This window comes from Bos mutus, chromosome 15 (genome assembly GCF_027580195.1).
Source record: "Bos mutus isolate GX-2022 chromosome 15, NWIPB_WYAK_1.1, whole genome shotgun sequence".
In the NCBI taxonomy this organism is placed as follows: Eukaryota; Metazoa; Chordata; class Mammalia; order Artiodactyla; family Bovidae; genus Bos; species Bos mutus.
The window spans coordinates 18,253,856-18,398,034 of record NC_091631.1 but is presented as its reverse complement, the minus strand read 5'-3'; the positions used below and the strand labels follow the sequence as shown (position 1 = coordinate 18,398,034).

General features: G+C 38.6%; 1 protein-coding gene and 1 non-coding gene across 5 annotated transcripts; one reads left to right on the top strand and one right to left on the bottom strand.

Moving 5' to 3' along the window:
- Positions 1–18,352: 18,352 nt before the first annotated feature.
- On the bottom strand, positions 18,353–18,455 carry LOC138991052 (U6 spliceosomal RNA). The gene has a single exon (XR_011467100.1). It is a non-coding gene; the product is annotated as a U6 spliceosomal RNA (small nuclear RNA).
- A 27,096-nt stretch (positions 18,456–45,551) lies between these two features.
- On the top strand, positions 45,552–129,189 carry HIPK3 (homeodomain interacting protein kinase 3). Of its 4 annotated transcripts, none has more exons than XM_070383582.1 (17): positions 45,552–46,395; positions 71,835–72,933; positions 101,909–102,032; positions 110,351–110,470; positions 111,107–111,193; positions 111,674–111,858; positions 112,610–112,769; positions 113,166–113,289; positions 120,356–120,477; positions 120,718–120,842; positions 120,934–121,095; positions 121,254–121,316; positions 121,622–121,921; positions 122,416–122,556; positions 124,254–124,489; positions 124,774–124,901; positions 125,260–129,189. In XM_070383582.1, the coding sequence occupies exons 2-17, from the start codon at positions 71,837–71,839 to the stop codon at positions 125,734–125,736; spliced, it is 3,651 nt and encodes a 1,216-aa protein (XP_070239683.1). In that variant the 5' UTR covers positions 45,552–46,395; positions 71,835–71,836; the 3' UTR covers positions 125,737–129,189. The 4 variants fall into 4 exon arrangements, with proteins under 4 accessions (XP_070239683.1, XP_070239684.1, XP_070239682.1 ...); XM_070383583.1 differs by lacking the exon at positions 45,552–46,395 and adding an exon at positions 47,014–47,254; XM_070383581.1 differs by lacking the exon at positions 45,552–46,395 and adding an exon at positions 47,537–48,090.
- Positions 129,190–144,179: the final 14,990 nt, after the last annotated feature.

Below are 144,179 nucleotides of genomic sequence, written 5' to 3'. Positions count from 1 at the left end.
TGACAGAAATATCAACAGCCTCAGACATGCAGATGATACCACTCTAATGGCAGAAAGCAAAGAGGCACTGAAGAGCTTCTTGATGAGGGTGAAAAAGTTGGCTTAAAACTCAACATTCAAAAGAGTTCATGGCATCCAGTCCCATCATTTCATGGCAAATAGATGGGGAAACAATGGAAACAGTGACAGATTTTATTTTCTCAGGCTCTAAAATCACTGCAGACTGGGATTGCAGACATGAAATTAAAAGACCCCTGCTCCTTGGAAGAAAAGCTACAATAAACCTAGACAGTGTATTAAAAAGTCAAGACATCACTTTGTCAACAAAGGTCCATATAGTCAAAGCTATGACTTTTCCACTTGTCATGTATGGATGTGAGAGTTGGACCATGAAGAAGGCTGAGGGCCAAAGAATTGATGTTTTCAAACTGTGGTGCTGGAGAAGACTCTTACGAGTCCCTTGGACAGCAAGGAGATCAGACCGGTCAATCCTTAAGGAAATCAACCCTGAATATTCATTGCAAAGCCCAATGCTGAAGCTGAAGCTCCAATACTTTGGCCACCCTGATGCAAAGAACTGACTCATTTGCAAAGACCCTGATGCTGGGAAAGTGGATATCAGGAGAAGTCAGGAGAAGTGGACAACAGAGGATGAGATTGTTGGACGGTATCACTGACTAAATGGACATGAGTTTGAGCAGACTCCGGGAGATGGTGAAGAATAGGGAAGCCTGGCGTGCTGCAGTCTATGGGGTTGCAAAGAGTCAGACACAACTGAGTGACTGAACAACAAAAATATGTACATATGAACCATGAATTCACATTGACACACCCAACTCCAGTCCAATAGCATAGGATTTACTCTAGTTTTCGTCTTTCTATAGTTGTACCTATTCTCTCATTATTCTCAATATCATTTTATGAACCCCCTGTATGTAATTCATCCCCCATCTCTGTCACAACTCCGTCTACCTGGAGAAGCTCTTTTACCCTGCTCAGGCTTTGACTCCCCAACTAGACCACATCCCATGCAGACACCCTCTTCACCTTACTCATGCTCCACCACTCACCTTGGTCAGACCTTGCTCTGGCTGCCATGGCTTCCCCAAACTCAGCCTAACATAGATACCAACTTGCTCAGACCTACCTAACAGCCTCAGGACTGAAATGACTAAAGAAGATGGGGGAAGAGAAGGGAAGGGAAAAGAAAGAACAATAATTGGGGATTTAACCACTGAGTTTTGGGATAGTTTGTTAAGCAACAGTATTGTGGCTAGAATAAACCAAAATACTGGCTTTTACTATTTATTCCTACTGTTTGTGCCTGCTGTTACCTGGAGGCATAACTGCTGCTGCTGCTGCTGTTAAGTCGCTTCAGTCGAGTCCGACTCTGTGCGACCCACCAGGCTCCGTCATCCCTGGGATTCTCCGGGCAAGAACACTGGAGTGGGTTGCCATTTCCTTCTCCAATGCATGAAAGTGAAAGGTGAAAGTGAAGTTGCTCAGTCGTGCCCGACTCTTCGCCACCCCATGGACTGCAGCCTACCAGGCTCCTCTGTCCATGGGATTTTCCAGGCAAGAGTACCGGAGTGGGGTGCCATTGCCTTCTCCGGGAGGCATAACTACCCAAGTCTAAACCAGCTTGTCTGGTTTTTACTTCAGTGCCTGCGTGCTTGCTCAGTCGCTCAGTTGTGTCTGACTCTGCGACCCTATGGACTGTAGCCTGCCAGGCATGGGATTCTCCAGGCAAGAACACTACCCAACTTCAAATCTGCCTCTCTTCACTCTTAAAGAGGAGAGGGATTAGATGTTTGGTTAATTACTGAAGACAGTTAATTCTACCTCTTAAATACTTTTGAATAGCTAACCTAGGCCAGTGTGATGGGGTGTAGCCAGATTAAATCAGTGTTTATTCCCCTGGTACATTAAAAGAGCTGGAGTCAGACCTAAAACTAGAACATATGAATAAGAGAGTAAGGATATAAAGAGGAAAATATGAGTCTTTTAATATAAAATGATTTTTAAATCAATTCTAGTACAAATGACAAAAAAGTTATATCAATACAATCACCGTATCGAGCAGCAAACCAGTCCTAATGTAGACTAAAGTTTAAATGTACCACGGTGATCAAGTAGTCCAACTAAAAATATCTTTGGATAGAGTTTTGTTAGAAGGGAATTAAGAAACCTATTTTGTAAATTACTCTAGTTTCGTGTGTTGAGTTTATGCTTTCTTTTTTCTTATGAAAAAATCCAACCTTTGGCATTGTATTTCACAATTTGGTATTATATATTGAGAGTTACAAAAATGTTCATAGCTTTTGACCCAGTAATTCTGATCTTGGCAATATACCCTTCTTATAAGAGTGCTAGGTTGACAAACAGTCAAATGTGCAACAACACAAAAGTGGACGAGTAAATATGGATTATTTTGCAACCACTACAAATTATAAATATGGAAATTATGGAGCAACTTGGAAAATAGCTTAGGGAATAATGTTACTTGAAGTAACCAGGATACGTACGTGTACATACAACATGATTCAACCATTTTAAATTATGCTTTTAAAATGAGACAAGAAGTATGGTAAGACAGTCAGAGTATGAGTCAAAGATTTTCTTTTTTTTATAATTTTATTTACTTATTATTTTTGGCTGTGCTGGGTCTTCATTGTCACGCATGCTTTTCTTTGGTTGTGGTGAGCAGCTGGTACTCTCTAATCGCAGTGTGCAGGCTTCTCTTTGTGGTGGCTTCTCTTATTTTGGAGCACAGGCTCTAGGGTGCAGGGGCTCAGTAGTTGCGGTCCTTGGGCTCTAGAGGACAAGCTTAATTGTAATGGCACATGGTCTTGGTTGCTCCAAGGCATGTGGGATCTTCCCCGTTCCATGTCTCCTGCACTGAGGGGCAGATTCTTTACCACCAAGCCACCAGGGAAGCCCTGAGGCTTTCATTTCTTTTTAAATTTTGCTCTAATGCTGTACTATTTCATTTGTGCTATAAATAAAAATCAACGTGACGTGGTAAAAAACCCAATTTTATTTTAGCTGAAGTAAAGGGATCGAATAGTTAAATTGGGAGTCAATGTGCTTTCCAAGGTGAGTGATGAAAATATCATCATTATAGCTAACATAGTGAGCATTTAACATTTTCCAGGCACTGAATTAAAGGCTTGAACATGCATTCTGTATCCTTAGTTAAGACTTATGTATAAAACTACTGAATTATTTTGCCAACCAGATAATTGACATATCTTCTTGAATGTTTTACAGGCACCTCAAACTCAGCAAGTTCAAAATGCTGCTGCTGCTAATGGCAACCCACTCCGGTGTTCTTGCTTGGAGAATCCCAGGGACGAGGGAGCCTGGTGAGCTGCTGCTAAGTCGCTTCAGTTGTGTCTGACTCTGTGTGACCCCAGAGACGGCAGCTCACCAGACTCCCCCGTCCCTGGGATTCTCCAGGCAAGAACACTGGAGTGGGTTGCTATTTCCCTCTCCAATGCATGAAAGTGAAAAGTGAAAGTGAAGCCGCTCAGTCGTGTCTTACTCTTAGCAACCCCACGGACTGCAGCCCACCAGGCTCCTCCGTCCATGGGATTTTCCAGGCAAGAGTACTGGAGTGGGTTGCCATTGCCTTCTCCAAGTTCAAAATGAAATTTTTAATATTCTTTTCCAAACTGGCTCTGCCTACAGTCATCTCTCAGTTGATGGCAACATCATCCTTCAAATTGCTCAGAATAAAGCCCTGTGAGTCATACATCCAGTTTATCAGGACATCCTGCCAATTTTATCTTCAAAATATGCGCAGAGTTTGTCCACTTCTCACCTCTTCCACTGCTAGCACCCTGGTCCCAGCCATTTTGTGCCCAAATGACTACAGTGGGCTCCTTGCTGACTTTCCTGGTTTTATATTTGCCTCTCTAGTCTATTCTCAACACACGGAAAATATTCAGAGGCATCCCTTTAAAGTCTGTCAGATCACGTTTCTCCTTTGCTTGAAATTCTCCAGTACCTTCCCATCATACTCAGAATAAAAGCTGGAGTCCTAACAATGGACAAAAGGCTAAACATCATCTGTGCTCCCCTGGCTTTTAAGACATTATCTCCTACTTTTCTCCCTTTCAGTCACTTCACTCAGCCACAGCCACATTAACATCCTTGATGTTGATACCAGTACCAGTCATTCTCCTGTTTTGGTGCTTTCGCCTTAGGACCTAGCTCTCCTCTTCTTGCAATACCTTTCACCCATATGTCCACGTGGTTCATTCCTTCTCTTCAAATCTTTGCTCACATGTCACCTTTGCCATAAGGCTACCTCTGATCATTCGGCAACACTGTAGCCTGCCTCTACGCCTCCAATATACCAGATCTCCCTTACTCTATTCTTTCTACAGCAATCATCTTTTAATGAGCTCCATTAGTATTAAGACTTTATTAAGTCTATCTCTAATTTTCTTGATGAGATCTCTAGTCTTTTCCATTCTATTGTTTTCCTCTATTTCTTTGCATTATTCACTTAAAAAGGCTTTCTTATCTCTCCTTGCTATTCTTTGGAACTCTTTCATCAGATAGGTTTTATCTTTCCTTTTCTCCTCTTTTTCATGTCTCTTCTTTTCTCAGCTATTTATAAGTCCTCCTCAACCATTTTGCCTTTTTGCATTCCTTTCTCTTGGGGATGGTTTTGATCATCACCTCTTATACATTGTTACAAACCTCTGTCCACATTTCTTCAGGCACTCTATTAGATCTAATCCCTTGAATCTGTCACTTTCACTGTAAAATCGCGAGGGATTTGATTTAAGTCATACCTGAATGGCCTAGTGGTTTTCCCTGCTTTCTTCAATTTAAGTCTGAATTTTGCAATGAGTTCATGATCTGAGCCACAGTCAGCTCCCAGTCGTGTATTTGCTGACTGTATAGAGCTTCTCCATCTTCAGCTACAAAGAATATAATCAATCTGATTTCTGTATTGACCATTTGGTGATGTCCATGTGTACAGTCGTCTCTTGTGTTGTTGGAAGAGCGTGGTTGTTATGACCAGCTCATTTTCTTGGCAAAACTTACTATTAGCCTCTGTCCTGCTTAATTTTGTACTCCAAGGCCAAACTTGCCTGTTACTCCAGATGTCTCTTGACTTCCCTACTTTTGCATTCCAGTCCCCTACGATGAAAAGGACATCTTGGGAGTTAGTTCTAGAAGGTTTTGTAGTTCTTTATAGAACCTTTCAACTTTAGCTTCTTCAGCATATGTATATACATACATGTTCTGAAATTAGATTAGATAGTAATGATGGCTGCACAATATAAAGAATTTTTTTAAACTGGGACTGCTGCTGCGGCTGCTAAGTCACTTCGGTCGTGTCCAACTCTGTGCGACCCCATAGACGGCAGCCCGCCAGGCTCCCCCGTCCCTGGGATTCTCCAGGTAAGAACACTGGAGTGGGTTGCCATTTCCTTCTCCAATGCATGAAAGTGAAAAGTGAAAGTGAAATCGCCCAGTCGTGTCCGACGCTCAGTGACCCCATGGACTGTAGCCTTCCAGGCTCCTCTGTCCATGGGATTTTCCAGGCAAGAGTACTGGAGTGGGGTGCCATTGCCTTCTCTGTAAACTGGGACTGAGTTTTATTAATTAATTAATTTTTTAAAAAACTTATTTTATTTTACAGTTGATTTACAATGTAGTGTTAGTTTTAGGTGCACAGCAAAGTAATTCATTTATACATATACACACATGAATTCTTTCTCAGATTCTTTCCACATATAGGTTATTAGAGTACTAAATACAGTTCCCTGTGCTGTATGGTACATCTTTATTGATTATTTTACATACAGTAGTGTGTGTTTGTGAATCCCAAATTCCTGACTTATTCCTCCCTTCCACATCCATTTTGGCAAATGTAAGTTTGTTTTTGAAGTCCGTGAGTCTGTTTCTGTTTTGTAAATGAGTTCATTTGTACCCTTTTTTTAGATTTTGCAATAAGTGACATCATACAATATTTGCCTTTCTCTGACTTACTTTCACTCAGTATGACAATCTTTAGTTCCCTCAATGTTGCTGCAAAAAGAATATTTTATTTTTTGTTTATGACTGAGTAATATTCCATTGTTGGGGTCACAAAGAGTCGGACACGACTGAGCAATTGAACTGAACTGAATATTCCATTGTATATATCCCTCTGTCAGCGGACATCCAGGCTGCTTCCATGTCTTGGCTATTGTAAACAGCACTGCAGTGAATATCGGAGTGCATGTATCTTTTTGAATTACGGTTTTCTCGAGATATATGCCCATGAGTGGGATTGCTGTATCACATGGCAGTTCTATTTTTACTTCTTAAAGGAATATCCATACTGTTCTCCATAGTGGTTGTACCAATTTATATCCTCACCAACATTGTAGGAGGGAACCCTATTCTCCATACCCTTGCTACTGTTTATTGTCTATAGACTTTTTGATGATGGCCATTTTGACCAATGTGAGGTGATAAGTCATTGTGGTTTTGATTTGTATTTCTCTAATAATTAGTGATGTTGAGCATCTTTTCATGTGCCTGTTGGCCATCTGTATTTCTTCTTTGAAGAAATGTCTATTTAGATCTTTTCCCATTTTTTTATTGAGTTATTTTTTGATATATAGCTACATGAAGTGTTTGTGTATTTTGAAGATTAATATCTTGTCACTTTGCTTCATTTGCAAATATTTTCTCCCATTCTGTGGGATTTTTCATTTTGTTTATGGTTTCCTTTGCTGTGCAAAAGCTTTTAAGTTTAATTAAGCCTTATTTGTTTATTTTTGTTTTTATTTTCATTGCTCTGAAAGGTAGATCCAAAAAGATATTGTTGTGATTCATGTCAGTGTTCTGACTATGAAGAATATATTAAAAACCATTACATTATACACTTTAAAATGGTGAATTTTAAGTTATATGTACTATATCTCAGTATAAATTATATATGTATATTATAGACAGATAAATGAGAAATAAATATATGCATATATATAAGTATATACATACACATACATTACATATATACATATCATGTATTCTGTCCACTGAGAGAATGTAGGAATCATGACCCCTCAACAGCAATGTGCGTGTCTAGTGGCTTGATCCTGATTTTTAAATAGTATTCTCCACTAAAAAGAATTAGGACTTCTTAAGGAAATGGCTATTTCTAGGTCTGGCAAAGAGAAAGAACAAAATGATCTCAGGATATCTTATTGTGTCAGAAAGTAAGGAAGTAGCCAAGGAATGTTGGGGACATGTCAAAGGATGCAGAGGCCAGCTTGAAGGGGCTCGCAATGGCCAAATCTGGAGAAATTTAAGCATCAAAATAAATAATGAAAATGACATATTACAATCTATTGAATAAGATACGAAAGTGTATAGATATATCATTGTTTAAACCATAAGTTTGATGAAGAATGAGACATTTGCCTAGTATTCCTAAAATATGAATTAGTTAGAGAAGGAGAAAAAGTTTATAGTGGAGAAGTGTGGCAGATACCATTTTATTCAAGTGATCAAGTTAACATCATTCATAATGGGACGTATTGAAATCAGGTATCTCTGGACAGGATGGAGTAGGAAGAAAACAAGATCACTTCTGGAACGTTCCTGCCAGAACGGAAGGAGTCCACCACATGGGTCTGTGCCCTGATGGAGAGTATGGAAGCCCAAGTATGGTGGCAAAAGCATCTCTGTAGAGGAAGTCCTGGTTCAGGGGTAGAGGACAAGGTGAGCATCAACTTTTGGGGGTGACCTGGTGTGGGGCATCAGAGCCCAAGGAAGGTGCAGAGGGGCAACCTGAAGTGGAGTGTTGGAGCCCAAGTGGGCTGAGGAAATTGTCCACGCTTAGGTGGGTGGCCCACTGAGGAGAGGCAGGCCTGAATGGGGGAGGAAGGCTTCTGAATTTAGAAGTAGCCTGGCCCAAGGTGTCAAAACCCAAACAAAGTGCTTACCTGGGGAGGAGTCTTGGTGTGGGGTGTTGGAGTCAACTAAGAGGAGCAAAAAATCACACGTAGGCATTTCATATTCAAACTGTGGAAAACTAAAGACAAAGAGAAAATTTTGAAAGAAGCCAGAGCAGGGGGGAAAATCACCTTAGCTATAGAGGAATTTTCAACAGAAACCATGAAAGAAAGAACTGCTGCTGCTGCTGCTGCTGCTGCTGCTAAGTCGCTTCAGTCGTGTCCAACTCTGTGCGACCCCATAGACGGCAGCCCACCAGGCTCCCCCATCCCTGGGATTCTCCGGGCAAAGAACACTGGAGTGGGTTGCCATTTCCTTCTCCAGTGCATGAAAGTGAAAAGTGAAAGTGAAGTCGCTCAGTCGTGTCCTACTCTTAGAGACCCCATGGACTGCAGTCCACCAGGCTCCTCCGTCCATGGGATTTTCCAGGCAATAGTACTGGAGTGGGATGCCACTGTCTTCTCCGGAGAAAGAATTGAGTGCAGTGAAATATGTAAAGTGTGAAAAATAAAAAAATGAAAAAAAATATGAACCTAATGAATAGAGTGAACAGTGAATAATATAGTGGTAATATCCAGTGAAATTATCCTTCATAAGTAATGGAGAAATAAATGCTTTCTCATACAAATAAAAACTGAGGGAATTTATGCAAGAAGACTTACCCTGTAAGAAATGTGGAAAAAAAATTCTCAGTAAAAGGAAAACTACATAAGTCAGAAATTTAGATCTACATAAAGAAAGGAAGATCGTTAGAAAAAGATTAAGTCATGATAAAATATTTTATTTTTCTTTTGAAATTGATTTAATAAATAACAATTTGTTTAAAGCAATAATAGTAACAATGTATTGAATGGTCATATCATATAAACAAGTGAAATAAATGACAGAAATGTCACAAAGGATAGGAGGGAAGAATTAAGAAAACTATTATAGGATATCTGCCATCTCTGGGGTCGCACAGAGTCGGACACGACTGAAGCAACTTAGCAGCAGCAGCAGCAGTGTTATACATGGAACAGAACAGTGTGATTTGAAAGTGAACTTATATTAGTTAAAAATGTATATTGTAAACACTAGAACAACAACTGATTTTGTTTTTGAGGACTATAACTGAGCAGCAACATTCACAAGAAAGGAGCACATCTGGTACCCAACTATTGTTTCTCAATACCATTTTCTACTAAAGGGAACCAAAATTCCTTGAAGAAATGGCTGGTTGCACGGCTGGTGCAGAGGAAGTAAAAGATGTTCCTGGACCATATTAACCTTACAAAGCAAGTGAAGGTGAAAGTCACTCAGTCATGTCTGACTCTTTGGGACCCCATGGACTGTAGTCTGCCAGGCTCTTCTGTCCATTGAATTCTCCCAGCAAGTATACTGGAGTGGGTTGCCATGCCTTCCTCCAGGGGATCTTCCCAACCTAGGGATCAAACCCAGGTCTCCCACATTGCAGGCAGATTCTTCACCACCCGAGCCACCAGGGAAGCCCAAAGAATACAGAGACATTTCAAAAAGACACAGAAGCCAGAGTGAATGATTTCCCATTGGCCAAACTGGGAAAAATTAAGCATCTAAATAAAACGACACCACCCTTATGGGAGAAAGCAAAGAAGAACTGAAAAGCCTCTTGATGAAAGTGAAACAAGAGATTGAAAAAGCTGGCTTAAAACTCAACATTCAGAAAACTAAGATCATGACATCTGGTCCCATCACCTCATGGCAAATAGATGGGAAAACAATGGAAACAGTGAGAGACTTTATTTTTGGGGCTCCAAAATCACTGCAGATGGTGATTGTAGCCATGAAATTAAAAGACACTTGCTCCTTGGAAGAAAAGCTATACCAACCTAGACATCATATTAAAAAGCAGAGACATTACTTTGCCAACAAAGGTCCGTCTAGTCAAAGCTATGGTTTTCCCAGTAGTCATGTATGGATGTGAGAGTTGGACATAAGAATTTAAGCAAGCTCCAGGAACTGGTGATGGACAGGGAGGCCTGGCATGCTGCAGGGGGGGAAGAACGCTGAGCTCTGAAGAATTGATGGTTTTTAACTGTAGTGTTGGAGAAGGCTCTTGAGAGTCCCTTGGACTGACAAGAGATCAAACCGGTCAATCCTAAAGGAAATCAGTCCTGAATATTCATTTGAAGGACTGATGCTGAAGCTGAACCTCCAATACTTTGACCACCTGATGTGAAGACCTGACTCATTTGAAAAGACCATGATGCTGGGAAAGATTTAAGGCCAGAGGAGAAGGAGACAATAGAGGATGAGATGGTTGGATGGCATCACTGACTTGATGGACATGAGTTCAAGCAAGCTCTGGGAGTTGGTGATGGACAAGGAAGCCTGGTGTGCTTCAGTCCATGGGGTCGAAAAGAGTCGGATTGAGAGACTAAACAGAACAACAGATAATGAACCATTGAATAAAATGGAAAATGTGAGTTCATATTATTATAAATAAATAAATGAAGAAATGAATTGAGATTTGACAAGGAATGGGAAATGTACAGAATTAAAAAAAACTCCTAATTTACATTACTGCTTTGTAATGTGAGAGTTGGACTGTGAAGAAAGCTGAGCGCCAAAGAATTGATGCTTTTGAACTGTGTTCTTGGAGAAGACTCTTGAGAGTCCCTTGGACTGCAAGGAGATCCAACCAGTCCGTTCTAAAGGAGATCAGCCCTGGGTGTTCTTTGGAAGGAATGATGCTAAAGCTGAAACTCCAGTACTTTGGCCACCTCATGTGAAGAGTTGACTCATTGGAAAAGACTCTGATGCTGAGAGGGATTGGGGGCAGGAGGAAAATGGCTCGACAGAGGATGAGATGGCTGGATGCCATCACCAACTCGATGGACGTGAGTTTGGGTGAACTCCGGGAGTTGGTGATGGACAGGGAGGCCTGGTGTGCTGCAATTCATGGGGTCACAAAGAGTCCGACATGACTGAGCGACTGATCTGATCTGAATGAGGTATCATTAGGGTCTCACTCTCTAATGATTCAAGGTGAAAAATTCTTTGTTTTAATGTACTTGCAAGTTTCCTATGTTGCAAATTTTTTAAACATAAAATAACTTTTTGTGAAGGAAAAAAAGTTCAAGTTTATGTGCGTGTATATATATAAATAAAGAACTGCAAAGATGTACATGTTAACTGTGCTTAATTTTGAGATGGGAATTATGAACTGAAGTAGGAGTGAAGAAGGATTTTAAGATGTTACTCCATAAACTTTTATACTGTATGAAACTTTCTGGGCAGGGTAGGGGAGAGGCTGGAATGTCAATCTGTATCTCTGAAGGAAAGTTGAAATGACTGAACTTTAAAGAGCTGCTAGTCATAAACAACACTTCTGGCACTTTGTGCCATCCAGACTGCAGGTTTTAAAAGATTTTTTTAATGATAATTTTATATATGAGCTATCAGTGTAGAATGATAATGTTGCAATATTGCTTCATAATCTGTTTTAAGTCAGTTAGCCTTACCATAGCAAAGTTCAGCTACCAATTTATTATGCTTTTGTTTACTTTCTCTAACCTTCCTTCATAGATGTTTGAGAATTTGTAAGTACTTGATTCATCAGGACTTTATTATGTTGTGTTAATATAACCAGAGATTTTATAAATAAATACTTAACAAAGAAAAGATGAACAAATGAGTACACTACTGGGAGGAGCTTATGTTATAAATACTGTGTTTAAATAAAAGCCTGAATTCTTCCTATAACTCCTGATGAGTCCACAAGAATTTAATAATTATTTTAGGGAAGGAATTTACCCTGAACTTTGTGTGAATGCTAAACTATAATTTAAGTTTCCTTCAGTTTTACTGAGTAGACATCATAAATGTTAAAAAAAAAAAAGAGGAAGAGGCAATTTTAAAACCATACAACAAGATTGTTTCTCAAACCACAATGTTGTGCAATTACCTTTAATTTTTTGCGTTTTTTTTGAAAGAAGTGTTGAGGACTCAAAGATAATGTGAAGGCAAGGTCACAAGTTTCTCAAGTAACGTATTTAGGGGAATTTGTTCTCTAAAGTGTTTTAAAGTAAAAAACCTATATATATTTAAATTACAAATGACCCTCTGTACTAGTTGGAGTCATAATCCTTTAAGTCATCACAGGATCTCATTTCTGGCCCCATTTTTTCACTGGCTTCTAATGACTGCTACATAAGATGACACAAAATTCAAAGTAACAAAACATAGCAAAAATATATATACATTTAGGGAAACTCTCCAACATGGGAGGCACCTGATGAGAAAGAGAGCTGAGTTTGAGGAGCCATTAGGAGCCATTATGTTTAACTTAAAAAACAAAAACAAAAACACAAAATTAGGCGATAGGCTTCTTTTGCAATGTCCAGAGTGCCTAGTACAGCGTTTGGCTTCACAAAAGACTCAGTAAGTACTTGTTGACTTCAGAAAAACTTACTCTGATATGTATCCTTAGAGACATTTTTCCCAGCCCTGATTCCCTGAGGTTCATGTAAAAATAGAACATGACCAAAATGTGAAGCAGAAAAGATTCTGGAAATATTCAGTACTGGGTCATGCTTTTTCACCCTCTCTACCAGTACTCACAGGATAGTTACATACATGGAATTGCAATTTCCCACTTTGTAATTTTTCACTAACATTCCTACAAACAAATAATCAGTTTAGGCATTTAAGTTTTATAATATTTGGATGTAAGAGTTTCTCACTTAGTAGTGCTTCCTTACAAAATAGTACTCTAGAGAGTCTGGGATCTGAAATTCAATCTCTACTAATATTAATAAGCAACAATTTTCAAAAGACTTTTTTTGTGTGTGGCAATGTGGGATCTTAGTTCCTGGATCAGTGATCAACTTGTGCCCTTGCATTGGAAGGATGGAGTCTTAAACACTGGACTGCCAGGAAAGTCTTCAGAAGATTTCTTTAGACATAGTTCTGTATATTCTCTACAAAAAAATACATAATAATAATCACACTGATTTAGAGAATATTTTACTCGTTCATTATTTGAAGATCTGACTCTTTAAAGGTTTTTAGTTTGAGTAAACACAATTTTCTTTCAGAATAGAACAAAGCACCATTTATTTATTTACTTATTTTGTTTCCAAGGCACTAGTATTTATATTTGTATAGCACTGTGGTTCAGAGATTGTGCTCTGTCAGACAACTCCCTTGTTTGAAACCCTGCTCACTGTGTGCTGTGAATTCAATTATCTCTACCTCAGTTTCCTTATTTCTAAAAAGGGGATAGTTAAATCTATCCTTAGAAGGTTATTGTCAGGATTATGTTACTATGCCTCTGACACAAACTAAATGCTATAAAAGTGTGTATTAAATTTTGACTGAGATACAAGAAAAAATGGCTCCAGTTTCCAAAGAGTTTGAAATCTTAAACTGACTTGCACTAGTATAACTAAGTGCTAAGTTAAGAGATAAAAATCTCTATGTTCAGAATGAACACAGAGAAGGAAGAAATCTGCAACTAAAGTCCTTGGAGGGGATTTAATGGAGGAGTAGAACCTGTACTATTGGCTTTGAAGAACGAGTAAAGATTAAAAACTTAGGACCATGTTAGAATAGAAGCAAACTTTTTTTTTTTAATTTGAGGATTTCTTGGCACTCATTTATATGAAACTATTTTGATTATTTTAAGCTGCTTAATTTCTTTATAAATGATAACATATAATCTAATTGGAGAAAATCCAATTAAATGTTAGGTACTTAATTACAGTTCCTTCAGATCTGAAGAACATGCTAATTTACTAGATACTAATGACTTTTCGGGCTTCCCTGGTGGCTCAGAGGTTAAAGCGTCTGCCTGTAATTCGGGAGACCCTAATGACTTTTCAGCACGGATATGCCTTTCTTTATTCATCTTTATGGAAAACTTGTATCTTTTATACACCTAAAGAAAGTGTAACTGACTGATCTGCTAGCACCAGGCTTCACATCCGAATTACAGATGTTCAAAATCAATGAAGATATTGCTGCAAAGTTCTGTTTAGCGTTTAGTTGGCAGTAACATATTACGATGGAGAAGGTAATGGCACCCACTCCAGTACTCTTGCCTGGAAAATCCTATGGACGGAGGAGCCTGGTAGGCTGCAGTCCATGGTGTTGCTAACAGTTGGGCACGACAGAGTGACTTCACTTTCACTTTTCACTTTCATGCATTAGAGAAGGAAATGGCAACCCACTCCAGTGTTCTTGCCTGGAGAATCCCAGGGACGGTGGAGCCTGGTGGGCTGCCCTCTATGGGGTCGCACAGAGTCGGACACGACTGAAGCGACTTAGCAGCAGCAGCAGCAGCAGCAGCAACATATTACAAACCTTCAAAATATACTGTAATTTCCAAAAGGAGACATAGGAACCCAAAGCTAAAAATGACCTCTTAAAACGATTTAGACTGACTTCAGCCTTCTCTGTGTTAAAATCAGGAAACTAAGTCAAATTCTCCCATGGCCCTAAGTAAGCCAGAAAGCTGCACTAATTCTTCCAGGCACCCCTGGGGTACGATTTGATGCTGTTGCCTTCTTAGTCACCAAATCATTTACAAAGTGGGACGATAACATATGTCTTCAAACGTGATTCCTAGGATCAAGCCCATACAAGTTGAGAAACTAGGAAAGGATATTGCCACAACCTCTATCAAAACGCTCCAGCTTTTAAAGAACACACTCTTCCCTATTTACATTCCCCAGTGAGTTTATACAGCTGCCATAACCATCCCGTCCTCCCAAGCTTTTCTGCTACTGTGAGTACACTCATTCTTGTAACTCCTCGCCTCTACAAGTCGTGTTGTGTGCTTCACAGTTTCTGCTCAGCAATATTTACCTGTCGTTTTTCCTATTCCTGCGGGGTCTTGCTACACACATTATCTAATTTAATAAAATAACTGTAGTAGGAAATCAGTATAAAATCAGTATTTTATTGGAAAGTCTATTGCAAAGAGTATTCAAAACATTGAAAACCAAGAACACTATGTCATTCTTGGAGAGTTCTCTTCTAAATGTCAAATTTGATATGTTATTTTACTCCTAGTGAATCATGGGAGGAACAATCAACTTTATAAAGCACCAAAAGGCAATGGGGAGAAGAACAACCTAGGCGAAATTTAGACCTGTTGAAACTTATTTTCAGCTTAGAAATCTATGGTTAATTTGCACAACATGTTCTCAGGCAGAATGACTTCCTAAATTTGAACTTGAAGTTGACACAGAGAGAAGCAATCTGACACCTCTGTTGCAACCAGCCTATTTTCAACAGTCAGAAAAACAAACTCATATAAAACTTATCTCTGAAATTTTGGTAGGGTACCATTGAAAGAATGATGTCACTTTTCCTTTCTTGTGCTTTTAAGATCTATGAGGCTATTTCCTGGAAGATGTGTTCCTTTACTTATCATGAACATGGGCAGGCAAACAGATCTCATAAGATGCTTCAATGTCTGAAAATTTGCAGTTTCTGCTAAGAGCTGGAAATTTCTATTCTAAGTGAAGTCTTGGTAAGCAGCCCTGATAAATGTTTTCTCAATTGATTTAATTACTACTGATTTTCACATTCTGCTTTTGAGTTGAATCCTAAATATTTGACAGTTTTAGAATGTGGAATTCACAACCAGCAAATAAAGAAGCCACCTTTATAAATGTCTCCAACATTTTAAAAAACAGTAATAAGCATTTTGAATTTATAGTAAGCACTTGTTCAACAAATTGGGCTGTTGTCTCAATGGAAAGAAGCTTTCTGCTAACTGGATGTCTTGGCTGTATCACTTTTATGATGAAAAATGGTATAGTGTTTTAGGTATCTTTTGCCAAGAAAAGAACTACTGAGTAATGATAAAATGGAATGGACTGTTTGGGAAACAATTCTTTAAAATACTTCTTACAGGGAGTATCCTTTTCATGAATTAACTGGCAAACAAGGAACACACACATCGCTGTGACTGAATAAGTGGCATAATTTTCAAGGTCCAAACAAGAAAATAAAAAAGAGATGAGTGAATATTATGTATTTGATGGTGGTGAACTAGAATGTATTATAAAAATAGTGAATGTATTTTTCATGTGCATATTTTAGCTCCTATCCCAGGAAAGCAGATATCAGCTGAGAATTAGAAGTGCAAGAGATTTATTATGGATAAGGCCTGTGAAAGATAAAGGAGGGAAAACAGAAGTCAGCCTGTGCCGAAGGTCTGACCTTTGAGAGGTGGGAGGGAAGAACTGAGAATTGGACAGGAAGAACTTTGGCTTATGGAACAGCTCTGAGAAAGTCCTGGCCCTCGTAGTGGAGAGCTGCAATACGAAGACTGCCAACAGAGGAGTTCTGTTTCTGTTACTGAACCAAACAGGTCTGTTCACCTGATGTGCTGCCAATCTACTGACATTGGGTTGTGGTGAAGGAAAGCACAGAGTTTGCTGGAAGGTGCCCTCAGTTCAGTCGTTCAGTCATGGCCGACTGTTTGCAACCCTATGGACCGCGGCACTCCAGGCCTCCCTGTCCATCACCAACTCCCAGAACTTGCTCAAATCCATGTCCATAGAGTCCGTGATGCCATCCAGCAATCTCATCCTCTGTCGTCACCTTCTCCTCCTGCTTTCAATCTTTCCCAGTATCAGGGTCTTTACCAATGAGTCAGTTCTTTGCATCAGGGGCCAAAGTATTGGAGCTTCAGCTTCAGCATCAGTCCTTTCAATGAATATTCAGGACTGATTTCTTTTAGGATTGCCTGGTTTGATCTCCTTGCAGTCCAAGGGACTCTCAAGAGTTTTCTCGAACACCACCGTCCGTTCAAAAGTATCAATTCTTCAGAACTCTGCTTTCTGTATGGTCCAACTCTTACACCCACACATGACTACTGGAAAAACCATAGCTTTGACTAGATGGACCTTTGTTGGCTAAGTAATGTCTCTGTTTTTTAATATGCTGTCCAGGTTGGTCATAGCTTTTCTTCCAAGGAGAAGGTGCCCCATATAGAGTCAAATAAGGAGAACAGGCAGCTTAGGGTCAAAAGACAGGAACTACCCTATGGCTTTCAGGGAAGGGTATTTTTTTTTTGGACTGTGCTGAGTCTTTGTTGCAGCTCATGAGTTCTTTGTTGCTGCATGTGGGCTTTTCTTTAGTGCAGGGAGGGGGACTAGGACTTTGTTGCTGCAGTGGCTTTTCTTGTTGTACAGCACAAGTTCCAATAGTTGCAACTCGTGGGCTTCAGAGCACAGGCTCATTAGTTGTGGCACACAGGCTTAGTAGCTCCACTGCATGTGGAATCCTCACTGGTCAGGGATCGAACCCATGTCTCCTGCATTGGTATGTGGATACCATACCAGGGAAGTCCCAGGGATACAATTTAGAAAGAACCTTCTTATTATAAATCTTTGCATTTCTGAATGCCTTTAATCAAAGAACAACTCAAAGTTCCAAAGCACGCTGTTTAAAAAAATTAAACAAAAACAACCTATTATTCTCTATAGCCATATATTTGTGTGATAAGGAGTATTGTGATACTATGTAATCAAAACAAAGTATAAAAATTAATTGGAGGGCTTTCCTGGTGGCTCAGTGGTAAAGAATCCACCTGCCAATGCAGGAGACACAGGTTTGATCCCTGATCTAGGAGGATCCCACATACCACAGAGCAACTAGGCCCTTGTACCGCACTACTGAGCCTGTGTTCTAGAGCCCAGGAGTTGCAATTACTGAGCCCAAATTCTGTAACTACTTAAGTCTATTTGCCCTAGAACCCATCCCCTGCAACAAGAGACGCCACCACAGTGAGAAGCCCACGAATGGCAACTGGAGAGTAGCCTCTGCTTGCTGCAACTGGAGCAAAACCTACTCAGCAAGAATGACCTAGTCCAATCAAAAATTTAAAAAATAAAAATAATAATTGGAGGAAAAGACAAATACAAGGCAAATGATTATACATAACTTCTGATTTCCATTTTTCACATTCGTCAAAATGGCTTCATTGTTCCTTTTGATTGACTTGATAAAAGTAAATGTAAATGAGCTTATAAAATAAATGTATGTCAAAATTAAATTTATTCTACATGAAATATTGACCTAAAATGTGTTTTACAGTTTTAAAATTTGGAGAACACCTCTATTACACTGCAGATTAGAGGGAGGAATTTCTTGGGGGTGGAATAGAGAATAAAAGGGTTTTGAGGAGACAAAATTACTGAAAAATAAGAGGAGCACTCCACGAGGTGACCAGTTTTTTAAAGACTTTCCTTGTTCTTTCCAAGCCATCAGTTGCTGCTACGTCCCATCTTTAATTCAGCTGGATCCTCAGGTGGGTGGGAATTGTAACAGGTGATCTCTTTTGCAATCATCAAATTAATGTTATCAATTCTTTGTGAAATCAAAGGCATATCTTTTTTTTTTTTTTTTAAATACAGACCACTTCATGAATTTGTGTGTCATCCTTGTGCAGAGACCATGCTAATCTTTGCCGTATCATTCCAATTTTAGTACACGTGCTGCTGAAGCATGCAAAAAGGCATATCCTTTTAAGCAATTGCTTCAAAAGATGAAAAAGACTATACAATGAATAGTAAGTCTCTCTTCTTCTGGTCCCTACTTACCCAGGTAATTTTCTGGAGAGAGGACAAAAAGTGAAGACAAAAACACAAACACAACTATATAACCAAAACCTAAGCTATTAGCTTTCTTGGTACATATACAGTAACTACAAAAAAAATTTTCATTTAGAAAATTTTTGTTTCTTATTTATTCCTTCAGAGATATTCTATATATTTGAGTATACTCATATACCCATAAATCTTTATCTTCCACATTAATCCTAAACAACAGTACAAAGAACATACTTACATATATATTATTTTAAAAATGTAAGAATATATCTCTAGGATAAATACTTTTGTGCTTTTATTCTATCAAGATTTCTAATGATTTGTTGGGAGCTGTATATTCATACAAAGGAAGCAAGTCTTCAGTGTATGACTCCATAGTTTTTCGAAAGTGAAAGTGAAAGTTGCATTCGACTCTTTGCGACCCCATGGGCTGTATAGCCCTTGGAATTCCCCAGGCCAGAATACTGGAGTGGGTAGCCTTTCCCTTCTTCAGGGGATCTTCCCGACCTAGGGATCAAACCCAGGTCTCCTGCATTGCAAGCAGATTCTTTACCAGCTGAGCCAAAGTTTATGTTAAAAGTGGACTGAGGGGATTTCCTGGCAATCCAGTGACTAGGAACTGGTGCTTTCACTGCCTGGTCCAGGTTCGATCCCTGGTCAGGGAACTAAGAAGCCAAGCTGCTGCTGCTGCTGCTGCTGCTAAGTTGCTTCAGTCGACCCTGTGCATGGCCAAAAAAAAAAAAAAACAAAAAACCTGGGTTGAAATCTCTATATATTGACTTTTCACTTTCTTATTATGAATGTGTGTAGTATAAGGGGAAAAGAGAATTGTATAGATCTTCAATAAGAATTCTTGGTTGAAGTTTCCTTATTTAAAATGATATTTTCCTTTACAGCACAGTGAATTGTGTGTCCTATTAATATAAGGACATACAAAATTTTTACAGTGATGAGGCTTCCCTGGTGGTCCAGTTGTTAAGAATCCACCTTGCAGTGCAAAGTACACTGGTTCGATCCTTGGTCTGGAAAGATTCCACATGCCGTGGAGAAACTGAGCCCGAGCACCGCAACTACTGAGCCAACGTGCTGCAGCTGCTGAAGCCTGTGTGCCCAGAGCCTGTGCTCTGCAGGAAGAGGAGTCAGGGCAATGAGAAGCCTGCACGTGACAGCAAAGACAGCCCCTGCTGGCTGCAGCTAGAGAAAGCCCTTGTGCAGCAATGAAGACCCATCACAGCCAAAAATTAAATAAACAAATACTTTTTATAGTGATGAAATAAAATAACACTTTTAATATTTGTTTATTACCTGTGCACATCTCTTTTCTACTTAATATTTGTCACTTTGAGTAATTTGTCTCCTTCCTGAATGCCAGCCTTAACACTTGTTATATCAAGAACTTGAAAGCACCGAAACATAAAGTTTCTGTAAAGTTGGGCCTTTTGTAACATAATTCCCACAGACAGATGCAAAACTGTAATCTAACCCACTATTTCAGGAGTAGAGAGAATACTTCTGTGACATATGATAAGAGTTAAACCCTACTGAACTACAGATGTTTGTGTTGGCATTACAGCAGTTGTGATCTGTAAAATCTTAAAGCAAATTTCTATTGTAGCAAATTAAATAATATGTAAGGAGTTAGGTTAGTTTTGATCCTCTGACTCAAGATTTAAAATTAAAAAAAAAAAACCACCTGTTTTCAGTGTTTACAAATTAACTTCCTTTAGCTTTCAGAATATTTTTCATCTTGACAAGAAAAGAATGACAAAAATGTCATGTATTAAATGGTGCCATCTTCCTATGATGCCAGTTTCGGAGAGCTCTTTAAAGAGCCTGAACTTTTAGAAAGATGTTTACTATTTGTAAAGAATATAACCCCCAAGAGGTTTTCTGGACTGTTCCCTAATTTGTTGGATCTTTATCAAATTTCCTGCCTCTGCTCATGCACTCACACTTAATTTGTCATAATTCTCCTTTAGAAAAGGCTCATTTTAAGAGAAGCACAACAACTGTGGTATCTTTGGAACTTATAAATACCTAGTCTGGGATTTCCTTAAGCCTGTCATCTGTTTCCTCATTTCAAAACTTGAAACAGTGTTAGGCTGTGTTTTTAAAATGTTGGGTTTGTTTTGCAAATACAGGAAAAGCAACACTTCCTAATTTGCTTAGATGAGTGCCCATGTAATTTGGAATTATATCAACTCATGTTAAGTACTGCTGTTGTAACAATAGGAATGATCAGGTTTTACGTGCCTGCATACACGTAGAAGCCTTTGTGTGTCTGCTGTATGAGTGTATATAATTAGTGCAATACAGGATTTTAGAGAATCAGTATGAAAGTCAATCCATTCTTTAAATATTGTGAGAGAGACTGAACTAAAGAGAACATACCCAGATCTGCTATGCATACTTCCTCTCTTTTAGTCATTGATTAGCCTATTTCCCCTAACTGGAAAAGTGACAGTATTCTTCCATTCCTTAAATCCTTGAATTAGAATTCATTAACAACAGTATTTTTTGTGGAGCATGATATTTCCTAAAATTGTGCTTTTAAATGAGTCACATAATTGTTCAGTCTTTTAGATACTTAATAGTTGCTTATATCATTTATATTTTAATTATATTAAAAATTGGATGATAGACCTAGCTCATTCTATACTGGAATTTCCCTTATAATTTCTGTGATAAATAGTTAATCAGTTTTTTGTTGTTCTGTTAGTTAAGAGAATGTATAGGAAAGCATCTAGTACTGTTTCTGGTACAATTAATTTTTTGCTAAAAATATTTTTTAAGTGAAGAAATTTTACCAGTAGATAATCATGTATTCAAAGGTTATCATAAGGTTATTTTTTTCTCCTGATTGGTTACATACTCTACTGATTATCTGAATAAAATATATTTATTTTTATAAACCCAAACAAAACAGAAAGTTAAAGTGTACTATAATCCCACTTCTCAGTCATAGTTACTATTAACAACAACCCAAAAGACAAATCTACATATAGACATCATCAGATGGTCAATAGCAGAATCAGATAGATTATCTTCTTTGCAGCCAAAGACAGAGAAGCTCTGTACAGTCAACACAAACAACAATTAGGGCTGACTCTGGCTCAGATCATGAGCTCCTTCCTGCAAAATTCACACTTAAATTGAAGAAAGTAGGGAAAACCACTAGGCCATTCAGGTATGACCTAAATCAAATCCCTTACAATTATACAGTGGAAGTGACAAATAGATTCAAGCGATTAGATTTGATAGAGTGCCTGAAGAACTGTGGATGGAGGTTCCTAACAGTGTATAGGAACTAGTGATCAAAACCATCCCCAAGAAAAAGAAATGCCAGAAGGAAAAGTGGTTGTCTGAGGAGGCCTTACAAATAGCCAAGAAAAGAGGAGAAATGAAAGGCAAGGGAGAAAGGGAAAGATATACCCATCTGAATTCAGAGTTCCAAAAAATAGCAAGGAGAGATAAGAAGGGGTTCTTAAATGAACAATGCAAAGCAAGAGAGGAAAACAATAGAATGGGAAAGACTAAAGATGTCTTCAAGAAAATTGGAGATATCAAGGGAATATTCCATGCAAAGATGTGCACAATAAAGGACAGAAACAGTAAGAACCTAACTGAAGTAGAAGAGATTAAGAAGAGGTGGCAAGGATACACAGAAGAACTATGTAAAAAAAGGTCTTAATGACCTGGATAACCACAATAGTGTGGTCACTTATCTAGAGCCAGACATCCTGGAATGTGAAGTCAAGTGGGCCTTAGGAAGCATTACTACTAGCAAAACTAGTGAAGGTGATAGAATTCCAGCTGAGCTATTTCAAATCCTAAAAGTTGATGCTGTGAACGTGCTGCACTCAATATGCCAGCAAATTTGGAAAACCCAGTAGTGGCCACAGGGCTGGAAAAGGTCAGTTTTCATTCTAATCCTAAAGAAGGGCAGTGTCAAAGAATGTTCAAAACTACCATACAAATGCACTTATTTCACAAGCTAGCAAAATTATACTCAAAATCCTTCAAGCTAGGCTTCAGCAATACATGAACTAACTTCCAGATGTACAAGCTGGATTCAGGAAAGGCAGAGGAACCAGAGATCAAATTGTCAATGTTCATTGGATCATGGAGAAAGCAAGGGAGTTCCAGGAAAACATCTACTTCTGCTTCATTGACTATGGTAAAGTTTTTGACTGTGTGGATCACAACAAACTATGGAAAATTCTTAAAGATATGGGAGTACCAGACCACCTTCCCTGTCTCCAGAGAAACCTGTATGTGGGTCGAGAAGTAAAAGTTAGAACCAAACATAGAACACCAGACTGGTTCAAAATTGGGAAATGAGTATGACAAGGCCGAAACAAGAAACACCTGGAGTAACAGGCAAACTTGGCTTTGGAGTACAGAATGAAGCAGGGCAAAGGCTAATAGAGTTTTGCCAAGAGAACGCACTGGTCATAGCAAACACCCTCTTCCAACAACACAAGAGAAGACTCTACACAATGACATCACCAGATGGTCAATATCAAGATCAGATTGATTATATTCTTTTCAGCCAAAGATGGAGAAGCTCTATACAGTCAGCAAAGCAAGACCGGGAGCTGACTTTGGCTCAGATCATGAACTCCTTATTGCCAAATTCAGACTTAAGTTGAAGAAAGAGGGAAAACCACTAGCTTGCATGGTGGCTCAGATGGTAAAGCATCTGCCTGCAATGTGGGAGACCCAGGTTCAATCCCTGGGTCAGGAAGATTCCCTGGAGAAGGAAATGGGAACCCACTCCAGTACTCTTGCCTAAAAAATTCCATGGACAGAGGAGCCCGTGGGCTACAGTCCATGGGGTCACAAAGAGTCAGACATGACTGAGTGATTTCACACTCACACTCACATTAGGGAAAACCACTAGACCGTTCAGGTATGACCTAAATCAAATCCCTTACGATTATACAGTGGAAGTGAGAAATATATTCAAGGGATTAGATCTGATAGAGAGCCTGAAGAACTATGGACAGAGGTTCATGACATTGTATAGGAGGCAGGGATCAAAATCATCCCCAAGAAATGCAAAGAAATGCAAAAAAGCAAAATGGCTGTCTGAGGAGGCCTTACAAATAGCTGGGAAAAGAAGAGAAGCAAAAAACAAAGGAGAAAAGAAAAGATATAGCCATTGGAATGCAGAGTTCCAAAGAATAGCAAGGAGAGATAAGAAAGCATTCCTTAGTGATCAGTGCAAAGAAATAGAGGAAAACAATAGAATTGGAAAGACTAGAGATCTCTTCAAGAAAATTAGAGATACCAAGGGAACATTTCATTCAAGGATGAGTATAATAAAGGACAGAAATGGTATGGACCTAACAGAAGCACAAGATATTAAGAAGAGGTGGTAAGAATACACAGAAGAACTGTACAAAAAAGATCTTTACAACCCAGATAATCATGATGGTATGATCACTCACCTAGAGTCAGACATCCTGCAATCCAAAGTCAAGTGGGCCTTAGGAAGTATCACTACGAACAAGGCTAGTGGAGGTGATGGAATTCCAGTTGAGCTATTTCAAATCCTGAAAGATGATGCTGTGAAAGTGCTGCACTCAATATGCCAGCAAATTTGGAAAACGTAGCAGTGGCCACAGAACTGGAAAAGGTAAGTTTTCATTCCAATCCCAAAGAAAGGCAATGCCAAAGAATGTTCAAACTATCACACAATTACACTCATCTCACATGCTATCAACGTAATGCTCAAAATTCTCCAAGCCAGGCTTCAACAGTATGTGAACCATGAACTTTCAGATGTTCAAGCTGGATTTAGAAAAGGCAGAGGAACCAAAAATCAAATTGCCAACATCCGCTGGATCATCGAAAAAGTGAAAAACATCTACTTCTGCTTTATTGACTATGCCAAAGCCTTTGTGTGGATCACAACAAACTGGAAAATTCTGAAAGAGATGGGAATACCAGACCAACGCACCTGCCTCTTGAGAAATCTGTATGAAGGTTAGGAAGCAACAGTTAGAACTGGACATGGAACAACAGACTGGTTCCAAATTGGGAAAGGAGTATGTCAAGGCTGTATATTGTCACCCTGCTTATTTAACTTATATGCATAGGACATCATGAGAAATGCTGGGCTGGATGAAGCACAAGCTGGAATGAAGATTGCCAGGAGAAATATCAATAACCTCAGATATGCAGATGACACCACACTATGGCAGAAAGCAAAGAAGAACTAAAGAGCCTCTTGATGAAAGTGAAAGAGGAGAGTGGAAAAGTTGGCTTAAAGCTCAACATTCAGAAAACTAAGATCATGGCCTCTGGTTCCATCACTTCATGGCAAATAGATGGGGAAACAGTGGAAACAGTGACAGACTTTATTTTTGGGGCTCCAAAATCACTGCAGATGGTGACTGCAGCCAGGAAATTAAAAGACGCTTGCTCCTTGAAAGAAAAGTTATGACCAACCTAGACAGCATATGAAAAAGCAGAGACATTACTTTGCCAACAAAGGTCTGTCTAGTCAAAGCTATGGTTTTTCCAGTAGTCATGTGTGGGTGTGAGAATTAGACTATAAAGAAAGCTGAGTGCTGAAGAATTGATACTTTTTAACTGTGATGTTGGAGAAGACTCTTGAGAGTCCCTTGGAATGCAAAGAGATCAAACTAGTCAATCCTAAAGGAAATCAGTTCTGAATATTCATTGGAAGGACTGATGCTGAAGCTGAAACTCCCAATACTTTAGCCACCTGATGTGAAGAACGGACTCATTTGAAAAGACTCTGATGCTGAGGAAGATTGAAGGCAGGAGGAGAAGGGGACGACAGAGGATGAGATGGTTGGATGGCATCACTGACTCAATGGATATGAGTTTTAGTAAGTTCTGGGAGTTGGTGATGGACAGGGAGGCCTGGTGTGCTGCAGTCCATGGGGTCGCAAACAGCTGGACACGAATGAGCAACTGAACTGAACTGATGACAAGGCTATATATTGTCACCCTGTTTATCTAATTTCTATGCAGAGTACATCATGCGAAGTGCTGGGCTGAATGAGTCACATGCAGGAATCAAGATTGCCACGAGAAGTATCAACAACCTCAGGTATGCAGATGATACCACTCTTGTGGCCAAAAGTGAAGAGGAACCAAAAAGCCTCTTGATGAGGGTCAAAGAGGAGAATGAAAAAGCTGGCTTAAAACTCAACATTTAAAAAACTAAGATCATGGCTTGGGTCCCATCACATCATGGCAAATATGAGGAGAAAAAGTAGAAGCAGTGACAGATTTATTTTCCTTGGCTGCAATATGGTGACTGCAGCCATAAAATTAAAAACACTTACTCCTTGGAGGGAAAGCTATGACAAGCCTACACAGCATATTTAAAAAACAGAAACATCACTTGCTAACAAAGGTCCGTATAGTCAAACTATGGTTTTTCCAGTAGATATGTACAGATATGAAAGTTGTTCTATAAAGAAGGCTGAGGGCCAAAGATTTGATGTTTTTGAATTGGGATGCTGGAGAAGGCTCTTGAGAGTCCCTTGGTCATTAAAGAGATCAAACCAGTCAATCCTAAAGGAAATCAACTCTGAATATTCATTGGAAAGACTGATACTGAAGCTGAAGCTCCAGTACCTTAGCCACCTTATGTGAAGAGTCAACTTCTTGTAAAAGACCCTGATGCTGGGAAAGATTGAAGGCAAAAGGAGACGGGGATGTCAGAGGAATAGATGGTTAGAAGGCATCACTGACTCAATAGACATGAATCTAGCAAAATCCAGGAAATAGAGGAGGACAGAGGAGCCTGTTGTGCTGCAGTCCATGGGGTCAAAAAGAGTTGGAAAGGACTTAACAACTGAACAACAATAAAACATATATATTTGAGTACATATAAATGTTAATGTGTTATTTTTCACTTTACAGAAATAAACCAAATGTAACAACATTTTAAAGCAATGTATCTTAGACATCTTTCTCTGTAAATAAAAGTAGATCTATCTTATTATTATTATTTTTATAATGCTGCAGTTTCCATTGTATGGCTGTAGCAGAGTTATTCATCCAAGCTTTCTAAGACACATTTTTCTTTTCCACATTTTAGAATTTCTGAAATCAGGATGGGGCTTATATTTTACAAATCCATGGCGCTACTCACAGCACATGGGCAGCAATTGTGTCCTGGTTGTTTCTGCCTAGTTGTTTTTGTGAGTTTAGTTATAATTGTTCAAACTGTCATCACTCTAATGCAGTTACATGCATTGCTGGTGCTATAGATGCTGAGTTTAATTGCTGCTTAAAATGGGAAAAGATGGCACTAATATTTTTCATTAAAAAATTTATTGTTTATACAGAAAGACACAGAGCAACAGGGCACAAATTTTATATTTAGTGAATATTTGTCATTCAGGAAATAATTGTAATTTCATTTTCTTTTTTTCAAAGGAATGATTTCAAATCCTGTATGAGATGGAAAAAAAGTACTGATAAATAATGAAGATATGTTTCACTTTATTATGAAGATGTATGCAAGAGGATTGCCTAGAAGCAGCCAAGCAATGCAAGTGAGAGCTGGAAAACATGCCAAACTACTCAAAATTGATAAAATATACTTCAAAGCAATGGGGAAATGGCATGCCCAATTCATACTTCTCACAGGACCATTCTTAAGGCATTGTGTCATAATTTAATTGACAGCAATTTTTCTTTCTTGCTACCCTATAAAATAATAATGATTGTTTTTTACTATCAACAATGGCTAAGATTAGATAAACTACAGTATTTCAATGAATATTTGGTATTGTGCTGAAGACTTTATATACATTTCCTACATACTTTTCTAATTGAATTTTTAAAAATACTTTGTTTTTTAGAACAGCTTCAGATTTAACAGAAAATCAAAAATATATTACAAAAAGTTCTCATATATATTTCACATCCAGTTTCCCTTATTATTAATATTTTACTCTAGTATAGTACATTTGCTAGAATTAATGACTCAGTATTAATATATTATTATTAACTAAGGTTCATGGCCTGTTCAGATTCCTTTAGCTTTTACCTAATGTTTTTTCTGTTCCAAGATTCCACCCAGAATATTCTATTCTTTTTTTTAAAAAAATAATTAATTTATTTAGCTGCTCTGGGTCTTAGTTGGTGGCATACAAGATCTTTAGTTGCCGCATGTGGGATCCAGTTCCCAGACCAGGGATGGAAAACCGTGCTCCTCGACACCCTCCCCAGTACCCACGCCCCCAGCCCCAAGAAAATGGACTGTAACTCCCCACTCCTTACAGGAGGGCTGCACATAATGACTTCCTTTAAAGTCAGTATTGAAAGGTGGGAGGGTAGGGAAGAGTGGGGCGTTACAGTCCATCGTCTTGACAATGGGATATCTACATACATGTTTTGAAATTCTTCTGCATGGGAGATTTGTCTCTTTTCTCCTATTTGTCTACTTATCCAGTCATTTGCTTGTATCATCATAGACTCACTTATCTGATACTCTGAGTTATGGTTCAACACTATTTCATTTGTTTTGTTGATTAAAATGTCCCAGATGTATTCACTGAGAGCTCCTTTGGTTGCTTCCTGTGGCATTTGACATACCCCTCATAACTGTAGGTTTTTTTTTTTTTAAATTTTTTAAAGCACTTCCTTACTTATTGGCATTTAACTGAATTCTTATAATTCTATGAGGTAGGTATTACCACCTCCTTAGTTATAGAGGAAAAAATTGAGGCTTAAAGAGATTAGGTAGTTTTCCCAAGGTCACATAGGAAGCAAATGACATGATTTGAATTTTGCCCTGTTTGAAACTTTTAATGACTTTTAATACATTATGCTGATACTTTAAATGGTAATAAATTACATATCCTTTTAAGAAAAAGAATTCTGCCATCATAATTCAATAGATGTGTGCATTACTATCTTTATTTTGGACTAAGAGGGGAGAAATATATCTACTTAAAGTCAAATACCTCTGGAGAAGGAAATGGCAACCCACTCCAGTATTCTTGCCTGAAAAGTCCCATGGACAGAGAGCCTGGTGGGTTACAGTTCATAGGGTTGCAAAGAATCAGATACAACTAAGTGACTGAGCACAAAGTCAAGTATATAACTTTTGGAATCCCATAAGCCTATGAATGTCTACTCAGATTGTCAGAGTTCCAATTATCTATGGCTCACAGCTTGCCCACCCTCCTGTGGGAGTTGATTTGTTCTACGTGGAGGTTATCCAGGTGGCGCTAGTGGTAAAGAACCCGCCTGCCAATGCAAATTAGACATAAGAGGTTGGGTTTGATCCCTGGGTCAGGAAAATCCCCTGGAGGAGGGCATGGCAACTCACTCCAGTATTCTTGCCTGGAGAATCCCATGGACAGAGGATCCTGGCGGGATACAGTCCACAGAGTCACACAGAGTTGGACACAACTGAAGCAACTTAGCACACAAGTACACAGAGGTTATAGCTCTTGTAGTAGAGTATGTTAGGCTGTAATGTTGTTGTGTGTTCTTAAAGGAATTTATTCCTTTCATTCATTTGACAAGGTTTACTGTTCTGGTGGAGGTTATACTCCAATGTTGTTTTTGCTGTTTAGTCATTAAGTGGTGTCCGATTCTTGCGATCCCATGGACTGCAGGCTGCCTGGCTCCTCTGTCTGTGGAATTTCCCAGGCAAGAATACTGGAGTGGATTGCCATTTCCTTCTCCAGCGAATCTTCCTGATCCAGGGATTGAACCTGTGTCTCCAGCTTGGCAGGCAAATTCTTTACCACTGAGCCACCTGGGAAGCCCTATACTCCAATAGGAGGAGACAAAATCAACAATTATGTAAGCAAATGAACTTGATATTTTTAGAGGGTAATAATAGCTGCTAGCTGAAAGCCAGTCTAACCAGAACTGCAGTGACTGAGGGGTATATGGGAGGGGATGAGATCAGAGAGGTAGGTCTGTAGCCCTTGGACAAAAGCATGTGTGTTATTCTCATTTTAATAGTTGGCTTACAAAGTGTTTAGGCAAGGAAGCTCCATGGTCTGCCTGACTACCCACAGATCTTCCTCATGCCACTCTGTGCCTGGTCCCTTCTCTCTGGTCACATTGGCCTGGCTCTTCCTGAAATATGCCAACTCTTTCCTGCCTTTGGGTCTTTAGAAGAAAGAAACAAAAGCTACTATTCCTCTACATTATGATGTGACTCCCTCCTTCACATTATTTAGGTTTCTGTTTAAAGCCATCTCTTTGGATATTCTATCTAAGAGAGCTTCATTCCCAACCCTATCAACATGTCTCCTCTCCAATCCTCAGGCTGCTTACATCTTTCTTCTTATTTTTCTTCAGAGCATTTATTGCTACCTGACTTTATTTATTTCTTGCTCACATTCTGTCAGCCTCACTAGAAAGTAAGTACCACATGAGGACACAGAGTTTGTTCTGTACATCATTACTTCATACCCAGTGCCTAGAAAATTGTCTAGAACATAATAGGTAATTTTACTATTTAGTTATCTATTGCTGGGGAACATATTACCCTAAATTTCAGTGGCTTAAAAGAGCAAGCATTTATTATCTCACAGTTTCTGTGGATCAGGAATTCAGGAAGGGCTAAACTTCCTGAAGGGTGGTTGTGCTCAGGGTCTTGTAGGGGCTAAAGTTATCTGAAGGTTGGACTGAGGCTGGAAAGACTGGCTTCCAAAGTCTTTCACGTGGTTTTTGACCATAGGCTTTAGTTCCTTGGTTCCTCTAAAATTGCTCTCAAGATAGCAGGGAAAGCCCCTATATCCTTTTGTGACCTAGTGTCTGAAGTTGCACACCATTATTTCTGCTTAATTCTATTTTTCAAAAAAGTTCAGCTCAGTTCAGTCACTCAGTCGCATCCGATTCTTTGCGACCCCATGGACTGCAGCACGCCAGGCTTCCCTGTCCATCACCAACTCCCAGAGCTTGCTCAAACTCATGTCCATTGAATCGGTGATGCCATCCAACCATCTCATCCTCTGTCATCCCCTTCTCCTCCTGCCTTCAATCTTTCCCAGCATCAGGGTCTTTTCAAATGAGTCATTTCTTTGCATCAAGTGGCCAAAGTATTAGAGTTTCAGCTTTAGCATCAGTCCTTCCAATGAATATTCAGGACTGATTTCCTTTAGGATTGACTGGTTAGATCTTGCAGTCCAAGGGACTCTCAAGTGTCTTCTCCAAAACCACAGTTCAGAAGCATCAGTTCTTTGGTGCTCAGCTTTCTTTATGGACTTGTTTAAAAAAACAAGTCACCAGGTCCAACCTACATTGAAAAGGAGGGGAACTAGAATTCACTTATAAAAGAGAGGAGTATCAAATAACTTATGGACATTTTTTTTAAAGTAATGCATGGATCAATTAATATTCATTGAATGTAGGGATATATAATTTGGGTTATGTTTTTATTCCGTTTCTTTTACAAATTTTTATTTTTTTATTTATTTTTGGCTGTGCTGGGTCTTCATTGCTGTGTGGGCTTTTCTTTAGTTGTGGCTAACTGGGGCTGTACTCTGGTTGTGGTGTGTAGGCTTCTCATTGCAGTGGCTTCTCTTGCTGCAGAGTACAGGCTCTAGGGCTCATAGGCTTCAGTAGTTGTGGCACAGGGGCTCAGGAGTTGTGGCTCCCAGGCTCTAGAAAAGTGAAAGTGAAAGTGTCAGTCATGTCCGACTCTTTGCGTCCCCATGGACTGTAGCCCGCCAGGCTAGTCTGTCCATGGGATTCTCCAGGCAAGAATACTGGAGTGGGTTGCCATTTCCTTGTACAGGGGATCTTCCTGACCCAGGGATCGAACCTGGATCTGCCACATTGCAAGCAGATTCTTTACAGTCTGAGCCACAGGGAAGCCAGGCTCTAGAGCACAGGCTCAACAGCTGTGGCACAGGGGCTTGGTGTTCCATGGTATGTGGGATCTTCCCGGACCAGGGATTGAAACCACATCTCTTGTGTCTCCTTCACCGGCAGGCATTCTTTACCACTGAGCCACCAGGGAAGCCCCTGGTGTTTTAAGCCACAGGGATTATATTTTTAAACAATCATGCTGGCTGCTGTGTGGAGAATGGACATTAAGGGGGCGAGCTCAGAAGAAGCATTGAGACTGTAACAATGATGGCAGCTAACATTTATGAATTCTTTTTATGTGCCAGGAACTTTTCTAAGTACTTTACAGCTATTAATGCATTTACTCCTCAGAACACTCTTAGGAGCTGTGTATCATTCTGTTGTCTCCATTTTATAGATGAGGAAACTGAGGCACACAGATATAAGGAACGTAATATACGTGAAAGATGATCTGATGCGTTCAGTTCAGTTCAGTTCAGTCGCTCAGTTGTGTCTGACTCTTTGTGACCCCATAGACTGCAGCACGCCAGGCCTCCCTGTCCATCACCAACTCCCAGAACTTGCTCAAACTCATGTCCATCGAGTCGGTGATGCCATCCAACCATCTCATCCTCTGTTGTCCCCTTCTCCTCCCGCCTTCAATCTTTCTCAGCGTTAGGGTCTTTTCAAATGAGTCAGTTCTTCGCATCAGGTGGCTAAAGTATTGGAGTTTCAGCTTCAGCATCAGTCCTTCCAATGAATATTCAGGACTGATTTCCTTTAAGATGGGCTGGTTGGATCTCCTTGCTGTCCAAGCAACTCTCAAGAGTCATCTCCAACAACACAGTTCAAAAGTATCAATTCTTCAGCACTCAGCTTTCTTTATAGTTCAATTCTCACACCCACACGCGACTACTGGAAAAACCATAGCTTTGACTAGACGGACCTTTGTAGGCAAAGTAATGTCTCTGCTTTTTCATATGCTGTCTAGGTTGGTCATAACTTTTCTTCCAAGGAGCAAGTGTCTTTTAATTTCATGGCTGCAGTCACCATCTGCAGTCATTTTGGAGCCCCAAAAAATAAAGTCTGTCACTGTTTCCACTGTTTCCCCATCTATTTGCCATGAAGTGATGGGACCAGAGGCCATGATCTTAGTTTTCTGAATGTTGAGTTTTAAGCCAACTTTTCCACTCTCCTTTTCACTTTCATCAAGAGGCTCTTTAGTTCTTCTTCGCTTTCTATATAGCAAAGCTTGTGCTATAGTTATACCAGCTCTGACTGTGAAGACTTTAAATGCCTCTATGTTCTCTAATTTGTGATTTCAACTCTTAAAAACTCTGAGCTCAATGTATCATAGGAATCCCTAAATTGCTTGAAGATAATACCACAGACATACAAAATAATACACTCAAAAATATGTACCATAGATTCTAAGTTTCTTCCAATGGTATTAGAGTAGTCCATCTTTTCAATAACAGAAGTATATTGTTATGATGTGGAATTTATTTAATTACTGTGGAATTTATTTAAAATTTTTCTTTCATATATTTTTAGGGCAAGAAATAATAAATTTATAAATAAAGGGGAGTCATGAGTGTATTTATCCTTTTGCAGTTTGTATAAAAGTTTTTTTTTTTTAGTTTTTCAGATATTTAAATAAGTATATCTTAAGACTCAGAGCTTAGTATATAATTATCAAGCAACTGATTTTTTTACTGAATCTAGATTTGTGTGTGATACGATTCCTAACATATCAATTATATAAGAACTATATTAATATAGCATTATTTTAGTTCATTTATATTTTAAATAAAATAAACTATATATAAACAAAGTAGATTTTCCTTTACATGGTTTTGAAATATTCTGCTTCCCTGCTAGCTCAGCTGGTATAGAATCTGCCTGCAGTGCAGGAGACCTCGGTTCCATTCCTTGGTTGGGAAGATCAGCTGGAGAAGGGATCGGCTACCCACTCCAGTGTTCTTGAGCTTCCCTGGTGGCTTAGCTGGTAAAGAATCCTCCTGCAATGCAGGAGACCTGAGTTTGATCCCCGAGTTGGGAAGATCCCCTGGAGAAGGAAAAAGGCTACCCACTCCAGTATTTTGGCCTGGAGAATTCCATGGAGTGTATAGTCCATGGTGTTGCAAAGAGTTGGACACGACTGAGTGACTTTCACTCATTCCTTATCATGCCAAGAATAAATGAAGTTCTATAGTCTGTAGATCAGGTATGAACATTACATAGTAATTCTCAGTATACTGATTAAAAATGAACATTTGTTTAGATTTTGTTGCACATTTCATTTAATTTTACTGCAACATGAACTGATTGAACTCTACATGAGAAAATATATCATTTTAATTTTTTGCTTCACATTTGATTGCTTCTTTCAAAATCTCATAAGCCTTTTAATAATTTTCCCTTTTTTTTCATTTTTTTCTTTCTGCAAATGTTTTTTTCTCTCATAAAAAAGAAAAAAAAATGTTATTGCATTAATCCCATCAGCAATTTTATGACTAATGTTTCCTTCGTTATTTCAAGGATGTGGGCCTAGGCCACATAAAAAACCTATAAAGCCTGAAAATACTTGAACAGAGTTTCCTGTTTAGAGAAAAAAGCAAGCTGCACCACAGCATTAATCTCACACATATTTAATAGCATACACTATCATCATGCTACATAGTGATTTAGACATTTGGGTAATGAGCAAGAGGCATAAATAACTATATAATTACTGAAGGCAAAGCAGACATTTTGGGGATCATTTGGGAATAAGGGAAGTGTGAACTTAATTTGAACAGAAATTTCAGTTGGTATTTGATTATTAACTGACAGGAATCCATATAGGATTCTAAACTTTATGCTTGGGGCTTATCCCTAGGATAGACTTCAGAATTTTGCATTTAGGGCAAGGCAGTTCTCCTCTCTCAGGGAAAACTGCCCTTTTCAAAGTGGAACAAAACTTAAAAAGGATGGTTCAGACATAACACCGGATAATAAAAGGAGGAAGAGAGGTTTAAGCTTGAGAAAACTGGTTGGTCCTTGAAGTAGCAAAGAAGGGGAGGGAGGCAGAGAAAGGGGGTCTGGAGAAAGGTAAACATTGCCTTTTGTAGCTAAATCCTTCCCCATTTCTCCCTGACTTCTGTGGCTGATCTCAAAACGCAAATAGACCCAGAAATGTAACCCTGAATATCTTCTCCAAGTAGCCTGAAATTTTACTAATTAGACATTCTTAAACATTTAGATTCACCTTTTCAAAATTTTTTCTCCTAGCTTTGTTGCTATATAATTGACACATAGCAGTGTGTACATTTAACAGCACTGTGTATATTTAACAGCACTATGTATGTTTATGGTGTGGACCATAATGATTTGACTTACATACATCATAAAGTGGTTATCACAGAAAATCTGGTGAATATCTACCATCTCATATAGATACAAAATAAAAAGAAAAAAACTTTTTCCTTGTGATGAGAACTCTTAGGATTTACTCTCTCAACAGCTTTCATATATAATATAGAGCAGTGTTATTATATTTATCATGTTGTACATCACTTCCCTAGTATGTATTTATCTTATAAATGGAAGTTTGCACATTTTGATTACCTTCATCTAAGGTGGTCACCTAATCTTCACATTGAGCCCACCATATATTGAGTTTGCACAATCTATCTCATTTAATCCTAAACTTGCTTGCAAGATGAATATTATATCAAATTTAAAGATGACGGTAAAGACCTGGAAAGGTATGAAACGCCCCCAGAGTCACACAGGCAACTTAGTCTCCTGATTACTTCTTGTCTAGTCTCCTTTTACCGCTTCCTATGAGGGACAGAGGACAAGAAAGGGAGGCTGTATCAGCAGGGCTGCTGGGGTGGGAAGGGTGGAGGGCATGAGACATACTGCAAACATCTCAGGTTTGTATGTTTATTAAGAAGTCTTTCAGACATATGGCAGAAAAGTGTGCTGCCTTAACAAAATCCTTATGATAGGACAATTTTCTGACAGACGGAAGCAAAACATCATGAGAAGTGCCTTTTTTAATTCCAGCAAAAGGCTTTGTTTAGGCTATTGGCTGCTTTAAATACTTTGAAACATAACATTTTAAAGGATGCTTTAAATAGAATGCTTTCCTTTCCTTAAGATTAAACTTGAATTTACTTGGGGGAATGGATATTTTCATCAAAGCAAGGAGTGACCCTGAAACCCCTGGGCAAATAACCAGAGAAAACCATAATTCAAAAAGATACACGCACTCCAATGTTCATTGCTGCACTGTTTACAATATGCAGGACATGGAAGCAACCTAAATGTCCATCAGCAGGGGAATGGATAATGATGTGGCACATATATGCAATGGAATATCACTCAGCTATTAAAAAGAATGAAAAATGCCATTTGCAGCAATATGGAGGGACCAACACGTTATCCTGCTGAGCGAAAGTAAGTCAGACAAAGACAAATATCTATGGTGTCGCTTATATTCAAAATTTTTTTAAAAGGGAGTACAAACGAACTTATTTACAAAACAGAAATAGAGTCATGGATGTAGAAAACAAATTTATGGTTACCAGGGGATAAGGAAGGGTATGGATAAATTGGGAGATTGGGAGTGATATGTACACACTGCTGCTGCTGCTGCTAAGTTGAGTCAGTCGTGTCCGACTCTGTGCGACCCCATAGATGGCAGCCTACCAGGTTCCTCCATCCCTGGGATTCTCCAGGCAAGAACACTGGAGTGGGTTGCCATTTCCTTCTTCAATGCATGAAATTGAAAAGTGAAAGTGAAGTCGCTCAGTCGTGTCCGACTCTTAGCGACCCCATAGACTGCAGCCTACCAGGTTCCTCCATCCATGGATTTTCCAGGAGTGGGGTGCCATCACCTTCTCCAGAAAAACAGCTGCTGCTAAGTCACTTCAGTCGTGTCCGACTCTGTGCAACCCCATAGACGGCAGCCCACCAGGCTCTCCCATCCCTGGGATTCTCCAGGCAAGAACATATACACATTACTATATATAACACAGATAATTAACAAGAACCTGTTGTATAGCATAAGGAACCCTACTCAATACTCTGCAATGACACAAATGGGAAAAGAATCTAAGAGTGGATATATGTATATAACTGATTCACTTTGCTGTACACCGGAAACTAATGCAACATTGTAAATCAACTACACTCGTATAAAATTTTTAAAAATTAACAAAGAAAAAGAAAGAAAGAAGAAGTAATTTTGATGGTAGAGCTCTCTGGCTGCTTGGCAGCCAGAGCATAATCTGCAGTTTGTAGGGACTATCTTTGAAGGGAGGAATGGGAAGTCCAGGTGTGTAGGCGAATGTAATAGAAGGAGCATCACAAATAAGTAGGAGAAAAGCACCAAGGGAAAAAGGAGAGTACCAATTCATACACAACCTTACCTAGAATCACTGCTGAAAAGTGTTAAAGGCACAGCTGTCCTTGAGTTGTCCCCCTTCATTTTCCATGCCAGTGCCCTGGGAGAGCAGTTCCCTATTTCTTGTCCCCTAGAAGAGCCAGACTGACACATACGTGGAGTAGGCTGTGATGTGGTTTGAGGACAGACCCTGACCAAGAGACTGTCTCCTTAAATGCCTGAAATCTCCTAACTCAGAGGAATATGGATTAGCACGCAGAGTTTTTATTGCAATTGTTACCTGGCTATGCATGATCGGCATTCCCACAGATTCTCCTGGATGTTTGTGGCATACTTCCTCACACATTCCACTAAGGCAACGGTGAGCTCAAAAAGGAAGGGTGGGTAATTTCTATTTTGGAGTCAGGTAGTCAATATTGAGTGTGGAGGAACTGAGCTGTTTCACTAGTTCAGGTATTAAAAGAGGAAAGAAGGAATTTAAGGATAAATCAAGGGGTTCCTGTTCTGGGAATAAAATCATTCTAATGAATCAGTTGGGATGACTGAGGCAAGAGGACTGGATGTGGATGGTCTTGGGTAAGGAATGAAACCTACCTGAGCCTCTCTTCTCCCCTATCTGAATCTCATCTCTGTTCTCTCATCTGGGAAAGGAGAATGTGGGCCATGATGAGCTTGGGTGACTCTTCTCTATGTATCATTTTAGAGAATTATAAAACTCTACTTTTTTTAAGAGTTTAATGTTTGTCATAGCCATGGTTTGATGCTGAGACTTGTCAGGAACACAGTTCTCAATGTGAACTTTTCCCAAAGTAAATTACAATTTCCTTTATTCCTACATGCTTTATAAAAACATTTTCAAGAATGCATTTAGTGAAAAATCTGTGATTGGGGTAGATGTTTAAGGACAGACAGCTTAATTACAAATCCAGCTCCCATTATTTACTGTGTTAACTTTGGACAAGCTTTTTCATCTCTCTGTGATTCCATTTCCTCATCTATAAAATGAAGACAGTAACAGTTATCCTTGAGTAATTAAATAAAAGCATTCAGAACAGTGTCTGGCAAGTGGTAGGATTTGAAAAATATTTGTGGGGAGCATATATGTCACTTAAGAATGGTATGTTCAATCAAAGCTTTTTGGAGGCATGAACATTTAACTTTGAAGGAAGGATGGGATTTTAATGATGAGAGGGCAAGCCTGATAAGCATGGAGAAATAAAAGGTTATCACTGGGGAAAGAGAAAAGCACACTTTGGTGGGATCACAGGGCATATAGGAAAAATGGACAGAAAGGTTTTATGGAATCCAAATGCAATGTCCTTCAACAGCCAAATTAAGAAATATGGGCAGTTTTAGTGGGTGACACGGTCAAAATGCTTGTTGAGTAGGGAAATGTCAAAATCAAAACAAGATCAATGGTTTATTTGCCTTCTTTGCATTTCCTCAGTTTAAACATCTCTTTTCTAATATAAAAGCTATGCTACTCTGTTAAATTGCATCATCAGTACATTTAACTTCCAAGAATTAAACTCCAGAAGCTCTGGAGAGAATGGAAAACGTAAACAGTGTGGGTGCTGGCAGCCCTTTTCTCTCTAGGAGCTGATGCAATGGATTCAATCAAACCTGAAGTAGAATGCAACTAGAGATTGTCACACTAAGTGAAGCCAGAAAGAGAAAGACAAACTCCATACGATATCACTTACATGTGGAATCTAAAATATGACACAAATGACCCTGTCTATGAAAACAGAAACAGGGTCTTTCCCTGGAGGCTCAGATGGTAAAGAATCCACCTGCAATGCAGGAGACCTGGGTTTGATACCTGGGTCAGGAAGATCCCCAGGAGAAGGGAATGGCAACCCACTCCAGTATTCTTGCCCAGGGAAATCCCATGGACGGAGGAGCCTGGCAGGTTATGGTTCATGGGGTAACAAAGAGTTGGACACAACTGAGCAACTGAACAGGCATGCTTGCAAGGTATGATACACATTTCTCTGTGTATATAATCCTGTACAATAATAAGTACATATTAATGATGTGCTACTTGTAAGTAGTCATAAAGTAAATGTTTCATGTGGTTCACCTCTTAGAGCACTTAAGAATATTAATGACGATTATAAACTGTAGGCTTTTCCAGTTTCATCATTTTAAGATGGAGTCCAGCAATCACTCTGTTTGTTACAGTTCTTCTGTTAAATCTTGAATTTCTTCCTCCAGGATGATGGACACACCCATTCACCTGACACCCAAATGGCATCTACGTGAGTGAAGAATCCTTAAAATCCATGGCACGTTATTTTCAGTTTTTGCCATTATACATTAGGGGCAATTTTTGTATTTTTCAAGGATGAATTTTATGAGATTTTTGCGCTGACTGTAGTACCAAGATCCTGAATTAAGATGAGATTTGTGAAGTTCCAGATTAAGATGAGGTTATTTTAATCTATAGTTAGAACCATTTTTTTTTTTTAAAGAAAGGAAACAGATCTCTAGGCTACAAAGAGTTACTGGAGTGGGCCCTTCAGTCATGCAAATGTAGGTAGTCTTGAGACACTCCTGAACATTTTTTTCATCCTACCCACCCCTCCCTGAGGCCCAGGTGCACAAAGCTGATATCTAGAGAGAAAGTAGATTATTTGCATAAAGTGGCTGGGAGCTCCCAGGAGGGAGGAGACAGAGGCTCCCTGCTGCTGAACCTCTCTGCTTAGAGTCCACTTTCTGGTGGACTAAGTGCTCCTCCCCCCACATCCCACCAAGGCAGGACTGGAAACCTAGGGTCTGGAGGAAGTCAACAATAACAGCAACAAATCTCCAATTTCTTTGAGGAAGGGAATGTGGGTTGCTGACTCGGGCTCTGACAAAATCCCAAGATTTTTCTTTTGGAGAAGTGTCAGCCTCATTCCCTAGGCCTGTTGGATTTCTCCATTTTGGAACCTATAGGAGGTAAGTGAGGAAAAAGGGCAGTGATGAACACAAGGTAAGTGGGAGGAGGACTGTTCTCCTTTGTGTATGTGTCTGACTCTTTGTGACCCCTTGGACTGTAGCCCACCAAGCTCTTCTGTCCATAAAATTTTCCATGCAAGAATACGGGAGTGGGTTGCCATTTCCTCTTTCCGAGGCTCTTCCCCACCCAGGGATGGAAGCCATGTCTCCTGCGTCTCCTGCATTGCAGGCAGATTCTTTACCCACTGCTGCGCCATCTGGGAAGGTTGTTCCCCTTTTGATGAGTAATTTTGGGATCTGGGTGTTGGGTAAAGACCTAAGATAAAGAAAGAGGTCCTGGATTTCACATTTGGGTGTTTTGAACAACTGTGACAGTGGCAGTCTGAGTTTATGGAGTGTTTCATACTGCTTATACAGAAAACTCATTTGTTCATTTTACAGGTATCGATTACATTACTTTAGTATGCCAGACAATGATCTAGGCTCTGGGAGTAATGCAGCCAACAAAACAAACAAAAATTCTTGCCCTCAGGAAGCTTCCTGTCTGGGTTGGGGTTCAGGGCGTGGGGGGTGGGGAGAGGCAGAAAAGCCGACAAAATAGTATCTTAGATGATGCTGAGACCTAAGGATAAAAATAAGGGTAAAAATGGTGGGGGGGAGTTATGTGTATAGATAGGTGTTATTGTTGAGGGAGGCTTCACAGACAATGTAAATTTGACTAACGATCTGAAAAGGAGGTGTGGACAGAGTGTGATCCAGATAGCTGAGGAGGGACAGTGACTGGAGTCTGTGAAACTGGGGCTGGAGTGAGACAAAGTGGGAGGCGAGTTCCTTGTGCGCTTTATACACCATTTTAGGTCCACTGCAAGGTTTTTTAGCTTTTAATCTGAATGAGACTGGAAGGAAAATTTGAAAAACACAGAAAAAAGCAAAGAAGTGATTGAAACATGGATTTGACATGGAAAGCCAATGGCTTCTTTGATCATGCTGAAAGTCACTCAGTCGTGTCTGACTCTTTGTGACCCCACGAACTATACAGTCCATGGAATTCTCCAGGCCAGAGCACTGGAGTGGGTAGCCTTTCCCTTCTCCAGGGGATCTTCCCAACCCAGGGATGGAACCCAGGTCTCCCGCATTGCAGGCAGATTCTTTACCAGCTGAGGCACAATGGGAGCCCAAGAACACTGGATTGGGTAGCCTATCCCTTCTCCAGCCGATCTTCCCAACCCAGGAATCAAACTGGGATTTCCTGCATTGCAGGTGGATTCTTTACCAACTGAGTTATCAGGGAAGGCCTGTGTCTCTGTTAAATCCTTCAACAGTTTCTTTTGCCAGCAGAATGAAGTCCTAGATGCTAATCTGGATCTTGCTTCTCCCTCTACTCTTATCTGCTTCTGATTTATCCTCACTCTGACTAAAAACAATCAGTTTCTCAAATTTCTGCTCTCTACCACATTTTTTTTTCTATGACTTTTGCATGAATCTTATCTTCTGCTCTCAAGTGTTCTCTCTTTGTTAGGGCTAATTCCTATATCCTTTAGATCTTAACTTTAACTCAGCCTGTGTACTGGCACAAAGTCCTGTGCTCAGAAAGTTAACTCCGAGAGACAGTGAAGGACTGGGAAGACCGGTGTGCTGCAGTCCATGAGGTCACAAAGAGTAGGACACAACTGAGAGACTGAACAACAACGATTCGTTTAATGCTCTTTTGTCACCAACCTGAAATGCTTAATAATTTTGAACAAGGGGTCCCGCCTTTTCACTTTGCACTGGGCCCTGTATCCATACGTACATGCCTAGTCCTGTTGATCCTCTACTATGCACCACTGCCTTGGTGCTGAACATACAAAGGAGTACCAGAAAAAGATGTCCTCCCTACTTTTGCAGAGCTTTCATACTGGTGGAAGAGGTAGACATTAATCAAACAATCAGAAAATAAACATAAAATTGCAATTGAGAAAAAAGCTACAGAGGAAGATATATGGAAATTTGGGTTAGTCAGAGAAGCCTGGAGATTCCCCAAGGAAGTAAGTATTCTATTTAGCCGAGTCCTGTGTGTTCAATAACTCAGCTGTGTCTGACTCTTTGTAGCCTCATGGACTGTAGCCTGCCAGCCAGGCTCCTCTGTCCATGGAATCTTCCAGGCAAGAATACTGGGGCAGGTTGCCATTTCCTACTCCAGGAGATCTCCCCTACCCAGGGACTGAACTTGCATCTCTTGGGTCTCTTGCATGGGCAGGCAGATTCTTTAGCAATAGTACCACTAACCAAGTCCTGGAGGATAAGAAATGAACCAGACTTCCCATGGCTTGCCCCTTTCCCTACATTTGATTAGGTTCCTGTTCTGGCCCCTCTTTGTGTCCTGTACTTTTCTTTTTGACTGCTATTATTACTAATTATTAGTATGATGGCCAACTTTTAGGGAGAATGTAAGCTCACACGGTGTCTCATTTTTCACACTGCATTCTCAGATACAGTGTATTCTCACTGTATTCTCAGCACAGTTCAGTCACTCAGTTGTGTCTGACTGTGACCTCATGGACTGCAGCACGCCAGGCTTCTCTGTCCTTCACTACATCCCAGAGTTTGCTCAAATTCATGCCCATTGAGTCAATGATGCCATCAAACCATCTCATTCTCTGTTGTGCCCTTTCTCCTCATGCCCTCAATCCTTCCCAGTATCAGGGTCTTTTCCAAGGAGTTGGCTCTTCGCGTCAGGTAGCCAAAGTATTGGAGCTTCAGCTTCAGCGTCAGTCCTTCCAATGAATATTCAGGACTGATTTCCTTTAGGATGGACTGATTTAATCTCCTTCCTATACAAGGGACTCTCAAGAGTCTTCTCCAACACCACAGTTCAAAAGTATTGATTCTTTGGTGCTCAGCCTTTTTTATTGTCTAGCTTTCACATCTGTACATGACGACCAGAAAAACCACAGGTTTGACTATATGACTGAGCAACTATCACTTGACTATACGGACCTTGGAAAGGCGATGGCACCCCACTCCAGTACTCTTGCCTGGAAAATCCCATGGATGGAGGAGCCTGGTAGGCTGCAGTCCATGGGGTCGCTAAGAGTCGGACACGACTGAGTGACTTCACTTTCACTTTTCACTTTCATATATTGGAGAGGGAAATGGCAACCCACTCCGGTGTTCTTGCCTGGAGAATCCCAGGGACGGGGGAGCCTGGTGGGTTGCTGTCTGTGGGGTCCCACAGAGTCAGACACGACTGAAGCAGCAGCAGCAGCATACGGACCTTTGAAGGCAAAGTAACGTCTCTGCTTTTAAATACACTGTCTAGGTTTGTCATTGCCTTTCTTCCAAGTAGCAAGCATCTTTTAATTCTATGGCTGCAGTCACCGTCCACAGTGATTTTAGAGCTCAAGAAAATAACGCTAGTCACTATTTCCATTGTTTCCCCATCTATTTGCCATAAAGTAATGGGACTTGATGCCATGATCTTCGTTTTTTGAGTGTTGAGTTTTAGGCCACTTTTTTCACTCACTTTCACCTTCTTCAAGAGGCTCTTCAGTTCCTCTTTGCTTTCTGCCTTAAGGGTGGTATTATCTGCATATCTGAGGTTGTTATTTCTCCTTGCAATCTTGATTCCAACTTGTGCTTCATTCAGCCCAGCATTTCACATGATGTACTCTGCATAGAAGTTAAAGCAACATACGGCCTTAACTCCTTTTCCAATTTTGAACCAGTCTGTTGTTCCATGTCCAGCTCTACTGTTGTTTCTTGTTCTGCATACAGGTTTCTCAGGAGGCACGGAAGGTAGTCTGGTATTTCCATCTCTTTAAGAATAGCTTTGACTACATGGACCCTTGTTGACAAAGTGATGTCTCCGCTTTTTAATACGTTGTCTAGGTTTGTCACAGCTTATCTTCCAAGGAGCAAGTGATGTTTTTGAATTAAAATTTTTAGCAATATTTTTGAACTAAAGGATTATTTTTTGGCTATAAGCTTTTTACACATAAACTTTTTTCATGTACAATTTAGTAGTCTGCATTTTAAAAAGAACTTAATTCTATGAGACATTTTCCATTTTCTAAAACAAATTTCATGAACTGGCTAAATCAGGGGCTTTGAATTATATGGAGGTTGGTGTTCTGAGAGCTTCCCTGGTGGTTCAGACGGTAAAGCGTCTGCCTGCAATGTGGGAGACCCAGGTTCGATTCCTGGGTCAGGAAGATCCCCTGGAGAAGGAAATGGCAATCCACTCCAGCACTCTTGCCTGGAAAATCCCATGGATGGAGGAGCCTGATAGGCTACAGTCCATAGGGTTGCAAAGAGACGGACAGACTGAGCAACTTGACTTTCTTTCTTGGTGTTCTGAATGGATAAGAGAGGGAGAGACTGGAGGTAAAGAGATTAAGAGACAATACATACAAACTAAGTGTTCATTTACTTATTCAGCTTAAGGACTTATTATAAATGAGCTAGTGTAATAGGCATTCACAAAACAATCATTTTTTCTTTTTTAAATGATAGGATCTGCTCCTTGAACTTACAGTGTACTGAGTATCAGTGACAGGGCTAGAAAGGTAAAAAAAAAAATCCTTCCCCTTTTCAGCTTCCTTCATAGATGTAGCAATGCTGTAATAGACAGAATAGAAGCCTTCCATTAGCAGTGACCCAGAGAAATGTTTTGCAAGAATTCTGAAAGTTTGAAGTTCTAGTGGAATATTTTTCTTGTTTCACTGATAGATTTTTCTATTATTGTAACTTTCTCCTTTGAGTCATGCTTTTATCCTTTTTTGGTTCTTTTGACTACTACTTTTTAAAAAAAATCAAAAGTAACTAAATACTAAGTAAAAAGGAATGGCTAATATGCTGCTATCTGAGAGACGGTCAGTGTTTTGTTTTTCTATTTTGGAAACCTTTGCAACTGGTTATCCTCCCTAACTTGAAAACTCTTTCCAAAACGTTATTTCCTACCGCCCAGGGCATACTATCCTTTTCTCTTTTAAAGGCATCCTTCAAAATACTCTTCTCCCAGTTGGAAAAGCAGCAGGGAGTCAAGGTGTGGAGTTAAGACCGGCAGCAAGTTGCCACTCCCCTTGCCCTGCCTCAGTTACTGCAAGAGCATACATCTGGGGATAAACCCTTGTGTGGTAGAGTCAATCCTCCTAGTGAAGATTATGAAGGGAACAAAGAGAGGGCCCTTCCACGCTTCAGAGAAAGGTGTTCTCACAAACACTAATTCAGGATAAAAAGAAACAGAGGAAATGAACATTTAAAAAGATTAACTCTGAATGATACCTGTAAGTTGTTCAATAAGGAAAAGGAGGAGCGAGGGAGTACAGACCAGGATTCGGCTGGATAATCTTGGGTAGGTCACCTAAACTTCTTTGAATCCCTGCTCTACTTAAAGAGAGTTTGGACCAAGGATCTCTTAAGGTTCTTTCATCTATAAAATTCTATGGTTCTAGGATGGAACCATCCTAGAAGGGCCATTCTGTTGATTTCCTAGTCTCCAAGAGAGAGATAACTAGTTTCTGGGAGAGGAACTGACTGCCTTGATGGAGAATTATCAATGCAAAGGTGGGCGAACTTCTTATTTACGGGGGTTCGGACCGTAGCGATGCTTTTGGAGAATTTCCACGAGGGCCTTTTCCTCGTTCTTTAACCTGATTTTACAATTCTCTTGACGCTTTAGGATGGCGGAGCAGGAAGAACCTATTCAGACTGGGATTGTTCACTTCAAGCATTTTCCCCTTCCTTATTATTAGACCTTAAAAAAAAAACAAAAAAACCCGCCAAGAAACAGATCCGAAAGGGATGGCAGGGGAAACTATGATTACGGGATCTCGAAAGGCCTGTAAAATGCGCTTCCGCATTTTCATCTTTTCTTTGGCATTAGGACCTTTTTGAAAAACAGATTTTTGGCGGAGTGGGCCCAAGAATGAGGTTCAGAACAGTAGAGGGGGTGCTGGCGTGGGGCAGCTCCGGATCGGACTCTAGCCGGCCGCCTGGCGGGCTAGAAGCTACAAGGGCGCGGCCGCGGGCGGGCGGGCCCCGGGGAGGGGCTTTGCGGAGGCGCCGCGGCCCGAGCCGAGCGGGGCGGCCGGGGCTCGGCGCGCAGAGCGGCCGGGCGGGCGGTGGCGCTGCGGAGGCGGCGACCGAGGCCGGCGGGCGCGGAGGAGGGGCCCGAGACTGGGGCGGCCGGCGGCAGCCGCCTCGGTGACGACTCCCGGCAGCGCGGCGACCAGAGGAGACCGAGCCCCGGGCCCCGCCGTCGCCGCCGCTCCAGGCTGTCTTCCTTCTCCTCCAGTCTCGGCGGGGGCGTCAGGAATGGGCCCCAACCGCCGCGGGCCCCGCACGCTGCGCCGTCCGTAGGCCCCCCAGCAATCGGAGGTCGGCCGGCCGGCCTCTCACCACCCCTCACCCCAGCCGAACCGTCCCCACCCCAAATCCCCGGGAAGGAAGATGAGGGAAAAGGGCCCGGCGCTCAGCAGCCAGAGCAGCAGCAGCAGCAGCAGTGGTCGGGGGAGGGTGTTTCGCCGTTTCCTCTCAGCCGCCAGGACAAGATGGCAGCGGCCGCGGAGAGGGGCTGAGCCCGGGCTGGGTGGTGCCGCCTGCTGAAGCGCCTGGCTCCCTGTCCCCGGCACGGCCCCGCACCCACCCCGGACATGCTCAGGGCTGCGGCCGCCCGAAGAGGGGAGAGCGCAGGCCTCTAGGAAGGTAAGGGACTAGGGTAAGGGGGCGCCCCCACCCCGCGGCGGGGGTTGGCGGTGGGGGGGCGGAACGGCTCCACCAGCCGCGCCTGCGTTCGGAGGGCCAGCGGGCCCCTCCTCCAGACCCTCCCTGGGCCCGACGCCCCCTAAGCGGTCCGCACCCGTAGCGCGTTCCGCACCCGGATCCGCATCTCCTGTGCGCTCGTGCTCCGCGTTTCCGCCTGGCTCCCTTGGGGTGGCGGATCCAGGCGTCTCCCTTGAGGCCGAGGCGCCCCAGGCCCGAGGCCGCCGGACGCGGGGGGCCGCGCGTGGTTCCTGCGCGCGGTGGCGCAGCCTCCGGGAAGCCGCGCTGGGGCTGGGCCGGGCGGCCCCCGCCGCCCCCTGCCAGGGTTGCGCAACGGCTCTTCCCAGCAACCGAAGTTTTGTTTAGTCCCACTGGTGGGGCGGTGGGGGGGGCTCTTCCCTCCCCGCAGCCCGGGCCGTCACTACGGAGACCTCTTGTCTTTCATTAAGGGGAACAAACACAAACACACGCACGCACGCAACTTGAGCTCCGCGGCCGATGGCTGCGTCCCTGGCTTTGTGGCCCAGTCCCCAGCGTCGTCGGGCGGCGGGTCCGGAGGGTGTCAACTCGAGGGACGTGAGTGCGTGTGATTGTTGGGGAGGAGAAATGTGATCCGCCGCTCCGCGTCCCCCGCCGCGGCCGGAGGAAGGCGTGGCGGCCGCGCGGCAGGTCTGTTGCCGGCGTCTCTCGTTACGGTGGCGGCCGCCCGCTTCCCTTCGCGGCGCTGGGAGAACTCGCGGAAAGACTTCGGAGGAGAGAATGTCTGTTTTCCTGTCGGGAGGGAGACGGCTGTTTTAACATGGTATGTAGCTCTCGGCGAAGCCTGTTGTTTCCCAGTCTTATCTCTGCTTGAGGAATTGCGCTGAAGGGTGTGTGCGTAAATTACCTTGGACCTGTTACAGAGCAGTCACAACACGTTCAGTCCTTGAACCGTGTTTTCACAACCTCTTGCTGCCCTGTTAGAATTTATTTTTCCACCTGTCGGTCTCTGCTTCTCATTAAGAGGAGCTTCTGTTAGCAGTAGAGAAGTTTTTCAGATTATCGTCCAGTTTACAGGCAAAGCTCATGGTTGATTCCATTGTCAACTTTGATGTCTCTCTGGTCTAGGGCCAAAAAAGTTAGCTGGTAAACCAGCCTTTGCCTCTGTTTAGTAGTTTGGTGATTATTATTATTATTATTATTTTCTATTTTAGGTATTTGCTTGTTAGCTGTAACTTCTGAAGATGAAGGATTTATATTTAAACCGTTTCTGTTTATTTCTAAATTTTAATTACTGGGCGCTATAAAATTTTAAGAGGTTCTCTTAATCAAATTTTTGATGAGAACTTTTAAGCAGGATCGGTGAGTTTTGTTACCCAACTAAAAACATTTTAATCCTGCATTCTCAATTTTTCAGAAGCTAGGCAAGCCTCACCATATGTTTGATAAGTCTAAATTCTGCTTATGCTTGCAAGTGCGGTGCTAATTTTATACAATGAGCCATGATAAGATTTTGATAGGTCATGATTAAACTTAGGATTTAAGTAAACAAAATAAGACTGGCCCTTTTTGTTTTCTTTAAAAAAATTAGTTTTTATAGTTTTGTTGGTTACCTCATGCCTTCATGCCACTTAAGAGTAATTGAGATGTACCAACCAGGTAAAGTTCCGTGCTTTTTAATCAACAAGCTGTTTCTTGGTATATTTATGGGTGTATTCGTGAAGTATAGGGTACTTATTTGTGAAATACAATGGTTGAGGTTTATTTTTTTTCACATTTCTGAAACGTTTTTAATTTGTGTAAAGGTAAAGATGTGCTGATACATTTGTATTTTGGATATTTCATTGTGTGCGGTTCTTTTTTGTATTTATGGGAAAAATGAATAATTTAATTTGCTCCTTAATTTTTTATACTCTAGGGACTATATTTAAAAATTTTTTTGTGGAGAGTGTTAGCTTAAAACTATGTTTTAGAAAGATAAAATGAGCTTGAACTCTTGAACAGAGCCAGCCATTAAATGTTTCAGATTTATATTTGGACACTGCTGACTATAGTAGCTAAACATACATATTAGGCAGGCAGATCATAACCTGGTGAGCCAGTCTTAGTTTACTGTCATAATACCTTTTCCATTGAACTTGTCATTATCTTGCTTATAAACCAGTCATTGGCTTCTGGGCATGGAGTTTTAGAGTCACATAAAAGTGGATGATTTTTATGGAGTAATTCTTCTTGTAAACATGCTTGAAAAGAAGCTTCAGATCATACTATTTTAATTTTTTGGATGTTCTGTCATGGGTATCATAAAACAAGGTGCAAATTACAGAGGTGGGTTTCTGTAGCTAGTAAGGCAGGGCATGTAAGTATTTGTTGAATGCAGATTATTGAAAGCCCCACCCCCCCTTTTTTTCTTGCAACTTAAAATAGCAGCAGCTGTCAAATGAACTTTTTCATTGAGCTTTGTTTTAAATATTTGATATATCAACATTGAGGGCATCTCTATGGAAGGGCAGATGAAGAAAATGTAAATTTCAGAGTGCTAAAATGCTGTTTCCCAATCCTGTTTCACATCCATTGAATGGAATACTTGTTTGAGTGTTTCCATTTGAATGTTAATTTATTCTGGTAACTTTCGAAGTTAATTTTCTTAATATGATGATATGGTAGATTAGAATTGCATTATTGGGGGTTAGTTAATTCAAAGTCTTTAAAAATATATAGTTTTCCATTGTAACTTTATGTTTGAATTTGGAGATGAAAATATCATGGCACTATTTAGATTTAAGGGTGTTTTAAGGACCTTTGAATTTTTCCACATTTAAAGTATCTGTCCAGAATTATTCTTGCTTCTTAACTATTAAAGGATATGAGATGCTTTGCTGCATGATAATATTGTTGGTACTGAAAGAGATCTTCATGTGAAGTTTCTGTGTTTGCAGCTGTCCTAGCTTCCTAATGTCTGAAGTTGAGACTCCCAGTGTGGTATGTTTAACTTGGAAGTTACTTTTGATGACAAACCCTAGAACTTTGTAAAAATCAAGGAACCTATCAGTGTATTTTATTTTAAAAGAACCCCTCCCGGCTCCCTCGTTCCCCCCCCTCCCCCCGATTTGCTGAAACCTTTGTGGTGGGTATAACCTTTTCTGTGTAATACGAATGTAAGTCTAAATGAGTTATTTGAGATGTCCTTTCTGATTCTGGATTCAGCTGCTTAAAAATTTTATATATATACACACACACATGCATATATATATATTTGTCTAATACGTTAAAGCATACACTATAAGTTGAATATAGGGCTATAGATTTGGAATAGAAGTTTTAAATTAGTGGAGGATTTTAGGATTAGCCAAAAGTCCACTCCTTTTAGTTTGGTTGGTATAATTAAGAATGATTTGGGGAAGAACAGTTTAATATTAGTGCGCTGCTTCTGTAGCTTTGTCACAGCTGTCCTTTTTTTAAAAATCTTAATCACTGTCAGGACAGAACAGATATTTGGAGGATGTATGTTACACATTTTACCCAAATATTTGTTGAATTAGACCTTGACCAATTTAGTGGATCAGGCTGTTCTCCACAGTTGCTACTTAGGCCATGTGTCGCTACATAAAGGCAACATGTTGTCTGGATTCTGAAGCATACCACTGAATGCTAGGGTGTTAGAGCTTCTGTTCTCACCACTCCTGTGGAAATTAAAAGAGCTGGATGAGTATTGGAAATACTATATTTTTAGGGTGGCATTTATAGTTTGTGGACAGTTAAGCTGATTTACTTTTCTCTTTCATATTTAGTAGTTAATGGCAAGAAAGCTGTCTTTTTTTTTCTTTGAAAGCTGTCTTTTTCTAATGTAAAAGTCTTTGAAATGAAACAAACCAAGATAATATGTTTTTACCTTAAGTGCATTTTATTTTGATCCAAACAATTTGTCTAATTTTCTGAGTGAGCATTTTTGACTCCTAAGGGAGACTGAGGGGTAGGGAAGGTAGAGGGGAGATACTTCAGAGAAAGCTGGGCTGTGGTGGGGGTGATGGTGAGGCGTGGGTTTCATTGGATTTGGGAGACTTAAGAAATCTGTTTTAAATGTTCAAGTTGCTAGAAACCAGAGTTCTCTTAGTTGTAAAGTCAATGAAATATTGTGGTAGCTTGGAGGAAAGATTATGAATATGGCATTGGCACCTGCCGAATGATCATTCTTGTGAAATAATATGTTTATCATCCTTGACCAGTTTTTAAATCCTCCCCAGCCCCCAATTTATTTTCCTTAAAGTATAATTTAGGGAAGATAAACTTTTTATACAATTTAAAAACAAAGAACGTTACAGGCCTATCTTGAAATTAGAGGTGTGACGAGAAGAGAACATATTGCCATTATGATGAGTTTGATTTATGGGAATATTTTTAGTTTTTGGAGATCCTTAAAAATAAAACTGAAGTGCACTTAATAAGCAAATCTAGGTTTTTCAAAACACAGGCTTCTTTGTCACATGTTTCATTTTTACATTCTAAGAGGAACATCTCTTTTAAAGATTAGACTTCCAGATACTTTTTCATGTTGCATTTTCTTTCTTGCTTTGTCTTTTTTGTTTGTTTTGTTTTTTTTAAATGAAAAGGTGGTTACACCTTGTTTGTGGAATAGGGAAAAATAGTACTTGGCTCCTCTAAACTATACCTTTTCCTTGATCTAAGTGAAGTGAAGTTACTCAGTCGTGTCCGATTCTGCGACCTCATGAACTGTAGTCAGCCAGTCTCCTCCATCCATTGGATTTTCCAGGCAAGAATATTGGAGTGGGTTGCCATTTCCTTCTCCAGAGGGAATCGAACCTGGGTCTCCTCCAATGCGGGCAGTCTCTTTACAGTCTGAGCCACTAGGGAAGTGAGCATCTAAATTGTGAAAAACTGGTTATTTAGTATAACTCTTTGGTCACATTCAAAATAAGAGATTGCCAAGGGTGGTCAGATTTAGTTCTTTTTCGTGTAATTATTAATGCTGGAGTACCTTTTCTCATTGGAAAAAAATTGTTTTAAGTTTGATAGATATTGAAATAATCAAATCAGCAGACTATGAATCATTCTCTCCCTCTTTTAAAATTTTGTAATCATTATAAATTATATTTGATTACATATGGATTACCAGGAAATTGTCTTTAGGATTTGATAGAAAATATAAAGCTTGGCTTATTAATTGGCTAGTATTTGACTAGCCAGTTAATCCATTTTAGAAATTTTAAAAAGTATTTGATTTACTAAAACAGCATTTATATTAACTTCAAACTCTTTAATTTCTTCTTGCTTTGTTGCATATTGTTCATAAATAAAATGTTACAGTTTTTGAAAAACAGAAGGTAAACTTTGCAGAAAATAACTTGTTTAAAAAATGTTTCCTCCCCTATAAAGCTATTATTTTAAAGGCGTAAAAACTTCATTACCGTATATATTGACTGTGTGTTACCTGTTTAATAATACATCAAGAGTCTTGTAGGTCTGGTAAACGATGCTACTTTAGATAAATAATGCTCGGTCTTACATAGTTAATAAGTTAGATGGACTGATAACACTGAAAATTGAACCCGACTTTCTAGAGACATTTTTTTTTAAAGAGTATAATACTTCTGAGGACTTTAAATCTGTAATTTATTGTAACTTTTAATGAGATTAAATAGGGTACAGTGACATAAAACCACAATGAAAATTAGAGGTTATGTGCTAGATAGCCTATAGCTATGATGCTGTTTTTCACTACATTCTCAAAACATGTTTTGGGCCAGTTTCAGTGGAGACAGTACAGGTATCTCTATAGTATATGAGTTATAGTTTTATATTTTAAGTTAGATAAGAGTAGTATTGGGTTCAAAAGTATTAGGTTTTTAATCGGGTTAGTATACTTTAAATCTTTTTTTGTAGCTGGATCATTGACTCTGACCACAAATAAATGAAATTTTATTATGATAGGTAAAACAATGATAAATAAGTATTGAAAATTAGTACATGTTTGAGTGCCCATTAACTGCAAATTACTGTCTATGGATGAAGAGTAAGACATGATAATCTCTGCTTTGAGGAAGTAGATTCTATGAATTTTATTTTTGTGATAATCTTTCCGTCAAGTCTAGCCAATTTAGTAGTATAATAGCCTTATATTGCCTAACAGAGATGTGTTGTGTTATTTAGTCGCTAAGTCGTGTCCAACTATTATGTGACCCGTAAACTGTAGCCTACCAGGTTTCTCTATCCATGGGATTTTCCGGGCAAGAATACAGGAGTGGGTTGTCATTTCCTCATCCGGGGAATCTTCCCAACCTAGGTATTAAACTTGCGTTTCCTGCATTGGCAGGCGGGTTGTTTATCATTGAGCCACCAGGGAAGCGGTTGAGTAGTGTAATTGCTTTCATTGCCTTATGGAGACATGCGTATGTTAATTTAAATGAAGGAGAGGGTCATTTCTCAAATACGGTTAATCTCATTCTCTTATTCTCTAGTGTTTCATTCTGGACTTGCCCCATTCTTGTATTGCCTGAGCAAGTTATTAAAAGATTGCCTCTTCTAATTATATTATTACTTTCTCAGTTTGGAGTAGGGCTCTCCAAATCTTATTCTTATGCCATCTGTGGGAAGAAAACAGGTGAAAACTGGGTACAGATAGAATTTCGTTTTCAGTCAGTTCAGTTCAGTTCAGTCGCTCAGTCGTGTCCGACTCTTTGTGACTCCATGAATTGCAGCACGCCAGGCCTCCCTGTCCATCACCAACTCCTGGAGTTCACTCAAACTCACGTCCATCGAGTCGGTGATGCCATCCAGCCATCTCATCCTCTGTTGTCCCCTTTTCCTCCTGCCCCCAATCCCTCCCAGCATCAGAGACTTTACCAATGAGTCAACTCTTCGCATGAGGTGGCCAAAGTACTGGAGTTTCAGCTTTAGCATCATTCCTTCCAAAGAACACCCAGGGCTGATTTCCTTTAGAATGGACTGGTTGGATCTTCTTGCAGTCCAAGAGACTCTCAAGAGTCTTCTCCAACACCACAGTTCAAAAGCATCAATTCTTTGGCGCTCAACTTTCTTCACAGTCCAACTCTCACATCCATACATGACCACTGGAAAAACCATAGCCTTGACTAGACGGACCTTTGTTGGCAAAGTAATATCTCTGCTTTTGAATATGCTGTCTAGGTTGGTCATAACTTTCCTTCCAAGGAGTAAGCATCTTTTAATTTCATTTTAAGGTACTTTTAAAAATATTGAAATTTCTGGCTATAACTCATTTTGAAACCACTCTTCAGAAGGGATATTATTTGTGTACTTAATTTGTGTAAATCAAGTCTGTCTTATGTTGAGGTCCTTAAAACTAGTCATGCAAAAGGCAAGTGTTGTATTGTGTTTCTCCTATTACGATTGTGTATGATAAATTCTTAATGAACTTTGACAATTTGGTAACATTTTGATATTTTATACATGTGTATTTAAAATGGGATTCGTTTTCTTTTTGGCCACACTGTATATCTTGCAGGATCTTAGTTCCCCGACTATGGATTGAACCCAGGCCCCCGCAGTGAAAGTTGTGAGTCCTAACCCCTGGACTACCAGGGAATTCTCTAAAACTGTTTTCTGTATGGAAACCTACTCAGAGTGTTAGGGACTATAGCATAATTGGTTTCTTAATAGCTTTTGAGTAGAAAATAGTTGGAATGCTTGCCTTGTCAGTTGCCCTAAGCCTAGTGTGACAGTGCTGGAAGTATTTCTAGTGGCTGCTTTGAAACTTGCAAAATCACTTTAAAAATATCTCATATCTGAAGGTATATCTAGCTTGAAATTGTTTCCTATTATCTGATTGGAAGAAAATGAAATACCTCAATTTATAACCTATTTTTATAAAATAACAATGTATTCCATTGTAGGGGAAAGGTTACATTAAAAAAATATAAAATCATATCTAAACTGTTCTTTGGTCAGAGACCATGTCTCAAAGGTTTTTATATCTCCTCAACTGCCTGCTTGACATTGGGGAGTCAAATATAATTATCATTGATAGTGTGATAGTGAAGTCACTCAGTCATCTCCAACTTTTGTGACCCCATGGACTGTAGTCTAGCAGGCTCCTCCGTCCATGGGATTTTTCCAGCCTAGAGTACTGGAATGGGTTGCCATTTCCTTCTCCAATAAAAGTAGTCATAAACCATAAAAGTAGTCAAATACTGGCATACTTTATTGAGTAGCTTGACTGGTACCTGACGAAGCAATTGTGAATGTATCAAAGACCCATTTGACTTCTCAAAACACTACTTTTCCCCTCACCTTCTTAATTCTAGCAAGTGAGTTTGTTTCTTAGGTAGAGGTCAAACAGATATCAACTTTCTGCAGATTTCCAACCCTTTACTTCAGAGTATAACTTATACCATTACCCATGTTGTTTTTCTACTACTCTCTCAAGAAAAGAAATACCTCTTTTCCTCCAAGACTACTCCCTATTCTCTTTTGTGGATTTCATCCTAAAATGTTTTTCAGCATCTTGAACCTATCCAGTAACTTCAGTCTCTCTCTTTTTCTTGACCTCTTTTCTTCAGCCTTAAACAGGCATCTTTTAATTGTGCCTCCACAGGTCTGTGGACCTATCTTCCCTACTCTATTTCTTCCGCATTCCTTTATGTGTACTCTAGCCTCTACTTGACATTGTAGCTCTCTGTCCATGCCACTCTAGTGAAGTTACTCCCACTAAGCTCTCCAGTAGTTTTCTCTTATTCATGGTTTGTGTATCCCTCCAGATGATTGCGTCCAGTCACTATTCAGTTCTGAGCTTCTTGTAGCTCATCTTCTGAATTGTCTCCTGAACTCCCTATTTTTCCTGTACAGGTAGCTCAAACTTAATTGATAATCTTATTTCCAAATTTGTTCCTTTTTCTGCATTTCCTTTTTGGTATTCATATTCATTTTCTATTGTGGTTTTAATGTTTGAAACTTTAAGTCTTAAACTATTTTTTTTTCTGATGAGTGCATTAAAAAAAATACTACTAAAAACAAGACACACAGCCAAAACTGTGCTTTGCAAAACAAAATCTTTCAGTTTTTATCAAGTCTCTTTTTTGGAAATTCATATTAAGAAAATAAAGTATGTATAAAAGCTATATGAAAATATTTACAACTTTATAAATGTGAAAAAACTGGAAAAAAAGCAGTCTAGCAACTTAGATATGCATATGTGGTAGAATATTATGCTGCTGTTTAAAATAAGAGTAAAGATATCCTGTAAGAGAACAAATTGACATCAGGTTATACATGTATTATGATTATAAGCATGTAATAAAGCATACATTAGAATGACTGAAGGAAATGCTTTTGTGCAAAATGTTAAATGTCACAGATTAGTCCACTCATTCTAGCCATCTGATTTCAAGTAACGATAAGGCTTAGTGATAATTTCTACTCTTTGAATTTGCAAGGCTTCTATGAATAAATAACATTTAAGTTATAACGTTGTAATATGACCATTTTGGCATATTCATCGTGTATAGTTAATATGTAATCATTAGTTTTACATCTGAGATTCTATCTAGCCTCTTACGCAATTACCTGAAAAATGGCATGAGGTCAGTTTTGGCCAATAAGAAATTTTTAGTTATTATCTGGAGGATAAATTTCTCATCAGTAAGCTATAACTACTTTGTGGTCATTTTCAAATGATTTAGTGTGTTTTTGTTTTATGCCATGGAATCAGTAGCTAGCCTTAATTTTGAACTTAAAAATTAGGGGGCTTTCCTGGTGGTTCAGTGGTAAAGAATCCGTGCACCTTTACAGGAGACTCAAGTTTGATCCCTGATCCAGGAAGATCCCACATGCAGCAGAGCAACTCAGCCCCTTGGCCACAGCTATTGAGCTTGTGCTCTAGAGCTTGGGAAACGCGACTTTTGAGCCCATGTGCTGCAGCCAGGGAAGCCAGCTTTCCTCAAGCCTGTACTCCACAACAAAAGCCACTGCAAATAAGAAGCCTGCCCAATGCAAAGGAGAGTAGCCCCTGCTCGTTTTAGCACAGCCAAAAATAAATAAAATAAATTATTTAGGCAAAAATGTGTTAGATATTACAGAAACTTCAATCTGAATTACTTTCTTTTTTAAAAAATTTATTTTATTGAAGTATAGTTGATGAACAGTGTTGTGTTAATTCTGATGTATAGCAAAATGATTTGTTTATACGTATATATATACATATATATATTTTTTCATATTTTCCGTTATGATTTATTATAGGATATTGAATATAGATGTTGAATATACTGTATACCCTGTGGTATATAGTAGGACCTTTCTGTTTACCAATGCTATGTGTAATAGTTTGCACTGCAGTCCCCACTCTCAATTCATTGCCCCTGCCCACTTAACAACCACAAGTCTGTTATATTTGTGAGTCTGTTTCTTTGAATTAAACATTTTTTGAATTAAACTTTCTTAATCATGTTTTTATCTTTTAATGCATTAGTGTTGTTAAGAAAACTCTTTAGCCAGATAAATCTTGAGTTTTTCTTATCATTATAATTCTGATACATATAGTTATATGGTATCCTATATGACAGTGTGGCTTTTTACACTGATATAACACATTTTTTTCAATGTTTCTGTGAGCTTGTTGTGGAAGAAATAAATGTTTATGTGACCCTTGCCAAATGGATATAAATCTGCAGTTTTAGTTCACAGCTTATTACATGCAGCCCAACAACGTGTCACTTTAAGAAGTTAGTGGTTAGAGGTAGTCAGAGCCAAACAGAAGCAGTTGTAATAGTTCTAAGAATCCAGCGTCCTCTAAGAGTACTTTTGAGAAGCTGATTGTTTTTCCTCTGTAGGGCTTTATGAATTGCTTTGTTCTTTAGTTTTTTTTCTGGCTTTCTTAAGGATATCCATTGTAAATTTCTGCCCTGTCCTCTTCCTCAAATTTGTCATGAGAATAAGAGTGAGATCTTTGTTTTTCTTAATATAGTCTCATTTCTGTTCCTTCTATTGTTTCTCACTTGATACCATAGAGATTCCAGAAGCGCAGGATTTCCTGATGCCATGGTGAAAGATCATCTTCACAAGATGTATATGACATTTAAAATTTGAAACTAAAGTTTCTTTACTTAGAAAAGTATTTGAAGGTACTTCACTAAATTCCTCAAAAAGGACTTTTCTATAAAATGGCTTATCTGGCAACCAGCTATGAAGAGAGAGAACATAATTATAGGGAGAAAAAAAACTATGAATTTAGCAGTGTAGGTCACATCAGGAACATACAGGGTCTTAACATAATTTGGAAAGAACAAGGAATTGACTTTTTTGTTCCAGTTTATTTTTTCAAGCCCTAAAATGTCTTTCATAAAGATTTTTCAAAACCAAAAGTACTAAAATCAAGCTTATGCAACTGTAAATATTTGTCTCTTCAGCTCTTAGAAATACAAAACTGTTATTAGTGTGTGCATGGTGGTGGGCAGCTACTGTTCTCACTTCACACTAGTTTTTAGACTTGCAGCTCATGTAGTATATATAACTCTTGAGTGATAGTACTCTTAGTTATGTATGAAGAACACTGTACAGAAAGAGAATCTTAAAACTGTTTATTTAGCATAGCCCATAATTTAGAAAATTTTTGTAGAACTTGACCTTTAATTCTATAAATGTTCATTTAGAACTTTGAACTCTTATCTCTTATAAAAGTCTTAACTTGTCAGCAGCATTTTTTTTTCTTTATTTTGGTTGATCAGCAGTGGATGTTTGATCAAATTATTAATCTATGATTCACCTTCCTCTGAATTGTTTCAGAGGTGTTTTAGGTTAGGAGATATTCATGCTTTAACAGTTGGTTACATGGATTTTTGTTTTAATAAGAAAAGTTTTGTAGTGATTCTTTTGGGACAGACTTTCCTACAAAGTAGAAAACAATTCATTTGGCTTTCTAGAAAAGAGTTATTTTATTCATAACCTAAAGATGTAAGGCTGTTTAATTTTTCTAATAATCCATTGGTAGGTACTGGCATTAGTAGATATTGTGTGATGAATTTAAGGAAATTTTCTTTTGTACTTGTTTTATAAACTAGATTTGAATTATGAATCTTAAAGTTTATTTCAATAAAAAGAGTTCTTCAGAGGAACTTTTCACTTTTAGTCAGCTTTTCTGTCAATATTTCCATTTCTGAGTTTTGATTTTTACATAGCTTCAAAAAAATCTAGAGATTTATATGCTTTAGAAAATGTAGTTCTTAAATACTGTTTTTCATTAACTCTCTTCTAGCCTTTCTAAAGACTTGTATTGGCAGGGTGAATTCTAGCAGCTTTGAAATGTCCACCGGATCACTTTCTGTTCCAAAAGTTGGAATGTTTTGCTAAGTCAGATGAAGCTTGTTATTTAACATGCTGATTTGTGTTATAGTCAACACATTCCCTAGATGCTTTGTTCACAATACTGCTGGAAAATACCCAAGACTTTAGTGTTTTCAAATAAATGTTTTGTAGGTACCTGAGACAGCAGGTTTATTTTATGAAGCTTTACAATTTGAAGTGGTTCATGTATATGCATTTTCTTACATGAAATATTTTAGCATCAGTAATCTCCTGGATATAATAGGCACAGTGACCTCTTTAATAATATAGATATTAAAAATGGCCAGTGAAGAGTTAAACTTACTATTCACACTGAAAACTTATTTTCTGGCATACCCTGTCTTTTATTTTTAAGAAGACTTGTTTTGTTTTTTATAAATATGTACTTTAAACAAAGTAATTGAAAAATGAAAGCGTGACTAGATACTACTTTTTATTGACTAAATATTGCTAGTCATATAGTTTGATTTTCTAATTCCTGTTGTAGAACCTTGTTTAGAAGGTTTTTGAAGAATAAAAAGACTCTTTTATTGTCAATTTATTGGACCACATAGTGAAATACTAAATAGTTTTAGTCTCTGTTGAATGAAGAAGTTACATAATGACCCAAAGCTTGAAAAGCAAGTGTGAATTAAGTAATATATTTTAATGAAAAGATTTCCTGTCACTGCTTATGAATACTTTTTTATTAATGGGGGCACATGATCCCAGGGACTTGCTCTGTGCCTGACAATTCTAGGTGATCTAGGCCATACGCTAGTAAAGTAATGCTCAGAATTTTCCAACCCAGGATTCAGCAAGTAAACCGTGAACTTCCAGATGTTCAAGCTGGTTTTAGGAAAGGCAGAGGAACCAGAGATCAAATTGACAACATCCGCTGGATCATCAAAAAAGCAAGAGTGTTCCAGAAAAACATCGATTTCTGCTTTATTGACTATGCCAAAGCCTTTGACTGTGTGGATCACAATAAACTGTGGAAAAGTCTGAAAGAGATGGGAATACCAGACCACCTGACGTGCCTCTTGAGAAACCTATATGCAGGTCAGGAAGCAATAGTTAGAACTGGACATGGAACAACAGACTGGTTCCAAATAGGAAAAGGAGTACGTCAAGGCTGTATATTGTCACCCTGCTTATTTAACTTATATGCAGAGTACATCATGAGAAACGCTGGACTGGAAGAAGCACAAGCTGGAATCAAGATGCCGGGAGAAATATTGATAACCTCAGGTATGCAGATGACACCACCCTTATGGGAGAAAGTGAAGAGGAACTAAAAAGCCTCTTGATGAAAGTGAAAGAGTGAAAAAGTTGGCTTAAAGCTCAACATTCAGAAAACTAATATCATGATATCTGGTCCCATCACTTCATGGGAAATAGATGGGGAAACAGTGGAAACAGTGTCAGACTTAATTTTTTGGGGCTCCAAAATCACTGCAAATGGTGACTGCAGCCATGAAATTAAAAGACGCTTACTTCTTGGAAGGAAAGTTATGACCAACCTAGATAGCATGTTCAAAAGCAGAGACATTACTTTGCCAGCAAAGGTTCGTCTAGTCAAGGTTTTTCCAGTGGTCATGTATGGATGTGAGAGTTGGACTGTGAAGAAAACTGAGCGCCGAAGAATTGATGCTTTTGAACTGTGGTGTTGGAGAAGACTCTTGAGAGTCCTTTGGACTGCAAGGAGATCCAACCAGTCCATTCTAAAGGTGATCAGTCGTGGGTGTTCGTTGGAAGGACTGATGCTGAAGCTGAAGGTCCAATACTTTGACTACCTCATGCGAAGAGTTGACTCATTGGAAAAGACTGATGCTGGGAGGGATTAGGGGCAGGAGGAGAAGGGGACGACAGAGGATGAAATGGCTGGATGGCATCACCAACTCGATGGACGTGAGTCTGAGTGAACTCCAGGAGTTGGTGATAGACAGGGAGGCCTGGTGTGCTGCGATTCATGGGGTCACAAAGAGTTGGACATGACTGGGCAACTGAACTGAGGCCATACCTAAGATATTCAGCAGTTCATTCTCAAATGAGTAACGCTTGAAGAGCAGCCTTGTGCAAGAAAAGCATTGTCAATTGACAAAAATTCAGACCTACAGAAAATTTGCAAGAATAGTACAAAGAATTCCTGTGTAGTTTTTCACGTGGATGCTTCAAATGTTAACACTTTTACCCCATTTGCATTTACCTTTTCCTCTCTATATCTGTGGGTTTTTTTCCCCCTGAACTTTTTGAGAGTACGTTGCAAACTTGATGTCCATATACCCCTAATTTCTCTTCCATAAAAGCAAAGGCTGTTTTGTTTTATATCTGTTTTCTGTAATCTGGAAAGTTTCTCAGTCTTTGTGTTGTTTCCTGATACTGACATTTTGAAGAATACTGCTAGTTGTTTTGTAGAATGGCCGTCAGCTTGGATGTTTGTTTTCTTGTGCTTAGAAGTAGCACAGTGAAATATATTCCTCTCAATACATCATACATGGAGTCACTGATGGCGATATAGCCCATTACTAGAGATTTTAACATTGATCACCCGGTTAACGTGACATCTGCCCGTTTCTTCTTTTTGATTAATACGTATCTTGTGGGAATGTACTTTAAAAATACGTGATTGTCAAGAACTATGAAAGGTCTTGCAAACTAACAGATTAGGAATGGCTGCTGCAGGAGACAGACTCTGAGGTAAGAGATAAAGGACTTTATTATTTCTCACTTACTGAGCAATAGTAGTAGTCAGTGGGTCAGTATTTCCTCTGTTTCCCCAGCTCAGTTCTCACAGGGTGATGCAAACAGGGCCAGGTGACTCAGGCACAAGAGGAGTTGCACTGCAGGAGTGGCACCCCAGGTTTGGAAAACTCAAATCTTTTGTAAGGGGCAGTGAACCTGCCTGACATGCGTGCAGGAGGGAGTCATTATCTTGGCGTGAAGCAACCTGCCCTTTGCTCAGGAAGACGCTATCTCTACTTTCCAAGGCTGTTCAGTATACAAATATCCTTGAGAAGAGACTCCGAAACAAAGGCATTTAGTGTCCCTGCTTACAAGACTCCGAGAAGCATGAGAGATCCATGGTGAATTGTCTCCCAAGAATAATATCCTGTTATTCTTGAAACTTTCACCATTTTTTTTTAATTTTATTGGAGTATAGTTGATTTACAGCATTGGGTTAGTTTAAGGTATACAGCAAAGTGATTCAGTTATACATATATTCATTCTTTTTCTTACCCACTAGTTTTTGCACCCATTGATAATTCTTGTTTGAATCAATTATTATGGTTGTTGCCAAGTAGTTAATTTTTAATTCCATCATTCCTTTACATTTATTGCTTTTCCCTCTTTCCTGACTAATTATCCCTTGTCGCTTACTTGTGCCCCATGGGAAAGCTTCCTAAGTAAACTACTCGAATGTAGGCCTTTTTGTAAGAATCTGCATTTAATTGGGCTCAGTCTTAAGGTACCTCAAACTCAGTGTATCTAAAATTGAATTCAGTTTTTCCTCTCTCATTTATCCTTTAAAAGAATTTTTTGGTTCACATTTAGTTACCATTTTTTCAAGTCAGAAGCATGATTGTGACACTTCCTTCATTCCTCACCAAGTTCTGTGGCTCTTATCTCCTAGTCGCCTATCACTATTGGTGATCAGCAGTGTCTCATTCCATTACTTCTGCCTTTGCTTAGACTCTGATCAGCTATTATCTGGATTATTAGGGTAGTCTTTCAACTGTTATTTCCGTTATCGTCTCTTTCCAGTTTATTGTTCACAAATTTTCCTGAGTTATCTTTCTAAAATACAAATAAGATTAAAAAAGTGCAAATATGATTATATTGATTTCCTATTTAAAACATTTCAGAGACACCTCATCACCCATAGCTTCTTAGTATGGAAGATGAAGTTCTTTGTGATTTTCTTTTTAAAGTTGTCTTTCTTCTTCTCAAGAGAATCTTTTTCTCCAGCTGCCCCTGGCAGCAAGTATGTTCTAGAGCAGAGGTTGGCAAATTTCTTAAAGGGCTTAATGGGAAATAATTTAGGCTTTACGAGTGGCATATGATCCCGGTTGCATGCATTTTTTCTCTTTTTTTAAACCTTTAAAAATATAAAAGACATTCTTAGCTTGTGGGCCATACAAAAATAGTCTGGGTGGAATTTGGCTGACTGTAATTTATGGGCCCCTGTTCTAGCCACACAAAGCCAATGTGTCATATTTTTCATTAGTCTCTTCTCTTACACGAGCTATTGGTTTGTGCTATTGGAATATCCTTCCTAAGTAGCAGACTTCTTTCCATCATCTTTCAAAATCTAGCTCAGGTTAACTTCTTAGTGAATCCTGTGTTCTTTCAGGCATAGGTTAATCATCCCCTTTTTTTGCTACCTGTGTGCACCATATATCCTTGTTACTGCCCTCATTAGTAATGTAGCTATATGTATACATGTGTTTGCCTTTTCCCAGAAGGAGCTCATTGATGAAAAAACATGCTTCATTGTTAAATCTTCCTCCTCCTAAATATTTTTACTTGAATTGAAAGAAAAATTTAAAAATTGAAAAAATGGGATGAAATAGTGTATGGCTGACTAATAAGCTAATAAAATATATCTAAAATCGTTATATATGTTCTAGCTCTTAAAATTAAAGAGGATATCCTCTTCTCTGGTACGTTTTTTTCCTTCTGTATTTAAAATTAATGTACATTTAGGCTATGAAAGTATAGAGAGTAAAAGAACCAGTTCCTGTGCAGCTGCCACCCTGGGTACAAAACCGTTCCTGCAGTTGAAGTCTCTCCTTTTCCCTTTCTTCTTGGCCTGTTATAATTTCTGTGCATGATTTTATACTTTTGCCACATACTTAATGTATCTAAAAACACAATATAGGTTTGTTTGCTATTGACTTTAAATAAATAATACATGTTTTTCTGCAACTTGTTTCTTGTTTTACATTGTTCTGGGATTTATCCATGTTGATATGTGTAATTTACATTAATTCGCTTTGCTGCATGTCTTTCATTCTAACATGCACAATTTTCCCCACGTTTTCACATCTTTGAAATTGTGATAGTATCTTAGTGTCTTAACCTTATAATTGTTTTCTTTTTGCAGTACAGAAATATATGATGATTGTGCTATAAGCCACAGTTGTGTGTTGTATGAAAAAGTCAAAACAACTATATCCATTCCTTTTCTGACGGTTGCTTCAAAATTTTGTTCCTCTGCAGCAGTGAACATTATTTTACCTGTTTTTGTTTGTTTGATTAGTGCTTTTACCTTCTTATTTTTTATTTTTTTTAAATACTAAAAATATTTTATATTGGGGTGTAGCCAGTTAACAGTGTTGTGATAGTTTGAGGTGAACAGTGAAGGGTCTCGGCCATACATAGTCATGTATCCATTCTCCCCCAGACCCCCTTCCCGTCCAGGCTGGCACATAACATTGAGCAGAGTTCCATGTGCTAAACAACAGGTTTTTGTTGGTTATCCACTTTAAATATAGCAGTGTGTACATGACCTTCCCAAAGTCCTTAACTGTCCCTTCCGCCTGGCAACCGTGAGTTAGTTTTCTGTGAGTCTCTTTCTGTTTTGTAAGTAAGTTCATTTGTATCACTTCTTTTTAGATTCCACATATAAGGGATGAGATGTGATGTTTTTCCTTCTCTGTATGACTTAACTTCTCTCAGTATGACACTCTCTGGATCCATCTATATTGCTGCAAATGGCCTTATTTCATTCTTTTTACTGACTGAGTAGTATTCCGTTGTGTGTGTGTATATGTGTGTGCATATGTATATATATACACTGCATCTTCTCTATCCCTTCCTGTAGATGGACATTTAAGTTGTTTCCGTGTCTTGGCCATTGTAAACAGTGCTGCAGTGAACACCGGGGTGCATGTATCTTTTGGGGCCATGTTTTTCACTGGATATATGTGAATTAATTAATCTCTGCGAGTTTTTTAGACATTAAAATACTCTCATAGATTATTAACTCATATATCATTTGAAATATATGTTGACAATTAGGTCAGTTAACAGGAATTCAAACTTCCGCCCAAATAATACAGTGTTTGGAAAAGGTTTTCATTTGTGGTATCATCATAATTATTTCAGGGGGTGATGTTTTAGAAAATCTATACAATAAACTAATATTAATTTTAAAGTTACATTTATGAGCTAATCCAAGATAAGATGGTTAAAGTGGCATTACAATAATAAATAGTTGTGCAGTTAATAGCTTTTTTCAGTCACTCTAAGTCAAGTTGTGTGATACTTGTCTTTAGTATTCTTCTCTATGTTTGATATCTTGTCCTTCAGCTTTAAAGATCTTAAGAAGAAGGTCCTTTTATCCCTCAATAAAATGTTGACGAATTCTCAGTTGAAACAGAAATGAAGTTCTGATATTGATTGCATGGTGTCCAGTTACAAATATCATAAGAATGTTTCTGAATGAAAATATTTTAAAAATGGAAAAAAATGGAAACCTTTTCTAAGTATATTTATGAAAACAAAGCTTTTAAGTCTGTGCATGAACCAAACTGGAACAATTTATTATTTACATGAAACTAGATTAGAAGACAGTATTGTTATCTTGAAGACTTATGTCTCATTTGATCTCTTTGTCAGACCTAATGAATCAGTCATTTGTACAAAAATTAGAGTTGTGATAAAACTAGTGTTTGCAATATCATATAAAAAAATAAGTGAAAATGTGTGAAACTGTAGAACACCTTGAGTCTATTCGTTTAACTCTGTGCTAGACTTTGTGAAGAATGCAGCAGTAGTATAAGACTCTGATAACAAAGTCTTGCAGAGATGTTGGTACATTCATGTTCACAGCAGCATTATTCACAGTAGTTGAAAGGTAGAAGCAACCCATGTATCTTTAGATGACTGAATGGATAAAAATATGGCATAAACATCAGTGGGATATTAGCTTTAAAAATAAAATTCTGACACATGCTGCAACATGGATGAACCTCGTGGACATTACGCTAAATGGAATAAGCCAGTCATCACTGACTTGATGGACGTGAGTCTCAGTGAACCCCGGGAGTTGGTGATGGACAGGGAGGCCTGGCGTGCTGCGATTCATGGGGTCGCAAAGAGTCGGATACGACTGAGCGACTGATCTGATCTCATCTGATCTGAAAAGGATAAATGTATAACTAAACTCATGGGTAGTCAGAATTGTAGATGTAGAGTATAGAATGCTGGTTGCCAGGGGCTAGTGAGAGGGGACAATGGACAGTTGTTTAATGGGTAGAATTTTAGTTCAGAAGAGGGAAAAAAGTTCTGGATATGGATGATGGTAATGGTTGCACAATAGTGGGAATAACTTTAATGCCACTGAGCTGTACACTTAAAAATGGTAAATTTTATGTTATGTATATTTTACCACAGTTTAAGGAAAAAAAATTAATGAAGTTTGAACAAGTAGAAGAAGAAAGTTGAGTAAGGAGAATGCAAGGCATTAAATATATTTTTGATAGAATATTTTAAATAAGAACCTTATTACATAGTACCATGTTTAAGTTTGGCAGAAAATGACCCAGAATTTTCATATTGGCTCAGTGGGTAAAGAATCCACCTGCAATGCAGGAGACTCAGGAGATGCGGGTTTGATTCCTGGGTCGGGAAGATCCCCTGGAGGAGGACATGGCAACCCACTCCAGTATCCTTGCCTGGAGAATCCCATGGTCAGAGGAGCCTAAGGGGTACAGTCCATTGAGTTGTGAAGAGTCAGACATGACTGAAGTGACATGAGCACGCAAGATGTTCAAAGTATTTCTATCTCTGCTCCCTCCCTCCCTTTTCAGAAGGTCTGATATTGTATAATAATATTATTATATTATAATGTATTATTATAAGAAAAAAGAAACTCTCTCTTTATGGTTAGTGGTGGTTTGGTTATCAACATTGGTTACATTGCTGTTTCAGTAATTGTAAAAGGATGTGAAGAATTTAGATAGATATCAGATGAGTCTTAAAATTTTTTTTAGAGGAATGGGAAAATAAGGCCTGTTCAAGTACCCGAGATTATTAAACCTGAGGAATGGAAGCTTAATGGTTGCTCTACCAGGAGGCTTGACTGTCCTCAGAGTGCCTGTACAGGTAGCTTCAGCTTTCAAAAGGGTAATATTCCAAAACTTCATTTCTTAGTCAGATGGTAAGAACAAATGACAGAGTTTATGAAATACAGCTGCAGAGGTGTAACCGTATGTATAGCAATGAAAAATAATAGGAAATATGTAGTAGTGAACTAAATCAGTGTTTGGAACCTAAGCAGCTTCTGGGAGTAATGACTATACTCAGTAAAATTCATGAACACCAAGGATGAGAGACGACTCTCAGGTTATGAGTTAATGTGAGGGTGGGTGGGAGAAGGGAAAGACTTAATACCTGTGGTCAGTTTGATTAGTAATTTAGAGTTCCTTTCTTGTGGTCTATTATAACAACTATTTCCAGCGTTACCCCCTCCCCCCTTTTTCTTATGTGCTGTGTAAATTATGTGACACTTCTACCTTGTGTCTTAGAAAGAATTTTCTAAAATGCTTTTCGAGATTGGTACCCCAGCGCACAGTGTTGGTGAGAGGTAATTACTTTTTCTAAGCTTCCTTTAGTTGGCCCTTGGATTAAGCTGATTGTCTGCCTTCTGGCTTGGCATGTTGGAAAAGGAAAAGTAGTGACAGCTGGATTCAGAAATTGCATTAGTTTCGTTAACATCTCCAGGTAAATTATCTGGCTTTTGGCTGTTGTCCGTGTTCAGTTTAGTCACTCAGTCGTGTCCGACTCTTTGTAACCCCATGGATTGCAGCACGCCAGGCTTCCATGCTTCCCTGTGTATCACCAGCTTCTGGAGCTTGCTCAGACTCGGGTCCATCGAGTTGATGATGCCATCCAACCGTCTCATCCTCTGTCGTCCCGTTCTCCTGCCTTCAGTCTTTCCCTGCATCAGGGTCTTTTGCAGTGAGTCAGTTCTTCACATCAGGTGGCCAAAGTATTGGAATTTTAGCTACATCATCAGTCCTTCCAATGAATATTCAGGACTGATTTCTTTTAGGATTGACTAGTTTGATCTCCTTGCAGCCCAAGGGACTCTTGAGTCTTCTCCAACACCACAGTTCAAAAGCATCAATTCTTCGGCCCTTAGCTTTTTTTATAGTCCACCTCTCACATCCATACATGACTACTGGAAAAATCACAACTTTGACTAGACTGACCTTTGTTGGCAAAGTAATGTCTCTGCTTTTTCATATGCTGTCTAGGTTGGTCATAACTTTTCTTCCAAGGAGCAAGCGTCTTTTAATTTCATGGCTGCAGTCACCGTCTGCAGTGATTTTGGAGCCCAAAAAATGAAGTCTGTCACTGTTGCCATTGTTTTCCCATCTGTTTGCCATGAAGTGATGGGACCGGATGCCATGATCTTAGTTTTCTGATTGTTGAGCTTTAAGCCAACTTTTTCACTTTCATCAAGAGGATCTCTGGTTCTTCTTGGCTTTGCTGATCTCACACGCTAGCAAAGTAATGCTCAAAATTCTCCAAGCCAGGCTTCAACAGTACGTGAACCGTAAACTTCCAGATGTTCAAGCTGGATTTAGAAAAGCCAGAGAAACCAGAGATTAGATTGCCAACATCCGGTTGGATCATATTAAAAGCAAGAGAGTTCCAGAAAAACATCTACTTCTGCTTTATTGACTGTGCCAAAGCCTTTGACTGTGTGGATCACAACAAACTGTGGAAAATTCTTAAAGAGATGGGAATACCAGACTACTTGACCTGCATCCTGAGAAATCTGTATGCAGGTCAAGAAGCAACAGTTAGAACCGGACATGGAACAACAGACTGGTTCCAAATTGGGAAAGGAGTGTGTCAAGGCTGTATATTGTCACCCTGCTTATTTAACTTATATGCAGAGTACATCATGTGAAATGCTGGGCTGGATGAAGCACAAGCTGGCATCAAGATTGCCAGGAGAAATATCAATAACCTCAGATATGCAGATGGTACCACCCTTATGGCATAAAGTTGTCCATGTAACACCTTGGTTTAACATGGCATGGATTGGCCTAGGAGGGTATATCTTTTATTCTCTAGAACTTCAACCTGATGTTTCAGACTTGAGGGCCCTGAATTGGTCAGACTTGAATTTGCCTAGGTTTTTGTACAGACTAGATCGTTGATTCTCAGATGTTTGTGTGAATCTAAATGGCCTTGGGAACTTGTACACATATAGGTACTTGAACCTCATTGCAGACTTATTGAACCAGAATCTTTCTGAAATTTTAAATATATTTTTACTGAACTTTGTATTAAGGAAAAATGTAAGCATTCAAAAGGAGACAGGATAGTATGATGACCCCTTTTTACTTACAATTAAGCTCCTTTGGTAATTTATGGCTAATCTCATTTTATCTATATCCCCATCCACTTTCTCTTCTCTATTAGTTTGAAGCATATCCCAGGTATATTATTTCATGTTGAAATTTTTTATGTATATATTTTATTAGGTTTCCAGATGATTAAAAAACTTTTGAACAGTTAATACATGTACAAAGTAAAAAATAAGGTGGTTAAAAGAACATATAAAGTAAATCTTTCTCATTGCTCCCAGTAGTCTTACTATTCTCTAAGGCAAAGCAGCCTATAACTTATTTATGTTTGTATAGATACTAATATATTTGCAAAAATATAGATATATAATTCCCCCTTTAATTAAACATATATGGTAATATCTATTGTAAAGTACACATTTTCCTAAATTTTGCCTTTTTCATATTACAATATTGGGAATCAGGTTGCAGCAGGTTAAATAGGTTGTTTTCATTCTTTTTCAAGAAGATTCTAGTTGGTCTGTGTATCAGAGTGGATGTCACTCACGCCTTTTGCATGGGTGTTTAGGTTTCCAGTGTTGTGTCTCTGCACATAGTGCTCCGTGAATACCTTGCACCATATCTGAATTGTCAGATTCTTGATCAGGGAACATCCATGCATGTGTGCTAAATCACTTCAGTCGTGTCAGAGTCTTCGTGACCCAATGGACTGTAGCCCACCAGGCTCCTCTGTCCATGGGATTATCCAGGCTCACTAGTTCCATTTAAAAAATTATTTTCCTGTCTCTCCTGTTTATGTTCATGCTTTTCTCTAAATCTATTAGTATATTTTACACGTGCTACTTTAGGAATTTTGTTTATTGACTGTCATTCTGTGTGTTTCTGTGATTGTGGGTTACAGAAGGGATTTGAAATAAGAATGGTAATGTTAAGTTATTGAAGATGAGGGTGGGGAGCTTCACAGTGTCATGTGAGCTTGATATGTTCAGAAGGAGTTATTGATGTGGCTTTGCATCATTAAAAAGATGATAAATTGGTGGAGTTTGAAAAACTCCCTTGAGTAACAGCATAGAACAGATGCCAACAAGAATTTAAGAAAATGGATGAAAAGGTTTAGATCTAGGATTTCAATTTACAATTTCTCATATATGTTGAACCATAAATCTTAATTTGTGTAATAAGTTTTTGTAGCTGATTGCTTACTAAAGCCAGGTCAACTTAAGAAAGTGGTAGTAACAAGAATTGTTTAGGAAGTTGAAAGAGGCATAAATTTATGCCTTTTACCTGAAGGGGCAGTGTATCTTCCTGTTTTTACTTCACCTTAGGTATATGACCTTGAACCAATTAACTAGTCCCTTTGGGCTTCCCAGGTGGCGATAGTGGTAAAGAACCTGCCTGCCGATGCAGGAGACATAAGAGATGCAGGTTCGATTCCTGTGTTGGGAAGATCCCCTGGAGGAGGGCATGGCAACCCACTCCAGTATTTTTGCCTGGAGAATCCCATGGATAGAGGAGCTTGGTGGGCTGAAGTCTGTAGGGTCACAGAGAGTTGGACATGACTGAAGCAACTTAGCGTGCATGCATTGAGCTTTAATTTTCTTAACAGCAAACTTGGACTACATAAAATACTGCAAATAAAGCATTTGTCAAACTGTTGCATAGTAGGTGGTAGCTCTTATTATTTTAAGTGCTGCATATATTACATATTGTAATGGCAATCTGTTGGTTATTTTATTTATTTATTTGACTGTTCTGGGTCTTAGTTGCCACATATGGGATCTAGTTCCCCAGCCAGGAACCAAACCCACATCCCCGGCATTGGGAGCAAGGAGTCTTAATCACTGGACCACCAGGAAAGTCCCATTTTTTAGAAGAATGGAAATATTTTGAAATCAATTCCCAAACAACATTTATTAAAAACCAACTTTATATTCTGAGTACTTTGTTTTAGATCTCGTGAGAAAGACTGTTTTATACACTGACAATTATAATGTCAGTCATGTCATATCATGCCTGGAGCATGAGCGGTGAGTATATGTGTTCTAGGAAAGGCTTCATCAGGAAGGTATTGTATTAGGAATTCCCTGGTGATCCAGTTGTTACGACTCAGTGTTTTCACTGCAGAGGACTGGACCAAAAAAAAAAAAAAAAAGGACAACCACTGTATCACTTTGATTTGAATGTAAAGGAATTTACTGTTAATACGTGTTCAGGGATGATGTGAAAAGGACTTTAAAGAGAACATCATGAAAATGACTTACATACTTATTTTTACAATTGGTTTTTTTTTTTTTCCCAAGGTAGTTCTTGAGCTTTAAGTTTAAGGAATATGACATTTGTGTAATATATATTTTCTGGTCTGATCATTGGTTCATAAATGATAATATTGGTAATAGAATGCTTACTTTTGCTAGATGTATACAGCTTAAGGATCTGTACATTTTCTTTTGGAGGGAAAATAGTTGGTACAGTTCCTTGGGCATATCTTAGCCATTGTAGCTTGTCAATAAATATTGATTCAATGAAGGTTCTCAACTATTTAGTCCCAACCTTTCATACAATGCACAAAATATCTGAAACACTAACTAAAATGGAGACGGTGAAAATGTTTATCTTCTCCAAGGTGAAGAAAATCTTCATGGAACTTAACTGTTTTTATAAATTATGGACTTGACTCGTTAAAAGTTTTCTTCACGAGAGTTAAAAAATTGAACTTTTGTAGCTAATGTGACCCTTTTGTTTGTTTGTTTGTTTTTGTAGGTATGGCCTCACAAGTCTTGGTCTACCCACCGTATATTTATCAAACTCAGTCAAGTGCCTTTTGTAGTGTGAAGAAACTCAGAGTAGAGCCAAGCAGTTGTGTATTCCAGGAAAGAAACTATCCACGGACCTATGTGAATGGTAGAAACGTTGGGAATTCTCATCCTCCCACGAAGGGTAGTGCTTTTCAGACAAAGATACCATTTAACAGACCTCGGGGACACAACCTTTCTTTGCAGACAAGTGCTGTTGTTATAAAAAACCCTGCGGGTGCTACAAAGGTTATAGCAGCTCAGGCGCCGCAAACTCAAGTGGAGGCACCTCAGATCGGGGCGTGGCGGCACAGGTTCAGTTTCCTAGAAGGCCCCCAGCGATGTGGATTGAAGCGCAAGAGTGAGGAGTTGGATAATCATAGCAGCGCAATGCAGATTGTCGATGAGGTGTCCATACTTCCTGCAATGTTGCAAACCAACATGGGAAATCCAGTGACAGTTGTGACAACTACCACAGGAACCAAACAGAACTGTACCACTGGAGAAGGTGACTATCAGTTAGTGCAGCATGAAGTCTTATGCTCCATGAAAAATACTTACGAAGTCCTTGATTTCCTTGGTCGAGGCACTTTTGGCCAGGTAGTCAAATGCTGGAAAAGAGGGACAAATGAAATTGTAGCAATCAAAATTTTGAAGAACCACCCTTCGTATGCACGTCAAGGTCAGATAGAAGTGAGCATATTAGCAAGGCTCAGTACTGAAAATGCTGATGAATATAACTTTGTACGAGCTTACGAATGCTTTCAGCACCGTAACCACACTTGTTTAGTCTTTGAGATGCTGGAACAAAATTTGTATGACTTTCTGAAACAAAATAAGTTCAGTCCCCTGCCACTAAAAGTCATTCGACCCATTCTTCAGCAAGTGGCTACTGCACTGAAAAAATTGAAAAGTCTTGGATTAATTCATGCAGACCTCAAACCAGAGAATATTATGTTGGTGGATCCTGTTCGACAGCCATACAGGGTTAAAGTAATAGACTTTGGGTCAGCCAGTCACGTGTCAAAGACTGTTTGTTCAACATATCTGCAATCTCGGTACTACAGGTAGGTGATAATTATTTTTTGGTTATTTGATAAGTGTTGAATTTTTGCTGAATGAAATAATTTTGTGTGTGTATGTGGTGAAAAAGACTGCTTTGGATACATAGATATCAAGATACTTTAGGCATAAAATCTGTTCAGGCAGAATAGAAATTTCTACTGCAAATTTCTGTGTTAAAGACAGTTATTTTTATTGTTAATAGAAGACCTGAAGGATTGGTAGGTGGTTAATGATGATTAAACAGAAGTCTAAATATTGAGAAAGGGTTTATAGTAAATTTTGTACATTTCTTTGGAGAAGGAAATGGCAACCCACTCCAGTACTCTTGCCTGGAGAATTCTATGGACAGAGGAGCCTGGTAGGCTGCAGTCCATGGGGTCGCACAGAGTCAGGCATGACTGAGCAACAGTCATTTTCTTGGGCATTTTTCAGTGCTTAAGAAAACTAGCTTTTTAAAGATACATCTGATATAACTGAACATTTAGAAAGTTTTAAAAATACAGAAAGTCACTTTGATTAGTAATTTTAAGATTTAAACTTACTTCCATGGCTACCACAAATGTTCAAGCTGCTCTTTTGTAACAAGTTTGATTATATTCTTTACATATATGTTTTAGGTAATGTTATTTTGATGTTTGTACTATGGTTGGAATTTAAAGAAGAAAATAATTTCCATGCAATGTCATGATTAATATAATGCTAGCCTGGAGTACAATAAATGGTCTTGAGGTTAGCTAATCATTACCAAGATTCAGAGTATCTTAAGTTTGTAAGTGTTTTTAAATTCATAGTTGTGTAATTTTGAGAAATTCTTTTCATTTCAGCTTAAATGAGTTTTATGGTCTTGGTGTATTCTGGAGCCCCACAAGCCCCAACTCAGCAGGCAAATAAAAGATCTGACAATATTGGCCATTATTAATAAGTTCATAAATAGACAAAAACATGAAGTTTATTGTTGGAAACTGTTAGAACAGGAGAAAGGAAACCCACATTTATGTCACTTGGTTGATAATTAAGTTTACTAAAATATATATTAGAAATCAGAAGTGTAGCCTAAATTACCCTTTATATTCCTAATGTTGTAATTTTTAGTCTGAGAGTACTAGGTACTGTTCTTAAAATCTTTTAGATGGCTTAAAAGGTATTGTAGTTGTAGCAGTGTCATGAATCTTAATTGATATCTCCTATAATTGGATTTATTTGACCCTCTGTGCTCCTGACCAAAAACAAATTTTTTCCCCCAATTTAATGTAACACAAGATTAACTTTTAGTTAATTTTTCTCTGGAAAAATTACTTTAATATCTGATATAACAGCATGAGAGGAATAGCATTTCCCCTTTCCCTTGTGTTCTGTGGATTCTGTCTTTTTATGAGTTTTGAGCAGTCAGCTAGCATATTATATAAACCCCCCAGCTCCAGCTGCTTGGGCTCTATATTTAGTTCACTTGTTAGTAAATGACTTCATTATATTTGGGTCCTGCATTATTCGGCATATCAGATTTAGTTATGTGTAATACCTTGACTCCTTTTCTTTATTTGAAATCTTTTCTTTTGGATGAGAGTAAAAAAAGAGCTTTATTTTTATACTTGAGATGATCTGTTTATTAAATGTTTCAAGAGAGTAAAAGAAATCCTTTAAAAAGCAGTCTAAAATACTAAATATTTTATGATATTGGTTTTTAACATTAGGCTTTTGCACAAATAGCCTCTTTTGGGAATGGAAAAATAAGGTATGAATAATTGCTGAGTACAGCTAGTAGTTTCTAATTTGTTTTTATACATAAATTTCTAGTAAATAATTTACCTGAATTTCAGAAGCTATATAGGTGCTGGACTTACAGTGTTTAGAGTTTAAACAAAAAAAGTTTCTTAATTATAAAAAGATGTGTTATTTAGCATTTTGGTTGTTGTTACGTGGATAAAATTTAAAAATGGAGTTTCTGTTAGTTGGATTCAAGGTTAAAAGAGTTAGGAAATATTATGGTAAATTAGTGAAAATGTAATGTAGTCCTTAATCAGGTACTGTTTTAATGTTTTGTATAATTTTGCATAAAAATAGCAGGTAACCATTATTTTTCAGCATTGGTGTGTACTTTATCAATTTTACCTTGCTTTGACTGAGTTTACTTATAAACCTGATGAGGCAATAAGCAAAAGTGTCTCATACTTGATTTTTTACTCTTTGTTTAAAATATATTGTACTTAAAAAATGAAAGCAGGAAGTGGCAACTTACCAAATTAAATATTTTTGAACCAATCACAGTGGGAACACGTAGCCCAAGTTCCAAAGTAAACGATTTGTGTTTAAACACAGGTTCATGTGTTACTGTTTCTTTGAACCGCGCAGCACAGAAACATAGTAGGGATATCTTAAAATAGACAGAGGACGGTGGCCAGAAATTGTTGACTGCTATAGATGGTGAGGCTGTCTAGCTCTTGTAGTGATATAAGCCAGAAGTACATGCTAAGGGCATTGATTTGCTCAAGGTCAGCATGTTCTAAATTCAGCTGCTTGAGTATGGTTTCTGTCAAGAACACGTAGGGCTCCTCAATGCATAAAAGGTTTTAGCAGCAGAAGGGGCTGTATTTATGAGGTGTGGTGGCAACATTCAGGTCATAAATATCTTTTTCTTCTTTTTTTAAATACAGAATTTTAGCCTGTGGTTCTGAGTCATTTCAGAACATAGACAGGAAAGTGGGCTGGAAAGTAACCTGTATAGCGGTTGTATTCTTTGCTACTTGACTGAATAATTTAGCATTAATTTTTAGCATTAGTGGTTGTTGAAGTAAATGCTGCTTTTTTGGCATATAATAGTTGACAAAGAGATATGTAAGGTAAAAAAAACAATTCAGGCTTACCAGCTTTTGTTTAGCTTGTTCCTAACCCCTCATGCCTTTTTTAAACCCCAAGTATCAAAGACAGTTTCTGTAACAAAATTAAAACACACAGGATGACCTATTAATAAAATAACCAGTATTTTATATAGGGTACTTTTTTCAAGTGCTTTTAAATAAAATTCCTAGTTTGTTTTTCCTATCTCAATTTCTGTGTTCTTAGATAAAACGCTTGGTGGAATTCCTGTTTAAAAAGTAGAAAACAGGCTTATACAAGTGAGACAGGTCCAAGTTCACCGTGCAAGCTTATCAGAATTTTTGTTGAGCCCTTTCTGTATGCTTGTGCTAGATGCTAGGGATACAGAGGTGGTAAAAACAGTTTCCTCATTTAATGCAGGAGAAAAAATAGTTTGTGTCAAGAAGTTCTAGGGCAGAACCCTGTGTAGGGTGTTTTGGGAACCCAGAGGAGAGCACTGCCTAATCCGAGAGTTTAGAGAGGGATCTGGGGAGAGATGACTCTTGACTTGAATGAGCCTTCAAAGGAGAGAAGGGGTTGTAGTCAATTAGTCTTTTTTTCTTTTTGGCTTGTGGGATTTTAGTTCCCTGACCAGGGACTGAACCTGGGCCATAGCAGTGAAAGCTCTGAGTCTTAACCATTGGACCTCCAGGGAATCCCAAGGATGGACTAGTCTTAAGGAGCGTTCTCTGTCCCACAGCCACCCTTACCTAAGAGCTCAATATTGGCTGAAATTGCTGGTAGCTTCTTGTCTGTATCAAAGAACTTGTTTTGTTTGGGAATCTTTATTAGACAAACATAAAGTTGTCATTTGGGTTTAGTTTTAACAGATGTTTTAATAGACGATTCCAAAAGTCTATAATGTGATTTTCAATGCCATAGATTGTGGTCACAGACATAAATTACTCCATATATTAGGCCTTCAAATAAAAATTTTGACAGCGCTCTTAAAAGTTTTTTTTTTTTAAACAGCTTTATTGAGCTATAATTCCGATACTATTAATTTTATCCATTTAAAGTGCACATTCATTGTCCCTTAGTATGTTCACAGTTGTGCACCATCACCGCACTTTTAGAACATTTTCTTTACCCCCTAAGAACCCCCGCTCCTGCTCCCTAGCATGCTTTAGGCATCTTTCCCCGATCTTCCCACCCTTCTAGCCCTAGGCAACCAAAAATCTACTTTCTGTCTCTACAGATTTGCATATTCCAAACATCTCATATGAATGTAATCATACAATATGTTGTTCTTTTTAACTGGCTTTTTCCGCCCACTTAGCATAATGTTTTCAAGATTCATCTATATTGTAGCAGGTATCAGCACTTCATTTTTTTGTTGTTGACAAATAATTCCATTTATAGATATACCACATTTTATATATCCATTCATCAGCTGGTGGAGGCCTCAGTGAAAAGATAATGTGAATAGAAAACTCTAATCTGGCCCATGTTTAAGTCTTTCATTCAAAATACTTAGTGCCTATAAAGTGTAAAGTATTTCCTGGGTGCCGGTTATTCATTGAGGAGCAAAAATAAAGACCCTACTATTATGATGCTTACAATCTAATGTGTAGATAACCAGAAAAGTAAAGTATTCTAATTGGAAAAGAACAGGGAGAGAGACTAACAAGATAAACTTATTTTTTTGTTTTGTCTTAATTATTTTAGGCAATAAAAAGTTGCAAAAATTGTGAGAAGAATTTTTTTTATGCCCTTGATAAGTGTTTCAAATTTACCACCCCGGTTTCATCCTCATTCTTTTTCTATGTGCGTCATACACAGATACACATGTACATTTGTTGTTACAGTGTTTGAGAGCAAGTTTTAGATGTAAAACCCCTTTGCCTCTAAATACTTAACGATGTATAAGAGGTTGTGTGTATTCCTAAACCTAAGGACATCCTCTTGCATAACCCCAGTGCAATAATCAGAATCATTGTTGGTTGACATCAGTATTATTGATTTGATGAACTGAACTGCTCAATACTATTTGGTTTAAGGGAATTAAAATCAATTCAGCACTAGTAGCTTTACAGACTTAATTCAGATTTTACCAGTTGTCATGTTTTGCCGTATATACACAATAGAATACTACTTAGCCATAAAAGAGAATGAAACTTTGCCATTTGCAATAATATGGATGTACTTGGAGGGTATAATGCTAAGTGAAATAAGTCAGTCAGAGAAAAACAAATACTGTATGATAACGTATGAAATCTAAAAAATAAAACAAACTAGTGAGTGTAACAAAAGAGAAACAGATAGATCTAGAGAACAAACTAGTTCTCATTGGGGAGAGGAAAGAGGAGAGAGGAGAAGCAAGATAAGGGTAAGGAGTTAAGAGGCACAAACTATGACATATAAAATAAATAAGATACAAGCATATATTGTAAAACACAGGGAATATAGTTAATATTCTATAACAACTGTAAATGGAGTATAACCTTTAAAAATTGTGAATCACTGTGTTGTACTTATATACTAAAACTTACATACTTAAGTATATATGTGCTTATATACTTAAAACATACACTATTGTATTTCAACTATATGACGCTTTTGAAGAGTACAGACCAGTTATTTTGTACAATGTTGTCAGTTTGAGTTTGTCAAACATGTTGATGTTTTCAGGTTAAGTATTTTAGCTTATAGAAATGATGCTTTGTCCTCAAATATTGGGAGGCATATGCTGTCAGTTTGTCTCATTACTAGTAATGCTAACTTTGATCACTTGATTGAGGGGGTGACTGCCAGATTTTTCCCCCATAAGGTTTATTTTTGTATCTTGTGATACTTTGAGACTATTCACAGTCGCTGTTTCTTATCTTAATTTCACAGGCCAGTTTTAGCGTCCATTGATGAATATGGCCTTTAACAGTTATTAACTTAGGGGCTGCAAAAATGATGACTTTCAGGCTCTATCATTTAAGGAATTCTCCTATGAGGAAGAGCTTTCTTTTACTCTGTTTGTTGTTGTATAGACTTACAGGTTCATATGCAGTGGGTTGGAATTCATTACTTGTCATTTGCTTTACTGCACAGTTGTCCTGAATTGTCTAGCAAGAGCCTTTTAATTTTTTAAAAATTTAATTCCTTTATTTATTTTTGGCTGTGCTGGGTCTTCGTTGCTGTGTGAGCTTTCTCTAGTTGGGGTGAGCGGGGGCTGCTCTCCAGCTGTGGTGCACCCGGCTTCTCATTGCGGTGGCTTTTCTTGTTGCAGAGCATGGGGTCCAGAGCACAGGTTCCGCACTTGCAGCACACAGGCTTAGTTGCTCTGCAGCATGTGGGATCTTCTGGATCAGGGATTGAACCCGGGTCTCCTGCATTGGCAGGTGGATTCTTTACTGCTGAGCCACCAGGGAAGCCCTAGGAAGAGCCTTTTGAAGTTTGCTCTTGTGTACCTTTGACATGGCCCCCTCCTTCCTTGAGAGCTTACTTGCTGGCGTCTCGAGCTGTTCCAGGTTTACTCTGTACTTTTCTTGTTCCATACTTTGTATTGGCTATTTTTCTACAGGACTCTGGTTCCTTTTGTTGGAGATGATAGTAAAGCAGTGAATTCATACTGACATGTTTATTTCCGTCACCTCAGAGTTCATTCTCTCCTTCTTCCTTTATTTATGATCTCTTCTCTTATATCGAGAAACTTGGCTCTCATTATCCACAGTGTTACTTATTTGCTCAATTTCAGAATACACTTCAAGTAGTTTTGGAATTGCTAACCCATATCACTGCTAATTTACTAACAAGAATGCACATTTATTTATAATTTTTATTCTTAGCCTTAGACTTGGAGAATGTGTTCAAAGTACTATATTCCAAAGTTAATTAGGTTAGTTCTTCCTCAGCCCCCTTCCCCCATCTTCAATGTGATTGTTTTTTATTTGAAATATAATTAAGTTCATTTCATTATATTCCATTTTGGGTCCTCTGTGTTCTTATTTATTAGACCATATGAAATATTAAAATAGTTAATGTTACTTAGTATATATGACTTGTGAGGTTGATACTTTATATATTTGCACATTAATAGGTTTTAAAGTAAGTTTTATGATACTCTTGGTATATAGGTATGATATTAGTTTATAAGATAACAATACATAATACATGTGCTAAGTAACATAGTTAGGTATTGGTGGGCTGCCATCTACGGGGTCACACAGAGTCGGACACAACTGAAGCGACTTAGCAGCACCAGCAGCAGGACAAAATTATTTTGTAAAAGCTTGGTCACAGAGTGAGTTTGTTAATTCTGTTGATTATAGATGTAAAATATGTAATAAATGTAATGCCATATAAACAGCTGATCGGTATTTTATGTCAGATTGGAATGACTATATTCTAGAACTGCATATAACTGTTAGTTATTCACAGGTTAAAATGAAAACTTTTGTGATGGTTTATAAAATTAAGTTGAATGAAAGTCTTCAATATTAGTTTTTCCTCTTGTGCTACATAGCTTTGTTTCAGAGGTGTGTGTAGTCTCATGGATGTACTGTAATAGACTGTGATGACATCATGGATTAGATGTCAGTCCTGACCACACACACCTCAGGATGCATGTGCCTATTTGTTTCTGAGTCTTTAGCATTTTGCTGTGAATGGAATTCAGCTCCCGGGATGTTATTAGCAGAGTGCCTGCTGCCACAGAAGAGTACCAGTTCAGTGGCCAGTGAATAATTTAGGCATCAGTTGGTGTGGTGAGATTGTGTTACTTAGGAGAGAATCTAATACATGTGCTAAACTTTGACATTAAAAAGAACAAATGTGTTTTTTCCTTTTTTGAGAGAACAGTGAATTACAGAAAGTTTTAGATTTATTTATCTAAAACCAGTGTACTAATTAAAATTTTTTTGATTTAATGTTTTAAAAATTATATTAGTTATGGATGCTCTGTCAGAAAAAAATTCAATAATAGAGAAGGCCAAGAAGCAAAACAGGAACAATTTCCCCCTTTATTGTGACTCTGCCTTGTAATTTTTATAATTTGTTTTATACTTTATAAGCCCTTCCCTGTGGTGTATGTTTCGTTTGTTTTCTGATATTGCTATCGGGAACCTTCTTGTAAGTCCTTGGACACTTGTAGTAGGTTTATTTCCACTACATTTCTAGAAGGAGACTTGTTGGGTCAAAGGATATTAACATTGTGCTATCGGACGCTGCCAAGTTTCTTTTCAGAAATGTTGTCTTGTTCCAGTTTACATACAGTCTTGCCAATAACGTGTGAAAATGTCCTTTTCTTCACATTCTTGTCATCACAAGGGCATTTTTTTTTTGATTGGTAGCTGTAAATAGGCAAAAAAGAAAACCATTTAAATTTTATCTTCACTCTTCACTACGTTTTAAAAAGTTTTATGTATGTCTTCTGGAGAAGGCAGTGGCACCCCACTCCAGTGTTCTTGCCTGGAGAATCCCAGGGACGGGGAGCCTGGTGGGCTGCCGTCTGGGGTCGCACAGAGTCGGACACGACTGAAGCGACTCAGCAGCAGCAGCAGCATGTATGTCGTCTTTGTCATGTGTTATACTGGTAGATACTCTTTTATATGGAGAATGAGAATGTCAAAATAAACAGAGTTCATATAAAAACAATATTTATTGATGGCTTAGTACCAGCCACTGTGCGGAAAACTTTTACCCTTTACCCTCGTAGCAGTCGTGGTAAGTGGTAGTGTTGTCTTTATTTGACAGATAGGGGATTTGAGATTCAGATATGTTAAGCAACGTGCCCAGTGGTACACAGTTAACTGTAGAGCTGTGATCTGAGCACCGTTCAGCCTATCTGTTTGCTGTGCTCCTTCTCCAGAGATTTCCCTTCATCTTCCTGAAAGTCCTGTGCTAAAGGACACTGATGACTTGTTTGTTAACCACCATATTTGAGAGTTTTTTTTTCTTTTTAGAAGTCCACATCTGGCTGGACCTCTGTCTTTCAATGCTGTTAGTGCTTTATTTTATTGAAATGTTCTCTGCTAGTTTCCTAAACATCATAACCCTCAGATTCTTCTTTCATTTTGCTAGCTTTTTTGTTCTTTTTTACAGCTCTTACATGAGTACACCCCCCCAGGGTTCAGTCTGGGCCACTTTCTCATTCAATATACTTGCCTTTTGGAGACCTTACTCTCTCCCATGACTTCAGTTTGTTTGTTGTATGGTAAAATTTCAAATACCTTCCTGTAGCCCTGATCTCCCTTTGAACACCTAATTTGTTTCCAGTTATATCCTTGCACAGTCTCTGGGTTTTACTAACTCATGTTCAAATGATTCGTCTTTATCCCAAGGCTTCTCATCTCCCTTATTACATATCAGAATTATTAAAAGAATCATTTCCATTGGATGTTTCTGTCCTATGTATCTAATCATTTTATGACCAAATCCTATTGATTTTACCTCTGAAATATCTTCATATGTTAATTTTTCCATGTTCTTCTCACTGCTTTGTTCTGGTCTGGACTTCGGTACTAGATTAGTCATTGATTTTTTTTTTAAACCCATAGTCTCTGCCTCTTACTCTTCTTAATCCTGAATTGTTAGAGATGTGTTGTGGGTTGGTTTGAGAGATCACAGGACTGTGTACACACAGATACGCTAGAAGAGTTTTTTTGTTTTTAAAACTGCTTTGCTGTTTTTTACTCCTTCAGTTCTGATCAGCAAATGTGACAAAATAGTGACCTTTTGGAAACCTAATTTCAGTGACATCAAGATTATGGCATGAATTTTCCTGGTAGTACAGTGGATAAGAATCTGCCTGCCAATGCAGGGGACCATGGGTTTGATCCTGGTCCAGAAAGATCCCATATACTGTGGAGCAGTTAAACCCGTGCGCCACAGATGCTGGAGCCTGTGCCAGGACAACTGGAGCCTGTGCACCCTGGAAGCCGCTTGGCCTCTCCTGTGCAGGGCACGTGCTCTGGGCTGCGCACCGCGACCATGAGTGGTCCTTGCTCACCACAACTAGAGAAAGCCCATGCGCAGCAATGAAGACCCTGTGCAGTACCCCCGCCAAAAAAAAAAAAATTATGGAATGTGTTTGGCCTTGAAATAGTTGTACACAATTGGACGCCACTGATAAAATAATCAAAAAAGGGATCAGAATACTTAAAAAATGTGTTAGTAGAATGTTGTGCTTAGGAAGCATTTGGTAACTTTCAATAGGTTCATAGTATACCCCCTGGTAACATGAGCCCTGTATCTCTGTTATGTCAGGAGTCTCTCTGTGGTTGGGAGCTATTTCATATTGTAGCAGAATGCTCCCTGGGATTATACAGTAAATGTGGATTTTCCCCTTTCCTTCCTCTAAAGCTAAATTAATCATCAGTAGTTCATAAAGATAAAAATATTTGTATTAAGATGTTGGATGTATAAGCAAATAGAGATGGAAACAGCTGTATAGACATTTAGTCTATCTTACTTTATAGAAGAGACCAGTGAAATCCAATATACCTAAATGAGAATTGTCATATCAACATTTATAAATAACTGTATTATATATATGTAATAGGGTTATATTTGATTTTGAGAAATAACAAAGTAATAGTAAATTATCCTTGTAAACAGTAAAACTTAATGGTAGAAGTTGACAGTGACTGCAAAAGCCATCTGAAAACAGGTATCATTTTCAAACAAAATACTCTTAGAAGTATTTAAAAGGAATAAACTCACTGAATAAACTCATTTGAAGAATATGATGGTGAAACTGTAATATGACAGAAATGTGTGTTTGAATCTTTTAAAGATTTTATTTGCTCTAACTTGCTTTTCGTTAACATAAGTCCTTCAGAGAGAATGTCATTGAATTAGTAACAAGATTCTAAACACAATGTAGTATTTTAGATAGGATGGTCTTTCTTTTTAGGGCTTATGAGGAAATACTTTTTAGTGGTTCATATGAGGCATTAACAGAGTGTTTCAAGGAATGACAGAATTTTAGTAAAAACCAAATGAAACATTATATTTATGTCTGCTAAATAATGCCAAATTATTTATTCATAGGTTCATAACTTCAGCTCTGCTACTTTATTGTATCACTTAGAGCAAGTTATTTAACCTTTCTGAGCCTAGTTTACTTATATGTAAAATATTAGCTACCTCAAAGAGTCTTATGAAAGTTAAACTCCATAATGCATGTAAAGCAATTAATACAGTCTTAGGACAATTTTATAAGTAGAAGCTACTTTTAAAAACAGTGTGTGGTTTAAAGAAAATGTGTAGTGGTAACAAGGTAATAAGGAGTCTCCCATAATTATCCCCTGTGGGCCTGCATTGGGTATATGTGCTGCTTTATTCTTTGAGGCAAAGCCTGTGAAATCTTAGAAAAAGTAGCTGAATTTGTGCTCATAATGGTCAATTCAGCCATTGTTTGGGGTAGTGGGAAAATTAATGTACATTTTTCTCCACATGGCTGTCCCGTAAGTGAGCCACATTTATTATTCCGCTACACGGAAGGGGCAGTTTTGTCACAAACCAGGAGACCTTATATGAGTGCGTCTGTTTTTGGACTCATTGTTCTTCTGTCTTTTCTTGGGCCAGTGTCATGGTGTCATTACCGCACTTGGCACTGTGTGTCCTCCTGCTGTTCTTTAAAGGCTTCTAGATGAATTGCAGAATGTGTCAGTCCTACAAAAGACACTTTCATTTTTGAAGTATAGATATATTTCCTGGGAATGCTTGGGGAGTTATTTTCTTTCAGAGCTTTAAAGATGTTATAATCTGGTGACTGTTATTACTATAGGGAATTGGCTCCTTGATGATAGTATGTCCTTCATACCATACATGATGGTATGTACCCAGAGGGGTACACTTACGGATTTTTCTTTGGTTTAAGCAATTGACATGTGTGTGTGTGTATAATTCTGCCTGGCCTTATTTAAATCCCCTTTCTTCTCCATATTTTACTGTTAAAACTTCTCAGACTTACGAATAATATGAAAGGGTTTACAGTGAACATGCATATGCTTACTACTTGGATTCTATAATTAAGATTTTGCTACATAGCTTTATCACAGATATTCCCTCTGTCCATTTATCATTCCATCCTTTTCTCATGAGACAATTCAAAGTTATAGATGTTCCCACACACTGTACCATTATACACTTACGCATGCTACTCATAAAATAGCTCAGTATTTATTTGTGGTTCCTTTTTTGTAATGACATTTTATATGTAGTATAATGCACAAATCTAAGCATTATATCCCATTGAGTTTTGACAGATGCATACACGTGTGTAACCCAGATTCACGTGTGTCATCCCAGAAAATTCTCTCATGTCTCTCTCCATTCATTGTCTGTCCCTCCATCTTGACTTTTCATTTTTTCACAGCACATTAGTTTTTCTCTTCTAGAACTTCCTGTCAGTGGAACACACCTTTTGTCTAAAGTTTATTTTACTCAAGGATTTTGTGATTTTTGGTATTTTTTCTTGTATCAGTAGATCATTTCTTTTTATTGATAAGTAATTTTTCTGGCACAACAAGTTTTCCAAGCTTACCTTATACTTTGCCTCTCAGTTTTGGAATCAGCCATTTCTCTAACGGTCCCTACTTCCTTTTAGGTATGGGAATGGTATTTAGATGTCAAGAATTTGTTGTTTTAACAAGTAGATTCCAGGTTTTTTTTGGTGAAACTATCATTTAATTCATTCTCTTGAACAGTTTTTATCATTAAAGTACCTATTATTATTTCAATAACTTGATAATTAGGGCTGCCTCTATTAATTTTTCCTCTTTCTGTTTCTTTGCATTTGATTCTAGTTCCTATTAGGCTGGTAACTTTTTGTTTGTTTGCTTGTTTCTTTAGCACTGGACCTTGGGTATTATTAAGTGTTAGATAGCATCACTCTTGTGGTATTCCTGCTGAAAATAGATAACTTGAACCTCCTTGTGAGGAAACATTAACTGAACACAAATCGTGGGACAGTCTACAAAATAGCTAGTTTGTATTCTTAAAAAATGAGTCTCATGAGGACCACAGAAATGCTGAGGAATTATCCCAGGTAAAGGGAATTAAAGAGACATGGGTCTAGGATTTATTTTTAAAAATTGTTTATTGTGAAAGAAGGCATTATTGAGACAGTTGGCAAAATCTGAATAGTAGTGTCACATGAATATTAGTTTCCTGGTTTTGACAGGAATTACATGCTGTAGCTATGTAAGAGCCTGCCCTTGCTTTAGGAGGTAAGCACTGAAAGAAGCATGTAAGGGTAGAGGGGTTCAGTGCTTGCATCTTAACTGTCAGATGATTTATAAAAATCATATTTGTATGTGTATATAAAAGATAATACAAATGTGATAAAATGTTAATGTTTAGAAATCTGATTGCAAGTGTATAAGAATTCTTTGTATTTGTAACCTTTCTCTAAATCTAAAAGTATGTCAACTTAAAAAGTTGTAACGGAAAAAATATGAGAAAAATAGTGATATATTTGCTGAGTTAAGTGAAATTTAAGAATTTCACCTTTAAGAAATGTGCCACCAGATTAAGAGATTGCTCACTTGTGAATCAGTATCTAATCTTCTACCTGCTTGTTACTGCCTGGTCTTATGATTGAATAATGCATTTGCAGTAGTTCACAAAATAAAATGATCTATATAATGGTGTTGAGGAACTTGGATTTTCACTGAGACTCCGTGGTCTCAGTCATGTTTATAAGCCCTCCTACTTACTTAGAGAACTTGGAAAGTTACTTCTGTGCTTTATTTTCCTCATGCCTACAATGGGATAATACAGTGCCGACTTTAGAGGATTTTGTTAGAATTAATGAGATAATGAGCATAAAACATTTAGTACAAAATCTGATTACTCATTAGAGCTCACTAAACATATTTTTGTTATTGTCAATATTTTTGAAAAATTGCAAATTAAATAATTTCAATTAAATAATTTTTGTTGTCTGATTTAAACACATCATATAGGTTATGAACTTCTGTTGGCATCCACTGATGGTACATTATAATTTTAAATATATCTCATAGTCAAATAAATTTGAGAAGTTTTGGTACTTCCCTCCTCATCACCTGTAGTATAGTACCAACTCAGCTCCTTAGCTTTTCTCTCTTGATATGTATTAACAACAGTGTTCTCAGTTTTCTCTTCCGTAAAATGGAATTTTGAGATCTTGCCTACAGTTCTTGATAGGTAAAACACAAAACATGGACTTCCCTGGTGGTCCAGCAGTTAGGACTCCATGTTTCCACTGCAAGGGGCTCAGGTTCAATCCCTGGTTGGGGATTTAAGATCCCGCTCATGCCTGAAGGTGCTGCCAAAGAGTTAAAAAAAAAAAAAAAAAAAAAAAAAAAAAAAACAACCCATGAAAAATAGTACTGTCTGATACATTTCTGACTCTACTTTTATAAAATATTAGCTCTTGATCAGTCATAGGTTTGCAAATCATTGATGTATACATCTTTTTGGATGTTGGGGTCTAAGTGATATATTTGGCATATTGGTAATGGCTATTAAATCTTTACCGTCTCCTATCCTCTACCTCTGAGGTTTTACATTTAATGTATTTTGAAGACACTTATTATTACTGCAGGCCTTTGTACTTGGCGCTTTGATCTAGAGCATTGTGCAGCATACTTAGAAGATTAAGTGCCCTTGCAATAAGGATATTTTTAATTGTGGTATTTTTAGCCTACGACTCAAGCTACATTTGAATGAGTGTCTATTCTAAGAGCTTGTACTTTTGATTACATTTCATCATGTTATTGAATAGTTGTGGTTACAATCATAAAAGCAATCTGTTGAATATCGGATATTCTCTAGCCTTGTTATTGCCTATAGCAACAAGTTTCTTATCATGGTAAACATTCGTGACTTCAAAAAGAAAATATTTCTGAAAGTGATTGATTGGTTCTTTTAAAACTTATTTGCCTTTCTGTCTGGAGAAGGCAATGGCACTCCACTCCAGTACTCTTGCCTGGAAAATCCCATGGACGGAGGAGCCTGGTAGGCTGCAGTCCATGGGGTCGCTAAGAGTCGGGCACGACTGAGCAATTTCACTTTCACTTTTCACTTTAATGCATTGGAGAAGGAAATGGCAACTCACTCCAGTGTTCTTGCCTGGAGAATCCCAGGGATGGGAGAGCCTGGTGGGCTGCTGTCTGTGGGGTCAAACAGAGTCGCACACGACTGATGCAACTTAGCAGCAGCAGCCTTTTTCTGTCAGTGTTGAGGTTTTGTTGGTGGTTTTTCTTTTTAAAAAGCACCATTCTGCACAATATTGAATTGAGTGCTGATTAAGCTAGAAACCAGCTCCCTAATACATTTTAAGTCTTCTTTCTGTTAAAGGTCTGGTTATACAAATGTTCTTTCATATTTTCATAAATTTTAGTTGCGTTATGATTTGAAAGATTCTTGGAGATCTTCCAGTTCCCCTGTTGTACTTAGAGGCATCTTCTCCATGGTGTCCCCTGCAGACGGTATAGAGCCTCTCAGGGCCATCTCCAGTGATCCTCCCTCCCGAGACTCTGTTCCCAGCTTTAGAGAGTCACACTCGGAAGTTATTCCTGATAATAAAAGGAAATAAACTGGCTTAACACTGACTATGTGATTACTTTGATGGTAGTGCAGTTAGAAGAAAACATGAAATTCCTATAAAATTTAGCTGACTGACAATTTTTAAACATTAGTCTTTTATTGTATAGTGGGAGATGCTTGTTTTAGAAACCAGTGTTGTGGAAGTGTGTACTTCTGTCTCCTTTTCAGGTTGATTCGTGAAAGATAACTGCTTGGGTGTGTATCCTTTGCTAGATTTGTTGTGTTTGTATAAATATATGTTTATTAGTACTGATATTTTATAACCACTTTAGGTCTTTGCTGTCTTTTGCCAAGTATAAAACTTTGCCTGTTGAGTGCATGATGTTATATTGATTAGTAATCACACCTACTGGATGGTCACATCTATAACACTATTGAGCTCATTTCCTAATAGCTTTTGTAAAAGATTGTTGTAGTCATCTTTTGGAACACAGCATCTGCCAAAATAAGAGCCTTATTTTAACTGAGAAGTGTCCTGCAGATATCTATGTATTTAACATGAAAGATTATTTATGGATAAGATGAGCAAATGCTTAAAGATCAGGAAGAGGACTTAGTAAAATGTCAACTGTAGTTCTTTTCACATAAGTATATATCTCACATTTCCCAGTTAGTCTAAAAATCAAAGGTGACATGTTGAAAGAGAAAAAAGAACACATTAATGATAAGTATAGCATCTGAGTGGGAAGACTTTGAGCACGATAAAAGTCTGATAGTTTTAGTAATCTTGGGAATTATTTATTTTAACATGCAGCACTTACGGATCCTGAAGCCATAAAACCTGGCTTTGAATTCTGGCTACACTTCAAAATAGCTGTATGAGCCTTAGGCAAGTTCCTTATGCTTGTGTCTGTTTCTTTGTCTGTTAAAAGGATTAGCCTGACTATCAAATGGGCTAATAATACTTATAAAGTGCTTAGAGCATTGCCTTGTTCTTAGTGCTAAGTACCTGTTTGATGTTCAGTCAGTTCAGTCGCTCAGTTGTGTCCGACTCTTTGCGACCCCATGGACTGTGGCACGCCAGGCTTCCCTGTCCTTCACCAACTTCTGGAATTACTCAAACTCATGTCCATTGAGTCAGTGATGCCATCCAACCATCTCATCCTCTGTCATCCCCTTCTCCTCCCGCCTTCTATCTTTCCCAGCATCAGGGTCTATTCCAATGAGTCAGTTCTTCACATCAGGTGGCCAAAGTATTGGAGCTTCAGCATCAGTCCTTCCAATGACTATTCAGGACTGATTTCCTTTAGGATGGATTGGTTGAATCGCCTTGCTGCTCAAGGGACTCTCAAGGAACTCTCCAACACCAGTTCAAAAGCATCAATTTTTTGGTGCTCAGCTTTCTTTATAATCCAACTCTCACATCCATACATGACTACCTGAAAGACCAAAGCTTTGACTAGACAGACCTTTGTTGGCAAAGTAATGTCTCTGCTTTTTCATATGCTGTCTAGGTTGGTCATAACTTTTCTTCGAAGGAGCAAGTGCCTTTTAATTTCATGGCTGCAGTCACCATCTGCAGTGATTTTGGAGCCCCCCAAAATAAAATCTGTCACTGTTTCCATTGTTTCCCCATCTATTTGCCATGAAGTGATGGGGCCAGAGGCCATGATCTTAGTTTTCTGCATGTTGAGAAGTTTTAAGCCAACTTTTTCACTCTCCTCTTTCACTTGACATCAAGAGGCTGTTCAGTTCTTTGCTTTCTGCCATAAGTGTGGTATCATCTGCATATCTGAGGTTATTGATATTTTTCTTGGCAGTCTTGATTCCAGCTTGTGCTTCATCCAGCCCAGCATTTCTCGTGATGTACTCTGCATATAAGTTAATTAATTAAGCAGGGTGACAATATACAGCCTTGAAGTACTCCTTGCCCGATTTGGAACCATTCTGTTGTTCGATGTCCAGTTCTAACTGTTGCTTCTTGACCTGCATACAGATTTCTCAGGAGACAGATCAGGTAGTTTGGTATTCCCATCTCTAAGAATTTTCCACAGTTTGTTGTGATCCACACAGTCAAAGGCTTTGGCATAGTCAATAAAGCAGAAGTAGATGTTTTTCGCTTTTTCGATGATCCGACGGATGTTGTCAATTTGATATCTGGTTCCTCTGCCTTTTCTAAAACCAGCTTGAACATCTGGAAGTTCATGGTTCACGTACTGTTGAAGCCTGGCTTGAAGAATTTTGAGCATTACTTTACTAGCGTGTGAGAGGAGTGCAATGGTGTGGTAGTTTGAGCATTCTTTGGCATTGCCTTTCTTTGGGATTGAAATGAAGACTGACCTTTTCCAGTCCTGTGGCCACTGCTGAGTATTCCAAATTTGCTGGCATATTGAGTGCAGCACTTTCACAGCATCACCTTTTAAGATTTGAAATAGCTCAACTGGAATTCCATCACCTCCACTAGCTTTGTTCGTGGTAATGCTTCCTAAGGCTCGCTTGACTTCACATTCCAGGATGTCTGGCTCTAGGTGAGTGATCACACCATCGTGATTATCTTGGTCATGAAGGTCTTTTTTGTATAGTTCTTCTGTGTATTCTTGCCACCTCTTAATACCTTCTGATTCTGTTAGGTCCAATTTCTGTCCTTTATTGTGCCCATCTTTGCATGAAATGTTCCTTTGGTATCTCTGATTTTCTTGAAGAGATCTCTAGTCTCTCATTCTGTTGTTTTCCTCTATTTCTTTGCATTGATCACTAAGGAAGGCTTTCTTATCTCTCCTTGCTATTCTTTGGAACTCTGCATTCAAATGGGAACTCTGCATTCATCTGATGCGAAGAACTGACTCATTGGAAAGGACCCTGATGCTGGGAAAGATTGAAGGTGGGAGGAGAAGGGGACAGCAGAGGATGAGATGGTTGGATGGCTTCACCAAGTCAATGGACATGAGTTTGAGTAAACTCCAGGAGTTGGTGACGGACAGGGAGGCCTGGCGTGCTGCAGTCCATGGCGTCACAAAGAGTTGGACACAACGACTGAACTGAATGGGTATATCTTTCCTTTTCTCCTTTGCCTTTTGCTTCTCTTCCTTTCACAGCTTTCTGTAAGGCCTCCTCAGACAACCATTTTGTCTGTTTTCATTTCTCTTCCTTCAGGATGGTCTTGATCACTGCCTTTTGTACAATATCATGAACCTCCATCCATAGTTCTTCAGGCACTCTCTGTTAGATCTAATCCCTTGAATCTATTTGTCACTTCCACTGTTATAATCGTAAAGGATTTGATTTAGGTTATACCTGAATGGTCTAGTGGTTTCCCCTACTTTGTTCAATTAAAGTCTGAGTTCAGCAATAAGGAGTTCATGATTTGAGCCACAGTCAACTCCCAGTCTTCTTTTTGCTGACTGTTTTTGCTTGATGTTACTGCTGTCCTTATATGTATTTTAAAGGATTTATGCTGTTTAAAGGATTTATACTGAGTGAAAACTGGGTTTAGAAAATGGCAGCATAATACTTCTTAAATTAGATTGTCCTAGAAAGCTAAAGACTAATCAAAAAAGGCATAGAACTATTAGAAAACATAGGTCAGTTAGTATATTCTTAGAAAGAAAGTGAAGTCATTCAGTTGTGTCTGACTTTTTGGGACCCCATGGACTTAGCCTGCCAGGCTCCTCCATCCATGGGATTTTCCAGGCAAGAGTACTGGAGTGGGTTGCCATTTCCTTCTCCAGGCTATATTCCTGACCCAGGGATTGAACCCAGGTCTCCTGAATTGCAGGCAGACCTTTTACCTTTTGAGCCACCAGGAAATCCTAGTATCCTCTTATTTTGTGGAAAATAAAGCTGGAACATAACTTTAGTTGAATTGTTAAAAGTAGCTTTGGTGTCTGTTTCTAGGTTTCCTGTTTGGCTTTCTGTGTTTCTTTCAGTCACAAAATTTTATCATTGAGATGGTATAGTATAGAGAAAGGTTTTTGGAATAAGGTATTTGAAGTCTCAGTTCCATTGCTTTCTGGGTAACTTTGGGTACTGTATCAGTTATCTGTTTCTGGGTGACGGCTCCAAAACTTAATTGCTTCAAAAACGATTTATTATTTCTCATGATTCTGTGGATTAACTGTACTCAGTTGAGGGGTTCTTTTGTTTTATGTGGAACATTTTGTTTACCGCATTTTTGATCTTGAAACAGAACAAGGCAGAAATCTATTTTTAGAACATCTTCTTTAAGTGAGATAATGTTTTTAAAAATTATTTAAGTGAGATAATGTTTTTAAAAATTATTTCTGTGATGTTGGCCGCTATTAAAGCTCAGTAAATGGTGTTGACTTTTATTTTATAATCAAAACATTTCAATTGTCCCTAATGTGAAGTGGCTAGCATGTCAGAGTCTCTTGGTTGATACCTCTTTGGCTCATGTATTTAATAAAGATATTTATAACAGAATGCTGACAGCTTCCACTGTTTGATCAATTAATTCATTGAACAAATGGATAAGTGAATACCTGCTATATGCCAGGCAGTATTCTCAGTGCTGGGAATGTAGCATCGAAAGAATTAAAGTTGTTTCCCTCATGGTTTTATATTCTAGTAGGGGAGGGGAAGACGTAATAAGGAAGCCTATCAGTTGGTGGCAGGTGCTATAGAGAACAGTAAAGCAAGATAAAGGAGGAGCGGGAAGTATGCGTGCTGGCAGGGGCTTACCCTTCTGTTTAAGGTGGTAAAGGAAAGCCTTCCTATCAGGTCTTTGGACAGAAACACAAAATAAGAATGCAGAGATCGCGTCTTGCGTTCCCCTCTGCCAGGAACCTTCTCCTAGATAAATGTAAAGGTTTGGAGGCAGCAACTATGATTAGAATCAGTAAGGAGGCCTGTACAGGTGGATCAGGGCAAGCAAATGGGATAATGGTAGGAAATGTTAAATAGATTTCCTGAGGGCAGAATCCCGTCTGACCTTGTATAGATCATTGTGAAGAATTTGGCCTTACTGTGAGGCAGGAAGAAGCTGCTAGGAGGTCTGAGGCGAAGCGTGATGTGGCATGACTTGTGTACTAAGTGGATCACTCTGGCTGCTAAGTTGAGAGTAGGTGGTAGAGGACAGGGCAGAAGCAAGAACAGTTAGGAAGCTTGCAGCAAGAGATGCTGGTGGCTTGGATTGTGGTTTTAGCAGTAAAGGTGGGGCAAAATGGTCCAATTCTGAATCTGTTTTGAAGATAAAGTCAGTGGGCTTTGCTGATAGTTGTGAAAAGTGAGAGTCAGATTTGATTCTTACACCAGTTATGTGCCTGAGAAATTAGGATAGAGTTGTCATTTCCTGAGATTGGGAAGGCTGGAGGAAGAGTGGGTTGGAGGGAATTGTGCAGATGTTTTGAACATGTTCAGTTTGAGATATCTAATAATTGACAGTAAGAGATATTGAGTAGACAGTTGGATAGGGAAGTCTAAAGTTGGGGGAGAGACATCTGGTTTGGAGATGCACATTTGGGTTTAAGAATAAAGGTGATATTTAAAACCGTGTGATTGTATGAGGTCACCTAAGGGAAGTGAATGTAGGTAGAGAAGACAGGTATCTAAAGGCAGCCTTGGGACAGCCCAGAATTTAAAGGCTGTGGAAATGAGATGGAACTGGAAAGGAATCTGAGAAGGGAGTGCTGGTGAGGTAAAGAGAGCAGAGTGATGTCCTGGCAGTCAACTGCAGACTGTTTAATGCAGGAGAGCACAGTCAACTGTGTCAGATGCTGCAAGCCAAATAAATCAAGGATGTGGCAATGCAGTGGATGATGGTGACTTTGACAAGAGCTATTTTGGTGGAATGATGGGGTAATGAAAGCCTGATTAGAGTTGAGTTCAAGACAGGGGCAGAGTTGGAGGCAGCTTTTCTTAATAATGCTTTTAAGAAGGCCTGGTTTAAGGGGGAACAGAGAAACGGATGATGGCTGAAGGAGGGTATGTAAACAAGAACGTTTTTTCTTTTTTCTCAAAATGGGAGATATGGGAACAGTCATATCTTTATGTTGGGGGTTGGGGAGAGGGAGGGAGGGAAGAAGGGAGGGAGAGATTGGTGATGAGAGAGACTGGGAAATTGGTGGAATGGTGTACTTCAGTGAGTGAGCATGGCTGCCTTAGATAAAAGTGCTGACAGATGCAAGTGGGCTAGTAGATGTGGTGGTGAGAATGTAGAACTTTCTTTCAGATATCCCCCCACCCCCGCCAAATAAAGTTGGATGCAAGGACAACAGTCAGGAATGGGGATAGGGAGGAGGTGATGGTTTGAGAAGAGAGGAGGTGTGAATTAGGACAGTGGGAGTATGAATAAATTTGTAAATGTATATGCTGTTTTACATTTTACACAGATTCTTTTACCTAGTCCTTTAGATAATTTTCAGAGTATGCTGCATCAGTAAAACCCATTTCAAAAATGAAAATACTAAGGCTTGGGTAAATGGTGGGATTGCTAGGTGTCTAAAGTGTTTAAAATCTAGCTCTCTCTGGATGATTTTCATTGTTTGAAGTCATGCATCCTTACCAGACTCAAAGACTTGTCTTCCCAGAACTTTCTGCATAGTAGCACTATAGCAAAACAGTCTTATGAAATTTACCCTTAAATTTACCCATGACCCCATGCTCTTTTTATATTGGGTTCCCAGCAGATGGTCAAGAAGTTGTTACTGTTATTATTTTTCAGTGCCCTAGAGGTTTGAAAAAGAGGTGTAGCACAAGATTAGCTCAGTTGTAAAGCCTGCTGCAATGAAAAATCAGCAGTTTCTTTAACACTAGCCCCCTGTTTCCCCTTTTGGATATATATTTCATCAAAGGCATTTTCTTCCTGTACCATTCAGTTCTCTGAGAAAGTGATTGTTTTTGGTGTATAGCTTTTCTGCTCTGACCTTCTTCAGCCCTGGAGTACATTCTTGCTCAATAGCCTGGTGAGGTGGCATGGCTTTTCCTGGTTAACTTTTCATTTTTCATGTAGCTGGAAACTGGAAACAACCCAAATATCCATGAATGGATAAGTAAGTTTGGTATACCCATACAATGGAACATCATTCTGCAATAAAAAAGGAGTGCTGGTACATGAGCAACATGGTTGAACCCCAAGTGAAAGAAGCTCGCCATAAGACATCACAGGTTGTGCCATTCCATTTGTGTGACATGTCCAGAAAGGCAGATCTAGAGACAAAGGAGATTTGGGGTGGTCAGTGGCACCCCACTCCAGTCCTCTTGCCTGGAAAATCCCATGGGCAGAGGAGCCTGGTGGGCTGCGGTCCATGGGGTCGCTAAGGGTCGGACACGACTGAATGACTTCACTTTCACTTTTCACTTTCATGCACTGGAGAAGGAAATGGCAGCCCACTCCGGTGTTCTTGCCTGGAGAATCCCAGGGACGGGGGAGCCTGGTGGGCTGCCGTCTATGGGGTCGCACAGAGTCGGACACGACTGAAGTGACTTAGCAGCAGCAGGGATGGAGAAGTTTGGAAGAAATGGGGAGTGACTGGTAATGGATAAAGGACTTCTTTTGATAGTGATGAAAATGTTCTAAAATTGATTGGGGTAATGGTTGTATAATTCTGTGAATATACTAAAAGCCATTGAATTGTACCATTTGAACAGATAAATGGTATGGTATGTGAATTATGTCTTAATAAAACTGTTTATTTTTAGAAATAGCTTCTGTATCACCTACCTCAAGGAAGACTGTTTTAATTTTATTATTTTTATCTTTATTGAGTTTACCATTTATTTACCTTTTCCAAGTTTGTGTTGCTTTTCTTTGGTGTCTTCTTATTGTCAAAAGTAGAGCGAAGCCTGTAGTTGTATATTTGTATATAAAGGAAATGGCAGTCCAATCCAGTATTCTTGCCTGGAAAATCCCATGGACAGAGGAGCCTGGCAGGCTATAGTCCATGGGGTCTTGAGAGTCGGACACGACTTAGTGACTAAACCACCACCACCAGAGGAGTATCATCGAAAGAAGCCAGGATAACTGTAGCTCTCATTTTTACTGAGTTATATCCCTGACAGCATCATTAGAGTCTGGCCCTTAGTTTTGTCATTTCAGAAATTACTTGATCAGTGTTCTAGACTTAACTAGACCTGGGTTGTTCCTGTCACTAAACTCTCAAGAAACTGAAATATATCAGCATTATGCTAGTTTTATTAACTTTAGTGAGAAACATTAGGCAGGCTAAATAATCAAGTTGGCCTAACTATTGTATTTTCTGTATTTGAAAAAATAGGTTAGGAGCCATATCATGGTCACCACTTTCTTGACGGCCTTGAAATCATCACATGATCATAGCCTAATGGCATTTGCCAGGATAACCCAGGGCATCTTTCTCTTATAAGAATATATAACTGTTCCTCAAACTTGACATATTGAGTTCCTGAACTGAGACATCCTTTTTCCCAACAGGGCTAGGTTTCTCTGCCAGTAATTGAATTTTCAACTTAAATAAAAATGAAATAAAGTGTTCAATTAATAGTCATCTTTTCTGAGTGACAGTATTTCACCATGTTCTTATTTGAACTATATACTGCTAACATTCTTTCTGAGTTCTCTAGCAAAAGACCCATAGATCATTCAGAGTTTAGTTTACCCACTTAAAAAAAAATTTTTTTTTAGCTTACCCACTTTACCTAGATTTCATATCAGTATTTCAGGGCTTTAGAAAAGTAAAAAGGACTTGGTTTTAATGAATATTGATAAGTTTTATTAGTCACATAGCAAAAAAGGAAACATGGCATTTTATGCATAGCCTTTCTTACCGTATAACCTAAATGTTTGAGTTTGTGGATTTGACACTCGCCTTCTAATTGTGTTACTATTTATAGAGTGGTGAAGTGGTTTAGTTGTGCTCTCCATCCAGTGGACGTGTTTAGTGTGCGCCTGGCCTGTCTACAGAAGTACACATGTGTCTGTTCCCTGCTGTACCCTTGGCACACCACTCACATTACAGGTGCTCAGAAGGGAGTTAAGGTGGATAAGAAAAGAAGTGGAAGAATTTCCTTTAGGTGTAGAACACAAGGTTTATTTGGAGAGTCGTCCATAAATCAGACTTTCTGCTATGGTCATTTATATTTAAAAGTATATTTAGCCCAGAGAAATAATTTGAGAGCCAGTTAAGATATATTCAGAAAACTAAGCTTTATTCATTAAGTTACAGATGGGTATATTATTGTTTTGTGCATAATTTGATTTCTAAAGTTTATTGTATTGTAAGACTGGCTGGCTGAGCTCTGATATCTCTGGCAGTTTCATCTAGATTGTAAATGCTTGAAGGTGTTGCTTCCTCACTTTTTCACATGTGATGATGCATACAGAAAATATAACATTCTGTGGTATGCTGTGGTAAACTGGAGAGAATTTGTACGTTTGACTCAGACTTGGTGAAGAAATATATTGCATTTTCTTTATGGTATTTATGTTTTACAAAATAAAATACAAAAGCTTTGGGGAAGATGGCTGTGGCAGCGTTCAGATCCACTTCAAGAGAACCTGCTGTGAAGAGCAGTTAGCTGCCAGCCTCCACCTGTTGTGCCTGTTAGATAACGCAGCAGTTCTGGGCAGAGGCCCATTCCTCTGGGCTGCTCCCAGCCAGTGACCAAACACTGGGGGCCCTAGAGCTACGCTGTTCTAGTTTGATGGGGACCTACTCCAGCAGATAATTTTTGCCTCGAGACTCCCCATTGACCCTGCCAAGACTCTTCTCTTAACAGCACTGCAGTCGGATAGAAGTTCTAATTCTTCCTTTGCCCCTCTTTCACAGCTGTCAGAACTGCTCGAGGTCTGAGGCTCTCTTCACCTACTCCTGCTTCATCTCCCTCTGTATCCTTCAGAGACATTTTCTCCCCAAGAAATTTTTTTTTTGCACATCTCATCTGCTTCTCAGGATTTTAAACTGATGCAATAATACATAATGAATTTGTATAAAATTTGCAATTAAAATTCTTTTTAAAAAATGAGATATTTGAGTTTGCTTCCCTAAATATAACTTTTGAATCTTAGATTTTGTGTTTGAAATGGTTTTATACAATTTGTAATCAAGATTTTTAAAAAGATAAGTCTGTATTCTTATCACGGTCAAAGTGGCTCACTCTCTGTTGCTGCTGCTGCTGCTAAGTCGCTTCAGTCGTGTCCAACTCTGTGCGACCCCAGAGACGGCAGCCCACCAGGCTCCCCCATCCCTGGGATTCTCCAGGCAAGAATACTGGAGTGGGTTGCCATTTCCTTCTCCAATGCATGAAGGTGAAAAGTGAAAATGAAGTCGCTCAGTCGTGTCTGACTCTTAGCAACCCCATGGACTGCAACCAGGCTCCTCTGTCCATGGGATTTTCCAGGCAAGAGTACTGGAGTGGGGTGCCATTGCCTTCTCCAGCTCACTCACTAAATGGTAGCAAATGGCAGAAAGAATTCATCACTCTTCGTCCACAAGACAGAACTCTAATTGTTGACCAGATTTCAAGCAGTTTTTGTCTCTTTAAGTTGTATGTCCTAAATAGTATCATTTTGTTAGTTTTCTTGCATTACCAAATACAATGTTGAAATTTTCTATAGTAGTCCATTTCAAGTCTTGTGAATTTTTGTATTAATTATTTCAAAATAACTATGAAGCCCTTACACACAGCTATAGCTCTATTAGTCTTACTGGCAAGTCTTTAGGATTCAAATTAATACATGATTAACTATTACTAGTTGATCTCATTTACTCCATACTTTTTGAAACTAGCTGCCTTTTGCTTTGAACCTTTTGAAGTATAGATTAGTATATACTTTATAAACTCTTGTGTTCATTTCTCTCTCTTTCTGCCTAGACCTTTATTCTTCCGATGCCTAGTTCAGACCCACATTTCACACTGATGCTTTCTTTCCTTTGTGTGAATCAACCTGTGTTGGCATGACTTACTTAAGAAATGTTTATTGAGTGCATATTTTCTGCTATGTTCTGTGTATAAACTAGTGAACAAAAAAAGGATAAAATCTTGTGAATATGATAATAAATATAATTTAGGGTAAGCCTTTCTGTAGTAGTTTAGCATTTGATTATATCTGAATATAATTTACATGTATACATCTACACAGTTACAGAGTTAAGTAGTCAGAAGAGTGCAGGCTTTTTATAACTATGTTTTAAGGTTCTTTTTGGAGAAGGCAATGGCACCCCACTCCAGTACTCTTGCCTGGAAAATCCCATGGACAGGGGAGCCTGGAAGGCTGCAGTCCATGGGGTCGCTAAGAGTCAGACACGACTGAGCGACTTCACTTTCACTTTTCACTTTCATGCATTGGAGAAGGAAATGGCAACCCACTCCAGTGTTCTTGCCTGGAGAATCCCAGGGACGGGGGAGCCTGGTGGGCTGCCGTCTATGGGGTCGCACAGAGTCAGACACGACTGAAGCGAGGTAGCAGCAGCAGCAGCAGCAAGGTTCTTTTATTCCTCTTAGCATCTCCCCATGACACTTACTTGTTTTTAACAAGTACTGTGGATTAAGAATCTATTGAATCTTAAATATTAATTACAGCAGAGATATTCAGGAGTAGAGTCAATAGACAGATTCTAAATCTATGGTAGCAAACAATTTATCTTTTGAACTTATTTCGAACAGAAGAACTGTAGGGAGGAGATGGAATCGTCTTTCCATTGGGTTTAACTATCGAGTCTTAGGGCTTTGGTTCTTGACTTGTGTCATATATTGGAATCAGCTGGAGAGGTTTAAAAACCACTGATGCCTTTGTCCCATCCTCAGAGTTTCTGATTTAATTGGTATGGGTGTGGCCAGCACAAAAATTGTAATGTGCAGCCAAGATCTAGAACCACTGCATTAGGAGATATAACAATCAGTACTCTTAAGTTTAAAAAAAAAAAAAACTGGCAGAAGGAATTTTTTAAACTGTATTAAATAAGTATACTGAGAGATCCTGGGAACAGTGCCACCACATTAGTAATGAGGACCTGTGTTGTTCATTGAAGGAGTTCCGACTGGTCAAGTCTGGGAAACTTAGAGCATCAGAATAAGTAATAATAGTAATGAATTATAACCCATTGAATAAAATAGGAATCCATTATACTTACATAGGTAAATACATGGATAAATTGAAATTGGATTCCAGCCTCAAAGTGAAGCCCCACAAAAAACTTGATTACAAAGGGGAAAGAAGAAACTTGATAGTGAAGAAATCTATCAGATACCGTGTTATCAAGTAATCAAAGTGAACATTATCAGTAGTGCTGCAAAGTTTTGTACCACCTGTTAGCATATAATGAGGAAAACCGTCACTTTTCAAACATTTCTCCCAAAGATTTATAACCTGGATCTAATGATGAGAAGATGTCAGACAGACCCATACTAAGGGATATTCTACAAATAACTGGCCTGTAATATCTTATGCCAGGGTCATAGAATCAAGGAAAGACTTGAGGGACTCTTCCATGTTGGAAAAGCCTTAAAGAGATATGACAGCTAAATGCAGTACATGATTCAGAATTGGGTTCTTTTGCCATGAAGGACATTATCTGTGCAGTTGGCCCAACTTGCAGTCTAAGGCTTAGCTGGTGAAAATGTATCAGTATTTATTTCCTGACTTTGATGATTATATTGTGATTATTAGGAGAGTAATCTTGTATGTACGAAATACAAAACATGCCATTATTTGGCAAATTACTCTCAAGTGGACTAGGAAAAAGTATTTATTGTACTGTTTTTATAACTTCTCTGTACCATTGAAATTGTTCAGGATAACCATGATTGTATGACTTTGGAATTAGAGAACTGTATGTGAGGCTTCTCTTAGAATGTTAATTTTCTTATGGGAGAGTCATGGAAGTAGCAACATAATTTATCTGAGAATTGTATCTTTCACGGAATACATTTTCCAGTTAATCAAAGCTCTTTTAAGTGCCAAAATGCTTTTTAACTGTTTTGACGTACTCTGTATTTTTCTGCCCTTTAAGGCAGAATATAGTGAACTTGGTCTTGTCTGTTTTGGAGAACAAATAACCCAGTTTTATTATTATCTTCTGAAGTAATACCTCGGTCTAGATCCCTGGTTAGTCTTTGGGGTTTGGTCTGGTTTGGTTTGAGTCTTATCTTCAGTGTCTGGTTTTCAGTTCTGATGTCATGGTGTGTGCGTTTAATCATCTGTCAGTTCTCTTTCTAGTGTGGTACTTCTGCTGTCATCTCAAAAAACAAGATCTATGCTTTTCCTTTTTTTCTTTTCTTTTACTGTCATGTTAATAAAACTTAGATGTTTCATCATAGCAGTGTTGTTCTCATGTTGTTGTTGATTCGTTGCTAAGTTGTGTCCAACTCTTTGTGACCCCATGGACTGTAGCCCGCCAGGCTCCTCTGTCTGTGGGATTTTCTAGGCAAGAATACTGGAGTGGGTTGCCATTTCCTTTTCCAGGGGATCTTCCCAACTCAGGGATCAAACCTGGATCTCCTGTGGGTGAATTCTTTACTGCTGAGCCACCAAGGAAGCTCCCCATTGTACTCATAGCATCCCTTTAAGTTTAATTCAGGATTATGGTTAGGTTTGAAAGAGTTATGAAAAATGGTGAATTACTGTGAATAGATGATTTCTCTCTGATTTTATGAGCTTTTCTTTGAATACCAGATGAATTGGATAATTTTACAATCATTTTTTAAATTTTTGAATTTCAGAGCTCCGGAGATTATATTGGGGTTGCCATTTTGTGAAGCCATAGACATGTGGTCACTGGGATGTGTGATTGCAGAATTATTCCTTGGATGGCCTCTCTACCCAGGAGCCTTGGAGTACGACCAGGTAACAGAACTGTCATGATAATCCAGTGGAGTTGGTAGAATGTAAAGGAAAACAATAGACTTATAGGAATGCATTTCCCCAGGCATACAGCACATGTGAAGCTCTTGTTGGAATAAAATGGCAAAACCAGGGATCTTATGGAATTGAAATTTAAGATCTCAAAACAGAATTTGATTTTTAAAGTGTTTTCATGAACAAAGTTGTAATTTCATAAAGTTGTAATCCACATGCCTGAAAACCAGTTTTGTAAACCTCTTGGGAGAATTTTTTTAGTCCCAATTTTTATATTGTAGGTATATATACACAAGGCTGGACTATGTCCATTTAAATAATAACGCTTTGCCTGGGGGACAGATTTTGGTGATGGATGAAATGTCAGCCTGTCCCAAGAAATAAAAGGTGTCGTAACTACTGGTCTTAAGCCAGCACCTTTTGTTGGTCTTAAATAACTCAGTCACCTGACCCTCTTTAGTATTTTTCACTGTTTTTGATGGTGCTGAAAGTCTCGCTTAAGATTATTTGAAATGATTCTCCATAGAATCCAGCGAGGCACCTCATTACACACTTTTCATGGTGGTTTTCAGGTATGTTCATTAGTCTTTTTAAGCTAATAGACAATATTGGTTGCTATTCTCTTGGTTTTTATTACCAAGATTGTCGTTTGAAGTACTTTTCTTCACTTTTTGAAAGGGTTTTATAGCATGCCTCCCTTATTAGAAAGAGATACATACTCAACTCCTATTTTAGTGAAAAATGTTAGTCAGAATTAACAAGGGTTACATAAATTTTGTTTGGCTTATATTTTTATTTAAATGATATACTAGTTAACTTTTAGATATGAAAAAATAGGAAGTAGAACATTTTAAAAGCATGCCTGACGTAACCAGCAAGATAGCTGATTTCTAGGGTTTAGCTTTCTACATAAAAGGGGATATGAGAGGTAGTTAATTTAGTGACTTAAATGTTGCTGAGACTCTAAAAATCATTTAATATTAATTATTAGATGTTATTGTTAACTTTAATCTCATCCTCTTCCAAAGACTTTCTACCCATGAAACTTCTTTTAGGCCAGGTTTTTTGTTTTTGTTTTTAATACTCTAACTTTCCCTCTCCCTGTTCAACATACCTCTTAAAAGACCATTTCTGTAAAAATTTCCATAGATTTTTACCTTCTTTCATCTTTTAACCCAGTCATTAACTTTGATTCAGATGCCAAGCTAACTGGTTTTGAGAGAATTAATGATCTGATTGAAAAGTCCCGAAACGCCTTAGCTGCTGACGTCCTGAGGAGCCTGTCAGATGCTGGAAATGCACCTTTGACTTTGTGGGCCACAATTTATTGCGCGCGTAGTACTCTGAAACAGTACACAGCTAGTGGAAGTAAAAAGATGGGTTTGCTATTTTACTCTGAATTTGGACCTTATAGTTGTCTTGGACAACTCATGTTGATACTGAAAAGGACCCTATAAATTCAGTTTTTCTAAAATCAATAATAAACTTAAAAAAGCCAAAAGTGAGAAAAAAAATTGTTATCTGATCCAGATTAACAATATTTTCAGAATGTGTATTATTTTAATTCCAAAAGGTCATAATAATTGAAAAAAGTTACTAGCATGCAGCATCAATAGTTACACAGTTATCAACCTAGTATTTTAAAAGTTATTTTCCAAAATAAATGTATGCAAACCAATAAGAATGATGGTTTTGTTGTTGTTGTTCCAGTCTTAGACTTCATACTCATTTTCAAATATGATGCTTGCTTGGTTTTGATAAATGCCTGTTTTCAGGGCTATCCCTTGTCTTCCTAATTTGAAGTTTTATTTTTTATTTTTTATCCTAAATTGGTTTTGGACTCTGAAATGCATTTTTGCATTAAAATGTTCACGTGAGTGGTATTTTTGTTGTTGTTGTTTTGGTTGTTTTTTTTTTACTTTATTTATGTGGTTGAATTTCATAAAATTTCCTCAACTCCCTGGATTATGGTCATCTAATCAGGATGTGGGAGAAGGCAATGGCAACCAACTCCATCCATGCAGTCCATGGGGTCGCTAAGAGTTGGACACTTTTCACTTTCATGCATTGGAGAAGGAAATGGCAACCCACTCCAGTGTTCTTGCCTGGAGAATCCCAGGGACGGAGGAGCCTGGTGGGCTGCCGTCTATGGGGTTGCACAGAGTCGGACACGACTGAAGCGACTTAGCAGCAGCAGCAATCAGGATGTGAAAGGGCATGCTTCTCTCTGTTACCTGTTTCCTGTTCTAGGCATCAGCTACTGTGATATACTTGGATACCCAATTGAGGCACTGTTGCTATTTTTTTTTTTTTACTTATTTTTTGCCTTTCAGTGGCAGTGCAGTGGGCAGTAGTAGTAACATTACTAACTAATACTTATTGAATTCTTTTATGTGCCAGAAACTGTCAACACTTTAACTCATTTAATATTTACAACAACGCTATGAAGTTTTATAGATGAGGAAGCCAAGGTGTGGGGAAGTTTAATAACTTGCAGGTTTAATAACAGGTAGTCTGAATCCAGAAGCTATGCTGTTAGCAGTCGACTGCCTCTACACTACTTCATGGATAATGATACTTTCAGGGCAGTAAGAGTCCAGCTGAACCCTGCTCCAGTCTGCCCTGACTCCCTGGCACTAGCTCTCTTCCGGACTCCACCTCCACCCTGCCACTGCCAATCTGTTCTCGCTCAAAGAGGGTTTTCACTGTCTTTATATTAGTTTCTCAAATTCATCAACCTCCACTGGTATTCTGTCTCCAGGTTTGAGTTCTAGGGAAGGAGCCAGCAGCCTCTGCTAGTTTATGATTTTTCCCTGTGATAACATTTTGTACAAATATTTCTCTCTCAAATTGTATGTTGTACTAGATATTCTTCTTCTGTTTTGCTTTTAATCATAACATTGCTTTTAACAGCAGGAGTGTTCTTATATTACAAATATTATCAGTATTGATTATAAAGAGCAGAAGCCCAGCCAATTAATTTGGAAATTCAATTCATCACAAACACAGAAATTCTATATTTTATATCCCTTGCAACAGCTTCAAAATATTATAAGTCAAAGTTGATAGAACCAAAAAAATGGAGACAAACCCATAATCATAAGTAGAGATTTACAGTGCATTTCTTTCTGTAATTGATAGAGAACATAGATAGAAAAAATCGGTGAGAATATGAATGATTTGAACACATGATTAACCAAGCTGACCTGCTAATACAGGCATAGAGCACTATGCCCAATACAGCATGCAAAAGTGTAGGTTACATGTATTTTAAGTGCATGTGAAACATTTACAAAAATAAAGACTTCTATGAAATGTGTTGTAATATCTTTCTTAACCCTTGTTGATGTGTCTTTTGTGTAATCTTTATTTAACATTCTAACCCAAAGTTTTTTTCCAGAGGTGAAAGAGAGTTAACATTTTACCTATAGTTATATACTTCAAGGCCAGATTTGAGTCACTAGGAAAAACTATTCAGATTATTTTAATTCTTTATTATGAGCTTTCTGTTCTGTTCCTTTGATCGTCTGTGTCATCTCTTGAAGTCTTCCACAGGCAATTACTTCTTTGAATTTTGGATTCTACAGCTTGCCACTGACCATTTTTTACATTATATTTTTCTCATATGCATTTATTTCTGTTCGTACACAATTGTATGTACTGTGTTTGTTTAGAGACGGCTGCCTCATGAATTGGTACTGTGCTTTGGATCCCTTCCTGTGTTTATTGTAAGCATACTGTCTCACTCGTGCTATATGTACTGAATTTGACTTTTATTTACTGGGAAAATGTCAATATCGTTCAGGACATTAAATAATATTTTAACGGATGAATGGCAGTATTTACTTGATAAATGTTGATTGGTCTTGCAGAATGTTTGTTAGAGTTTAGATAGAACCATATCCACAATGGCTAAAAGCCTGAATTTATATTCAAATTTTATTACGCTTGGTAATATCAAATTATATCTTACGTAAGAAAAATAAAGCTCCCTATTTCAATTCCAGGGTGGGGTGAGAATCTTCAGGGAATTCTATTTCATCACGCTATTCAGATCTCAAAGAGCCTTTCTCGAGTAGCCTCAAATAGAGTGCATTTATTTATGTGTGGTGGTGGTGGTTTAGTCACTAAGTCGTGTCTGACTGTTGTGACCCCATGGACTGTAGCTGCCAGGCTCCTCTGTCCATGGGATTCTCCAGGCAAGAATACTGGATTGGGTTGATATTTCCTTCTCCAGGGGATCTTCTCAACCCAGGGATTGAACCCTAGTCTCCTGCATTGCAGACAGATTCTTCACCAGCTGAGCTGTGAAGGCAGCCCCATTTATGTGTGGACTGTCACATAAATCCAAGAATGAGCTTTACTGTGACTGGATTTTTTGAAGTCTGGAGTTGAAGGTGGTTTTGGATTCACAGCAACACTTAGAAGAATTAGTAGGCATTGGTAGAATCTCACTTTGGTGCTAGATCATGAGTATAATTTAGCTGCTCTGTAAGTGCTTTTATCTGTTCTGATTCTGACTTGCTGCTCAGATTTTCTGCTTACTCTGGTTACGTTAGCATAGTCATCAAACTCTAGCTCTGCTTTATGCCCTTCAGCTCATCCGCCAACGGTGTCTGGAGTTTCTTAGTTTATGTTTCTGACATTGTAAATCTAATTTGCTTAGCTTAATTCTAGTTGAGTTTACAAGGCAAATTGCTTCTAAGACTAGTCCCTGCCCTTCATCCACTGGGGATGGGAGGGGCAGATAGGTGGAACACGTTCTCTCTCTTCAAATGACTGTCAGGCATTAGGACCGAAAATAACTTGCAGGTTTGTTTGCTGCTTTTTCAGTGCTATCTCTACCTCTAAGGTATATTAACTGCTCTATTGGGTTCTTTTAGCACTTTATTTTCTTCTTTATAATGGCACGTCCTAGTTTAATTGCATGTTATGGGCTTAAGTATTTATCTCTTTTACTGAATTAATGCTGTTGAAGAGTGACACCATATTCTATTAATCTGCATGTCTTTGTCATAATAAATGCCCTGTGTATGTTTGTTGAAATTGATATGTTGAGCACCTTCCCTACTTTGAGAGACTCTGATGCAGCATCTGGGCACTTCCCATTTTCTCGTTCCGTAAAACAAGGAACTCAGGCACTTGGGATGCCGAGTGAGGGAAAGGCACTGCGCTTTAATGAAAGGAAACTAACTTGTAAGGTGAAGATTTTAATGACCATTTCTTGTGAAATTGGAGATACAAAGATACATGAACATAGACTGTCAGGAGGCACATAGTCTAGCAGGGAAAACTGACGTGTAAAAGTAATTGTTTTGTGTTATGAGTACATTAAAATTGCTATATTCTAGGTGTGGTGGTAGCACAGAAGATGACGATGGCCTCTGTTTTGGTTAGGGAGAGCTTTACAAAGGAGAGTTTCTTGAATTGAGTCTCGAAGAAGGAACAGTAAAAGATTAGCACGTTGGCTTGGTCAAGTGGCAAGGAGGGAGAGGGACAGGGACGTGATAAGTAGGAGTTAGAGAGCAATCTCGGCAAGACAGACTGGCTCATGCAGGGTTCAGCAGGTGCTGGAGAGGGCAGGAATACGGAATGTGTGAAGAGCTGGGAAGAGAGAAAGTGGGGTGGGGTCAGGGGGACTTGTATGCCACAATTAGAGATTTGGAATCCAGCCCGTAGGCAGTAAAGTAATTTTATACAGAGAGTAACAATCAGATTTGCATTTTACCAAAGTGGCTGTTAGCAATTTCTTGTTCTTGGCAATGTGAATAATGAATCGGGGATGAGTGGATGGGGTTGGGGACTGCATGGACTGTAGCCCACCAGGCTCGTCTGTCCATAGGATTCTCCAGGCAAGAATACTGGAGTGGGTTGCCATTTCCTTCTCCAGGGGATCTCCCTGACCCAGGGATCGAACGCATGTCTCCTGCATTGGCAGGCAGATTCTCTACTGCTGAGCCACCCGAGAAGCCCATTAGGGAGGCATGTAGACTAATTAGGAGGCTGTAGACTGTGAGACTGTATAACTAGAATTGAAGAAGACCTGAAAGAGGAATGGAGAGGAGGGATAGTTATGAAAAATACAAATGAGATAAAATTGTTAAGAGTTTTGGTTGTTGGAAAGAGGGTGATGTGGGAGAGGTACTTGTCAGGCCTCAATTCCAGGTTTCTGTCAATTTCAGGTTTCTGATTCAGGCATTGTGATAGTGATCACCAAAGGGGAAGTACCTGAGGTTTTAACAGATTTAAGAAAAATCAGTTTAGAATGTATTCACTTTGAGGTACCGAAAGGCGTTCCAGATGGAAAGTTTCACTTAAGCAGTTAAATCTCCAGAGCTAGAGATAAATATTTAGACATAGAATTAGAGATAAAGCTATGGGGGAAGGCAATTAAAGAGTGCCAAGAAGTAGGAAGACAACTAGAAAAGAATGATGTGGAAATGAAAGGAACAGTTTTTTAAGTGAAAAGATAATAGCTAATAGTGTTAAAGTAAGATAAGGTTTAATATTCAACTATTAAATGTTTCAGTTAATGACAGGACATCACTTACCTTTATCGTTTTGTGAGAGTAATAGAATTCTAATTGTTGTGTGTTGAGCTTAGAATGAAAAGGAAACTATAGATTATTAAGACTTACTCAATTAAATGTTTCAAATAGTTAAGAGAGTTTTTTGTTTTTAGGCTGGAAGATATTAAACATTTTTGTAGGTTGAGGGCAAAAATCTCATAGAGAAGAAGTAATAGAAGATGCAGAAGAGGATAGAGTAGTTGTCTTCTAGGTTTAAAGAAAGAACCCTGTGTTTTCAAACACAATTTCAAGGGGTTAAGCCTCTGTTTATTTCCTGTGCTGCCCAGTTGTTGAGTTGGGGAACAGATATTTGAGGGGAACAGTTATTTTAGGGCCAACTATGTATCAGACACTGTCATGGGTGTATATGTAAGGAAACAGAACAGACTCCTTCCTACTTCTACTGCAGAATGGATAAGGAAATACAAGGTAAATGTGCAGAATGTCAGATGGTAAAAAGCACTGTGGAGAAAAAGACAACAGAGAAGGGGAGGTAGGGGTACTGAAGAGGGGAGAGCTTGTCCTTATTTATTGGTGGGTCATAGAAGGCCTCATGAATAAGGTGACATTTGAGCTGAGAGCTGAAGGAAGCAAAACACAGCCATACAGATGCGTGGGGAAGAGTGTTCAAACAGAGTGGTATTAACTTCAGAGGCCCTGAGGCTGGAGCTTTTCAGTGTCCTCCTGAGAGAGCTCATCTGTGCTTGTGTCTCTTCCCCTACTGACCCAAGCACACATAGGTCATGTCATAGATGCATGCACGCCCTCCAGTGTTCCCATAGTCCTGATTTACCCAGGTTAACTTGTCACTGAGTCAAGTAGCTTGTCAATTTCCTGTGTAGATTTCTTCAGTTTCTCCAGTGGTTTCCCAGTATTACCTCTGAGATTAAAATCAAGCTTCTTAACCTATCGATAAAACCCTTTGCCTACAAGATCAATTTCGTCTCTTGCCATTTCGCCCTTTGTGAACCTCAGTCTCTCAGTGTGTGGATATATTCTTTTTATTTTCCATATTATAACCTTGAAAATGTTACTTGCTCAGTTGTGTCTGACTCTTTGTGATCCCATGGACTATAGCTGCCAGTCTCCTCTGTCTATGAGATTTCCCAGTCAAGAATACTGGAGTAGGTTGCCATTTCCTTCTCCAGGGTATCGTCCGGACCCAGGAATTGAACCCGCATCTCCTGCATTAGCAGGTGGATTCTTTGCTGTCTGAGCCACTAGGGAAGCCTTGTATCATAATAGATCATATTTCTCCACTCCTTCAGGACTAACAAACTATTTATTCTTTACTGCCCGATTTGAGCAGAACTTTATATGACTACCATTATTTTATGTGTCTCTTCTTTGCCTTCTCATGATGCATGCCTTTATTATACCTGTATTACATATATTACACTGCCTTATGATTGCTTACTTGTATCTTCTCCACTAGAGTAAGAGACAGGGGTTCACTTCCTGGGTTGGGAAGATCTCCTGGAGGAGGGCAAGGCAACCTACTCCAGTATTCTTGCCTGGAGAATCCCATGGACAGGGGAGCCTGGCAGGCTACAGTCCATAGGGTCACACGACTGAAGTGACTGAGCACACACGCAGACTGATTTATTAGGGCACACACACTACATCATTTAATTCTTGACCTAACATCTAGCTTAGTGTCTGATATATTATAGCTATGTAATTAATGTCTTAATGCAATAAAAGAATAATTTTTCTCTTTTGTAAATTATCTTTCAGATTCGATACATTTCTCAGACTCAAGGTTTACCAGGAGAACAGTTGTTAAATGTGGGTACAAAATCCACAAGATTTTTTTGCAGAGAAACAGATCTCTCCCATTCTGGTTGGAGATTAAAGGTAACTCACTTACACTTGATCTTAGCCAAAAGGCCGAGAAGTGATCTCACTTAAAAAAATATTTAGAAAAACAGTTTTCTAAGATGCCTTATGTTCATGGATAATACTCTTTATTTTTACTTTATTACATTTGTTTCTTTTGAGTTTTCTTTTTTACCATCCCCCAATCCCACTTTTAATAAGCAGAGTCTTTTCTGAATAGCTTAGCTCATTCTCTAACCTGGCAACACAATTAGTAATGTGTTTTAAATAGTTTAAAAAATTTTATGTGTGTCATTTTGAGTTCTTCCCTACTATTTATCAAGCTTTATGGGACAGGGTTGAACTTAACCACTTATGGTGTAACCCAAGTATGTAATTTATTCCCAGGATCAGTAAATCCTTAATGATTAACATTAGTAATTTTGTTAGGGAATTTATCTATGTGTGTGATTTTATCTATATATTTTTGACCTCAGCCTGAATGTCTCATTTTCTGTATACTTTTAAAAATTATATTTTGATAGTTATTCTTTTGAAACTACTACTTGCCTTAGAATATTCAGTATATTAGACTAAATGTGCCAGAATTGAAGAAATAAAGAATTTACAAGTGGTAGTAATAAGATGTTTTTCTTCTCTGATGTATTCAATAAGACACTGGAAGAACATGAGGCAGAGACAGGAATGAAGTCTAAAGAAGCCAGAAAGTACATATTCAACAGCCTGGATGATATAGTGCATGTGAGTACCACAGTCACATTTGTCAATGTTTCATGCATATAAATTGGTGCACTTGAATGCCAAGAATGCCAAAGCACGTTAATCATTTTCTACGTGACCCAGTGCTTGCTGTTTTTAAGCTCTTCAAATGAAATTGATTCTAAGGTTTAAGAAACTAAATTTCATTCATCTTTATCAAATATTTGATTTGTATTATCCTGTTCTTCAGTATTTTCTTTAAAAAGGAAAACCCTAGCAAACATATTTCTTCTACTTACATCTCTCTAGAATTGAATGTTTAGTTAAAGCAGTTTTTTTCCCACTGTTTTGAATGCTTTTTGATACCTCAAAATATTTTTGAGATGTGTTCTTTCTTATTTGAAAATACTTGTAGTTCTTGGTTCTTTCCTGTTTGAGGTTCTTTTTGAATTGTTAGACTTTAACATATAGTACAGTGTATGGCTTATTTTTATTTGATGTCTTGAAATGTTGATATTGCAGGTGAACACAGTGATGGATTTGGAAGGAAGTGATCTTTTGGCTGAGAAAGCTGATAGAAGAGAGTTTGTTGGTCTGTTGAAAAAAATGTTGCTGATTGATGCAGATTTAAGAATTACCCCAGCTGAGACTTTGAACCATGCTTTTGTTAATATGAAGCATCTTCTTGATTTCCCTCATAGCAACCAGTATGTTACTTTAAAATCTTTTAAAATGATTCTGAAGAAATGATAATGCTCTCTGTAGTAAACCAGTTTGTTAGAAAAATGATTCAGTTTCTTCATTAAATATAAGTAAACTGAGTCAAAAGAGGTTAAGCTAACTTGAGCAAGTTCACATAGACAGTAAATTGCAGAGTAGAACTAGAATGCAAATCTAAATCACAGTCCAGTGTTCTTTTTCCAAAATAGCATACCAAAAATGACTGAGTGATATCACTTTTACATAATATTCTTACCTTAATGACTGGACATATTTATAATTAAAGAAAGTGTTAAGTTTTTCCTCCTTCAATTTTGAGTCCTGCAAACTCCAAATTGAAAAACTCCTTTTTTCAGTTTCCCTTCACACCATTTGCTTTTCTCCTCCATTCCCCTGCCCCCGTTTCCTCTCTTCCTTGTGGAAGGAGGTTTTTTAATGGGTTGGTGGAGAAGAATATATGCCCAAATTGAAATGGGGGTCACAAATTATAGTGTGCTCACCAAAATGTGCTCACTGTTGCTTTACTGTCTCAAGAAAATGTCTCAGATAGAAGCATATGCTGCTTCTTGCTTCAGACTTCCATCTTACAGGATTTCCTGGTAGACATAGTATTGGAAATCGGCAGATTAAGTGCAAGCCATAGACTTTATTTTTCTTTTAAAAATAATTTTTAATCTTAAACTATTCTAAACATTTAAAAAATAATATGACCATTACTGTTCACTTTTTCTTTTGCAGTGTAAAGTCCTGTTTTCATATTATGGATATTTGTAAGTCCCATCCAAATTCATGTGATGCAAATAATCACAATAAAACTTCACTTTTAAGACCAGTTGCTCCAAGCAGTACTACTAATCTGGCAGCAAATTTTACTAAAATTGGCACATTAAGAAGTCAGGTAAGAACTTACAGTATTTGGTCATTTTTGCTTCTCTTTTAACAATTAATCATTTTGCTTTTGAAATATACATAAGTTTCCGTATCAGCACTTCCAGTGCTGATGAGGTCTTACTATGGCTGTTCTACTAAATCTCTAATATTTCAGGGTAACAGTTGGAATGTATCTACTTAAATTTATTTTTTTCCTTCACCTTTTATTCTTTCAATGCAATCTATTGGCTCTCCTATATCTCAAGTCTACAAAAACTAGACTTCAGTAAGATCAATTTCTGGGTCCATCTTTATCATAGAATTATGGTTTTTTAAAATGCATTTGACTTCTACTTATAAAGCATGTGTACACAATTATTAGCGTACTCTGTATAATGAATGCCATGTCCATCAATTGTTCTAGGCATTAACCACATCTGCCCATTCAGTTGTGCACCATGGGATTCCTCTGCAGGCCGGAACCGCTCATTTTGGTTGTGGTGATGCTTTTCAGCAGACACTGATTATCTGTCCCCCAGCTATTCAAGGTATTCTTTTATTTAAATTACACTTTGAGTTTTTGCATGCATTATTTTAAAATAAGTTTAGGCATCTATTCATTAGATATACTGCATGGGTTTTGTTACATTTAATGCTACATTTGCATTTAATTTAAGCTGGTCAGTAGCCTTTAAACCACTGATACTCATTAACTGACTGGAGTTCCATTGTAGTCATCATTAACAAAATGGCTCATATGACAGTTGTATTTCCTGTAGAGTCTAGCATGATAAAATACTTTAGTAGGAATTAATGAACTGGGAAAGCTGTGGATTGTCCTATGCTGGGTAAAACTGCTCCAGATATTCAGGTTAAATACTTAACATCTGCATGTCATCTCTAGACATGACCGTGACTGAAAGCTCAGATCTTTGTTTTGGTCAAAGGATTTCTTTCCTAAAATATTGTAGTCTTGTTCTTTACCCATAGCTTAGTCTTTTGTTTTTTTAAATATTGATTTTTATCAAATTGCCCTTATTTAGTTAAAAATATCAAATCCTCAAATGAGATAATGACAGAATACCTTTGAAGAGGCATAAATTCTCACACTGAGGAACTACTTTGTGGTAAGAGAATGATAGCAGTGAACTTTTTGACTGGAATAACTAGAATAAAGTCCTCTTTCCTAGGTCCTTTACTAGCATCTTGTTCCTGCTAGGCTGTGATGTCTAAATCTTAAAATCAAGGGATTGATTTCAAATGGGCCTGAAAGGACTGTTTGAAGTGTTGTAATGCTGTTAATAATAAGTGAGAGCTCTTGGTGCTCAGTCAGGATGCCTGGGACCTAGTTCTTGTTTCCTCTATTTGCTCTGCCATCCCAGACATGTTTGTTATCTTGCTTCAACCTTAGTCAAAGAAAATGGATGGAATGGCTACTCTCTTGATCATTTCCAGTTCTAATATTTCTGGATTCTGAAAGTGATATTTAAAATATTTATTTGATTTAAGGATATGAGCAACTTTTTGAAGTTTTTATTTTAATCTCCTGCACAGTATCTAAAAAGCACCAAGAATATGTTTGTTGACTTGCTTAACTAGTAATGAGAGGTGTGAAAACCTGGCAGCTCTTCAGCCGCTTTGATTCTACCAGGGTGGCTTTGGTCTGTTATCTGTGACAGTGACCCGTGGCTTATCTGATAATAAAAATACCTATAGCATATTGTCAGCACTCCTAAAGATGCTGTTGTGTTTCTTTGTTTTTCTTCAACTGTTATTATAAAAATTTTGAACATATAGAGAAATTCAAATAATAATAATACCTTCTACTCTAGATTCAACAAGTATTAACATGTTATATTTATTCTCCCTATTACACATACACACACTGTTAATAGTAAGTCATAGATGTTTTACTTCTAAATACTTGAGCACACAAAACTGCTGCTTTTTTAATTTAATCAGTTACTATTTAAGTGGTATCGTGACAAATACATTTTCATATAGATGTGTTTAATCTGTGCTAATAGATTGTTGCCTCCTTGATGACTCAGTGGTAAAGGATCCACCGGCAGTGCAGGAGACATGGGTTTGATCCCTAGATTGGGAAGATGCCCTGGAGGAGGAAATGGCAGAAATCCGTGGACAGAGGAGCCTGATGGAAATGGCAGAAATCCGTGGACAGAGGAGCCTGATGGGCTACAGTCAGACAGGACTTAGTGACTAAACAACAAAAAATAAATTGTTAGGTTCTTTCTCTTTCTTGCATGTACCAAAATTAATTTGGGGATTGCCTTCTACCTACAGTGTGGTGTATTTCATCCAAATTTGGAGTAGCAAGAAATTCCCTGGGGGTCCATGGTTAGAATTCTGGGCTTTCACTTCTTTTTTTTTTTTTTTTTTTTTTTTTTTAATTTTTTTAAAAAATTTTATTTAATTTTTAAACTTTACATAATTGTATTAGTTTTGCCAAATATCAAAATGAATCCACCACAGGTATACATGTGTTCCCCATCCTGAACCCTCCTCCCTCTTCCCTCCCCATACCATCCCTCTGGGTCGTCCCAGTGCACTAGCCCCAAGGGTCCAGTATTGTGCATCAAACCTGGACTGGCATCTCGTTTCATACATGATATTTTACATGTTTCAATGCCATTCTCCCAAATCTTCCCACCCTCTCCCTCTCCCACAGAGTCCATAAGACTGTTCTATATATCATTGTCTCTTTTGCTGTCTCGTTCACAGGGTTATTGTTACCATCTTTCTAAATTCCATATATATGCGTTAGTATACTGTATTGGTGTTTTTCCTTCTGGCTTACTTCACTCTGTATAATAGGCTCCAGTTTCATCCACCTCATTAGAACTGATTCAAATGTATTCTTTTTAATGGCTGAGTAATACTCCATTGTGTATATGTACCACAGCTTTCTTATCCATTCATCTGCTGATGGGCATCTAGGTTGCTTCCATGTCCTGGCTATTATAAACAGTGCTGCGATGAACATTGGGGTACACGTGTCTCTTTCCCTTCTGGTTTCCTCAGTGTGTATGCCTAGTAGTGGGATTGCTGGATCATAAGGCAGTTCTATTTCCAGTTTTTTAAGGAATCTCCACACTGTTCTCCATAGTGGCTGTACTAGTTTGCATTCCCACCAACAGTGTAAGAGGGTTCCCTTTTCTCCACATCCTCTCCAGCATTTATTATTTGTAGACTTTTTTGGATCTCAGCCATTCTGACTGGTGTGAAATGGTACCTCATAGTGGTTTTGATTTGCATTTCTCTGATAATGAGTGATGTTGAGCATCTTTTCATGTGTTTGTTAGCCATCTGTATGTCTTCTTTGGAGAAATGTTTATTTAGTTCTTTGGCCCATTTTTTGATTGGGTCATTTATTTTTCTGGAGTTGAGCTGTAGGAGTTGCTTGTATATTTTTGAGATTAGTTGTTTGTCAGTTGCTTCATTTGCTATTATTTTCTCCCATTCTGAAGGCTGTCTTTTCACCTTGCTAATACTTTCACTTCTTGTGGGCCCTAGTTTGATCCTTGGTGGGTAAATTAAGATCCTGCAAGCCATAATACGTTAACAGCTGTGGTTGGTTCATAACAAGGGTAACAGAAGGAAAAGGAGATATTCTCAGACTCGTTAACTCATCAGATGTCAAGAACAATAGTTTTGGAATTAATAACAAGACAAAGCGAAATACTTGTTCACTTACTGAGCTAACAGGTGTGGTTGCAGCAGTGTAACAGGCAGGCTTTATAATATGTTGTCTCATTATTTCTTATCTTAGTATAGTGGCTGCTTAGAAAGGAGTTTTCCCTCTAATCCATTTTGGCATCTCTATAGAAAATCCCAGTGTTGGTCTTCCTACCCCTTTATCTCATAATGTGCCAATCTATTTTGAAGATATGAGTGCAGTTGTACAGTAGTTTGAGCATTCTTTGGCATTGCCTTCCTTTGGGATTGGAATGAAAACTGACCTTTTCCAGTCCTGTGGCCACTGTTGAGTTTTCCAAATTTTCTTATGTATTGAGTGCAGTACTTTAACAACATCATCTTTTAGGATTTTAGATAGTTCAGCTGGAATTCCATCACCGCTGCTAGCTTTGTTCATATTAATGCTTCCCAAGGTCCACTTGACTTCACACTCCCAAGATGTCTGGCTTTAGGTGAGTGACCACACCACTGTGATTATCACGGTCATTAAGGCCTTTTTTGTATAGTTCTGTGTATTCTTGCCATCTCTTCTTAATATCTTCAGCTTCTGTTAGGTCCTTGCTATTTCTGTCCTTTATTGTGCCCATCTCTGCATGAAATGTTCCCTTGATATCTCCAGTTTTCTTGAAGAGATCTCTGGTCTTTCCCATTCTGTTGTTTTCCTCTATTTCTTTGTGCTCATTTCACATGCTAGCAAGGTAATGCTCAAAATCCTTCAAGCTAGGCTTCAGCAGTATGTGAACGAAGAACTTCCAGGTGGATAAGCTGGATTTTAAAGAGGGAGAGGAACCAAAGATCAAATTGCCAGTATCGTTTGGATCATAGAGAAAGCAAGGGAATTCCAGAAAAACATCTGTCTGTGTGCTTCATTGACTACGTGGAAGCCTTTGTGTGGATCACAACAGACTATGGAAAATTCTTAAAGAGATGGGAATACCAGACCACTTTACCTGTCTCCTGAGAAACTTGTATGCAGGTCAAGAAGCAACAGTTAGAAGAGGACATGGAACAACAGACTGGTTCAAAATTGGGAAAGGCTGTAGCTTATTTAACTTCTTTACGGAGTACATCATGCAAAATGCCAGGCTGGGTGAATCAAAAGCTGGAATCAAGATTACCAAGAGAAATATTGACAGCCTCAGATATGCAGATGATACCATGCTATTGGCAGAAAGGGAAGAGGAACTAAAGAGTTTCTTGATGAGGCTGAAAAGGAGAGTAAAAAGCTAACTTAAAACACAGTGTTTAAAAAATTAAGATCATAGTATCTGGTGCCATCACATCATGGCAAGTAGATGGGGAAAACGGGGAAACAGTGACAGATTTTATTTTCTTGGGCTCCAGAATCACTGTGTACGGGGACTGCAGCCATGAAATTAAAAGACACTTGCTCCTTGGAAGGAAAACTATGACAAACCTGGACAGTGTATTAAAAAGCAGAGACATCACTTTGTCAACAAAGGTCCATACAGTCAAAGCTGTGGTTTTTACGGTAGTCATGAACAGATGTGAGCATTGGACCATAAAGAAAGCTGAATGTCGAAGAACTGATTGATGCTTTTGCATTGTGGTGCTGGGGAAGACTCTTGAGAAGTCCCTTGGACAGTAAGGAGATAAAACTAGCCAATCCTAAAGGAAATCAACCCTGAATATTCATCGGAAGGACTGATGCTGAAGCTGAAGCACCAATTCTTTGGCCACCTGATGTGAAGAGCTGGAAAAGATTCTCGACGCTGGGAAAGATTAAAGGCAGGAGGAGAAAGGGATGACAGTGAATGAGATAGTTGGGTGTCATCACCAACACAATGGACGGAGTTTGAGCAAACTCTGGGAGATAGTGAAGGACAGGGAAGCCTGGTGTGCTGCAGCCCATGGGGTCGCAAAGAGTTGGATGTGACTTTATGACTGAATGACAACAACATTTCGATGAAACATTTTAAAATCATTATTGAGTAGCAGTTATGGTACCCTTATAGTTTGTCTTTTAAAGTACAATTTATGTTTGTTGTACTTCACTTCATATTTTTACTTTGGAGCTATGTTGTGTAAGCATGTGTTTCATGTATTTTAGAGACTATAGACATAATATGTAGGTGTAGCTAAATAGGCACCACGTCCCTAATACTGTGCTGTTTTTATGTACAGAAGACTTAGACAAGCTTTTACTTAACATATCTGAGTATAGGCTGTATATAGGGAACAAGCATTTCACATTACTCCATGATCTGAAAAGCCAGTTAATCCATCCCTTTTGGATGAAACTGCTATTTCAGAATCAAATACATTCCAGCAAAATTCTCCTCTGTTGTCCTAGAATAGGCTTTGAGGTCTTTGTGTCATGCTTTCCAGATATCAAGCAAATCTGGTCATTAAAGTTTTAGCTTATAACCATACAGAAAATTGGAATTTTAACCTACTTTTGAATGATTTTTAAAAAAGATTCAACCTCTTGATAGGAGACTCTTGGTAGGAGAATTCTTCTCATCTTAAGGCTTTGATTATGAGGAGAATTTAAGAGCAACCTGATTTGGGGGAAGGGATTTAAGAATTTGCTCTGTGATTTCATCCATATCAAAGTGAATTCTGCTTTTTTCTCTGATGAGAGTCTCTATTGCTGCAATATATCTACACAGCCTGGGTGTACTTAGATTCCATTTCTTGGAGAATTTGCTGTTCCAGACATGCTTTTTGGAAAGGGTAAGAAGGTCAGTTTTAAAAAATAACTCATAGATCTTTCTGAAACTTAATTCACATTTAGCTCTTCAGGTGGAGCTCAGAGGGTAGAGCACCCTTAGCAATAGGATAAAAGGCTCTGAAGAAAATAAACACAATAAAATTAACTTCCTTCTATAAGCTACTGTGTATTCATGCAATAAATAATGTAAGGTTATTTTTCAATAGGAAAAGAAAACAATTGTTTTTTTTTAAATGGCTGATCACCCAAGATCACTTTTATCCAAAAACTAATTATCTTTAAATAATCTGCCAGCCCATATTGAAAGTAAATGCTACAATAGACCGGAATTATGAAATGATGAATTTATTTTAGTAACTGAGCTTTCTTATCTCAGGAGATATCCCTACTATCTTGTCAGTTAAAGTTCTTAGTTGAGTAACACTTCTTTACGCTTTTAAAGTTTAGTGCTGTGGGTCTTAATGTTTGTAAGGTGCTCTTGCAATGTATGACAGACATACTAACATTAACAGTATTAGCCTGGGTAGTAACCCTGCCTCTAATTTTCCTAGGGGGTAAGCAAAATGGAATGTGTTTCTCCTGGAGTTCCAATAGCTCTCCACTAGAAATAATAGTTAATTAAATCACAATGATCAAAGCTCAGTTGCATCATCATATTAGGCAGAAAAGTTTACTTTTTGCTTTTCCTTAGGAGATGGAAATGAGTGTGCCATCCTGAGTTTTATTGACTCCTGTAAACTGTCATGGCCATTGAAGGTGTGATACAGTCCCCCTTTGGTGACTCAGGTGTAAGATCCTATTACAGTTTTAAGGAAGAGAATACCAAGCACAGCTTGAAGTTTGTACAAAAAGATGAACATTTATCTGCTAGAGGATAAGGGTTTTGAGTCAGGTTCATCTTTTTGTGTCTTATCAGTGGCAGAACTTTTAAAAAAGGAAAATAAAGTATAATAGCAAACTTTAAAAGGAATGAGAAATTTAAAAAACAATAAATGATTCAACTGTATGTATTGTAAAATAGAAAGAGTAGCTTTATAACGATTTTTGGAATGATGTACCACAAGGTAGATAGAGTATTATGCAGGGGTTTTTTTATAATCCTAAGAAGAATTTTAGCAATTCATAAATTTATAAGAGTTTTGTCACTTAACTCAGAGAGAAGTTTTTCTTTTATTTGAAAACTATTCTTTTCTATTTCATAGGTATTCCTGCGACACATGGTAAACCCACTAGTTATTCAATAAGGGTAGATAATACAGTTCCCCTTGTAACTCAGGCCCCAGCCGTGCAGCCACTACAGATCCGACCAGGAGTTCTTTCTCAGGTTGGTGATAATAATTCATTATTTTTGCTTATGTGCTGTCCTTCTCATACTCAAGTAGAGGCCTTAATCCATTGGTAATACATAGGCTTGTGCTATTGGAAATAATGAAAATGACCTAGACAGGAATTCTGTCCTTATAGATTATTGAATTTAACTTTTGTAATTATTAGGTGATTGTTACTTTGAGTTACTTGTAACATACTGGTTTTTCTTTTGCTTTTGTTGTTTTTGCTGCCACAGACATGGTCTGGGAGGACACAGCAGATGTTGATACCTGCCTGGCAACAGGTAACACCCCTGGCTCCTGCTACTACTGCATTAGCTTCTGAGGGTGTGGCTGGTTCACAAAGGCTCGGAGACTGGGGGTAAGTTAAAAACAGCAATCCTTCTTTGTAAGTCATTTGCAAAATACATATGGTAACGTAGGGATTCAATTTTTCTAAATTTTCTCCATAGGAAAATGATTTCACACAGCAATCATTATAGCTCCGTGATGCCACAACCTCTTCTAACTAATCAGATCACTCTATCGGCCCCTCAGCCAATTAGTGTGGGCATTGCACATGTTGTTTGGCCTCAGCCAGCCACTACCAAGAAAAATAAACTGTGCCAGAACAGGTTGGTATTGATATTTTAACTTTTCCTCTGCATTTTGAAAATGAATCATTAAAATAAATTTTGCATGCACACCAAAGGGTCACCCTGTTGTATTCAAAATGACCTCTTTGATAGATTTGCAACAAATACTAAGCCAAGCTCCCTTCTCAATTTCTCAGAGGTATTTTGGTAAAACTAATGGAATGGGAGCCAGGAAGAGAGGAAATAAATGCTTTCAGTTGGTAAGATTGTCTTTATTGCCCTTTTGATTTATTATCTACCTATAGTGTTAGACAATTCTAGACACTCAGATATCACATTTGCCCCCCCCCCCAAAAAAAAAGACCATTAGAATATAAGTAAATGCAGTCTACACTCGTTTCTAGAAATTTTATGTATCACAAACTCATGATCTGTGTGTTGGTGTGTCATATACATAATCTTGAACAAGTGAAGGTTTGTATTGTTACTTATAACATGGTATCTTAGAAAAATGTCATGTATATATTTTGATTATAGAAATGACACATTATTCCTTTGATTGCAGGAGTAATTCATTGCAGAATACCAATATCCCACAATCAGCATTTATCTCCCCAAAGACAGTAACTGGGAAAGATGTCCAGGAAGTAAGTTGTATAGAAACACAGGACAATCGTAACTCAGAAGGAGAGGCAGGAAATTGTTGTGACACGTCTATCAGGCAAGACTCTGATTCATCAGTTTCAGATAAACAGCGGCAAACCATCATCATTGCCGACTCCCCGAGTCCTGCAGTGAGCGTGATCACCATCAGCAGTGACACCGACGAGGAAGAGACGTCCTCGCAGAGACATTCCCTCCGAGAGTAAGTGCCGAAAGCAGATGCCTGCATTTTTGCGACATTCTTAAATAACGATGATGGTATCCTCTGCTGTGGTGGAAAAAAACTTTGTGATTTATTATTGTGATTTATTATTGTCTGTTCATGTCCTTCGGAGTAAACTTCCTGAGTAGTATTTAGCATGACTGAAAGCGAAAGTCACTTAGTGGTGTCTGACTCTTTGTGACCCCATGGACTATACAGTCCATGGAATTCTCCAGGCCAGAATACTGGAGTGGGTAGCCTATCCCTTCTCCAGGGGATCTTCCCGACCCAGGAGTCGAACCGGGGTCTCCTGCATTGCAGGTGGATTCTTTGCCAACTGAACTACCAGGGAAGCCCATTCAGCATGCTTACTATAGCATTTTTCCTGTATTTATGAGCTTTAGATTTTTATCCATGTAGGTCTTTCTTAACTGTTTCATATCTGGGGAGTAGGTTCTCATTTTTGACCTGTTTTCTCCTTCCCCCTTCACTAGATGTAAAGGTAATCTGGACTGTGAAGCTTGCCAGAGCACTTTGAACATAGATCGGATGTGTTCATTAAGTAGTCCAGATAGTACTCTGAGCACCAGCTCCTCGGGGCAGTCCAGCCCATCCCCTTGCAAGAGACCGAACAGGTAAAGGAATTTTAACAGTAGTGTGTTATAAACATTAAGTCTACTAAAAAGCCTATGTTATTTTTCATTGTTTAAATTAGTAAGTACCTGCCAGTTTACCACAGTGGCTCTCTCTTGTTGATAAGTTTTGAACTAGATCACCTTTTTATGAACTCAGGTTTTAAGTAGGAATTTTCTGTATTGTTACAGAACAGATCTAAATGAAAAATTGAGGTTCTAATAAATGGTTTTTAAAAAATCATTTGTTTTTGAAAGGGTAAAAAAGTCACATTCTCAGCTCTAGCTTTACAGACTACCATTGTAACTTAAATTTAGAATAAGAACATATACGTTAACAATACAAAAAGGAATGTTTTACATTATAAAGTAATGACCCACTCTCAGAGTATTTGCTGTGATTTTTTTTCTCTCTTAGTGATTGATTTGCCTGGTTTTATCTGTATTTCCTTTCGGCCAGGGATATGCATTGCCACTGAAGTAGTGAATGACTGCTAACCTGCATGATGTACTATCTCATTAAGAGATGAGCTGTAAAAATGTCAGTGAAATATGTTTGATTTCCGCTGACATTCTTTTTATAGTGGAAAAATTTTTCAGTCATAATTTTATTCTTTTTTTTTCTTAGGAAATATAGTTTTTAATACTTATAGCCAAATCTCTGTGGAAAATATAAAACAGTATTAACACATCTTCTTTTTAAAGTTGTTTATAATGTGATTTGCAAGTTGATACTGTGCATTTGTTGTTGTTTCATTGCTAAGTCCTGTCCAACTCTTTTTGTGACTCCCATGGACTATATATATAGCCCGCCAGGCTTCTTTGTCCATGGTGTTTCCTAGGCAAGAATACTGGAGTGGGTTTCCATTTTCTTCTCCAGGGTATATTCCTGACCCAGGGATTGAACCCACATCTCCTGCTTTGGCAGGCTGATTCTTTACCACTGAGCCACCTGGGAAGCCCCATGAGATGTGTGTGTGTGTGTGCATGCATGCATCACACACACATATATAAGATATAAAATATATATTTAAGTAAAATATACATATAAAAAGATATGCTTCAAATTTTAAGTATGAAATGAGTGGTTAAAACAGAATAAATGCAATAAAAATCCCAAGGTGAGAGGGGGACCAGGGCCCAAGGATCAGGACGAGAAGAGAAATTTGGGCTCTGGGTGGTTAGACTTTCAGAGAGGTAGGAAAGGCCTTTTGAATAACTGGTTAGTTAAAAAGACCCAAATTATCACTAAATTATTAGTGATTACTCTACAATATTATTAATAATTCTAATTTATTAGAATTTGATCTCAAATATCCAAGTTGCCTGCTTATATATTTGTACATTTCATTTCAGTTGTCCAGAACAGTACTTCTTTTGTAGTATCTTGATGAAATCTTCTGTAATTTATAATAGGGGATTTTATGAACTGCTACTGAGGATCAAGTGAAAAGAGACAGGAAGGAAAATTAAATGCCAAGAGGGTGTTCCTAAACAGAGAGAACTAGCATTAGCAGTCCCAATAGAGAATTAATGTGGGAGTCTAGGGAATCTATGAAGAATGTGTTTGGGGTAAGGAAGAAGTTATAATTAGGTATGAAATAATTTAATAAGATCTTATCAATTTGGTGGAGTTTGGAAAGTATTTAACTTTAGATTTAAGATCGAAAAACATTGTTGATACAGATATTTTCTTTTAGTATGTCAGATGAAGAACAAGAAAGTGGTTGTGATACTGTGGATGGCTCTCCAACATCAGACTCCTCAGGACATGACAGTCCATTTGCAGAGAGCAGCTTTGTGGAGGACACTCATCAAAACGCAGAATTGGTAACTTCTACTGACACAGAAACCAAACCAGCTGTTTGTACTGTTGTGGTGCCACCAATGGGACTGGAAAACAGATTAAATGCCGATGAGCATATGGCAAACACAGGTAAACTGAGTCCCCTCTATTTCCCTGATTGTCCCTTAAAAGGTCTTGATGTGGGAACATCAGAACCAAAAGTCATCTCTGAATTTCTGACTTGTCCCTGCCAAATCTATTGTACCAAAGAAATACTTTCTAATATTATCCAGTGCTTGGAAACTAGGAGATCTTTACTTTTTATTTAATTTTAAGGTTCTCAAATCACTGTTGTGTAAAATATCTAAAGACCTTTCATAATTTTTATATGAGAAGGAAAAAGTACCTACTCTCTAATATTTTGTTGTTGCCAGATTCTATATGCCAGCCATTAATAAAAGGACGATCTGCCCCTGGAAGATTAAACCAGCCTTCCACAGTTGGTAATCGTCAGCAAAAATCGACATCAGCATTCCAGCAGCAGCATTTGAATTTTAGTCAGGTATGTTTGTGAATTTATGAGTCTTTGGGATTCAAAATCAGCAGTTTATTAATTGGGAGAAAAAGATTCTCAAACTATATAAAATCTTAATTAAACACTTCCATTTTCATTATTCCAAGTGACTGAAAAGTAATTGGCTTAATAATAGGATAATTATCAGATTATCCGTGGAACTTGAATTTTTTAGAAAGATTAGATTCTTAAGAGAACTTGAGAGAATTCTTCTCTATCCTTAATGTAAGCTAAGATCTGAGAGATCCCTTATGGGTTTTTAGTCACAGTATCTTTTAATTTCCCTTTTTTTCTTCTTTGTGACTTGTAAAATATGTAATTAGTCTTTTGTTTTGTTTTTGAATAGGTTCAGCACTTTGGGTCTGGGCATCAGGAGTGGAATGGAAACTTCGGACATAGAAGGCAGCAAGCTTATATCCCTACTAGCGTTACCAGTAATCCTTTCACTCTTTCTCATGGAAGTCCTAATCACACAGCTGTACACGCCCATCTGGCTGCAAGTGCGCACCTCGGAGGACAGCCTACTCTACTTCCATACCCATCATCAGCTCCCCTCAGTAGTGCTGCACCAGTGGCCCACCTCTTAGCCTCTCCATGTACCTCAAGACCTATGTTACAGCATCCAACTTACAATATCTCCCATCCCAGTGGCATAGTTCACCAAGTCCCAGTGGGCATTAACCCCCGTCTGTTACCATCCCCAACCATTCATCAGACTCAGTACAAACCAATCTTCCCACCACATTCTTACATTGCAGCATCACCTGCGTATACTGGATTTCCATTGAGTCCAACCAAACTCAGCCAGTATCCATATATGTGAAAACTCATAAGAGTATATTGAGGAAGCTCAATGATATAAACATTTGATTAAAAATAAAACATGGTATTTAATAAATATTAGCCATGGCACAAGAAAATTATTTTTGAATCATGTAGACTTGGGTGCAATTTAAACAACTTTGAGCTTTAAAAAAGAAACTCACTTTTAATGTGTTTTGCACATTTGGTATAACTTGTCTTTGGTCATGTTATCTTCTTATGTTGTAACTCTAGACAGGTGACTTATGGGAGCAGAAGTCCAGTTTTTGCTCCCGCTATTTTTTATAAAATTGCCTTCTAACTAGTGCAAGACACGTCCATATTTGGGAAGCCATTCTGTGTACAGACTTAGAGCAACAGATGCACATATGTCAGAATTACAGCATACAAGTGAATTGTATTATCTGTGTCTTAGTGTATAAATGTTGGGTCACTTACCTAAGAAATTGAGCTATTGTTCTTTACATTTGCATGTGTCTTTGCATGGGCAAAATGTTGCCTAGACTTTGCTCTTCAATGTTGTTCTAATAATCTCAGCTGCATTGTAAACCGTTCCCACACATAGTGCCTTAAATATTTGAGGTTGTTAATGTTATTACTATATATAAATGTTGAGGACTGCAGCACTTAAAATTCAGACTTACTCTTTAGTTTCCTTTGATAGAGTAATGTTCATTTTTGGTTTTGTGTGGTATGATTTCAGGTTGTAGCTATTTTTCCTTACTAAGAGGGCAGCATGTTTGCAATAGCTGAATTCTGCTGTCTGACTTTTTCAGAATGATCTAGCTTCAAGAAAAGCAAGCAGGTAGTAGTGCTTAAGAAAAATTGATTCAGTATCTAATGAATAGTTGATATCTGTCACAACACAGCATTTTATATACTGTTAAGTGAAACTGCAATACAATCTAAGTTTATTTTGGGAGTGTTTGCTGTATAATTGGATTTAATAAAATGTTTAGAGATGCAGTAGGCATGACTTTGAGTAGATAATGAAAGAAAATGCAAAATGCTCATTGATTCATGATGTGGTTTCATCCTAGCTTGGGCAAACCATGCAGTATTTAATAAATAGTAGCAGAATATTTACTATTGAAGCTTGAAAAGATGTGAGTTCTTTGTGTGCAATTTCTCATTTATGCATGTGAGAGGGTTTTTTTGTTTTGTTTTTTTTAGTATTTTTACATTGTAGTACTTGTTTTGCTTGTTGGTGGTGTTTGCTTATTTAATACATTCCGTCAGGGACAGAAATTACATGCTTTTTTTTCCTAGGAAGTATGTCTTGGGTTTTTCCCTCTTTATACTTTACTTTTTTTTGGTGGTGGTGGTGGTGATGTTTAAATGAAGTTGCTTTTACAGCACCAAAGACTTAATCATCCATTTCCTATATAAAAGGTAGCTACTTTTTGCATAGACCTCAAGTATATTGTAGTGTAGAGGTGGAATTTAAAGGAAGGTATTAAACAGGCTGTGTTTTAGCTTATGGGCAAGTAATAAATTGTATCATTTATCTTGAATGTATCATAGATAAGCTGCTATATAACGATTGCCACTTCAGATAGCTGTGAAATTAGGTGATTAACTAGTTGTTATTTAGCCTTCTAATTTCTGTATAAGTCTAATTACATGAAATAGAAGTTGGGGTTTTGATTTTTTACTTTGCTTTTCTGTTTGGAGTGTCATTGTAACTACTGTATTGTAAATGATGGAAAATAATTGCGTATGTTATTTTGGGGTGTGTTATTTGCATCAGTATTTTATCTCTATTAATGTTTGTGCTCATCACTGCATATAAAAAAACTTGGATGTATCAATGTAACTTAATTTTTTATTTTCATACTGGCATTGTAGACACTTGAGAGAGCTGTATCTTGCAGGCTTGACTTAACTTTTTTTCCTTAAAAATCTGGAATATAATCTTATACCATTTACTGGAAGAAACAGGACAAAGCATTTGAGTGTAAAACTCTCCAAATGTTTTGGATTTACAGCATTTCTTTGATAAATGAACTGCATACCACTAGTACAGGTCTAGTACAGCGTTGACAATAAGCTAATAATGGATGAACTTTTCTTTACTCCATTAATACAAGCAGTGTTTTATTTAATAATCATCGATGAAATAAATGTGCCTGATATTAATTTTAAAAATTACAGTATTAGATCATAAAATAAAAACCAGCAGTACGTTTTTAGTCACACTGAAAATGAAGGACTTAATTTTCCCCACAAGTTTCAGTGTTTTTAGTAATCAATTCTATGCATTTTATATAAATAGAAATATGTATATATATTACACATAAAAAGGAATAGCCTAAGATTAATTTAAAAGATTATTTACAGATGGCAAATTTATGGAGTCACTATTTAAGTAAACTTGCTGCCCTCCACAGCCTTCTAATTTTATTTATCCGGTCCAGCAGTTTACTGGTATCTGCTCGCTTGTTGGAGAAGAATCAGTGCTGGAAGCTCATGTTTAAGAAACACCAAGGGCAAAAGATTGATGTTTGTACCAGGTACAAAACTGGCACAGTTTTCTTTTTCTTCAGGGCCATGTTTACTACCCTGAAATGTCATATTTTCTGTATTTCAGTTCCAAGACTGTGTTGTCTTGTTAAATTGACAGTAAATGATAAACTTCAGTGTTTTCATAATATAACAGTCCTTTTTGATAAAGGCGTACCCGAGTTAAGTACATTGCTCTTAGCTGATTCTAATCATGGGCTTTTTAACAAGGAAAAAAAAAATTCCAAGATCCTGCTAAAGTCTAAATTTAGCATATTGACAAAAGAATCTGGATTTATACCCTCTTTAAAACCTTTTTTTACCAGTTTTCTTTTGTGTTAATGCTTTCTTAAATAAAACACTGCATGAATTCCAAGTTGCATATTTGCATACTATTTTAATTTACAAATTGTTTTTTAATCAAATATCCTGGTATTTTGTTTCTTTTTCTTTCAGGGTGTTTGAGTATGTTACTGTAGTAGCAAAACTTTTTCATTTAAGAAATCTCTACTATTACTTCTAAAGTTGGTTTGTGTTAAGTAAAAGTTAAATCATACACTGCAAGGTGTAGGAAGATTTGTTTTAAAGAACCCAATGATATAGGTTTGATTACTAAGTTTGAGCTATTAACTGTTTAACAATTTTAGACTTGTGGCTTTCTTTGGTTTGTTTGTTTTTGCTTTTACTTCTATGCTACACTAGTTTGCCATGTAGCAGTTGCACTGTGCAATATTACAATAAGGACTGGGAAAATTTTTATGGATGTAATGTCTATTACGGTTTGCGATAGTATTTCTCTCTAGTTCTCAGTGATTTAAATGTGACCAAGCCTTCTGTACTTTGTCACAAAAAGCGGGTTTTCCAGGTGACTATTTTGGTGAGTGTCAAAATAAGAATTTATGGTGTATTACTGTCGATTCACTTTGAATTAAAATATATATATTGCAGCAAACAGCTTGTTGACTTTTTTTCCACCCCAGTACTACTTCCAGAGTAGGGAAGGAAGAGGTTAGGAAGTTTGAGTTACCCAACTTACATCTCATTTAATTTTCAAGACCACCTGTGAGACAGGTATACAATTATCTTTATTATGTTAATGAAGAAATAGGCTCTCAAATATCTAGGTAAGTTGTCCAAAGCCCAAGCGCTAATGAGTGGTGAATCTGAGATGGGAACAGGCTGCCTAACCCCTAACTGTAACCAAACTACCAACTGCTGTCCGACAGTTGGTTTAAATCCTGAGGGAGTGTACCAGAGTACTGTAACCACAGGACAGTGTGTTAGTCACTCAGTCGTGTCGACTCTTTGCAACCCCACGGACTGTAGCCCACCAGGCTCCTCTATCCATAGAATTCTCCAGGCAAGAATACGAGCGGGTAGCCATTCCCTTCTCCAGGGAATCTTCCCAGCTCAGGCATCGAACTCCGGTCTCCTGCATTGCAGGCAGTTGTTTTTTTTTTTTTTCTTTCCCATCTGAGCCACCAGGGAAGCCCAGATCACAAGATAACCAGGGCCCGTTTTCCTTGAATATTTTTTGAGGTAAATATTTCTGTTCATTGTACATGAGTGAAGAATATGGAACTCACATGTGTTTTTAAGACATAAAACATGAGACTTCAAAGGGACGTGGTTGTAGTAAGCCAGTTTAGGTTGCCTTCAAATACCATCTTATACTAAAAGTTTAGGTTTAGAGAAACATCCATAGGAAAGTTTGTTGAGGAGCGCCCCCCCAGCACACACCGGTGAAAATACATACTTGCAATCTCAGTGAACTTTACTTGCCATATATAAGATATACACACTTTGTTACATGTTTATTATATGTTCGGTGTCTGGCTTCCTTTCATTCAACATTTTATTTCTAAGAGTCACCCGTGTTTATGTAGTTATGAATCGTTTATCCCCATTACTGTGTAGTATTCATCTTTGTGCATATATAATCATTTATCTTTTGTTGATAGACATTTGTGGTGTTTTTACTTTTTGACTATTAGGGCTAGTGCTGCTACAGACATTTTTGTTCACATTTTTGGCGGACATGTATGCATGTCCTTTGAGCATATATGTAAGTATGGAATTCCTGGGTCACGGGGTGTACAGATGTTTTCCATTATTAGATACTGCCAGCAGTATTTCAAAGCGATTAATTTACACCCAACAGCAGTATATGAGTTCTAGTTACTTTACATCCTCACACACTGTATATAGTTTTTCTTTCAATTTAGTCATTCTTATGGCCATGAATTGTTAAAAATTACGTGAACATCCTGATCCTACATGTAGGTAAAATCCAGATTTTGCAATTCACTTGAAGGTAAATTGGCTTCTTGAGAGTTAGGAAATGTTCAGCTATTTAAATGGATTCATGTATGGATGTGAAAGTTGGACTATAAAGAAAGCTGAGTGCAGAAGAATTGATGCTTTTAAACTGTGGTGTTGGAGAAGATTCTTGAGAGTCCCTTGGACTGCAAGGAGATCCAACCAGTCTATCCTAAAGGAAATCAGTCCTGGGTGTTCATTGGAAGGATTGATGTTGAAGCTGAAATTCCAATATTTTGGCCACCTCATGCGAAGAACTGACTCATATGAGAAGACCCTGATGCTGGGAAAGATTGAAGGTGGGAGGAGAAGGGGACGACAGAGGATGAGATGGTTGGATGGCATCACCAACTCAATGGACATGAGTTTGGGCAGGCTCTGGAAGTTGGTGATGGACAGGGAGGCCTGGCGTGCTGCTGTCCATGGCATTGCAAAGAGTCGGATATGACTGAGTGACTAAACTGAACTGAGGAGTATAAAATATTTGAGCAACAGGTGTAAACCATTAAGCCAGTGCCTAGCACATAGCAGTGCCTGTCACATGGCAGGTATGTCATGAGTCATTCAGTGATCTATGAAGCGTCTACCATTTCCCAGCATTCTATGCTAGGGATATGTCAGTGGACAAAGCAGAAGATTCTTTTGCTCTTACAGATCTTTCCTTTTTGAGGGCGAGAAAGCTTTAAAGTAAGTAAGTTTAGGTAGGCTAAGCAGAATGAAAAAAATAGAGGAACCTGGTTAAGTGACTGGAGGGTGTGTGTCAGGGAATGCCTCAGTGAGAAGATGACATCTGAATTGTGGCGAGAAGAATGCTAGTCAGCCACGTGAGGGAAAAGTTTTTGGCGGAGAGAACAGCAAGTACAAAGGTGCTAAGCGGGAATGAGACTTAATACGGGCAGGATAGAAAAGTGGCCTGTGAGGTCCAAGTTCAGTGTAAATGGAGCAGGAACTAGAGGACAGAACCAGAGGGGTGGGAATGCAGGCCTTTTGCCAAAGGTCTGGATTTTCAGTGTATTTCAGTGTATGTTCACTGAAAGCAGACACCGTAAACTGACTATTGCAGCGAACAGGTGTGCGGCCAGAGCACTGAAGACCAGAGAAGAGGTTTTGAAGTAGCCCTTGACCCCTAAATACTTAGGCAAGCAAGCATCGCTTTCTAAGAATAACATTGTTCAATCAATCACAAAACTGTATAACACCTGGCAAAATTAGGTGTTATATCTAATTTCCAGTCCATATTCAAAATTTCCCAAATGTTTCAATAATGTCTTTTATAGCCATCTTCCCATTCCCCCTGTCTAGGTGCCAGTCAAGATTCACTCATTGAATTTTGGTTATGGTGGCTCAGACGGTTAAGCATCTGCCTACAATGCGGGAGACCTGGTGGAAAAGCCCATGGACGGAGGAGCCTAGTAGGCTACAGTCCATGGAGTCGAAAAGAGTTGGACACGACTGAATGACTTCACTTGTCTCTATTTTAAATTCAGAACAGTCTTTTTTTTAATGACACATCTTTTTTTTTTTTTTTAATTTAAGAGTTCAGGCTAGAATAGCCTTCATTCTCCCTCTGATTGTTTCTTCATGCTAATTATAGCATGAATTTCTGTTAAGTACAAGTTGGGGCTGCTGCTGCTGCTGCTAAGTTGCTTCAGTCATGTCCGACTCTATGCGACCCCATAGATAGCAGCCCACCAGGCTCCCCCGTCCCTGGGATTCTCCAGGCAAGAACACTGGAGTGGGTTGCCATTTCCTTCTCCAATGCATGAAAGTGAAAAGTGAAAGTGAAGTTGCTCAGTCGTGTCCGACTCTTAGCGACCCCATGGACTGCAGCCTACCAGGCTCCTCCATCCATGAATTTTCCAGGCAAGAGTACTGGAGTGGGGTGCCATTTGGTGGCTTGATTAGACTCAGTGCTCCTCTGCAAGTATCGTAGGAGTAGTTGTGCCTTATTGCTTCACATTAAGGGGTGCACGCATAATGTCAGGTCACCCAGTATCAGCTATGCCACTAAGATAAAGAGATTCCTAGCGTATTTCTCCTTTTGTCATCTGTGGGGTTGGTACTGTGGCAGTATCAGTAATATTTTGCTCACTGGCTTTAGGGTCCATTCATGATTGTTGTCAGAATCAATTACTACACTGGGTTTTTCAATTCCATCATTCCTTCTACATTCTTTACCTGGCATCATATTCTTCTATAAAGGCTTTCTGCCTTTCTCCCTGTGCTCCCTCCAGCTTCTTTCTCTGTCTCTGTCTCTCTCACCATTATGGATTCATGGATCAAGACTGGAATTTGTTGACATTACCACGTTCGTGTCTGAATGTTTCCTCGCCTTCTGGCCTCCTAAGGTGTCTTAGGCTCACCTTATATTTTTTCTGCCTTGGATCTGAAATTAGTCATTTCTCCCAGGTTTCAAAAGACCCAGGTGAGTAATGTTTACGAGACAGAGGTAGTTCCTTTGTCTTTTGTAGTTCTGTCACACACTTACAGTGTCATGGTGTCATGGGTGTTGTTGACAGATCTTTTCTCTTAGTTTTAATCCTGCATCCCCATTCTCAAGCTCATTTCTGGTTCTTGTTTTTTTAAAAATACTTAAAAAATTTAAATAAAAATTTAAAATTAAAACTCATTTTTGGCTGCACTGGGTCTTTGTTGCGGCATGCGGGCTTTCTCTAGTTGCAGTGCACCAGGCTTCGTTGCCCCTGAGCAGTGGTCGAACCAGTCCTCTGCTTTGGAAGGTGGAGTCTTAATCACTGGACTGCCAGGGAAGTCCCTAACTCCTGTTTCTGCAGAGAGATGTTTGCCCAGCGACTACTACTCACCTTCTTTAACCATCTTGTGGCTCTCAGTTTCACACACTGATTGCAGTTCACCAGGGAGAAGGATGAGGGCGTGCCTGAGAAAATTCATCTAATAAATGCATGTTTACTGCTGTTTCTCCGTTGTTCAGCAGTTATGTCCAATGAAGGTCGAATAAATGTGGAGCCTAGGGTTTGGGGACATTATTTAGTAAACCGTAGAAATAATTGTGTTATATTATGATAATGATTAACTTAAAGGAGGTGATAAAGTGAGAACAGGAGCTCTGCTCCAGCCTCACTATTGTAGTCCTCATATTCTTCCATCATTTTTATCATATTTCTTGTAATTATCTTGTCTGCTTTTCCCACTAACTAAAACTCTGAATGCAAAGGACATTTTTGTCTTGTGTGTACCATTTCTTTGGATCTATGTGCCTGGCCATAGCAGGCACTAAAACATTGGTTAAATAAATGAATGAGATCAATAAAAATATGTTTATCAGAATTTAGGAAGCACAGTTTTATTATCTGCTTTGCTAATAATTTAGGTGGTCATTTTCAAGCAAGTTTGGGCTTCCTTGGTAATAGTTTAGGGTTGCAAATATTCAAAAGCAGCGAGGGCTGAGCAGACGACAGAGTAAGTAGAGCAGACTGAGTGGGAATGGCGGCCAAGTGGGGTGTTAGGTCCAAAGGCAGCAGAACACACATATGGGGTTTTCTGAGAAAATGAGTATGGAAGTCAGTGAAATATTGGCAATCAATTAAACTTAAATTTTTTGCTTTAAATATTTTGTAAGCCAAACACAAATCATCTGCAGGCCAGAGTTGGTGTGTGGGTAGCCAGTTTGCTGGAATAATTATTCTTTTTTGAGTTCCCTGGAATTTTGATCGTTCCCTTCATTTCATTATTGCTATATTGTAATGTGGCCAGCAGGGGGCGTAAGAGTTCTCTAGTAATTTTTCTTTCCGGTTTCATCCCATGACAACATTAAAGAACATTAGAGATGGGGCAATGTAGGCTATGTCCCATGAACACTGATAATATAAAGTGAGATGTTTCTGACTTTTGCAAATAGAATTTGAGAAAGTTGGAAAGGATTTCCAGTCTCGATGAATCCTTAAGTTATTAGATGTGTTGGTTTATCATGGAATCAAAAGGAGATGTCCATTCATCCATCCATTCCTCTGCTGCCTTGTCTACCTGCCACGTGGTCCAAAAATGTGTGAATTACTTCATTTCCAGCAAAGTAAATCAGCCTTGGAGGATTTGCAACCAGAAGGGGAAGGAAATGATAACAGGACAAAGCAAGAGTCGTTCAGTATCTAGTTTGTGCCAAAGCCTTTTAATGTTCCTTGTCTTCCTCATGGCCACCCTTTCCTGTGCCAAATCCCTCTTTATTTTTTATTCTTTTTCAGAAGAAGGAAAAGGCCTTGCGTGGCTCAGTAACTTACTTATAAAGCAACACAGAAAGAAACAGAAACAATGCTGAAATGCACATCCCTGTTTGACTCCAAAGCTGTGGACGTTTCACCTCGTTACTTTGACTAAACACAATGTTGGTAAATATTTTACAGCTGCCTGTGGTAGGAGGCAGGGTGTAGGGCTTGTGTGTATATGTACAGACGTAAGTTTGTTATAAACTTTATAATATAAAGAATATGCAGCACATAACTGACAAGTGATAAAATAGACAATGAAAGTGAAAATGCTGGTCACTCAGTCACGTCCAAACCTGTGACCCCTGGACTGTAGCCCACCAGGCTCCTCTGTTCATGGAATTCTCCAGGCAAGAATACTGGAGTGGGTTGCCATTTCCTACCCCAGGGGATCTTCCCAACCCAGGGAACAAATCCATGTCTCCTGTATTTGCAGGCAGATTCTTTATCATCTGAGCCACCAGGGAAGCCCAAATATACAATAATTTTTATTATAAATTTCATTTATTCTATTGATTCTTACAGAAGGCTTTCATTGAGTTTTGCCAAACTCTTATATGGTTATAATTTCAGCCGCAATTTGACAAAATCAGGCTATGAATAACTATATTACTACTATCTGATTTAGCAAAGAATTGCTTATATTATTGGTGAACAAGGGCAGTTCTGACCTGAATATTCATTGCTATTTTCTTTTACATTTAAGACCAAAGTGAAATAAAAAAGATATATGTTGGAACTTCACTTATTCATCAACAACATGAGTGAATTCTTGGCCCAGTCTGGTGATAGTTTTCCAGTATTAATACATGGAAGAATATGCTTTCCCTCAGTTTTTTGGCGCTATTTATAATGTACAGCTACACACATGATATACTTTTAACTGCAGTAACATTTTCTTCCTCACTTAAGTCTTGGAAGTCAACAAAACAATAAAAAGTCTAAATTTTAGTGTTTGCAAGTTTCCATGGTATAAAAATTCCCATCATAGCATTTCAAGCTACTTGCATGAATGATGTCATAATGTTGGGAAGAGATGTGCACCATTAGCTAGTATGTCCATCAGATGGTTACAATAGATGTAAATTCAATAGACCTAAATAACTTCAAGAACACAGAGAACAGTAAAATGTAGTGAAATAATTAGAGGTAAGTTTTGAAGACAAGCGGTTCTCCTTTTGGACAGTTGTGGGGGACCATAAAAATGACCATGCAAGTTGAAACCACGCAAAGTGATCTTAATACTCAGTAGGAAGAATTATGTAATTGTTACCTGATCTTGAGTATCTTTTGTTAAAGCATTAAAAATTCTCTTGCTGTTGGTTATAAATGTACCTAGGGAAAGGAAAAAATAGTAAGGCTAATATTTATAGTACCAAGGGTAATATTTATACTAGTATACTAATTTAAGACATTAGAAGGATTGAGAATTAGAGTTTTAAAGTTTTATTTCTTTGTAAAACACTAACACGTTTAAATGGTGCTTGCACTCTTCTCATTGTAGAACTTATGATGCGTCTTCCTATATCTTAGTGAAATGTCATGCTCCTTTCTAATTTTAGATCAGCTTCCACATTTTATCCTTGTGCTTTGAATGTCATGAAATATCTTTGAGAATTCCTCTAATATGAATTATTTCACTGGCATCACTTCTTCTCTGGGATATCTTCATCTTTTTTGCCACAACCACTTTGCTGTTTGTGTTGATGAGTTTGTTTTCACTAAGTTCCTCTGGCCATAGGTACAGTCTCTTAAACAGCAGCATGGCAGCCTTCTCACAATTAGCTTTGTCTTCTGTGACTCCATTTACATTTGATTCAAATTTGACTTTTAGCATTGTCATGTTTCATTTCTCTGCTACACTTTCCTCTTCTTTGGGGCCAATTCCCTCTTTCCATTATCTATTTTTATAAAATGTCACATGGGCTTATTGCAGGAAGACAAGAAGCTAACACAACTACATACTCTGCTGTTGGCATGAACTGCTGAACAGATGAGCAGTGGTCAATTACCAAGTCTTTGGAAGGGGCAATGTGATTGGTCACTGATCATGAAGCGCATTCTTTATTAACCTAGTGATTATGGACTGAGTCACCATCGGTGAAGTTTGTACTTTACGCAATCACTGATAGCAAATATACTGTGGTAACTAAAATTCAAACACGTTGTTAATGGACTGGTGTTATTTAACTAAACTGTGGTAACTGAAATTTGTGCGTATTGGAACTGCTTATGTTATTTGTGCGTATGAGAGCTGCTTATGTTATTACTTTTGTTTTTAGTATAATGTAACCATAACTTTATCAAATTCAATTTTTAGTATAAGGAATGTATTTAACAACTGGTTCGCAAAATAGCTGCAACTTTCAGAGTTGACTCTTGTACAAACCAGATCCAGCACATCACTACAAAGTTCCATAAAGGGACTTCCCTGTGGTCCAGTGGCTAAGACTGTGGACTCCCAGTGCAGGGGGCCCAGGTTCAATCCCTGATCCGGGAACTAGATCCCACATGCCTCAGTTAAGACATAGTACATTGGTAAAGAATGTAAAGAATCCACCTGCAATGCAGGAAGGAGACCCTGGTTGATTCCTGAGTTGGGAAGATGTGCTGGAGAAGGGATAGGCTAACCACTCCAGTATTCTTGGGCTTCCCTTGCGGCTCAGCTGGTAAAGAATCTGCCTGCAATGTGGGAGACCTGGGTTCGACCCCTGGGTATCCTGGCCTGGAGAATTCCATGGACTGTGTAATCCATGGGGTCCCAAAGAGTTGGAAATGACTGAGCGACTTTCACTTTCACTTTTCACAGCCAAATAAGTAAATAAATGAATATTTATAAAACCCCACAAAGCATTTAGTACTTCTGCTTCCCTCATTTGTATGAACAGCAGAGGGGCTGTTACTTGTTCGAGTTTAAAGGCAAAATGACACATCCAAGGCTAATATTCTTTAAACTCTCCTGATAATTTGCATTCATATAATCTCAAGTGTTACTGTAAGCCTACAACCTCATTATATGTCTTCTTGGTATCCATAAAGAAGAGATCTAAGAAAGTTTAATAATTAAAAAAGTGGAATATTTGTTTTAGCTATTCTATTTCCTTCCTAGCCTTGTATTTTTCATTAATAGCAGAGAGACACTATTATTAGTCAACTATCACTAGGTTATACTGCAGTAACAAATGACCCCCAAAACCTCAGCAGCTAAGAGCAACACAGCCTTATCTCTTGCTCTTATTTGATGTTGGTCCAGACTGGTGGCAGCTCTGCTCCCAGCCACAGGCTCTGTATAGTCCATGCATTTTCTTCATTTTTGTATCTGGACTGAAGGAGTAGTGAACATTGGCCATGCTCTTTTAATGGAAGAGGGAAAAGACCCAGAGTTGGACCTTGGAGTTGTTCCCAAAGCTTATGAATGGAACTGGTGCACTCACTACTGCCATATGCCATTAACCAAAGAAGTCATATGGCCAAGTCTCATATCAGTGGGGAGGGAAAAGTAAGCAGGACAGGAAAGAAAGTGAAAGTGAAAGTGTTAGTTGCTCAGTCCTGTTTGTCTCTTTGGTGCTCCATGGACTGTAACCCTCCAGGCTTCTCTGTCCAGGGAATTCTTCAGGCAAGAATACTGGAGTGGGTAGCCATTCCCTTCTCTAGGGAACCTTCTGGACCCAGGGATCAAACCTGTGTCTCCCTCACTACAGGAAGATTCTTTACCGCCTAAGCCACCAGGGAAGCCCATAAGACACTGGAAGTCACATAGTAATGGGTGGGGAGGTATAATCTTCTTCAGTTCAGTTCAGTCGCTCAGTCGTGTCCGACTCTTTGTGACCCCATGAATCTCAGCACGCCAGGCCTCCCTGTCCATCACCAACTCCTGGAGTTCACTCAGACTCATGTCCATCGAGTCAGTGATGCCATCCAGCCATCTCATCCTCTGTCGTCCCCTTCTCCTCCTGCCCCCAATCCCTCCCAGCATCAGACTCTTTTCCAATGAGTCAACCCTTCGCATGAGGTGGCCAAAGTACTGGAGTTTCAGCTTTAGCATCATTCCTTCCAAAGAAATCCCAGGGCTGATCTCCTTCAGAATGGACTGGTTGGATCTCCTTGCAGTCCAAGGGACTCTCAAGAATCTTCTCCAACATCACAGTTCAAAAGCATCAATTCTTCAGCACTCAGCCTTCTTCACAGTCCAGCTCTCACATCCATACATGACCACAGGAAAAATCATAGCCTTGACTAGACAGACCTTTGTTGGCAAAGGAATGTCTCTGCTTTTCAATATGCTATCTAGGTTGGTCATAACTTTCCTTCCAAGGAGTAAGCGTCTTTTAATTTCATGGCTGCAGTCACCATCTGTAGTGATTTTGGAGCCTAGAAAAATAAAGTCTGACACTGTTTCCACTGTTTCTCCATCTATTTCCCATGAAGTGATGGGACCAGATGCCATGATCTTTGTTTTCTGAATGTTGAGCTTTAGGCCAACTTTTTCACTCTCCACTTTCACTTTCATCAGGAGGCTTTTTAGTTCCTCTTCACTTTCTGCCATAAGGGTGGTGTCATCTGCATATCTGAGGTTATTGATATTTCTCCCGGCAATCTTGATTCCAGCTTGTGCTTCTTCCAGCCCAGCGTTTCTCATGATGTACTCTGCATATAAGTTAAATAAGCAGGGTGACAATATACAGCCTTAACGTACTCCTTTTCCTATTTGGAACCAGTCTGTTTTTCCATGTCCAATTCTAACTGTTGCTTCCTGACTGCATACAGATTTCTCAAGAGGCAGATCAGGTGGTTTGGTATTCCCATCTGTTTCAGAATTTTCCACAGTTTATTGTGATCCACACAGTCAAAGGCTTTGGCATAGTCAATAAAGCAGAAATAGATGTTTTTCTGGAACTCTCTTTGCTTTTTCCATGATCCAGCGGATGTTGGCAATTTGATCTCTGGTTCCTCTGCCTTTTCTAAAACCAGCTTGAACATCAGGAAGTTCATGGTTCACGTATTGCTGAAGCCTGGCTTGGAGAATTTTGAGCATTACTTCACTAGCGTGTGAGATGAGTGCAATTGTGGGGTAGTTTGAGCATTCTTTGGCATTGCCTTTCTTTGGGATTGGAATGAAAATTGACCTTTTCCAGTCCTGTGGCCACTGCTGAGTTTTCCAAATTTGCTGGCATATTGAGTGCAGCACTTTCACAGCATCATCTTTCAGGATTTGAAATAGCTCAACTGGAATTCCATCACCTCCACTAGCTTTGTTCATAGTGATGCTTCCTAAGGCCCACTTGACTTCACATTCCAGGATGTCTGGCTCTAGGTCAGTGATAACATCATCGTGATATTCTGGGTCGTGAAGATCTTTTTTGTACAGTTCTTCCATGTATTCTTGCCACCTCTTCTTAATATCTTCTGCTTCTATTAGGTCCATACCATTTCTGTCCTTTTTTGAGCCCATCTTTGCATGAAATGTTCCCTTGGTATCTCTAATTTTCTTGAAGAGATCTCTAGTCTTTCCCATTCTGTTGTTTTCCTCTATTTCTTTGCATTGATTGCTGAGGAAGGCTTTCTTATCTCTTCTTGCTATTTTTTGGAACTCTGCATTCAGATGCTTATATCTTTCCTTTTCTCCTTTGCTTTTCACTTCTCTTCTTTTCACAGCTATTTGTAAGGCTTCCCCAGACAGCCATTTTGCTTTTTTGCATTTCTTTTCCATGGGGATGGTCTTGATCCCTGTCTCCTGTACAGTGTCACGAACCTCCATCCATAGTTCATCAGACACTGTATCTATCAGATCTAGGCCCTTAAATCTATTTTTCACTTCCAGTGTATCATCATAAGGGATTTGATTTAGGTCATACCTGAATGGTCTAGTGGTTTTCCCCACTTTCTTCAATTTAAGTCTGAATTTGGCAATAAGGAGTTCATGATCTGAGCCATAGTCAGCTCCCGGTCTTGTTTTTGCTGACTGTATAGAGTTTCTCCATCTTTGGCTGCAAAGAATATAGTCAGTCTGATTTTGGTGTTGACCATCTGGTGATGTCCATGTGTAGAGTCTTCTCTTGTGTTGTTGGAAGAGGGTGTTTGCTATGACCAGTGCATTTTCTTGGCAAAACTCTATTAGTCTTTGTCCTGCTTCATTCCATATTCCAAGGCCAAATTTGCCTGTTACTCCAGGTGTTTCTTGACTTCCTACTTTTGCATTCCAGTCCCCTATAATGAAAAGGACATCTTTTTTGGGTGTTAGTTCTAAAAGGTCTTGTAGGTCTTCATAGAACCGTTCAACTTCAGCTTCTTCAGCGTTACTGGTTGGGGCATAGACTTGGATTACTGTGATATTGAATGGTTTGCCTTGGAAACGAATAGAGATCATTCTGTCGTTTTTAAGATTGCATCCAAGTACTGTATTATGGACTCTTTTGTTGACCATGATGGCTACTCCATTTCTTCTGAGGGATTCCTGTCTGCAGTAGTAGATATAATGGTCATCTGAGTTAAATTCACCCATTCCAGTCCATTTGAGTTCACTGATTCCTAGAATGTCGACATTCACTCTTGCCATCTCTTGTTTGACCACTTCCAATTTGCCTTGATTCATGGACCTGACATTCCAGGTTCCTATGCAATATTGCTCTTTACAGCATTGGACCTTGCTTCTATCACCAGTCACATCCACAGCTGGGTATTGTTTTTGCTTTGGCTCCATGCCTTCATTCTTTCTGGAGTTATTTCTCCACTGATCTCCATAGCATATTGGGCACCTACTGACCTGGGAAGTTCCTCTTTCAGTATCCTATCATTTTGCCTTTTCATACTGTTCATGGGGTTCTCAAGGCAAGAATACGGAAGTGGTTTGCCATTCCCTTCTCCAGTGGACCACATTCTGTCAGATCTCATGGAAGTAAAAAACTGCAACAAAGCTGGGTTTTGTTTTAACTAATGGGAAGGTGGACTATTTTCTCAAAACTACCAAAGATCAGGAATTTGTTTTCTAAAAATTCATTTGTTGAGATAAGATATAAGCTCTGTGTTCAACGACCTAATGTTCTGTTAAGTGGGATCTATTGATTAGGATGAGTATCACTTCATCACTTCGGAATGTTTTAGAAATGCAGGGACTTCCCTGGTGGTCTAGTGGTTAAGACTTTGCTTTCCAAAGCAGGGGGTGTGGGTTCAGTCCCTGATCAGTGAGCTAAGATACCACTTGCCTCATGGCCAAAAAAAAAAAAAAATATATATATATATATATATAAAAAACAGAGGCAATATTGTAACAAATTCAATAAAAACTTTAAAAATGATCCACATTAAAAAAAAAGAAATTCAGCCTCTTGGGTGGCCTCAGATCTAGTTAATCAAATCTTCTTTTTTAACAAGATCTATAAATTTATATATCCATTAAAATGTGTGAAAATTGGGCCTAATGGACATCTCTTTCTAGATGCCCTTTCTAGCTCTTGTTTTCTGACTCCCCCCCACCCCCCCCCTCCTCTGCCAAACCTCCTTTTCTGATATTCCCAGATCTTGGTTAGGAAATCTCCTTTCACTCCCGTGCAAAACTGAATGTTTTCTTCGGTTTCTACCGCCCTCCTCCTCCTGTCAGTTACCCCTGTTAGATCTACTTCAACCTAGTGTTAGACACTCGGTTGTGTGTGACTCTTTTCAAGTCCATGGACTGTAGTCTGCCAGACTCCTCTGTTCATGGAATTCTCCAGGCAAGAATACTGGAGTCAGTTGTCATTTCCTACTCCAGGGGATCTTCCTGACCCAGGGATCGAACTTAGGTCTCTGTATTGGCGGGAGGACTCTTTACCATCTGAGTCACTAGAGAAGCCCAAGGAACTTGTCTAAGCTAACACTCTTATCTGACTTCTTTGCCTCCAGCTCACCCTCCTCTCTCAACTCCAGCCAATCTCCTTATTACTTGCTGTGTGGTCTTATTAAAATTCAGTTCTGATTAAGACAGCAGCATTGGAGATGACAAGGAGATGCTTGGGGCAAGGGAGGCAGTGCAAGTAAATACGAGTCTAACAACACAATGAAAAGGAACTATTCATCGGTCAAAAGGGGCAAAGTTCTGAAAGCAGAGTTCTGCCCATCAAATACAGGTTCAGGTCAAGTCCTTGACTATTTCCCCACAAGCTCCTCACGTGGAAACCTTAGATTTGCCTTTGGATGCTGCTGCTGCTGCTAAGTCACTTCAGTCGTGTCCAACTCTGTGCGACCCCATAGATGGCAGCCCACCAGGCTCCCCCGTCCCTGGGATTCTCCAGGCAAGAACACTGGAGTGGGTTGCCATTTCCTTCTCCAATGCATGGAAGTGAAAAGTGAAAGTGAAGTCACTCAGTCGTGTCCGACTCTTAGCGACCCCATGGACTGTAGCCTACCAGGCTCCTCCATCCATGGGATTTCCTGCTTTAAAATTGTAATGATCACTTTCAGGATAACGTCCAAGTCTCTTAGGAGGAGATTCTCTGTGATATATCCTTTGTCTGCCTCACCAATAGAATCCCTCTTGCTTTCCTTCTCATACTAAGCAGCCGTATCAGCAGATTGGTCTTGTGGGAAGGTACCTGTTGGCTTGTACTTCCATACTTGGGCATGGCTCAGATGCCCTCTCTCTTACTCCATTCTTGTCTACCAGATGTGTCCCAGCTCAAGTGTCACCTCCTCTGCCAGCCTTCCTTGACTCAGGAAGAGATTTCATATGTCCTACTTTATGTCATTTTCACCTATGTCATCGATGTTTTGTAACTTAATTTATCCATTGCTGTGTCCTGAGACCTTGAGGGTGAGGGATTCTTACTCATTTTCATAGTCCCAGTGAGTACCGTGTTGGACACATGATAGACCTCAGTAAAAGTTTATTGAATGAATAGAGAAGTAAAGAAAAAATGGTGGCTTAAATTAGAGATTGTGAAGAATGTTAGATGTGATTTTGTTAACATACAGAAAGTATCCGCTCTCAGTCCCGTAATAGGTACTCACGAATGGGAGATGTTATTTTTATGCATATCGCCTCTATTATTATTATTATTTGGCCTCACTGTGCAGCGTGTGGGATCTTAGTTCCCCTAACCAGGAATTGAACCCATGCCCTCTGCAATGGAAGCATAGAGTCCTAACCACTGGATTGCCGTGAAATTCCCACATATTGCCTCTAAAGGGATGCTGGTGTCACCTGGTCTGAAGATGCACTTGATTGGAATTTCTAATAAAATAGAAGTGCTTTTGGCAAAAAAGCACATTGGTTGGTTGGAGGAGCTGGCATTTATTGCTAGCAGGCTAATATCCATGTTAGAATATGTACTGTTTATATTACACTTCTTATAGACCTTTCAAAAATGATAGAACTTTAAAATGAAATTTGAAATATAAATATTCTCTTATA

Excerpts from the sequence above, each read along its gene's own strand:
- HIPK3 (XM_070383581.1), top strand. The coding sequence starts at position 48,048 with ATGCCTTCATGCCACTTAAGAGTAATTGAGATGTACCAACCAG. Across the intron at positions 111,194-111,673 it reads GCCTGGATGATATAGTGCAT|GTGAACACAGTGATGGATTT; the intron begins GTGAGTACCACA and ends TTGATATTGCAG. Across the intron at positions 112,770-113,165 it reads TTGGCACATTAAGAAGTCAG|GCATTAACCACATCTGCCCA; the intron begins GTAAGAACTTAC and ends CAATTGTTCTAG.